This window comes from Corvus cornix, chromosome 5, assembly GCF_000738735.6.
Source record: "Corvus cornix cornix isolate S_Up_H32 chromosome 5, ASM73873v5, whole genome shotgun sequence".
NCBI lineage: Eukaryota > Metazoa > Chordata > Aves > Passeriformes > Corvidae > Corvus > Corvus cornix.
Window position 1 is genome coordinate 20516984 of NC_046335.1, and position 142721 is coordinate 20659704.

General features: G+C 39.2%; 1 protein-coding gene and 1 long non-coding RNA gene across 3 annotated transcripts; one reads left to right on the forward strand and one right to left on the reverse strand.

The window, feature by feature from the left end:
• Positions 1-21138: 21138 nt before the first annotated feature.
• LOC120409999 lies at positions 21139-48615 on the reverse strand. The gene is made up of 2 exons (XR_005601896.1): positions 46888-48615; positions 21139-21695 (listed from the first exon to the last, which is right to left on the reverse strand). It is a non-coding gene; the product is annotated as an uncharacterized LOC120409999 (long non-coding RNA).
• Positions 48616-51693: 3078 nt separating this feature from the next.
• Positions 51694-68193, forward strand: DIO2 (iodothyronine deiodinase 2). Of its 2 annotated transcripts, none has more exons than XM_010393641.4 (2): positions 51694-51915; positions 62914-68193. In XM_010393641.4, exons 1-2 carry the CDS (start codon positions 51694-51696, stop codon positions 63529-63531), a joined length of 840 nt encoding a protein of 279 aa, XP_010391943.2. In that variant the 3' UTR covers positions 63532-68193. The 2 variants fall into 2 exon arrangements, with proteins under 2 accessions (XP_010391943.2, XP_019139695.1); XM_019284150.1 differs by having other exon boundaries at positions 62914-63486.
• The last annotated feature ends 74528 nt before the right edge of the window (positions 68194-142721 follow it).

Genomic DNA, 142721 nt, shown 5'->3' on the forward strand with positions numbered 1-142721 from the left:
CCCTAGTGCTGCTTCCCATAGTCCCTACACTTTCATTTATTTAGACAGTAAAATATACAAAAGACAGTGTGCCGAGTCAGAAATCATATAACACAATCACTGCTAAATAATGTGCCTTACGAGAACTATGTGTAGGTTTCTGTAGGTGTCAGCAGCTGCAAAAAGTGTTAGGTTTGAGTCCTATAAATCCTTCCTTGAGAGAAGCATTTATGGTTTGAGCAAAAGCCAGGGCTATATTTTTTTTATGAGTGAAATAAATAAAAGCGTAAGTTCTTATGTCACATTTTGAAGATTACTCTTCTAAACTTGCAAACATTCAGGCATCTTTTGGAATAAATATAAAATATTTTTATGGAGTGTGGAGGAAAACAAAAACCCACAAGAAACATGATAACCATGTATATCATCTGTGTGATAAACTGAAAACTAACAAATAGTTTCACTGGAAATTTGGCCAGCTTCAGAGTCCTCAGCTGCAGCTATCTGAAATGAAGCTGAAAACTGTCACAGAACAACCCCGAGCCTCTTAAAATCCACTTGTAAACCCAAATAGGTTTAAAAGTGAAGACCACTGGGATGCATTTGTCTGCACCACTCTTCCTCAGCTGTGTAGCCAGGCCTTGTTTGATGAGGAGCTCCATGGTTCAGCCCTGGCACAGGCACTGGGGGGTTCCCACTGACCAAGAAGTTTAGCTCTGTGCTGTTGTCGTCCTCTGTGTGGCCATGGTGAAATCAACTCTGGCCACTGTGGTTCTATTAGGTTCAATTTTTAATTGATTTGGTACTGTCTGCTCAGCAGTGCTCTGCTAATCTGGACCACTTCTGAATAACCTCCAAGGGGAGAACATGGTGAGGTACCCACCCCTGGAAGGAACCCAAGCTCCCTGGCACCATGTCAGACCCACAGTGAGAGAGAGAAAGAGAAAGTAAGCATGAGCTCTGCCTTCCCTCTTGTACCTGTTTTCCAATCTTGGACTGCCGAAGGTAAAAACAGGAGCACATGCCTAGTTCAGTGCCTGTCTTATGCAGCTCCTGTGCCTTTTCCTTGACTATAGCAACAACAACACTCTCCTGCCATTTATACTGCTGGAATACAGACAAAAGTAAAAAGAGCAGCAAATATGGTTCACAGAACATATGGCTGACCTGACATAAGACTCCACTGGGTCCCTAGATGTAGTGATTTCATCCATTAGACCATTCTTCTCCTAAAACATTTAAAAATGAAAAAATCCATGCTGCTGGTGAGGTGGTACATTCCGATGTCACCCGTAGCCTGTGAATGACAATTTAAGCAGGGCTCATGTAAGGTAACTACTTGTGTTCAATACATTCTCCTGCAGCCAACCTTTTAAAAGTCACAGAATCTAAATTAAAATGTTTATATGCACATGGATTTTTGTCACGTGCATCTGGAGCCAATCAAACATTTCCCTAATGAAATGCATAATGGCAAGGACAAGTTTTAAAAATACACACAAATTTTAGGAGATGTCTTTGATGGAAAGCCAATTTTTTAACCAGTGGAGCATTACCTTTGAGGAAAGGTGGCACATGTTTTATTAAGCCATTTTAAATAGGGTTAATCAGCTCTGAAATAAATATTACCAGCAGGTTTAACAAAGGTGAAAGGAAGGGATGTTTCTGAAATGCCCAACTCATTTTGGATTAAGAAGTGAATGCGCTCCTGAAATGGGAGGACTTGTACCAATTAGTTTCTCAGCATACCTGGAGTGTATTGTCCCTGTTCTTTTTCCACTGGAGTAGAACAAAATGCCATCACTGCCCTGTTTGGGAGCAAGACTGACCCATTATTTACTACCTTATGGTAGCCAAGATGACATAGTATCTTGAGTTCCTTGTGTTTATTTTGAGATTGCAGATGGAAAGTTATAGATTTCATTTCTATTTTGCTGTTGTTTCTTATGTTTATACTAAAATACAAACATAGTCAAAATGTAACAGTCAAGATTTTTTTTCTTAAAGTCAAATAATTCATCATAGATGCTTTTGGCTCACCTAAAAGAAGAAATGTTGTTTTGGCTCTCCTTTACTGCTTTGATACTGAAAACCATCCTGATTTATAAATAATGTTTTACTATTAATAGTTTAATTGAATGCAAGATATTCCATTGTGATGTCAGAAAGAGTAGTTACATATTACTGGCTGAAGTCTTTTTTGCCCCATGTATTGCGCTCCTTAAGTAACTTTGAAAAAATATGATTATACTGATATAAAGGGAAGCAACAATAGGACTATGAAGAGAATTTAATAGGCCTCAGGATAAATCTTGTTTTCTTGAAAAGTGTTTTCACCTATTAGTCCTTCTCTCAGTGTATTTCATGGTAGTCACCATCCCAGTTTGATTTCTCCTGAATAGAAATTCTCTGCAGTTAAAAGGCTATGGCATTGTAGCAGTAGAGGTAGATTCGTCTTTCTTTGCCAGAATTTCATTGTTCTCCTCCATATGTTCAGATGTTGAATGAAGCACCAGTTTCCACAATATCACTATTTATTGTATCTGTGGAGTTCCTATGTTGAGATATCTTTAAAGGACACATTATTTGGGAAAAGTTGAATTGCTGTCCTGTTATAACTTAAAGTAAATACGCCTTTTGAAAAACACCTAAATACTGACACTCACATGTGCAGATCAGTTCATCTCCAGAGGTTAGGTAACTCACACTGATAGGACGGGTAATAGACAGAAAAAAATCAGAAGAAACCATTTATAAATACTCCTCTGCTACTCAGTAGGGAACAATTTTTCTAAACATAGTTTTGTGCGTTTAATTTATGTTGTTACAAAAACTCTGTTTATGTAAAAAAATAAAAAAACAAACAAAAAAACCCCCCAAAAACCACATGATTACATAAAATGATACAGAATGGAATTATAGTGTAAGAGCCCTAATGCAAATTCTGGTATGTAGCTGAATAGCAGTCCAGGCGAGAAGTTGCTGTGCAAATGATATATGCCATTACAGAGCCTGAAGGGAAAAATAGTAATTCCTTGCTAAAGCATGTACATGATAAGAACATGTTTTTGTGAAGAAAATATAAAAACTATTCACACAGTTTCAAGAAAGGTGCAGTTTTAATGACAGAACAGGAGAGTACAAATTACCTGAGACAACACCGTTCTAGTGTAGAACACGAGTAGGGTCATTTAGGAGTACTCCTAACCTCAAAACTGCTCCCAGCAAAGGAAGAGCATTTCAAAAGGCCAAAACAGTCATGGATAATGAGGTCTGAATGGCAAACACACCTGCTGATATTTTTCTATTTGCCAATTTTTTATAACCTTATAAACAATCAGTAGGTGGGGCAAACACCCCAATTTCTACTTTTACCACCCACAGCAAAGAAATTGCTCTGTAGGAAGCTCTGAGATGTAAGAAGCTTTGAGATTTCTGGTGAGCTTGGACTGAAATACAAAACTTGAACCTCGACTCCTTGTGATTACCAATGTTTTCATGGCACTTTTGTGAGCAGGAGTGCTGGCACAATGGGGGTCAGCACACTGCTGATCTGAAAAGACTCAGTGCTCTTTCAGGTCTGTGCAATATACTCATGGATCTGAAGTCCTTAGCTCATGCTGGGTGCAACTAAACAGCTCCAAAATTTAAGCTTCATTGTGAGTAAAGTGAGGGCTGATGCGATTTGGATTTGTTAGGTGCGGGGAGATACTCTTCACTGAGATATATAGAAAAAGAGCAATGTGGATGTGAAGAGCCTCAGAGCTATATCATGCCTGCAACTTACACAGTCTGCATAGCTCTCTGGATCCCTTTCAATATGAAGAGGTCCAGTAGACCTCTAGGAGGATATTCTGATGTGGATGCTTGTTTTAAGAGGATGGAAGAGGAAAAATGCAGTGGCAAGTTGGATTGGCATCACAGCCCAAATCATGCTAATGGCAAAGTGTCCTATGATTTAAATAATTTAGGATATTGCCTTTAATTGGTTCTGGTTACATAATCTCTGATAATCTCTTTCCTCCCACTGTTTCTCTGAAGGAATGTGCTCTAATGAGTAAATGCTCTGTCCATTTTATTAAGGATGGAGTGCTAGCCATAGAGAGAGTTCCCATAAAAATCACCATGCAGAAGTGGATTAAGTGACAAACACCAGGGCAAAGGGCTCCAATGGCTGGAGTCATGTCATTATTGGAGAGTTTAAGTTTCTGTCTTTTGTTGGGGAAAAAAAAAAAAGACTTTAAAAGTACAACTACTGTGTCGTTTAGAAAAGCAGTTTTTGAAAACACTAACATGCCTGAGAGGTATGTACTGTGTCTTAACAGAAAACCAGTTCCAGATTCATTGTCTAAGTCAATGCAACAACGCTCTTAATCTCAAAAAGTTCCTTACAGTGCTTTGCTAGGACATATTACCTCCTCCTCCTACCCACCACCTCACGCCCCCACCCCCAACACACCCCCCCACACATCTAGAGAAAAAAAGACATCTCAAAGTTAACGGAGGTGTTTCAGCTCAGGCTGCCTATGGGTATTGACTCAGAGGTCAGGACCAAAGTCCTCAAATTCTGTTCTGTTCTGTGGACACAAGAAGTAGCCAAAATTTTATTCCTGACCAAATGTTCTTCCTGATAATGTTTTGTACACTGAAAGTCAGTCAGGCACGTGCAGTTGTCTCTGCTTAGCCCAGGCAATTAGGCTGCCTGCAGAAATCACTAGCAGTGACCTGCCCTTCCACACTCCAGTTTTAGAGCATTGGCTCTGCATGGGCTATGAATGAAAATAATTTCAGCCAGCAGTTTTGCAGCAACTGAATTCAAGGTGGTTACTTTTTTTTTTTTAAGGGACTTGCAGCTTTAGGATATTTTGTCTTTATTCAATCTCCTTTTGCAAAAGCAAGTCTTGTCAGCAATTCACTGTAAAAGGAGATGGAAGAGTCAACTCGATGGTTACACTGGGTTGTCACTGATGGCCCTTATGGGCTTAAGACAATAAAATAGAAGGATTTACCAAAAGTATTTGTGGCTTCCTGTCAGAACCTTTTTACATCACTTAAGGGTTCATCTACTGGGAAGACACTGATTAGTAAGAAAGGGGAAATGACAGTAAGTAATTTTGAGATGAGGGAAATGATAAGAACATTCCCTTTGTCATTCTAGGGAGGGTTGGGGACTGGGAAAGTGACCTTTGTCATTACACCTTACTAGTACCAGAAGACCATGATTGCCATAGGGGTACAGTGACGCTTTGCCAGTATGGTTCTGTAAGAAGAGAACAGAACCTTCTTCTATGGCTGTCTAGGACACAAGCGGCCCCTTCCAGCTGTGCTGGGCACTCATGATGAACAGTTCTCTTTTCTTCCTGTTGTGGTTTAGGAATGGTATTCTCCAATGTAGTATTTCCCCTGAAATCACTCCAAGCCATTTCTCTCATTCCACCCTCCCCCTCCTCTGTGGCAGAATGGAAAGGAGAATTGGAGGCACAAAAGGTAAAGATCATGGGTTGAAATAAGAACAATTTACTGGAAACAGCAGTGAGATAGGAAAATGAACGGTAAGAGCAACAAAATAGAGGGTACAAGAAAAGAAACATTATTGCTCACCCCGGAAACTCCCAACAATAGGCAATAGACAATACCTGTCTGCTCCCTCTGCCGCACCACCCCCACGGCTCCCTCCGGCCCAGAGGCGTTACCCAACCGCTCCCTCCGGTTTGGAACTGGTGGTACCCCCTCGCTCCCTCTGCCACACTCACTCAACTGGAAGGAACTTCTCCTCTGAAGAGGCTCCTTTCCCTGCACCCCTGCAATGATGTGAGGTGGTAAAGGATAACCTCCATATCCTGGCCATACCCCCTTTTGACTACTGCACTACTGCAAAAAATTGACTCTGTCTTGGCTGGAACCAGGACACCTCCCCACAGGAAGAGATTAAAACATGAGTGTGCTCGTTTCCCCAAAAGGAGGGTGAATCAGCTTACCTGGTTCTTGGATGGGAAGTTTGTTTGTGTGCTTACATCTATGTACACATGAGTTTTTGTGATTATATAGCATGGTTGACATTTTGCTGAGGAGATTAAAGAGTTACACACCTGTAGAGAATTTTAGGGTACCTATTTTTATCCAGGCACCTCTGTCTTCTCTGCAAACACTGCACATAGTAGATTATTGTTGGGTGAACTTCCAGCATGAATAATAATTTCAGCAGCTTTCATCAGCAAGCTGTAGACACTGAATCTGCTTAATGGCTTATTTATTACAAGAGTCCTTAAGATCTTTCTGCAGTCTCTCTGTGGTGCATTTTGGATATGTCCTTCATGATCCTTAATGTCAGCCTACTGACAAGTATACCCTTTGTATGTTATATATGTAAACAGATATGCTTTTAATTCACTCATCTGCGTTTCCTCATGTATGTATAGCCCTGCCAAGGGCTATGAAGGCACAGCTGGCTTTGTGTTGTTTCACCTTCAGAACAGCAGGTTTATTCTTTTGAACATTTCATCATGTGAACATTGTTCTCTAATACTGTTTTTTGAAAATTGGATCACACATCTGAATATGAAACTCAGAAAACCTAGCTGGCATCCAGGTTCCTGTAAACATGCCTTGCAATTTTGCTTTGCACGGCTTAAAAATTTGAATCCACTTATTTTCCAGTGAATTTTGATTTTGATTTAAGTTTTCTAACTTTCTGATGTATAGGTCAGGAGGGCTCTTACTTTGGAACACACCCTTGTGAGCAGACAGAATGAATTCTGTTCTCCAGCATTACTTGTGGTTAGAGATCAGTGTGTCAGTGTGCAGCACGGCAGTGATTTTCATTTGGAAAGGATTTGTTTGAGGTGACCACATAAAATGAGTTGTGGTGCTGCCCCAAAGCGGTGCCATGTAGGACCCTTTGCCAGGGATAAGCAAATGCTTTCCTCTTGCTCAGACTTTCTGTGGCAGAATTTTTTTTGTGCAAATATAGTGAAAGAATGAATGTTCAGTGGCACAGAACACAGCTTTGATATTGATTGGTGTTAGTGTTGCATAACATTTAGGGACTCCGTGAGAAGCAGGGTCAAATCAATCTACATGTGTTTAAATACTCAGAAATAAAGCAATGGAAAAATTTTGGGAAAAACAATGCAGATTTTACCAGAAAATAATGTTTATTAAGCACTGAGCCAGACCAAACTCTCCTGGTCTTTAACAAAGCCATGATTTTAAGAGCTGTTTTAGTTCTGAACTGTAACAACTGACAATGAGTATTGAAATTAGTAGAAAGTCAAGGCATTGTACATATCAAAATATACTTTGCAGAATTTGATTTTCACTTAGCAAAATTAATAATGGGGATCAGTAAAAACTTACATGCTCGTGGCCTTTTAATGTAAAAATATATGTAATCCCAGTATATATATAAATGTGGAAGGTTTCAAATCTTTAGAAATAAATACATTTATATCATGTTGAATTTGCACATGATAATATGCGGTTCAGAGAACATAAATGCCTATATCACCTAGAAGATTAATGAGCAACGTGAGCTACCATCAACCTGTCTTTGCTCCCTATCCCAGGGAATGAGGAGCAACCACTGTGGTCCAGAGGCAGATAGCATAACATGAGGCCCTCCTATTTTGCCACTCTGTAAGACTTTTATTGCTACATAACTGTCTCTTTCACTATGAAAGCCGTGGCCCCTTTATTTCCAGCTAAAAGTGCTTTCTGTCACACAAGGAGACAACCTCCTTGATACATACTTGTTTTTTAAAGCTAGGTTTGCACGTGAAAGTAGATTCTGGTGTGATAGCAACTTAAGTTTATATATGTGCTGGCAATACATATGTTATACACGGCTAGATTTATACATTAACTGGTGGGGGGTAGGAACAATTGTAAAGATTGGTTTAGATTCACACTGGAAATAAGACCACTACATAAGCTCAATTTCTGTATCTAAATGTCCTCAATGTTGAACTAGATTCAGATATAACATTGTCACCTTGGAGCTGTCTCCATAAGTTTTTGTACTGGATTCTTGTATATTTTTTTCATGGCTTTTTTAATTAGATGTGTTTTAATCATGCCTACTGGCTCATGAAAAAGTAAGTTTTCTGACAGAAAGAATCAATTTCTTACATAGCTGAAGTTATGCTCTCCTAAAATCAGCTTTGAGTCTGGAAAAAGCTGTTTTGTGGGGTTTCCAGAGGTTCCTGCCAAAATGCCATGAGACCATTACTTCACATTTACTTCCAGATTTATCTGGAACCCAGAAGTGCAGACACAACAAAGAAGAGCTGGAAGAAGCAAGAGTTCATCAACTATTTCTGAACTTTCAAAATGAATTATTTCTGGTTCAGTCTGAGAAAAACAGAAAAGTTTGGGTGGGGAGGAAGTTGACTTTATTTCCCAACACTTCTGTTCTAAAGTAAATCCTCTTCACATTAAAGATCACTTTGATTTATTAGAAGATAATTACCCATTTGCTGACTAAACAATAGTTTCTTCTGTTGAAACGAAACAATAATATCTTCTTGCTCATCATCTTTCATGTATTGGCAGCAGATCTTATGTACATACTGAGAAAAAGATTTCGTCCCTCTGGGAATGCATGCATGTGGAGGGAAAAAGCACACTCGTTTGAGAAGGGTGATTGTAATGCTGCACACATTACTTCAGGTATGTGCAAGTCAAATACCCGCTGACCTGAAGCAGTCATGGTTCAGACAGCCCAGCATGGTTTCCTGCCTGCTGTGACCTGGCATGGCCTAGGACAGCATGAGGTTTCTTGATGTGTGGCTGGCCGCCCCTGCTTCCCTTGGAGTGGAAACTTGAAGGCTGGTGATAAAAGGAAAGCAAATTTGCCATTCAGACTTAGATTTTTGAAATCATGAAACAAGGTAGGTTAATGATTTCAAATTAGTGCTTTCAGGTAGTGGCCATCCTTCCCTCCCTTTCACAGCTGAGTGGGGAGCACTTTCCTAAGCTGAGGTCCAGATCTCAATGCTTTCCTAAGTGCTGGGCAAAGACCAGCCCTACTGTGGTACCAGTGCAATGGAGATACCAGGATCCCACGGGAGTGATGTCTGGTTTCACCCGCCTCTTTTGAACCTTCTCTGAACTTTATTCAGGGAGATCTACTTTAAGAAAGTTGATTTGTGTAAGATAAAATACTTAATAATTTCTGGAAGGGAAGTCAGTTTAGACACACCTTTATTTTTTTCCCCATGTAAATTAACTTTTTGTTAGTAGCACAGAAGTAGACAAACCTTAAGGAAATTCAAGCTCATTTTTGGTTAAGGAGAATACAATAGCTTGCCTGCTTTTATAAACAGTCTAATGCTCCTGAAATTAAATTTTTGGTGTATGCCCAAATATACTACAAAGAAAACATTTCCTGTAGTATTTTGGTGCTCCTGTTTGGCTCCAGCTGAGACCAAGAAATGTAGAAGCCATTTCAGACATGAATAATTGTCATAATTGTAATAGTTTGCATTTGTAAAGTGATCCAGATACTAACAATAATGGACTGCAGTTGGAATGTGAGCATGGTAAGATGGCTCTGTTGCAAGCACAGTTCTATAAACAAAGTGGTGAACGGGAGACATTAATTATCCTGGCCTGGTATACTTTGACTAGAGGTGCAGCCTATGAAACTGAAAAGGCTGTTAATTCTATCACTGAAATGATTTAGCACAAAAAATTGAATATGTGGTAATTTAAAAATAAAGCTAAGAGATTTTAATTGCCTAGAACTTAGACTTGCTTGGAACTGCAGAAAAAAGGGATGGGTGGGTACATCACGTCTTAACCTTTTTCACTGTATTTTACACACAAAAATAGAGACAAAGACACATAATTTAGACGGGTTCCTTTAGCTCATATAGTGTATTCCTCTTGACACTTTAAGTAATCCTACTGTTCTTAGACCTATTTCACCTTCAACTACAGAATGGTCTAAGTTTTCCAAAGTAAGAAAACATGAGCACTTTTGTCACTTATAAAGAGAAAGGGAGCAGGGGAAGCTTACAGATGGCTGGCATGATTTACTGTGTTGGGGGAATAAATGTAAGACTAAATGTTCATGAAGAGGAACAGATGCTTTCCCTTTCACTGAGGATCCTTAACAACATTTCTAGTATCCTGGTCCATATATATTCTTGGGCTATACACTCAGATACAATACATGTCAGTTCACTGTGTGAACCTCACTAACAGTGGTCACTGCCTATTCAAAACACATGGTAATCAGACAATTACTGGGGTTACCCCATTGATAGTATCAAAAATAAACACATATTTCTATAAAAGCAAGTGGGAACTCTATTTCCAATAAATTGAATTTCACAAACATTTAGGACAACGAGAGTTGAATACTACTATATTCCATGCTAAAAAATACACACAGATACAGTTTGTGCTCTAACAATTCTTTCAGGGTCTTAAAGGAAAGCACAAGTTAGTGTTGACTTTTTAAACGGTAGTATTAGCCTTGCATCCCAGGAAAATCAATCAACAAATCACATTTATGCAGTACTCATAAATTGGTAAAATACAAAGCTGAGCTGGACAACTTTTACATGACATCAATCACAAACTGTGAAACACCCAATAAAATTTCACAACATACCTGTGGAACAAGTTTTGCAATGTGCAAATAACACAGATTCCCCACTACCAGGAAGAGAAAAAAGAGTCTTTCAACACATACAATACAAATTCTACAGTGTACATGAAAAACAAGTTCCACCATATGTATGGGGGTTTGAAGAATAAATATAAAGTCACTAAACTCTATATTTTTATAGACCCTAAATTAAGAGTCACTAAACCTGAAATGACCCATTGTCTCATGTTGAATCAGTATTTGGTTTTGTGGTCTTTCATTGTCTCAGGGTTTTATTATGAAGGTGAATTAATATGAGAACTGATCTTTTAAATGAATTGTTATATTTCTGACCTGAAATACCATGGTCAGTCTAGAACCTATCTGTTATTGGCCCCAAAAATTGACCCCTAACCGATTCACAAAGCTTTTGAAAAGCAAAAATGCAAACAGGAATATAATCACCTGAAACATAGATATAAATGCTTGTGCTTGGTTTTAGCTGTATAAAGTAAACAGATTAAAGAAGCTACAGGGAGAGGGAGAAGGAGGGCAGACAGGCAGGCAGTAGTATGGTATTAGAAGGTGTTCCTTCCAGGATACCAGTAAAACAGCACTAGAGCAATTAGATGAGAGATAAAGTGGGGGTAAACATCCCTAAAATATAGTGACCTAGACAAAAAAAAAAAAAAAAAAAAAAAAAAAAAGCCATAGGTATTAGTAATATCCACAATTTTATAATGCTGTTTAAAGAAAAGAAGGTACATAAAGGAATTGACACTGCTAGTATCAGTCTAATTACCATGGTGCTTGAGCTGAAAAGATGCATCTTCATCTGTGTCCTGGTTCCATCCAGGAGAAGGTTAATTTTTGCACTAGCCAGGAGGGGCATGGCTGGGATGCTGAGGTTATTCTATGCAACCTCACACCGTGTGCAGGGGGTATTTGGGAAGGGGTCCCTTCCACTCAGGACATGTGGTGGAGCAGTTAGGTATTGACATTTTCCATCTAGTGCGCACTCGTGTGTTAACTTTCACGTCTCTTGTACTCTCTGTTATTAATGTTGTTGCTGTGACTGTTTATTTTTGTATCTCACTGATGTTTCCAGTCAATTACTCTTAACTCAACCTGTGATCTTTACCTTTTGTGTCTCCAATTCTCCTCTCCAGCCCACCACAGGGGGAGGAGGAAGGGGAGGTGGAGAGTGGATGAGCAGTGCATGGTTTGGAGCGTTTCACTGGGAACACTGAATTGGGGAATACCATTCCTAAACCACAACAGCTGGTAATTCCTTTTCAAATTCTTTTGAAGTATTTGGCCTTGCAGTTACGGAGGCACATGAATGTTGCTTTAGCCATAGGAGTCTCTGGTCACAAAATGTACAAAAGCTCAGCTTCACGAAAGGAAAAGGGTATTTCTTTGCTTTTAACTGAAGCGAAGAGTAGTGATGAAAAAGGAGAGCAGGACAAGGAAAGGTGGGTCACAGAGAGAGAAAAGAAAGTGACAGGAATACAGATGTGGAGAAAGCAGATAAAAAGCACTTCCAGATAGTCACCTGGGGGAGTGTTACAACATGAATAGCTTGATTTTTGCTTAGGAACAAATGTAGAGTGAACTAATATCCAGTTCTCTGCAACTGTGAGAAGGGGTATTTATATTTTTCCATCTCAAGCAGTTTCCATGTGACAAAATACTTGGCCACATAATGTGTAATGGTGGAACGCATGAGCCCATCCAGGTGAGAAGTACTGTACTTTAGGCTGTAGGAGCTCAGTACCTCAGTAATATTACCACTGAACTGATGTGCTGCTGTCACTGTTGATTACAATAATGACAATATTCCTGTGTCTACTGGAAATCCTCAAAATCAGGCCAGAGAAAATAAATCCCTGTTATTTATAGAAACTGTGGCTTCTCTTTGGAAAAAGGTGAGAATTCATCAAAGAATGACAGGCTTTGTTCTTTTCAGCTTTCTGTGAGATCTAGCCCAACTACATCCAAGAGCCAATAGAAAATTATTGTGTATATATATTTTTTTTCTTTTCAGTGCTGCTTATTAGTGAAGCAATTTGAGAAATTTCTAGTGAATGAATACTTTTCATGTGCAACTAGGAATCAGAATCTTGTACCTTATTCCTGCCTCATCTTTCAGGTTTCTTTTGGGGCCTTCAAGTATACGTTCCTATGTATTTCTTTGTTCCATTCAACAAAGGAGACTCATGTTGAAAGTAGGGCACCTACTTAAGTGTTTAGTTGGATTAGGGTTCTTCAGAGGATTTCCTAATCTCTGGAAAAAAATGATTAATTGTTGAAGCATTAGGCCTTCAAGGCCTAGACTTCCATTGAATTAGGCTCTGAATCCTGGGCTGACTGAATTGTTTTATGATGGCCAGACCTAAGACTGTTTAGGGTATTGGCTTCTGAGTGCAGACAAAAACAGGAGGAGGTGAGTGCTGAGTGAGTAAAACGAGATTTAGAAACTACAAAAAAAAGCCATCCCAAAAAAACCCAGTGGAAGACAAAGCATGCTCCAGTTACAGTTTAAAACTTCCTTGGGACATAGTCATGGAAGAGAAGATATTGTCTGCTTCCGTCTTCATATTTAACTTTGTCAAACCAGCTTTCAAGATGAGAAAAATCAAAGTGTGTGATGACACTAGATTTTAAGATGCTAAAGTTGACTGTGAAGCCCTGACCATGCTTGTGACAGTAATAGTTTCCCAAAAGGGCTGTGCCTTGTATGGCAAATCACCAAGTTAACTTCAGCTAGGTAAAGTTTGGAGGAAAAGTCCCTGATATGGTTAATTGGCAAATGCCCATTTTTTCGCCCATCTGAAAAGCATCCATGTCTAATGTGATGATATTTTCTTTAATCTGATTAGAAGACTTGAAAACTATCAAATGTTCCCATACTTGCCCTATGTGCTCAAAGATCTTCATGCATTTCTTATACATTGCATAAAAACTAAAATTACTTTCCTGCTGGCTTGCACATACTTAGGTTAATTTTAGCTGGTGGTTGCATTTCTCATAACCTAGTCCCTCAAAGTGTCTTCTTTTCAGAGTTTGCCAAAGGGCTCACTTAGAAATGCTAGTTCTTACAAACCTCACCTCACTTTGTTGTGACTAAGCCCTCCTGAAATGCTATCTGTTCCACAGAGCATTCCTTCTGCAGCTGTCTCATGCTGCTGTGCTTGTTCTGTACTTACTGAACTGCCTTGTACTCACATAGGACTCTCAACTGCTTTTTTCAAGGGAGAGTTTCTATTCTGTCCTGTGTATTTTTTCCTTGGTTGCTAATATCTTATGGTACCTATAATGACAGAAAAGCTGATAATAATCTTGAGTAGAAGAGGAGATCAGCCTGTCTGAATGCTGATATAAACTGAAACGATGGCATGAAATATGTCAATAAATCATCTTGCAGTACATTTCAAACACGTTTGTTTGCCAGTGTGAATAAGCACATTTGCTGAGATGGGTCAGACCTGGGATAACATGGGATTTTTCTAAGAACTGATGGTTTCCCTGGTATGTACAAGTGCTTCATAAGTTTAACCTGTTATATCCTACTTCACCCCTAACACCCTTTTTCCCCATCTCACCATCTTTTAATTGCCTCCTGGCACGGTGTTCATGGAAATACAGGGCTCTGAAATTTCAGCCAAGGGGAAATTCTGCCAATATTTTTTACCTGGAAAAAAAATGCTTTTCAAAAAGAAAAGATAAGGAATGGTCTTAGTTTTAATCTAGAATTGCACAAATTAATTGGCTACTCTGAGGCATAGTTATTTGGCATTACATGTTGCTTTGGAAGCTGTTTCCAGGTACAGCATGGAGCAAATCAATCTCTTTCTTGTTTCTGGGAGTTCCCTGTCCTTGCCATGGAATTGCAATAAGCAGTCAGAATGCTGTGGTCAGTGGCATAATTGGGCTTGGTCCCGGAAATAATGGGAATTCAGCCAAAGCCTCTGAGGGAAAGAGAAAGGACTCTGTAAACAGTTGTAATTGGGTCTGACTGAAAAAAAATCATTAATGGTGCTGTGTCTTTTAAACTGCTACAGCTGCTCTTATACTCTAATTCTCCCCCCAAGTGTCTGCATTTGTTGCCAGTTTTTACCCCTATGTGTTTATGGAAGACATAGCTCCCTTCAATCCCCTATTCAAGAGACAGGTTGGATCCTTACTTTCTTCCTATACTATTTTATATCCTGCCTCTAGTATCAGAGGCAGAAATGCTGCCAGAAGTTTCTACTCCCCAGTGGGGCAGCTCCCCCTACATAACAGGAGTACCATTGCAACTCCCCACTTCTACCACCACCCATCTCCATTGTGGTTGGATGTAGCACTGCTGGTAAGCAGGGTCACCATATGCTGCCTGAACATTCTGAAAACACCTGAATTGTTCTCTGCAGAACAGAAATGTCAGGGAGAGCTGCAGAAGAAGGCAAGATACCCCCCAAAAATCAATCATGTCAGATACCTCCATTGTGAAAGAAATAATTTGGAGACAGGGAGGACTGCTGGATGGGTGGGAAAACAGCTAACTTGGAAATAAAACTACAGCTTTGGTGTCCTTTTTGGTAAGAGAGGAAAAAAATGTTTTGTATATATCCATATGACTTAAAGAAATTCTTGATGTATGAGGGAACAGGATAAACAAGGCTCATAGTTTTTCATGTGAGAAATTTCTTGCACGTAAAAGGGAAAAACAGTGCTTAGAGCAAGGACGGTGCTACCCCATCATGCAGCTGAGCCTGTGTGCACCATTAGACAGGCTGGCCCACTTGTATCTCAGCATTTCTCCAGTTCTTTCATAGGGAAGTGATGTTTGCCATGTTTTCATCTTTTTGTCCCAGTGGATGGCAGATGCAGCAACAGGGAATGACTTTCTTGAGATGTGTTTTTTTGCCTGTAAGAAATGACTAAGTCAGGTGAGGCCTACAATGGCAGAGAATGAAAAAAGAGGCATGAAGAATGACCTGTGTGCCTGAAAGCTTGGCGGCTAGTTGATCTGATAAAACATATTGACTTTGTCTACAGACTTTGTTCTAGATAGAAATAAACAAGAGTCACGGTCTAAAATCTAATGTCAAGACAGAGTTTTGTTCACATGAAAAACTGAAAAACTGGCAAAACTGAAAAACTGACAAAACTGAAGTGCAAGAACCAGAGTGCAGCCCTACCCTGTCTGTGTTGGCTCACACTCAGTAGCGAAGGCACTCCAAAAAGGGGCTTTGCTGATATGATTTAACTAAAAAACTTGTGTTAGATTTGGTGTGTAATATATCTAATGACCTGGAAAATATATGTTGCATATTCTCCCTGTGGTCATGGACCTAGACACAGAAGGACAGCCATATTTTTCAAAAGTCAAGATAATCGCTCAGCTTTCACACAATCTGCACACATTAAAACTGGCACTGTTTTCTAACTATTGAAGAAGTGCAAAATTCAGTGGAGCTGGGGAATTACTGAAAGGCTATAAAAGTTTTGAAGCCAGATCCATCCATATTTAGGTGGAAAAATGCAGTGGAAACAATACAGCCTGAGAGTTATTTTCTGTATAACTTCAACTTGAGTTCTCATCCCAAATTCAGTGATGGACTTGTCTAAATTTCTGCGTATCTCCCTGGCTTCATTGCACAGCATCTGAATGTTTAAGAGTGCTTGGGAATCTTTATGATGCCTGTGAGGCAGGAGAAGTATTCTTGTTTTCCTTTTGTTTTAAGGAGGAAAAGAAAGATGCAAATTGCCAAAGGGAATGCAAATATCTGTGCCAGTGCCAGGAAACAGGTACATGTTTTCAGTGTAACAGCCAATGCCTTAAACAGCAGATTTTTTTTCCCAGTCGTGTCTATTTATGCACTACATAAATAAGTAGACGTGTAGTGTAATTATTTCCTACTGTGTGTTTGCTCCATGGGTGTTTTACATAAGTGCTGTGACACTGGAGCAGGCCTTGGTCAAACACACACCAAACTCACATCCCGGAATATTTTTGATATAATATATACAGAATGATATAATACTTTGATATAATATGTATATAAATACAGTGATATAATATGTACAGAAAAGTGGCTCTAATATCTTCTATCTTCTCGGCCCTCATTCAGGGTCAAGAGAATATTTCTAACAGTTGCTTTTTTCAACAAAGAGTGCTCTGAAAACCCAGGCTGTGTGAACTGAGCAAGTGCTCAGAGCACACACTTCTATAAGAAGCTTGCTTGCCTACTAAGCAATTCCCAGCAATGTCTTTGGCTGCAAGCTATTGTTATTTGTTTGTACTGTGGCAATGCCCAGAGGCTGCAGTCATGGATCAGGGCCCCATTGTGCTAGGTATTCTAAAGACACAACAAAAAGGTCTTTGTCATACTCTTAAGGAAAATCTGAGGTGAGTCTGGGAAAAGAACTTTCCCAAATCCCAAGTTCTAGGGCTAATTTGTAAGTAGTTTACTGCTCTCCACACTTCGGGTTTATCCTTGGTTTTCTCATCTGTATTGTTTATTTAACACAGATAATAAGTGAACTCTGAAAACACAATGGGAAATGAAGTAATTTGATGTAGTTACTTTTATTTCCCACTTACCTTACAAATAAATAGCCATCCAGTGACTGACAGAGGTGCCTTGGGGACTTTGTTGCCATCTTTGTTGTGGTGGCTAAAGCGACAAAAGTCTGAGGCAGAACTGACACTTGCCAAAACCAACCTTTTTCTGTTCGTATTTTAGAGGTGTGTATTTCATTTGCTTCATTCATATGGCATTGCTGGGGGTATCCACATGACAACAGGATTTTTGCACCTCAGGCATTCACCAGCTGCTGGCACTTGAAGTCACATTCCTTTCTGTATCACATCACATTTAGTTGCTGTGGATACTCTTGTGATGCCAAAAACAAAGGATTAGGACTCACTGTAGCCCTTCCTCTCCTAGAACAAAAGGTTCTGCTTCTAAATATCCTATCTGCATTACAGGCAAGTGGAGCACTGAGGGTCGATGAGGAGGGATGGTGCTGGAGCTCCATAAACACTCCCACCCCACACATGTGGCAGTGATGTCCTTGTCTCCCCAAAAGACTTTGGGAGAATAGAATTGGGAATTAAACTTGTACTGAACTTACTAAAGTGCAAATACCTACAAAGTCATGTGGGATCCACCTCAGCACTTTGGCTTTTTACCTTTTCTGGATGTCCTTTATACCTCTAATCTCAAACTGAGAACAAGAATAAACTTTTCTAGGTTTTGGAGATGCTGCTAGTGGTGTATGGGATAATTGAACCCACAATCACAGGAAAAGGGTCTGGAAAGTCCCTCGAGGTGGCTCTTCTTTGTTGGGGAATCACTGTGTAACACAAGATGGTCTGAGGCCATAGTTTATATTTTTCTGACCCTCAAAAGCAGCTCTGTAGGAATTAATTCTATTTCAAAATCCACATTCAGCTAACAAAAGAAAAAAATCTGTTTCTGGCAAAAAAAAATTTAAATATCATATTAATTCTCAGAATAATTCAGCATTTAACACTCATCATTCTTAGCTGTTTCCATCTATATGATGATTAATTAAACACCTTAAAAACCCAGTTTTGGATTTTTAAAAAAATATTCTTATGTTCAAAATAAAAGTTAAATTAATATATTTAGCCACTGCTGGTGGGCTTGTTTCATCAGCCTTCTCTGCCATGGATTTACAAATGGAGAGAACAAACATTTATCAGCTGGAATAAAGACTTTTTTTTGGTTTCCGTTTCTGTCTTCTGAGATGCATTCCAGGCTTTCAAAGAAGCCACAATAAAGCTCCAATTTTCTATTTATATGCTCATACGTTATTTTCATTCATATATCTATAACCAGATAAACATTCTGAAAATTCACATTGCAGTATAACCACTTTGTTCTTGTTTTGGGATACTGACTCAAATAGATGCAGCTGAAAGACAAAAATGTGGCATTGAGACTGTACTGTTGCAGTAAGGGAGAAAAAAAGATGGAAACAGAAGTTCTAAGGTCAGCAAAGCAGATTGGAGTAGGAACTCAAAAATCAGGTTAATTCTCTGGTGCATCAACAAATACCCTGTACCAACCACGTACATTACAGACACTGTTTTATACTTTGGCTTCAAAGTGGCGATAATTATTTTCCCTGTGTTAGAGGCTTTTGTGAGAATACCTATTAGTGACTGTAAAAAAAAAAATCTGATAATGTGATAACACTCACATAGGTATCAAGAGAAACAAGAAGCTTAATTAGTATCTCGCTAGAGACTGATATTCTCTTTAGAAAGAGCAATAGACTGAATTACTGAAGGTAGCCAAAATTCAATCCTTTGCTGTATACGTAATGAGCTAACTCACAGTTGGTATTTGTTGTGAATTGCACAGTAAAAGAATTTACTTTTAAAATGCCTTTTTGTTGAGTCTTGAATGTGTTGTCCAAAATGTCTCATTTTTAACAAACTTTCAGAGAATTTGAGCCTGACCTGGATTCTGAACGTGGCCAGATTTAACGCTGCCAAGCAGCATCTGTGGCTCTGGGTTAGGTAGCTGCAGGAGCATTTTCAGGGTAGGGCTGCACATTCCAGGTCTGCAGCCTGACTGGGCTTCCCCACCCTGCTGGAAGGGGTCTCACGCTCCTACTGTGAAGCCAAGACTTACAACATTAAAAGTTTGAAAAAGGCTTTTTGGATCTACTGGGCAGGCCTATGCCACCACTAAAGCACAAGCTGTGGGTAGGGTCTTCCCTGTTCTAGGGCACAGTCCTTTCATGGCTTGTTGTGGAGCTAGGGGAGCAGACAAGAAAAAAAGTGTTAGATTTGTTGTTTTATAAGTCCCTGCCTTAAAGCAAATGATTTCCTTCTTGGGGACAAAATGTTTCTTAAATAAAAACATAGTATTTCTTTTAAAATCTGTTAATGCTGCTGAAATGTCAGAGACAATGATTGTAATTTCTTTTAAGGTGTCAGAAGTGTACATGGGCATATCAAAACAAATTATAGCCTACTTAAAACTGATCACATGTAGCAAGTAACAAATGTCTAAAATATTGTACCTGTCTAAAGTTTTTAGAAATGTCTTTGTTTAAAAATAAGATTTGCCCAACCTATGGATTTTTAAAACAATTTAAAACCATTATAACTTGGGTCATAAGAAAATACAATTGTATTATTTTTTTTTTAGTCACTTTTCTTCAGGAGTAGGATGGGCAAATTCCCTGAGTTCTTTGAAATGTTTCTATTAAGCTTCACGCTCTCATTTGTTCATGTGATAATTTTCCATGTCTAACCTCAATTTTATTAGAAAGGAAAATTTCTATAACTTGACTCACTCAGTCCCTGTTTCATGCTGCAGTGCAAAGGAAAAACAGCTGTTTTTTCAGACATCTCTCAAGCAAGGTGATGTGCGTTTCCATGTAACTCTTGCAAATACAGTGCTGCCACTTCTACAGAAAAAGGGTATTGTGAAATAGTTACCTCCTTGAGATATATTGTAGGGTGTTAGGAAATTAGTCTTAGCCAGACTGAAGGTGGATTCTTAAAATAACTTGTAGCATTTTAGGCTTCTGTAACATTTTTGATGTGGAAGATCTGCTAAGAATATAGAATCATAAAACAGCTGGGATTGGAAGGGACGTTTAAAAGTCATCTAGTCCTACTGCCTCTGAAATGAACCCCATCCAACCTGACCTTGATTCCAGGAATGGGACATCCACAATTTCTCTGGCAACCTGTTCCAGGGTTGCACCACACTCATAAAAATTTCTTCCTTATATCTAGTCTGAATTTACCATCTTTTAGTATAAAAACCTACTGCAACAGGCCTTACTAGAAAGCTGTCCTCATCTCTCTTATAAATCCCCTTTACTGAAAGATTGCAGTAAGGACTTCCCAAACCCCAGCTCTTCCAGCCCATCCTCACAAGAGAGGTGCTTCATTTTTGTGGCCCTCCTCTGGACTTGCTCCAACAGGTCCATGTCTTTCTTTTGCTGAGGATCCAGAGATGGATGCAGCACTCCAAGTGAGGTCTCATGAGAGTAGAATAGAGAGACAGAATCACCTTCCTTGCCCTGCTGGTCAGGATTCTTTTGATGCAGCCCAGGATATGGTTGGCTTTCTGGGGTGCAAGTGCACACTGTTTGCTCATGTCCAGTTTCTCATCCACCAAATATCCCCAAGTCCTTCTTTACAGTATAATAAATGACCTATCAAGGGCACAATATATTTGTTCTGAAATTTAAATTCACATATTCTTTCAGACATTTCCAATTTCTTAATCTTAAAATTTGCAGGTTCTATAGGGAGTTTTTCTTAAAATTTACTATAATATGTCTGAAAGTCCTTGAGTTCAGATAGCCAGAGGACCTTAAGACTACTGTCTCTAGCAGGTTTCCTATGACTTCCAGATTCCTTTTCATGGGGAATCCCTGCAGTTTTTCTGGACTATGAGATTTCAGAGCAACACATCCATCTGGGTCTGTCTAGGCTAGCTGATGGCACTGCAAGTGTCAATTTCATTCATCATCCGCAAGCTCAGGGAAGATGCTTTTAGAAAAATAGACAGAAAATGTGTATTCCAAAAACATTTATTTGTATTCTTAAGCTTGTGAGAAACTTAAGATATCGGTTTAGTGTGACTCAGGCAAATGTTATATATGAAAATGATGAGATTTTAACTGATTCAAAGTCCTTCGATCTTTGTGAGTTTGAACACATCTTTAGAAAAATCATTATCATATTGTAGTGTGTTACCTTTAGATAGAACAAGCTAAAAAATGTATAATGTAATGCTAAGAAAGGTATAAAGCAAGTTGCTACTTGAGTATGTAGGATAGAGATCTTAACCTAGTACATCCATCAATGATTGATCTCCAGCCATTGTTGCTGTACTTTCAGCTGGTAAAGTGTCACTTTTGTGGGTCATTTTGGCTGCTTCTCTGTGTATCTTCAATGAATGAGGAAAAGACCCACACCTTCTGCCCTTGGCTCACCTTGCAGGCATTCTGTGGAGGAAAGTTGGGGCACGAGGTGCTGCAGGCAGCTGCTGAGTTCCCAGGCACTGAGGGGACCATGTACTCGTACTGCCCACATTATGAAGACCATGGTCTGCACTGGAAGAGACCAGGGCTGCAACAAACAAATATAAATAAAATGTTTATCTTCTTATTTTGTGAACTTCTACAAAATTAAGAGCTCAGCTTTGAGAAGATTACACTGGCAAATTCTTCTCTGTTGTGAGCAGGATCTTGCTGTCATCATTCAAGGAGGAGTTTCATATTCTGGCCCTAGCTTACATTGTGAAAGAAATCTGGATATTTCCTAGAAGCCTGAAGGTTTTTGGCTACTAGAAATGCTAGAGATTTCCTCATGCTAAGAAAAACCACAGGCTTCTCCAATTACAAATATAATTGTAATTCACAATTAGAAGTTACAATAAAATAACATTTCCTGAAGAACCAAAGACCAGTTTAAACTTGCAGTCATTATTTGCAGGGCAGGAAGGATGGAACTGGATTGTAGCTAGGACTATTTACGTGGCTTGTACATTTCCCTTAATAAAAGAAACATTATGCCCAATTTGGACACACTCTTAAAAAGGCAAAGTGAAGCATTTGGAATAAGAAAAGCATTTCTCAAATGTCTTTTTCATCTTCTCCATCATTCAGTCCCAAAGAGTTCAAGACACATTGTTGTCTGTCAGACTAAACAGAGAAAGGAAAGCATTATTCAATTCTTGAAATATTTCAGTGCCCACACATCTTCAGTTCTCATGACTTTTTTTTCAGCCATTTGTGTCAATGATACTATCTATTCAGAGAAGTAAGAGGCAATAGAATAGAATGTTAACCTCTATAATGTCTTTCATTCCACATACTACCCGAAACAAATGCTTTACCAAGTTAAATAACATAGCTATAGAATTAAAATATTCCAGAGGGAGAGGCAAGGAAAAAGCCAGTGTTTTCAGTTGAAAGTGGAAGAGTGATGGCAGCTTCGAAGACCTGTTCTGGGATGCAAATGAGGATGTTCTTATAACCTTCAGTTCTATATTTCAGGGACTTTGCTAAGGGCAGGATGCTCAAGCAGAATTTGGAAGAGGGCATTTCCAAGGCAGGAAAACAGGGCAGAATGGCATTTCAGTTCTATTTAACCACTTCAGATCTATCCTGCTTTCATGTTTTTTCTGATTGAGTAAAAAACTTAAAAGGATACAGTTTTCCAGACTAGCATACATTGATGTGACTCGTAATTCTGCAGCATGATGCTGGTTTATATGAATTAGATGTGTGATAGATCAAGAAAGTGGAAATATTAGGATTTTGTGAGGTTTTGTAATTATGAGCTGAAACTTTCCTAAGACAGCCTGTGAGATTTTTGATACACTTAGGTAAGATATTCTCTTTCTGTCCAGAGCTTAACTTCCAGCACACGTTTGAACTTCAGTTCCAGTCTGAAGTTTTATATTAATCAGGTCTGAATTTTGCATCTTTAGTGTATTTTTCTCTCTTTTATCTTGTCCCTACTGTATGGATGCAATTTACAAATATTGTCTCACTACTTAATCTGTTACTGATGAGTCACCGTCTTGATAGAAATGTATACAAAGGTATACAAAATGCTAAACTAGAATAGAGCATAATTACAACACAGTGAACTATTTGGCAGCTGGCTCATTAAAATAGTCACGGAGATAGTTTTTAAGTCTGTATAAACATGAGTAGTAAATGCTGTATCTCTGTGCTTTCCAAGGAAAATTGTACATAGTCAAAGTGATAGACTCCTTACAAATATTGGTTTAGTCACATTTAGTGATTTATGGAAGTAGACTGGTCATCCTCATGACAGCCAATAGGTACACCTTTTCTCTTTGACATTTGTTAGTCATTAAAAAGCTACCTCAAAATATGTATGCTTGACTTTGAGACCAGCATAAGATTATACTGGGAAATACCCTGAAGTCTAAATGCCTACAGAAATAAATATTTATTTTTATAGTTACCTGGATGTTGTGAAGAAGCAGTGACAAGATGAAGAGGGTGTAAATTCTCCCCTCCTTGTACAGTGGAAAGTGTTTTCAGTTTTATACTACTAGTGTAATTCTGTGAATGAAAAAATATAAAAGTTCTGTGTAAAATAGAAAAATTCTACTTGCAAGAGGCAGGTTACATTTAACTGAATCTTTAAAAATGAAGAGGCAGTATAGATGAATTTATTTGTTCACATTTAGGCATGAAATAAATCTTCACATAATCCAGTAACAGTAGATACCTTAACAGTCTTCCAGTAATTTAACAAGGATGGAACAGCAGTGTAGGTAATGGTATTTAAAAGTTCTTAGTTATTGCTTGGTGCTTGAGGTTCTGCAATCCTACCCCTGAATTTATGAATGTATTTGTCAAACAATTCTATACTTTAGTCAAAACTGAAGATTTTTGAATTAACAGCCTGGCTTTGGAAGGATAACTATCAAAAAGTCATGACAGCAGCAGCTGGCATGGGTCTGCAGGATACCTTTTAAAAGAAACTTGATATGAGAATGTCAGCTGGTCAGCAGATTGCATTTGCACCTCTCTTGAGCTTCAGCTAGAGGAATATACAACAAAAGGGTGAAACGAGTATTTCCTGCTGCTTTATCCCTGTACTATTTGCCACAAGTACCATTATCACAAGCCTTTTTTGTGTTATTCCTTCATCCCTGCAAATATTCTTCAAAGAAAGGTCAGGGATCTATAGAGCTAAGCTTAATACTGTTTTTGAAATATACTATGATGTGCTGCAGACCAGAATCCAACACATGAGATGGTCTGATCATTCCCACTTATACAAACAGAAATGACCACATTAACTGGTGACTCAAATTAGGTCCAGCTGGAATCCTTAGGTGAATTAATAATTTTCAAAGGTACCAAGCAGAAAGCTATTTCTCTGCCTTCTGAAATAAATTGTGAGTGCCCCAAGGAACGGGAAATAACTGATAGTCTTCTTAATGTAAAACCTTGTTTATTTTCCTTTTAACACTCTCAGAAAATCAAAATCGATTACCACATTTTTACCACATTGTAACTATTCTCAAAATCTGGGCTGAATACTCTGTGCTATATTGCCCAACTGGAGAAGTAAAGAGGAAATAATTATCTCTCTTACATATTGCAGTGTATAGCTATTCAATGACAGAATTCTTCAATTAAAAAAGAATTTGAATTAAGTAGATACAAGTCCTTCTGGTATTTTTCTCTACTGGGGTATCCATGTACAAGCACTGATACTTTTGCTCTGATCATCCCAAGAACATCTCCTATAAGGGCTGGATGTGTTTCACTGCTCACCATATGTCATAATTTTTGCAACAAAATACTGAAAATATTTTTTAAAATCAAAGGTCCAACTAGCTTAATGTCATGCCTCTAACAGTGGACAAATATAGTTGAAAAAAGGATTTCAGAATAGGGCCAATGCACAGATATTTCTACAACATACTTTCCTGACATTCTGGGATTTCCTAATGAAACAATAATATTTCTCCATTAGAAATATATATTATGTACCCATTACTTAGTTGTGAACACCTGTCTTATGGAAAATAAGTATGTCCAGATAAGCATGTATGCACACACACATATTTGGTTGTTGCCAGTGTCTTAATACATATGTAGATAATTTCCATTCTAATGCCAAAGTGCATTCTTGGGCCATGTGGGCCATGGCAGTAGGAAGGCCTACTAAACACACACAACAGTGTGTTTAAAATTTTCACTGGTTGTCTAGTAAGCACACCCTTGCTGGCTCAGAACACCCAGCCTTCATGCATCAGTCCTCAAAGACTGTGGACGCTTGAATAAGCACAAATCACAGAGAATCACAGAAACTTTAATGTTGGAAGAAACCCCCATGATCATCTAGTCCAACTGTCAATTTAGAACCATAGTCACCCCTAAGCCACATCCTCAAGTGTCACATCCAGACACCTCTTGAACACTTCAAGAGATGGTGACTCCACCACCTCCCTAGGCAACTTATTTTATGTAATATTTAATCTGAATCTCTCCTGGCATGACTTAAGGCCATGTTATTTCATTGCACAAAATTGTAATAAAAAAATAGTAAGGGAAATTTTCATTGCCTTTTGAGCCTTAGTTCTGGGGAATGTTTTCTGGCCCTTTTTTCCCCCCAAAGCTTTAAAATAAAAATTTATTTCCAGTTCTTGAGGTGTCGTGTAGCCACATCTTCAAATACTCTGAGCTCTAAGAAAAGAAGCAAATATAGCTAGCATTGACACAGCAAGTAATTTTTAGGTAAAAAGCTTCAGTCAGGCTTTCACAGCCACTGCTACATTCCTTCTTTATGATGTTTTAGAAGTTCCAGACAGAAGAGGAAGTGCTGAAATACTCAAAGAAAGGCACTTCACTGCTCCAGAATGGAGTCCTGTCTGGAACTCACTGTGAACCACTGGACCTCATAAGGGAGACTGTCCTTGGGTGAGGCTGATTCTGGCTTCTACAAACCTATGGCAGCTGAAGACTTGAGCTAAGATGCAGGGCAATAGACTGTGACCTTTTGTGTGCATTCTTCCCATAATTATACAATAAAAATGCAGACTGTTATTTCTATCTTGCTAAATATCAGCTGTGAGTTTGAAACTGTCCAAGATCCAAAACAACACACTTTCCCTTTAACTTAAAAGCTAAAAGTAGGCAAAATCCACAATTTGGAGATCAGGGATAGCAGTATGTCATACAAAAAGAGGCATAATATGACAATACTGATGGGACTTTGTGTTTGCCTGTTGGGTAGAAAGTGGAATTTCCCAAGACCTTCTAGGAAAAGGCAGTATGGAGTCCTTTTGGGTTGCCAGAAAACACTGACAACCCTCAGGTGGGATACCCTTTAGGAAGGTTAGAGAGTGGGTTGAGGGAAGGATCTGAAGAAAAGGAAGTCATCATTGTGGACTTTCCATAAATGGTGAGGTAAAAGGTTAAGAAAAAATAGCAGAGGAACTAGAGTTTTTTTATTTACTGAAATTATATTTGCCAAATGAAACATTGTTATTCAATGAGAGCAGGTGATAACAATTCCTGAGATGATATCCTGGGTCCCATGACCATTTAATCCTTGCTCACCTGTGTACCTACAAAATCAGAGTGGGAGGAGATGTCTGGGGTCAGTTCAGTAATTGCCTTTTTGGCATGAAGTTGTGCTTGTCTTTCAGATGATCAGAGAAACGTATTGAGCAGTGCCTTGCAATCAGTGATAGTGCAGAAGGTATCATAGATCTTTCTGATATTTAGTTGGCTTTGTGCCTCCACCAAACCGTGGCTGCTGAGGTAGCTATGCAAAGCTCTACATCGTGCTGGCTGAGCTCTTCCTGTATAATAAGGAATGCTTGAATAAAGTTAACCCAGAGTAGATTATCTACCTTGCAGCCCTGTGGAGCTTCAGAAGGGCTGGGAGCACTTCAGTAGTTAACTGGTTTGTGTTCACCATGGGTCTGATAAACCAGAAGGGAAGTCTCTTCCTCTTCTGAGCACTTTCTGAAATAGTTGTTTACTGTGGACCTTTCATGCCACTTCACTAATGTCCTCTGGTTCTCAAAGTATCTTGTAGTTTTACAAAAAAGGCTGAATGGTGAACTTTGTCTCATGATAATATAAGAATTAACAGTCACAGAAGATTTAAATGAGTTGGATTAAAGTCAAGTCTGTCAGCACAGCCCATTGGCGTAGTAAAAAGATGAAGATGTGAGTTATGATGTATCTCCTGTGTGTTGTAATTTTTTGTATGTGAAATAGTTAAGGAGAAATATTAACGGTAGTTTCAATGTATTTCACTCTGATATATAATCTAGAATTCACAAATATTCTTGAACAGGTAATAAAATGGAGATGTTTTGCTCCCTGATGAAGAAATTACTTTACAAATTAATTTCTTGTAATCAAAACTTTTCCAGACTTATGCTACATTCTGCAATAATTTTGTTAGGAAGGTGTTGTAGATCCAGAATAGAATTTCTAGTGAAGATGAAATGCAGTTGCAGAGCAGGTATAACCCAGTGTGCAGAGCCATCTGCCTAATTCCAATGAAAAACCTAAAGTTAAATCTCCAACACCCTATAAACTGTTAGTGCTCTCTTTTTACCCCAATCCCCTCATGACCAAGCATCAGAGGTTCCTTTGAGGATTTATGTTTTCTATAGAATCTGGTAATACTTAAACGTATTATGGCTTAAAATTAATGTGAAGAAAAAGATAAATTTTCAAGTATTTTTAAAGAAAATAGAATTTAAACCTGTGAATTTGGGGAGTCACAGCTGTGCATTTTGCCAAGAACAGCAAAATTAAGAAAAAAGTTTTCTTATTTTTTTCCTTAGTCATCCATCTTAAATGCAAATGCTGCTATTTCTCCTTATGTTGACACTGAAAATACAATATACAGGTTTTTAATAGGATTTTACTGTGGTGAGAATCAAATCCAGTATTATCCAATGACTTTGTGAAGGAAATGATTAACTCTGGAGAAGTGACTACAGACAAACTTGGAGAGAGCCAACAGAACTATAAGAAAAATTTATGTCTATCCACAATGTTGTTTTTGGCACAAAGGAAAGTTAATGAGCAAGTGCAAGAATAGGAAATAGCTGAACTTTGTCAGATATTTTTGGTGTTCTGAAGAGGGCTGTGAGGAAATCAGCAAGAGTGAGAAAACTCCCAGGTATGTCCACAAAATTACCTCTCCTTAGATGAAGGATGGTGAATTGTGGCTTTTCAGGTGAGTGAAGGCTACAGCCAAAGCAGGTCATGCTTTAGGCAGAACTGGAGTGCACTTTGGAAGTCAATCTGAGTGTGGAAAATAGAGAGATGATAGGAAGTGGGATCAGTAAAATAGGGAATAGCAATTTTGACACATTGAATATATTACTCCTGTGTGATCAATGAACACGCAAGGCCCAAGAGCACATGCTCTAAGATTGGGACTTGCTTCCTTTTCCGGCTAGAAATAGACCTGGGTTTATTTAGTGTTGTCCTTGGTTATGGCAATATTATATCTTGCCAAGAAAGAGTTATCTTTTCATTGCTTCTGCCACCTTTTCCTCATTCACCTGTGGTGACAAGGTGAAAGGGCTGACACGGTAAAGCAGAAATATTTCCTTATGTGCTTGTTTCGATTTTGAGCTTTAAGGTTGCTCCTCCTTTGGACTCTAAAGAAAGCAGAGCAATGCAGAAGTATGTAAATAGCTTCTGGGTTGCCAGATAATAGAATTCTCTCATGAGTTAATGAGAGGATGGGCACTCAGGTGAGAACAGCTGTGGCTCTGTAATTGTTGTTTTTCCCATGTATGTGCAAGTCTGGGTTTTTTTAATACCTGAAAATGCAGAGATTTTTGCTTTGTTTCTTGCATTCACTATTCTAACATTCTTCTTTTTTTTTTATAAACAAGAATCAATTATCCTTTGGTAATTTTGATTTTAAAGAAAATATTTAAACACTTATTTATTTTTTACTAAACACGGGCCTGAAAAAGCGTGTGTTTAAAAAGTAATTTTGAGGTGAGGTTGAGAGTCGTGGAGACAAGAAAATCTAGATGGAGTTGGTTTTTTTTTTGAGAGAAGAAGAGACAGTAGCACCTTCTGTGAAAATCTTTGAGGAAAAAATCCTCAAATGTTTTCAGTTTTCTGCTTCCTGCAGGTATAAGATGAAATAATAGCTTCCTTCCACAAAACAGCTGTGTTTCCTTTCATAATATAGTGGATAGAAGAGCTTTGATTTTGGCCAAATTAAAAAGGGGACACTGGTACTTGTTGTGAAGTGTGTATCCTATCCTCCTACTGCACAAGTAGGAGAGCTGCAAACAGAGCCTTTTTCTCTACGCTGTGATACTCAGTACTTGGAAACATGATTCTGCATGTGTTTAACTTTCGATGCACGAATAATTCAGCTGAAGTCAAGCTCACATGTGATTCCACACACCCTTCTTAGGAAAGTAGTCATTACTGCTGGGAGTATTCCATGGAGCTACGTGTATAAGGGCCACCTATATCGAGAACAAACATAGACAGTGTTGCCAGGGAACCCCAGGAGATTTGAGAGTGCACGACAGCAAGAACAGACTGAAAGGGTCTGTCCTGTACTGCTTACACTGCAGAACGACACACTCTGGATTATAATCAGCCCCTTGAGGGCTGCCAGTTTATCCTGCCTGTATTTCACTGCAAATCATTCTTCTCTGCTGGGTGTATAGCTGCTGTGACACTGCTGAGGTCATTTTACTTGAGCCAAGGTTGCAGTCACTACAACGAACGACTTCTTTGGCAAAACATTGACAGCTTTATGGTGAAAGTAATGGAGTCCAGCATGTCCTTCTTTATTTTTGTATCAGAGGTTTTTAAGGCTTTGGCTACACCATTAAAACTAGTCAATCAGGTAGATCATATTAACCAGCCTTCTTTCTTCTCTCTGACACTGTACTCACAAGCCCATCCTTGCATAAGGGTCAGAATGTTGCTATTTATATATTTCTAGGTTTTTTTGGACCATGTCACCACTTGTTTTCTTTTTTCACAGCTTCTTAAAAATCAAGATTCTTGTCTTCCCCCTTAGGGCATTTCTTGATTTAACTCACCTACAGAGGAGGACAGCTGTTGTTGTTATTCAGGAAGAGAGCCACTGAGATCAAAGACTAGCTATGCAAATTGTCTACTCTTTGCACCTTATTTTATTGTCATGGTGTCACCTCTACCTGTCTTGTCTGAGCATCTCTTTCACCATTTTGTTACCTGGTTCTATGCTAAAAGACTACAATACTGACCTTAGAATCACAGGTTCATAGAATATCCTGAGTTGGAAGGGACCAACAAGGATCACCAAGTCCAATTCCTGGCCCTGCAAAGAACAGCCCCAAGAATCCCACCATGTGCCTGAAGCATTGTCCAAATGCTTCTTGAGCTCTGTCAGCCTTGGTGCTGTGACCACTTCCCTGGGGAGCCTGTTCCAGGTGCCCAACCACCCTCTGGGTAAAAAGCCTCTTCCTAATATCCAACCTCAACCTCCCCTGACTCATTTTCATGCCAGTCTCTTGAATTCTGTCACTGGTTACCAGATTGAAGAGATCAGTGCCTGCCCCTCCTCTTCCCCTCTTGAGGAAGTTGTAACTGCAATGAGGTCTCCCCTCAGTCTCCTCTCCTCGTATGGCTTCCCCTCAAGGTCCTTCATCATCTTCATTGCCCTCCTCTGGATGCTCTCAAATGCCTTAATGTCTTTTTTGTATCATGTTGCCAAAAGCTGCCCCCATAACTCGAGGTGAGGCTCCTCCAGTGCAGAGCAGAGCAGGACAATCCCCTCCCTTGCCTGGCTGGCGATGCTGTGCCTGATGAACCCCAGGACATGGTTGGCCCTCCTGGCTGCCAGGGCACTGCTGGCTCATGTTCAACTTGTCATCAGCCAGGACCCCCAGGTCCTTTTCTGTGGCACTGCTTTCCAGCCTCTCATTCCCCAGTCTGTCTGTATATCCAGGGTTGCCCCATCCCAGGTGCAGAAACTGGCATTTGCCCTCGTTACACTTCATACAGTTGGTGATTGCCCAGCTCTCTAATTTATCCAGGTCTCTCTGCAGGGCCTCTCTGCCTTCCAGGGAGTCAACAACTCCTCCAAATTTAATATTGGCAAACTTACTTAGTGGTTTTATTTGGGTTTTTTTGTTGTTGTTGTTTAAAGGGCTCTTGTGTACTTTGCTTTTTCTGTGTACAAGGCTTTAGTCAATGTATACAGTAAAAGGTATCTGTATACATGAGGATTTGTGGACGCAGTAGAAGTGTACACTGGCAACTGCGTTCCTTAGCCTTTGACTATTGTGTGATTAGCTCTCTGGGCTTTTTATGTTGATTCTTTAGATGCTAAATGCAAATAAAAAAAGGGAGGCAGGACTGTGAATTCATGTAGCTTTGTCTCTTGCCTCTGAAATTTATGGATACAGTCCTCTTAACAGCAAAAATAAAACCCAATCGATGTGGATGATGAAAACAGAACATCTCTTGTTTCAGACACTAATTTAAGGTCAGGAGGTAAAAGTGAGGGATAACTAGGAATGTCTTAACAGATTCCTGCCCTGCCATCAAGGCTTTGAATTTCTGTTCCTCTCTTTCAATCTTCACTGCTTCACAGCAGTATTATAGAAAGTAGTTAATTGGCCATTGTTTGTGGAATTAGTTTCTAACTGCAAATGAAAAATACAATTTTCTCAACTTTGGCTGAGACATGACAATTTGATTCCATTTCAATGGGTGTAATAATTTTCTATTTTGGTCTGGCTTTTTGCTGAAAGGGAAATAGGTGTGCAAAGGAATTTTTGGAAAAGGCTTCGTAAGGAGTTAATGGAAGAGACTGGTATGAAAACTAGACAGATGTTACGAATTCTAGAATAAAACCAGGTTCTGGTCAGTGGCGGTAGAGGCCACAACCACCTTTAATAGGCATAATCTGCATATAAGTAGCAGGTAAACTTTGTTCTGTTCGACCTGTGATGTTTAGAATGAAGAAGTAAAGGCAATGACATATGTTTTCATTAGCTTCTTCCATCAAGTTTGCTATTTAAGCCTTTTCTCAGAAAGTAGAAGCAGTTTTATTTTATTTAAATTGATATATTAATTAAATTAAAAGCAGCACTGCCTTTCAAACCTTTTTATTTTTTTTCCTTCCCCCGAGATAACATACCAGAGTAAAGTTATAGATACAAAAAGCATGTATGTTCAGGAAATAGGTGTTGTATCTCATCTTTGTTTCAGAAACTTCAGCAGTGGACTCCCTCAATAGGCAGTGATCTGCAATACCAGATATTCCTAATAAACTGAAGAGTTCAGGTAAGTGTAATAATATATTTAAATTATTTTGGATATACAGGATCACATTTTACTGGTTTTTTTGTTTTTTAGAGGTTCATTTTTTCACATACTGATAAAGAAATAAGTTTTGAACGAGTTCTCATGAGCTTTGAAATTTTATTCAACCACTCAGTATTCTTTTAACTTTAAATACTACAGGAGGCTTTCTCTGTGTGAAGGGCTGACAATTGAAAAATGTGTTTGCACAGTATGTTCCAGAGACCTTGGAAGGTGTGAGGAGGACAAGGAAGGTGCATGCATATGTTGGCTGTTTTCCATTATATTCCCAAGCTTGTTTATTTTTTTGTGCTCTGGTGTCTGAACTACTCTTTTGTATTCTGTGTATAGAACTTCAAATTTGTAAAAATACTGTCACTGGAGATCTTGTCCCACTTATATTAGTGTCTCAAAACTGTATATATTTCCAATGCCTCAGTGACAGAGAAGTATTATCATTCCCATTTTAAGTGCAGAAAGTGTGCAATTTTTCCAGCATGACATAGTCTCTCTTTTTCAAGATGAAAATTAAACACACAGGTGCTGGATTCAAGCTCAGTTTGAGCATGGTCTTCGCCTGCATTGGAAAGGGAGAAATTGTACTTTTTCTAATCCACAATTAGAATTCTTCTTTAGCCTAGAAGTGCTGGTTAGCTTTTAGTGTCTGAGCAACAAATACATGACTAACCAGCTCCTAGAAAAAAAATTAATTCTAAAGGCTGAATCCTTGGACTCTTAAACTTCTTCAAGTATTGAGCCCTGTGACCTTCACTTAAGCTCTTTGAGTTCACACAGCATCATACTTAACCCTTCTTTCCTATTTGACTTTATTATTTCTCTTAAATAGTGTCACCTTCAAAGCATCTGAATGGGCCACCAGAAATCTAGGCTTAGTTCCTGGTCTTGCCACAAGCTTCCTTCAGCCAACACTTTATATTCCCTGCTTTCAGTGGGTTGTGGACTTAGGACTTTTGGCCTAGGGAATGTGGGTGAAGGGACTTTGATTTTTCTGTAACTCCAGTACTACTGTGATGCAACTATGAATAATCATATTAATACTGTGTTTGTGTACATAGACATACACTGAGTCTCTCTCTCTCTCACACCTGTGTCATGATTTGGGCACATGGAAAGAAAAATAAGAAACGCAAAAATTTAATAATTTGGGATTTGTCAGGCTGAGGGATGCTATCTCTCTGCACAATCTCAACAAATCATGATGAAGTGCCTAGGCAGGGAAGAGACAATGCCCTGGAGCTTGTTTCCCATGTGTGTTAGGGTGTTTTCTTCTCCACCCCCTCTCCTACTTTACTGTTCTTCTTTCTATCACTGTAAAAATTCTCTAAGACATTCTGCCATTAACCAATGGATATGCAAGTGACTTAATTAAAATAACTTCAATTATACTGAACACAAGAAATTAATTATATAAATTAAAACAATCATTGTTGTCCACATCAAAAAGATTTTAGCAGTAAGACAGGATACACAGATGAGAACCACATAGGCAGCAGAACATGGTATAAATATTCTGATAATTTAAAAAAAATCAAAATTCCCTTTAGTCTGAGTTTAATTATCCTGTTAAATTATAGTGTAAGCATTTTATTTCTATTGACTCTGAAGGAAGAAATTCAGTGAAAATTATGAAAATATTTTACAAGTGATCAGCAAGTTACATGGTGATATACACTGTTGCTGCTATTGTGGTGGTTGCTGCTGTGATGGTAGTGATGGCTGTAGATGAAGGCTCCTTTTGTGTTAGGTGCTGCACAAACACTGTGTGAGGAGAAATTACAGCAGTGAAGAGAAATAACAGCAGTGAGAAGAAATAGGGCTATATGATCTCTAAAACAAAGGCAGAAGAATCTCCAGGTAAGTGGTGAAATGACTTCTGTATCCCCAGAGGCAACAGAAGGCTAAGGGGCAGAGTTAAAGCAAAAGATTAACAGTGATTTAAAACCAATTTAAAAAATCCAGTAGTTAATGAAAACTAATCTTCCATTTTTACACTAGGAAAACTTAGATAAATGGATAGAGAGGCCACAAAATGCAACTAGTAAGGCACATAAACTAAAGCCTGTCAAGGCTAGGATTAGACCTTATAACTTGACTCACAATTCCTTGCAGTAAGAAAATCATACTGCATAAAATTAGTTGTTGTGTGTTTTAGTCATCCATTCTCTGATTGATTAATTTTGGGGAAATAAAGCATCATCATAAATACTTTTAAGTCAGTACAAACAATATACTTAGTCTACAGGGTTTTCTTTCCCTAAAGGTCTGCTTTGCCTAATTCCCAGATAAACTGGAACACCTCCGGTAAACATGATCACTATGCTTTTCCATATTTCAGAGATAGAAGGAAATCCCTTAGTCTGTATGAACAATGTCTAGCTTGCCTGCCTTTTGTAGAAGCCTGAGTATTCAAAGAAAAGCCAGTGTTTCTGAACAATACAGTAAAACAGAGACTGCCTTTGGACAGCAATTGTCCCAAATACTTTTTATGGATTCAATGATCCTGCTCCTTTGGAGCAGGTGGTGTTAGCTGCAGGTAGTTTCACCATGACTTGTTTTTTTTTTTTCCTCTCTCTAAAAACTATTTGTTTTATCCTTAATGACTCAACCACTTTTGCCAAAAAGGCTTTTTATTTTCTAATCCTCACAATGGGACAGAGAATGGTGTTGAAAGGTATTGTAGCTGGCATAGCCTGAAGGCACTGTGAAGCTGGGTAAAATACTTTGTCTCTTTCTCACTGTTTAATCTTGGCTTGCAGTCATACTGACTTATTAAAACAAAATGGAAAAAAACCCAACCCACCCAAATATTCCAGCTTGATTTTTATCATGAAAGGACTTCTGTGCCAAGAAGGCACCTGGTTGGTTCCAGAGTGTTGTTTTCCAATGTAGCCAGATTATTAATTATATTTCTTTTGAAGGGCCAGGTCAGAATTTTGAACTCTGAACATCATTTACCTCTCCACAAAAAAAGCAAATATATAAACCAGCTTTTATTAATTAACCCATCCTGAGATTGCAAGGTGCTGACAAGAGGGCACAGTTGTACTAGAAATTTGGATTTCCAGATGAAATTTGGAATGTTTATGAGCTGTTATGGCTTTACCTTTTCATCAGCATACCCCAGGAGCTTTACTTTGTTCCTATTTCCAGTATAATTTTAGACTTCTGTCAAGTCTTTATCAGATATCTCTTTGTTTCTGACCCTGAATATTTGGAGATTAAGTCCTGAACTTGCCAGTTCCAAACCCTAAGATCATAGCAATGATGCAAGAAGTCAGGAGCCAACTGGAAATTTAGTAGCAAAAGTGAAATTCAGAACTACAAGCATATAATGAGCCCAAAGAGACACTTCCAGAAAAAAAAAAAGCTTGGAAGCTGCTATTCTAGAAATGAAGTGGTGGCTGTCTGTTGCTGTTATTGCTGGCTAAATTATGACAGCAGGCTGAACACTGGAGAGAGACACACATGAGTACCTTATGTGATCTTGAAACAGGATATTTTTACTGCAACCCACTGGAGTAAAAGGGATACCAAAACTATACTGAGAGGTATCTACAGCAGAATGAGACTAAAATTACTGGCCTTCAGTGTTATTTTCCTGCAAGAATAACAGTGAGGCTGACTGTAGGCTCCCCACCTGGTATTCCCAATGAACTCTGGGTGTACATCACATTTAGACCAACCCTAGGGACATATCTACTTGCCCAAGCACTCTCTAGCTTTCCAGTCACCTCTTTTAAAAGCGTTAGTCCAAAAACAAAGCCTGATAGTTTCTCCTATCATGATTCTGATGTTGCTTATCATGGATGCATATGGGATTTACAGCGTGATTTGAAACTGAGTTGTTTGCATATCTGTCTGGGTCATGTGATTATGCTGGAACACAGAATGTTCCTCAAATGCTCTGTCACATAATGTGGTTGTAAGCTGTAAGAGCAAAGAGTATTTTGCATAATACGCCTTGTAAACAAGGACCTCAGAGTAGAAGGTTCTTTGTGCACTTTTGTTACTTGTTCGTTCTATACCATTGAAACAGTTTCCTTTATTCACCATGAGATTCGTCCTGAACAGGATCTGGTATATATTTTCTGAGCCACTTCATTCTATCATTACAATATATTCTTTTATTATGACATCCTAGTTAGTATGTTGTTTGGTCTTAAAAATTAAGCAAAGTTGAGTTTGGGTGATAACTGGATGAATGTCTTCCAAGAAAACATCAGTGTTACACAGGAAATAGCATTAGTGATTCATAACAAAATTATGATTCTTCAATTTGAAATACTTCAGAAAGAATAAATCTTCTGTATTTTGAAGAGGTAAAAAAGCTGAATCATTCTTTTCAACATGAACCCTGAGGGTTTTGGTTTTATAGTTGGTTTGAATTTTTTTTTTTTGTGTGTGTGGGAAGCCTCTCTGTCTTATATGAATTGTATGGTGCTGCTTAACTGCTGCCCTTTAGTAGCCCCAAGACTAGTCTGTAGTGGTCCTACCTGAGTGTCTCTTGGATATTTGTAGGATGTATTTGATAATAAATCACTTGACCCACCACTACTTCCCTTGCTGCCAATATACAAACACATTATACTTCCTTCAGGGTGCAGTGGGTGCAAAAGACTATTATGTGCATAATTAACTTGCTGCTTAAGGGAGCTGAGTAATAAAGACAGGTGGCTTCCTTAATACGAATCAAATATGTTGAAGAAAATGTTGCTGCTAAAAAAAAAAAAAAAAATAATAAAAGGCATTCACTATTGGGAAAATTACTTGACCCCTTGTAGAAGTGGAGGATGTGTGTAGGATGGTCAGGGAATGAGATTTTAAATGTAAAATTTCCAGTAAGATTACTGTTTCTCATCAGCTTTCATATTTGTATCAAATGGGAGATATTTGTATCAAATGGGAGAGAAGAAGATGAAAGCCTTACTCACAGACACAAAGTGAGCCAAAGATTAGCACACATTATTCTCCTAGTTTCCTGAACTTTTGGAAAACAATTTGCTTTTTGCCCCTTCTGTGCAATTTTAGGAGAGGTTTGTTATTATGAACTAAAAATGAACAAAAGAGTACTTATGCCGTTGTAAGCGTAGGATTCATCTACATCAGCAGAGCCCTTCTCCTCATTACAGGCTTTTGAAAGGTCTAGCATAATTTAGCAAAACTTTGCAATGGTCTTTCTTTGCCAGTAGAGCAACAAAAATCGGGCCAAGGTAAGTGTGATCTCATATATAATTCAAATGAATTTGTATTATAGACTTACATGGTCCAATGCATATTCCTTGCCCAAAGGAAGATTCAGCAGTGATATTACATCAGATGGTTATGTTCTTCAGAGGGACATCATCAGTCTGGAGAAATGGGACTGCATGAAGCTTGACAATGGGAAGTACAGTGTCCTGCACCTCGAGGAGAACATAGCCCCATCCACCAGGAATTCTGGGTGTCTCGGAAGCAGCTTGACAGAAACACACCTGGGTGTCCTGGTGGACTCCAAGCTGAACGTCAGCCAATAATGTGCTCTTGCAGCACAGAGGACTAACAGCCTCCTGGTCCACCTGAGAGACAGCACTGTCAGCAGCCCAAAGGAGGGGATTTTCCTCTCTACTCCGCATTGGTGAGGCCCTTCCTGAAGTGCTGTGGCCAGCACTGGGTTTCCCAGTACAAGAGGGCGTGGACATGCTGGAGCAAGTCCAGCAAGGACCACGAAGCTCAGTAAAGGAATGGAGCATTTCTTATCCTAGGAGAGTCTGAGTGAGCTGGAACTGTTCAGCCCAGAAAAGAGAACTCAAGGGTGCATATATGGGTCATATTGTCACCTATATTCATGTGTTTAGTTCCTGACATGGGTAGGGGTTAAAGAATATGAAGCGAGACTCTTCTCAGAGTTTCTCAGTCAAGACTCAGACAAGAGAAGAGACAATAGACACAAACTGAAACACAGGAAAGTCCAGTTAACAGAAAAACCCATTTTTGTTGTGAAGGTGGTCAAATAGGTTGCCAAGAGAGGTTGTGGAATGTCTGTCATGGAGATTCAGCTCCTGACTGGAAAAGACTTGGAGCAACCTGCTTTAGCTGACCCTGCTTTGAGCAAGGAGATTGGACTTTATGATCTTTGAGGGCTCCTCACTCTATGATTCTGTGTAGCTACCTATAGGAAACTGAGCTGTATAAACAGTGGGGAAAAGTTGCTGCCATATTTTGCATTCCTCAGCAAAACTAAGGTTTCCTGGAATGATCTTTTGAGAAGAAAATATAGAGGTCAAAATCCTTTGAACTCTAGAAACCGTAGGTTTGTCAAATCTTCTGCAAGAGAAGGGGCAGAAGTCGCGTGCCTTGAAATCTCTACCAATTGAGACAATCATTTTAGAGTAATTGTAGAGAATAAGCCTATTTTGGCATAGGGGTGGACTGTGCAGGTCTCTGCCTGTGCAGGTAAATTTCTATGGTTCAAGTGTTTCAACACATGTTACTAAAGCAGTATTTTATTTGTGTTATGTAGACTACACGACAATGACTCAAAACTGAAGTTTGAATGTACTAGTAAAAAAAAAAAGATAGTACTCAAGGGGAGGTGACTTGCTTTGTACTGTTGTTATCCAAAACAGTTTGAGCTAACTCTCTTATATTCTAGATTGTGTGAAGGATTTATCTGGGTAAGCAAGTGGAACATAAGAAAGCAAAATGTGTGAAGCCAGGTTTGCTAGTCTAGCTGTGTCCTTCCTGGCTCCTGGAATGCTTATTCACTTCTTACGTCTTTTGCCCATCTGCAGGACCTGAAATTGGAGGTTTTGTTGATTTTGTTGTTGTTCATACCTTCAAATATGCCTGAAATATTTTTAAAAGCTGATTAATTATGCCTTCCCAGCATGGTGTGGGAGTTCACTCAGCTATCACTTACCTGCTTACCACTTTTACTGCTTACCTGATACAGCATAAAGGATTACTTTTTACTGCATGGTTCCTCATTAATTTTTATTAGGTGCTGGTCAACTCCTTAATTCAATCCACTCTAATTAATTAACGTGATAAGACACAATACCCTAATATACCTATTAATACAAATGAGTGGAATCAACTTTGCTGCACACCTGTTCTCAGTAATCTGTGCAAATACTAGTGAATTACCATTGCCTCTCAGAAATAACATCCACAGTGACATCTTTGTTGCTGGCTGATGAAGCTCATGTTATTGCATTACACAGGATGCTTTGGAAAATGCAGTCTCTGTGACTGTGAACTATGGCTGAACTTTATACATCTTGAAGAGACTGCTCTAATTTGCTTGTGACCCCACCAGAACTGTCTGCCTTTATGGCTGGAAATGCTATAGTACAAAAGTGTCTCAGAAATATCAATGTATTAAATATTGCTAGAATCCAAAGGGCAAAATCAGAACAGACAAAGTAGAAGTGGACTTGAGTCTGATGGCTGTAAATTGATCCTCTGTACAGGGAATTATTTCCTTGAAATCTGCTCTGGCTCACTCAAGGTCATACAGGCCACCCATGACAGAGGACATCTATAGCTCTACAGCAGTTTTAACCACAAGGTGCCTGGAGGAGAGGTGCTAAACTTGCAACAGACCTGGCCTTCATTAGAGATTGTGAAAGAGGAAGAATATGCAGATAATGTAAATTTTATCTAGTGAAAAACATTTAACATATTTTGTCTCAAAACTGTTAGACAAATTTGATTCCCTTTTCTCCCCTTCATGATAAGAAAAGTAATTGCAGTACTTCTATCTTTCTTTAGCTCTGATTTGAGTCAGTCATTGCCGATGTTGTAAGATGGGGACAGTGAGACATATAGGCATCTTAGAATCTGTAAGGAAGTCCATTGCAGATTATGGACTGGACAAAAGGGGTTCATGTTTTCAATTTGGAAGCATAAAGTACTAGAATATATCCCATTTTCCCCTCTTCTCTGTCCCAATATCTGTTTGGTGGAATGGCTTGTCTACACACAGTTAGGAGTAATTTTCATATGACCATAGCCTGAAGAAACTACTATTCAAGTTTTCAGTTCTGTTTTTCCAGACATGCAAAATGCCAAGGCTCTGGGCTTGAGCTTGACTCAGGCATTTTAGAGGGGGCTGGAACTACATGATCTTTAAGGATCTTTCCAACCCAAACCATTCTATGATTCTTTTGTACCAGCTTCTCGAAAGAGAGCATAACCTAAGTGGTACACTTTCCTACCTTTTCCACAGACAAGTTTATAAGGTCTTAGATGCAAGGAGTAATTCCATGTTCATTTTCATAAAATCTGCTGACCAGAAATCAAGATTTCACTGCTCTTGAACACTTACAGAATGTCTGCTAAATACATTCAGATATCCGTGTATCACCAGTGACCTCTGAGAGCACAATAAGAAGAAACTGATTTGCCTCTGAGAAACAGAAGTGATGTTTTATATAAATTTACTTAAAATATCTTTGGAAGAGAGTGCTGAAAATGGTTAGGAAAATCAATGGAGTTCACTAACCAGAGGGATCTTTTCCTGCTTTTCAGTAGAGACAGCAATGACTGGCTGGGATTATTGTAGCACTGCATTGATCAGTTAGATACAAAAATTATTTTGTACTAGAAAAATTGCCTTTGCGAGTTTAATGCTTTATGGATTAAAATTTGGTATGCTTGAAAGTGAAAAGCAAAGCTGAGAGATACATCCCAAGTCCACACAGATTTGCTATGAAAGCAAAAAGTGTATCAGAAGAGGGAAGGATGAATAGTTGTATGGGAAAAGGGACAGAAAATTTTTGCCCAAGTTGGTAAGGCCTTTAGGTGTGAGAAACTGAAGTGTACTCTTGCATGCTTGCTGCATGCAGCCCAGACATTTTGGCTGGCATGATGGGGAGAATGGCAACAGGTATGGAAGTGTCACCCTAGCAGAGCAACTCCTAGCAAGGTGTTAAAAAACAAGTAAAATGAGGGTTTGAAATTCAGTTGGTGAAGCATACTGCCCTTTTACTGTCCACCTCCTTCTTACAAGGAACAAAATTAAGGTCTCTGATGGGAAGTGCAGCATTTTTCTTGAGGGCAGGAGTGCTGAGAACACTGTTCTTAGAAATAGTAAGGTGTGGTTTTGCACAAAAAATAAAAAGTTTTTTGTTTTATAGCTATGAGTACCACTGCTGACATGAAACCGAACAATTCAGGGAAGGCAAACACCTTGGAAAGCACATAAAAATTGCTACGAGACTTCTCCTGGTAAAGTCAGTGGGACTTTTTGCCTGGTATGTTGAAAGGTTGAAATCTCTGTAATAAAAAAAAAAAAGAGAAAAAAAGGAAAAAACTTTAGCATATAATTTAGGTCTTGACTTTACTGCTTTATTTGTGTAAGTAGTTACACTCTTTTCCAAAGGCTTATTCCATGTGGTGAAACATTACTTTTTCCTAAGCTATGTTGCAGTGTAAGTTTCTTAATAGTTTTCAGACATAAAGGTATTTGGGGGCATATCTTTCCCTTGTTAAAGTAATGACCAACGCTTCTCACTTATTTCAAGAATACTGTAATATATTCAAGGCATTTTTAATTAAAATGGATTATTCAGTATATGTACAGCACTTTGAAAGCTACGTAAGTGCTAAGTGTCATTACTATTCAACTCATTATCTTTTACATTTATCGTAAAACTAGCTATGACTTAGCTGCTGTTAAGCTTCTTAGTTCTCAAGGAAAACTAATATTACAAAACACTTTGACTTTTTTTTTTTTTAAACGAGGCAAATTACTACTACTGCGATTACAGCAATGATGATAGTGTATGAGCACTAACTGAACCAATGTAGAGGCCAGTTGTTCTTTAGGAAACTATACATTTATGAGTTGCTATGCTGCACTTAATCATAATGGTCCCATTTGGAAGCACGGACACATGAACATGATTTGTCATTGCTCCACTCTTTTTACAGACCCCATACATGCAAACAGATACACCCTTGGGAAATGGTAACTATACACCTAAATTGTGTCAGTGGTCACAGGAGGTACAGGGCAGTGGGAAATCAGAACTGGAACACACCCACAAGGCACTTGCATTATGCCTGCACATATGTGTTTCAAGAACGGGACACTTCAGCTAATGCTGTCATAAGAAATTTGTTTCTGTACAAGTGCATTTGAAAATCCAGGCTTTTGAAGTTTCTATCTGGACTAAATATGCCTTGCTTAAATTTAGGTGTGTGCATGCTTCAATGTTTTGCAAGATATTTTAAGGGGGTTTTAGGAAAATGATCTTATTTTGTCAGGAAGGGGCAGAACTTTAACTTTTTTCATGTGAAATTAGAATCTTGCTAGCACCCTAGATTAGAATATTGCTAGTCAATCTGTCAAGTTTTCCGCTGAATAATTTATAGTAATAAATATAAAAGTCTACCACTAGATATGTCAATAAATCTGTTTTTCTCAGTGTATATATACCTTATCCACGTATATTCAGAATGTTTTGATGTAAAAACCTGAACTTTACTGTAAGGAAAGATTGTGAGTTAATAGGAGTGGGGTAGAATAATATTGTGGCTACCTCTAAGGTAAATGCTATGTGGCATTATTTAGGCTACAAAAATACTTGCCATATTTAGTTGTCTTTTGGCTTGGTTGTAACAGAAGGACCAGAAGAATACTTCCGTTCTTGGAGTTTTTAGAAGAAATATATGGCAACATATAGGATATAGTCTATCTTTGTTATTTATTAAATTAATAGTGTCAATCCTACCTGTACACAGTGAAGATGAAGGCCCTTTTTTCACTAGCAATGAGACTTCATAAAGAAAATCACATAAAAACTTGATAAGGTTCTTGGTACTATGAGTGTGAGGGAATAACAGATTACTGCCTAGGTAACTAAAGGTATAATGAAACCTTACAGGTGAATGGCATTAATTTGTGTCTCTGCTGCATTATTCTGATTACTGCTGTTAGCAATATCTGGCATTTATACATCTTTCCCCTGAAGATGTAAAAAGCTTCAAACTTTGGAAACCTCACTTAAGTTTCATAAAAACCAGTGTTTGATATAACTCTCTAAGTAAAAATAGGTATATAGAGAAAGCATGGCAGAGGTTTTCAGTGGCTTATTTAAATGTACACAGTGAGTTGTTTGCTGACTGGGGACAGGTTTTTTGATTTTAATCTACTGTTCCATCTAAAATTCTTCTTTCCACCACCACAATTCTTCTGATGTAAAGGGAATTATATTTAACTTTCTGAATCACTGCATTTTCTTTCAAATGCCTGTTCAAACATTTTTAGGAGGAAATGAAAACTAATGTTCCTGGGTACATGCTCACAGCATTTACTGAAATGGTCTGTCATGCTGAACCTTAGAACAAGCGGCTTTCATCATCTGTAAAAACTTCACCTTTCCCAAAGGAAGATTTTTCCTTCTTCAGGTTGGGAAGGTGGCACAACAGACCTCACAACAGATATTTAGGCAACTATAAAGAGCAAAGGACATTGTGAGGGCATAAAAAGCAAATATCATAGACCCTGTACTTGCGTTAAATTTATTCTAAGACAAAGTTTTGATTTTTTTTTTAAAGTTGAGTTTCCCCTTTTGGTAAACTTGCTTTTTTAGGGTAATCCAACATTAAATCATCAAAATCTTCTTTTCTTGACCCTCTGTTGTTGAACATTAGTTGTGGCGGCATCAAGTAAATAAGAACCTGAGAATCAAACCTGCTATTTTCTTTCTATTTCTGGCTGGAATGATTCTTTGCCTTGATAAAAGGAGTAGAGAGATATACTGAAATAGAAGAATTACAGGACCCTGAAATTCAAGTTCTGGCTTGTGACTGCAAATTGCTGAAATTCTCTGAGGCTCTGCCCCTTTCTCCACTTCATTCTTTCAAACTTTTGTACTTAAATTGAAACTCTTCAGGGCAGGGATTTTCTATAATATATACTAATTCAGGGCTTAGCATAGTTGACGATTTAACTTAAACATCATATTTAAGAGTGAAATGAACAAACCATAAAGAAATGAGCATGAATCACTGACCCTAATGTGGGGAACTGTGGTAGGAGATGGATGGAGGCAGCCATGGGATTGTACAAGTGTCACAGACTTCTAACCACAGAAACTGAAGACTGAAAGAACATGCTAGGCCTAAATGATTTCTAAACAAAAAAGGGTAATGGGATTAAAATGAATTAAAACCAAACAAAATCAAACAACAAAAGAACCAAAGTGGGAATGGAAAACTTAAATTTCACTAGAATCAAAGCACAAGTTTCAATAAAGCTGAAGTCTGAGTAAGTCTGAAGTCAGTGTCAGTGGGAGACAGAAAGTATTCTTATTTCTTACAGTACAAAGCTCTGGAGTACTTTCTACTTCTCACATTGTTGAGTAGGTATCCTGTCTAGCATCCCTATTATCTGTGGAAATACAGCTCAGAAATTTGCAGGTTTTCATGTAAAAAATGAAACATTATTGAAATAGTGGGTTTATCAAGTGACTGACTTGAAATATTTTCCTCCATTTCTTCAACTGCCAGAGATCTGGAAAATACTGTCATGAGGGGAAAAAAAAGCACATAAATTTATACATATTTAACATCCCTCTATAAGAAGCACAATGGGCACTTCTTGCATTATCACTTAGGTTGTTTTTGGATAATAGAATGAACTATTTGTAATGTAGCAATGAAAATGTTCTGTATGGACAGTTTGAAAAACTGAGGAAAATATAGTAGAAAACCCAGAATGAGCAGATGATCTGAGTAGTCTAGGAAAAGCTAGAGCCCTGGGGCTAAGGAGACTTTGAGCAATATTGTTCATGTGTCCCATATACATTTAACAGTTTTTAATAAACCCATGAAATGGAAGGAGTTCATTAAAGTAATGCCAGTCTTCAAATGGCCTGAAAGCTGTTATTTATACACTTGAATGTATAAAACCAAGCTGTTGCAAGGAGATTTGGACACCTACAATATGGTTTCATTCAAAGATTTGTAGTTTCTGTCATGAATACTGAAAACATTGAAACAAAAAAAAGAAGCCTTGGCTTTCAGTCTTTGATATAAGAAGTTCCATATCCTCACTTAGGGAAATAAATTGCCCATGAACTCCTTACTGCCTCATCCAAGAAGATCTAGGTATTTTCCTTATTGCTGAGGATGATGAGCTACAAATGTATAGATTTCCCAGAAGATGCAAACTTCTAGGATATTTTGGCTGCAAATTCATGATTTTTAAAAGGCATACAAATGATGGTAATAGAGTACTGACAAAACTGAGAGAAGCAAAGTTAGGTAGGAAATTTGAATCCTACTGAAAAAAAAAATTCAAAGTTGTCTGATCTGAGACTGAGTATTGATGGTATTTGGATATATACAGTTACTAATCTCATGCATCTAAGAGGCTATTCTTGAGAAGAAGGTCAGTGGTTTGCTGGGAAAAAGGAAATGGACCCTTCTTAACTGGAAAAGGTGGGGCTGGAGGGCTTTTCTAGAGCTTTGAGCCAAATTACTTAGAAATGGCTACAGAGATGATAAAATTTTATACAGATTCTCTCTCCGCCCTGACAAAGTCTTTTGATTATCTTTATTAATAAATCAGCTTCCCTGTTTTTCTTTAAAGAAACTACCTTATCTTTTAGGGTGGATAGGGTGTTTTGTTTTGTTCCAAAATTAGGTCTGACTCAGCCAGATGTGTTTTAGCATCAGCTTTGTTGAAACAGGGAGATGATTTTTGTTTTGCATAGAAATTTGGGGATCATTAGTGAAGGGATGTGAGGAATTCTTCTAGTCTCAAATTTGACACTACTATACAACCACACCCATGAGTCAATTTTTTCATTTTGCCATCATACAATGAATGCAGGCCCTTAGAAGGTACCAGACTGACAGCTTTGAAATTTACAGAACAGGTTTTGCAGAGGCATTAGCAGTTCCAGTTCTCCTTGTGTACTTCGATCTTTCTGAACCATTGTGTCTTGATTATAAGACAACCTTGGTTACTGCCTGGTATATCTAGGTATAACTTGCCAAAATGATATTATCTTCTTTCCTTATCCAGCAGTGACCCAATTATATGGCCTTTTCCTTCTTTAGTTCATTTGAATACTGTCCCAGTTTGGCACCTATTGGATGAAATTACTCTAATTGTAGCCCTGCTTTGTGGACTGACTGGGCAGTGAGACTGACTTCCTTTATCTACTTTAGGGACTTCACTCCATGCCATTGGAGAGCTGCTTCTGTGGGCAATTTGCATTCTTCTTACCTGTACTCAGCTGCAGTGCAGATAAACTTAAGGGATCAGGTCTCTGGGGTATTAAATCAACACCTCTCACAGCTGCCAGTTTCACAAAATAATCAACTCTCAATTATGCGGCATAATGGCAATGGTAGAATAACCCAAATAAAACAAAAACAAGGCTTATACAAAAGGTAAATAAATTAGGCAGTAAGGATAGATTTAGTGTGCTCACCTTGGAAATGCTGGTAAGCAAATTCCTGTAGAGAACGGAGGCAGCTTTAAGCAGGCAGAATGGGGCTGGGGATGAACGATGCTCCATTCAGACATGGTGATGTGGCCAGGAGTGATGGAGGCAGGTAAGGCCTGGAGAATCCACACCATGGATAATCCGTTCAGATAACACTGCAACTTGTGGGGAAAAAAAAAAATGCTTTTTTCATTAAACATATTATTTTTTTTTAAGAAAGCATGCTGCTGGTCCTAATCAAAAAGTGTAAATAGACAATGAAGGCTCAATGGCATTTTAAGTGAGGGAATTGCTGCTGAGAGATGGGAGTGCTTTTTCTCTTTTGGCAAAGAGAAAAAATGCAGGTTTATGAGAGGCACAAATTCTTGTTTGGCTTTAATAAACAAATTTTGCGCAGGGCAGCAAGGCTGAGTGAAACTTTTCCCCATCTCTAGCCATATCACTCTGCAGCTGCGCAATTCTCCAGGGATAAGCTCATGGACACACTAACTAGCTCGGAAACAAAAAGCTTCATTCTTTGGTTTTGGCAGTGAAAGCAATGAGAAGCAGCAAGGCAGGCACACAGGTTGTGCTGAATCCTTTGGGATGATCTCTCCCATGAACCTCCTGGGGGTAGGACCCAAGCAGAAGCCTTGCTTGCCTGTCACTGAGAGGTACTCTTTCACAGCTGTGCTGCAAAGAGTAACTGCATTCAAAATAGTCTTACTTAGTTGGAGAAAATGAGTCTGAGTAACCAAAATATCAATCAGTCTACTTGGTTTGTACTCTAGTGTCTTGATACGGTGTGTTTGAGTGCCACTGTAGCTTACACAGGTAGTTAAGCAACAAGCAAGTAAAAACCTACACAAAAAGGTGAAGGTTATAAAATACACTCCCTGGCATACAGAAAGCTAGTATGGATCCACTAGAAAATGAGATTAGAGGACGTGGCCTGAGATTTAGTAACTCCACCTCAAATTTTCTGTGTCCAGGTAGAGTTATCAAGAGAGGTGCAGTAAACGAACTTACTAGGGACTCATACCCTAATCTTCATGCTACTGTGGTTGAAACTGGAATGAAACACGATGCTACGTACGGTTTCGGTTTTGATGGCACTGATTTTTATAAACATTACAAAATATGAACATCTATACCGATACTGTTGACTTTAGCCACATACAAGGTTTAGTAACAGTAAATGCTTTAATGTTGTTGGCTTTGCTCATTCCACCTTGACAAATTATGGATGATATGTTTAATTTCCCATTACTGAACCTGACTGCTCCTTAGATTATGAGAGGATTTTATTTTCTTTTGCTGATGAAGAACTGAGGTACATTGTAGGGCTATGCCCAAATTATATAGGAAGGTATGGCAGAGCAGGTAACTGAAAAGAGCTTTAGCTGAACCCTATCTCAGTTCTTTCATGCGTGAATTGAATCCTGCCTAATTATTCCTCATATATCAAATTCATCCCATTTTCCTTCAAGAAGAACGGCTTCAAGACTTCAAGGCTCTCTTAGTGTCTCAAGGTCTGAAAGATCTAGCCTTTCTTCCTTGTTTCATTACCATCTTCACGCTTCAAAAGTGAGATTATGCTCTATATACCAGACTTTCACAAAAGAGACAAGTAGTGATTTCCCTTGTATTTTTGATGTCTGAGAGAAATAAACACAGGGATCAATTGTTTCAGTCAAGAAGGAGCAACTACTAACTACTGTCAAAAAGCAGAGTTAAGCTTTCCTTCTCTGTTGAGGGCTGCTGGACTCTCCTGTCAAGCTGACTAGTAGTGCATTGTGCCCTGCAGAGACAGGCTGCTTCTGAAGACAGCAATGAGAAAAACGATCTTTTTACATTTATTTACTCAAAAGATTTATGATTTTAGGGTTGCATTAGGGAGTTACCATCCATTTCTTGACTGAAGCTCCCAAACACACAATCTGTTGTAGTTTTGTTTAACTCTATACACACAGTCTGCTATATAGGCAAGAAAGGTGACACAGTAAATATGAACTACCATCTCACACCAGTGCTCCATGGGCTTCCTGCTCAGCTCCCAATGCACTTCAAAGCTCTGTAGCTGTCTGGTCTCCAGCTGTCTTACAAACAACCTCTTCACCCATGAAGCATGCTGTGGGTAGGGGCAGTTGTTTCACAGGAACCCAGAATACATTGTGTTCCCAGGGTAAGTTCTTGCCTGACTTTACCTCCAGGGAACAGGAAGCGTTTGAGCTGGACTGTCCTCAGAGCTGTTTGCAAACTGTTCTCAGAAACAATGGCTGATGATTCATCTGGCACTGTCATCAACAATCTCCAGGCCTGCCGTTTAACAGGCCTTCCCAAAATAAAGAAAGGGGACCTTCCCAGACAGAATCATGTATTTTTTAGTGGTGGATCTACAGAAAGGTAACTTAGGCTTAAGAGTGCTTGTAATCAAGTGATTACATATGCTTGCCCGAGGTCAGACAGTAAGCTAGTTTAGCAGCTCTGGGGACCCTTGTTCCTGTCTTGTGCTCACATGACATGAGCACACTGACTCATCCATGTGTGGGGATACATAAATGCCTTCTTATAACGTGTTTTTGCAAGTTTTAGTAATAAAGCCAGATCTGTGAGGTTGCAATCCTTCTATGGCAACAGAACACTGTCATCACCAACATTTGACTTAAAAATAGTTTGAATAAGAAACTCCGTCTTTTTTTTTTGTTTTGTTTATGCTAGTAATGCAGAAGGTCACTGGTTTAATTTGTGCAAACTTTTAGAGTTATTTCTATGAGTAAACATTTGCTGGAAGATATCCTGTCTGGGTGATATCTTTTGCAAATGCCTGAAATTAAGCTACCTAAACAAAGTTTTCTTGTGAGAACAAGACAAGACACGGGATGGCTTTTCTAGAGGTGTACATCCTTGTATAATGACAGGCCAGGTGATATTACAATGTCTGAAAATTAAAGACCCCAGACTAGGTAAGATTGATGGTGTCTACCTTCTGCATTTGCTAGCAGTGAAAGGATAGTGATGACTGATGAAGACTAAGATATATTAATAAAGTAAGCTTGTACTCCTCATCAAGGATGTGAATTGACAGAGGTTAGATATCATGCTGGCATCTCTGGGAATGAAATGTATCCGGTGAGGAGAGCCTACGTAAGAACTTAGTGAACACATCCACTAAAAACCAAAATTATGGATGTCTGCAACAGGAAATGCATGAAATATTTACCTAAGGGATTTAGAATCATGCTAAAAAAAACCCCAAACAAACACATGTACTGTAGCTCCCCAAAAACTCATGTGAAAAGAGGACTAAGTGTTGGACTAAAAATGTGAAACAAAAAGAAGTGCAAATGAACAAAAAACCTTCAATGTGGGGCTGTAGGGGATACTTGCAATTGTTAAAGTACAAATGGCTCTAACAGAGGAAATTTCTGTTTTTTCTGTACAAGATTTAACCAAAAGTTAGTTAACCTTAGTAGACTAGTGGATGTAAGTAGCTATCATAGGGGTATATTAAAGTCCTTCAAGCTCTGCTGATTAACAGCGTTTATGACTGAAGCATATACTTCTTTAGGCAGGGAAATTTAGCTTCAAAAACCCAAATCCATCAAAAACTACTTTTCTTCCTTTCTTATCTCCTACTCTTACATATCAGTAGATGAAGTCAGTGATAGGTGTTCACCTACCAAGAAAACAACAAAAGATATTTAAACACTATATATGTACTTCAGGCAGGTGGGAGAAAAATGTACAGAAATGTTCCCTTTCTTGGGGTGCATCCACTCACACACCTTCCTACAAAAGACAAAAGGACAAAGGAAAAAAACAACCATAAGAGAAAACCTATCAACAACAGAAGTCTGTGTTGCTGTGTCACCTTCCATGTCACATGAAAATACTTCTTCCAAAATTTGGAAGCATTTTGTAAGAACATTCAGAAGCATATTGGGTTTTTTCTTTTTCCTTTTCAAAGGAAAGCAAAGTTCCACCCTTGCTCTCCGTGTCTCTTTTTTTTCTCCTCTCTCTTAAGGGAAAAAAAAAAAGTTTTGAGAATTTAATTTTTTCTATTCACTGCAGTCCTGGCCAAAGTAAAGCCCTCTTTTACATTGACGTCAAGATCTTTACTAAGATTAGGGTTTCATTTCTCTATTGCAGCAATTAGCTAGGGAATGTATAAAAGGCTTCAGGGAAGCAAGCTAGGACTCCAGAGGGGAGAGCACTTTGCACCATAGGCAGATAGCAAAGAGAGAGTGCGAGAGGAAGAAGGCAGGAATACAGAGACGCGGAGTAGGAGGGGGGGGGCGGGGGAGGCAGAGAGGGAAAGAGAGGGAGGGAGGCAGGGAGGAAGGAACAGAAAGTTTATGTACATAAACCTTTTTTTAAGAGTATTGTTGCACCTGGGAGCTAGCTTTACTGACACAGAAATGAGAGGTCTGTTCAGTGCTTAAATAGCTGGGAAACAATGGGATAGTGCAGGAAAGTTAACAATTAACAGTCTCAGCTTAAATTTTGTAACTGCAGGGAACTGGAAACACAGCTGCCTCTCTCTTCAGCAAAATCAGGTCTCCTGGTTAAGAGAATTTTTGTTAACATCTAAATATCTGAAAAATAAGCAGCTTGCAGTTGAATGAGTATCGTGCAGTTATGATTTTAACCAGCCTGCTCATACTTAACTATCTCTGCTTATTTTAAAGACAGCAGCTGTGAAAGGGGTAATGAGGCTTTTGAAATGCCTTTTACTTTACTCTTTTAAATGAGGGTACAGAGCAATAAAGAGAGCTGAAGGTATCCGGCTGAGGAGAAGCAGCAAGGAAGATGGGTCTGCTAAGTGTGGATTTGTTGATCACGCTTCAGATCTTGCCGGTCTTTTTCTCCAATTGCCTCTTTCTTGCGCTCTATGACTCTGTGATTCTCCTGAAGCACATGGTTCTGTTTCTGAGCCGCTCTAAGTCTGGGCGCGGTGAGTGGCGGAGGATGCTGACCTCGGAGGGGCTGCGCTGCGTCTGGAACAGCTTCCTCCTGGACGCCTACAAGCAGGTGAGTACGCGGGGATGGGGACGGTGGGGTTGGGGTGGGTGAGCTGGGATGAGCATCCCGCTCGTCAGCGGGGAAGGCAAGGGAATGACTGTGGTGCAGACTATCTCCTATCTGATGTTAAATTTGATGGGAGAAGTATAAGCTGAAAGGAGCGGTACTTCTGAGTCGGGGTTAAGAATTCACGAAATTCTGGAGCTGCTGACTCCCTGCTAACCCTCTGTGCAGCCTTGGCCACGTCACTTAGTTTAGGTGTGCCTCAGTTTCCCCAACAGCATGAATAATAATCTTCATGTTTTTAAAGTATTTCAAGATCTTCGTGTAAGAGTGATTGTAAAATACTCTAGATGTTTTCGCAGTTGTAGTTTATTATGTGAGGTCCTCAGATATTATAAAAAGACTGCATCTTCAGACAGAGCTCTGCATAGAGGTTAGCTATATAACTAGAGTTGTTTTACCTAGAGTAAAATATAGAAATGAACCATTGTCATTACACTGGCATTTTCTATTACTCATATGTTAACTTTTATATTGGAGGAGACATCCAAGTAATAGTAAAACTGTTCACAAATTGAAATAGTGGCACTTTTCCTTCATGAAAGCAATGACAGAGGGACATGTCAGAGATTAAAAATGAACTTGACTAGCTGTCGGACAGCTGCCTGGTGATTTAAGTTAATAAAGTCAGTAACAGTTATGCAACATATACTTTTCCTTTTAAGATTTCTTACAAACATTACCCGGTGGAACTGCCCAGGTCTCATGAGGTAGCTAGAATTCCCTTTTATAGATTGAAAAGGTGGACCCAAACCCATGAAATTTCTTGCACAGACCACCCAGTTAGTAAGTAGAAGAACTGGATTCAGAGCTCTGTGGCTTTCAAAACAGTGCTTAGTCTGTTAATTTGTTGTCTTATTTAGACCATCTAATTTAACATACTCCATGTGATATCTAAGGGTCCTATCCAAAAGATACTCCACTGAAATATTTGTTTTTGTATTGCCTTCCCCCCAGTTCACTTTCACACCTCTAGAATAGCCTTTGTGTTTGCTCTTATCTAAAAATGTGAAGAGCTGGTGATGTTGGTGTTAGCTGACTTTGTGATATGGAATACCATCTGCTTAGACCGAAACCTAAGCCATGGGGACATTAAGTTTCAGTGTAAGACAAATATAAATAACTTTAGCTTTTGCCAAATGGGTCAACCTCTTATTGCCACCCCAGGAATCATCCAGCTGGCTACCCAAATAAAATAATGCTGAATGAAGCCCACTATTCTAGCCCTTCTAGGCTTTGCTTTTATTCTCTTCATAGACATTAAGTAAGTACATTTTACAGTGGCCTTGTTAAATGGGTCAGTGAACACAATCGTTCCCATTTTAAAGACAAGGTAAGGCAGGACAGTTAACACATGACTTGGTCAAGGCTCCAGTGGAAGTTGGTAGCACGACTGCAACAGTCAAGTTTTGAGGTCTCATATTTGCAATCTATGTGTGGCCTGGGGTGTGGAGAAGTTGTGAAACTGTAAGAAACCTTAAATCCATGAGATATTTTCAATCTCTTTTTGCTTAAATTACACACAATTTTTAAAAATTAAGATATTGCATGCATTTCTATAGCTTCCAAAGTCATGCATTGGCTTTCCTTCAGTATCATTGATGTTAACTGTGGAAGCTACAGGTATGATGACTCTGTGTTATTTTTGGTATTGGCAATGAAACTCATACCTTGAACTTTGGTAATTTTATTCTCTCCCTTATCATGGTCAAATCACCTAGGTTGTTCAGGTCAATCAGGCCATAAGGTTCCTAGAATGAGCTCTGGGCCTCAATGAACTCAGCAGAGAAATTCATATAAAACATAACCAAATTTTATCACCTTGTTCCAAAAAGAGGAAAAAGTCCATTCATGGCAGCTGTCCTTAAGACAAAATGAATTGACCAATGATTCATGGAAAGACTGTTTTACTTAATAGAATTATGGGCCATAAGGACAGCAGATCTTTGGAAACTCTTGTTTGTCACAGAAAGATAGTTAAGTATAGAAATCAAATTATAAAGGGGAAAAAATAAACTGAGAAGCAATATTGGAAGAAGTCTTATCACCCCCACAACAGATGAGAATCTTCTGCTGCTTCTGCAAGGAAGAAAAAGGAAAAAGTTTCATCTGAAAAGTTGTACTAGTAGAGTTGAAAAAGGTTGAAACATACTGTGCTTTGTAACATATTTAAAAAACATGAGAAATAGTGAAATATATCAAAGAATGTCCCACAAAGCATATTTTTCCTTAACTAGCCCTTTTCTAAATCCTGACTTGAATTACCCAGTTGTGATACCTTAATCTGAGACAATATGTGAGAAATGAAAATATTATGGAATCAGGGCACTATACAGCATGGCAAAATGTAGCCGATACCATAACCGTGATTGCTTGTTGCTCCAATTTGCCAGCTAAAGCCAGGTATTAGCAAATTACTTAAAAAGGTACTCAAACTCATTCTACTGAGTAGTATTTATAAGAAAAATCACCATTTTTCATGTAGACTAGCAGAATTGCAGATGTCTGAGATAACCAAAGCTAGACTGCCAGTTAGCAGAAGACTGGCTCAAAGAACTAACTGTGCTTGGTTTTACTATGTTTTGTGTCACTCACACAGAATCTTCCTGAGTACATTTCATAATATTTCTCACAAAAGTACTTGATGTAAAATTTCTATTCAAAGAAAAATTTATTGGAAGCTGTTCCAGAAAAACACTGTGAGTAGATACTATATTCAGAACTAAGGTAAATTTGTTACAAGAAAGGATCTTTGCCTTGAAAGCATGCACTGTCCCAGAATTGATTTTTTCTCAAGGAATAGTGTGTACAAGATATGGTCTTGTAATGGTTAGAGTATATTTCAAAACAGCTATTCTGATTTACTTTCTCATTGTCTAGAAAACCTTATTAATATCCAAATTTCAACTTTTTTTTCTGCTTTTTGTTGTTATTAAGTATCATTGCACATGATTTTTTGGTGAGGACAGTTATTTCATAGGCAAGATTACCTAACAACAGTTGAAGATTTTAACATCCTCAGTGGGGAGGCAATGCAAATTTTGTTGTATTGTATGCAGAGAATATTCAGTGTTCTTTCTTATTGGAACATTCTATATGACTGGTTTTCTCCATATTTTAAAATCCTCCTGGAATCAAAATAATTGCTCTTTTATTATGATTTTTAATGTAAATTTTACTAATGAATAATATATTTCTTTTTACTTCCTTAGCTCTGAGTTCAATATATGTCAGACTCGATATTGTCTACACTGCACCAGCTTTGTGATTTATAGACCATTCTCCTATTGTTTTCCAAGAGGCAAGCATGTCTTACATTACAAGCGAGTTTTTAGGACCAAACTAATCATCATAACAGAGATAAACAGAGCTAGTAGTCAAGTTACATTAACTTTCTGTAATTGAAAGAGTGCAAATGTTTTAAATATTATTTTTATATGTGTGTGTGTAGGTATTTACAATTTTATATGTTCGCACGTATAAAGATCTATACATATATACATATTTGTCTCTATATATGTACATACATATATGTATAAAAAGGCAAAAGTACACATATATAAGCATACATAATCTACTTTTCCAGGAGTCAGACTCTCTCATTTCTCTGTGTATGTATACACATATATATGTGTCTATGTACACATATATACAGATGTGAATGCAGCCACAGCTATTGCTGAGAGAGAAAAACCAAGACTTTTTGGGAGGGTGTTAGTGTAACCATGATTTACATAGGCTATTCCTACAAATGCCAGTGAGGTATTTGTTTTAGCTTAAAGCATGTATACTGAATGTATCACACATCTGCAAAAATCCAAAGAAAAAGCTGAAGAAGTTTTGAAAAAAAAAATGCAAAACCTTATTTTTACCTGCTAAGTTCTATGCTTTATTTAGCAGTGAGATGAATCTGTTTTCTATGATTCCAAAGGTGAGAAATTTTTGTCTTAACATGCTTTTAAAATACATTCAAAAATGGTTGCACCCATTAGCGATGCCTCCCTGCTGCTGGGAGCTTTTCCAGTGCCAGGTATGAACTCTGTGTTTCAGCAAGGCAGGGCTATCATTCATGGTCTCAAGTAGAAAGCTTTAATGTTATCCTTGAGGAAATCCTCCCTCTTCACCTCAGTGTAGGGTAGTTAGAGGGAAGACCTTAATGGCCTCTCCCTGCAGCAGCCCAATGCTTAGGAATGCTGTGGTGCACCTATGGTGGCAACATGCACATGTGCACATACACAGAGACGTGCGTAACTGTGCGTCATGGGCCTCAGAGGGATGCTGGTATCTCAAGTGATGGATGGTGATGGGTGTGTGTGTACTTGTACAGCTTTTTACTGTCTTTAGAATGGGCCAGCAGCAAGCTCCAGCATGACAGTCCCAACACAGGGGAATGGCTGGCACAGGATCCCAGGTTCGTGGCGTAGGCCCAGCTCTGGATGTAGCAGCAAGCAGAGTGGTTCAGTAAATACCTAGTGAGATTTTCCTGGGTTTTCAGGCAGGCACAATTAAATTACCTTTGGCTGCTTTTGCCTGCCTGGTAGGTACATGCTCTAAAGTAAATCAGCATGCAAAGCAAAACAGTCCCAAACCTGACATGTTAAATGTGTGCTGCACAACATTATCACAAAGATATATGTGAAAGTAAAATAAAAGCATGATCCTCTACCTGCTCATTGGCTGTCAAGTAACTCTTTGCTTTTTGGGGAAACATTTTAAAGGTTGAAACAGACAGAACCTTCATACTTACTATTTGTATTCATTTTGTCTGGCAAGGTAAGGAAGTATATCTCTCTGCCGTTGACTGTGATAAAGGGAATTTGTGAAAGAAAGTCTGTTGTATAATTTCAGGTTTTAGAACTAGACATCGTGTGGTATTAAAAATATTTTATCTGTTTTACAAAGTTCAGCTTTAGCAGAATTGTTTTCATTGACATTTGCAAATGAAAACAATCTTGAAAGAAGTGAGAAAAACAAAACTGAACCAAACCACAATTAAAACTTCTGCAAACTTTGGAACATAAATTCTACGGTATTTGGCCTTGACATTGCAATTATTATTAAAAAATTGTCATTATTATTAATATATAATCATGTTTGTTATAGCTGTGTCTGAGGACCAACCTAGGCCAGGGACCCACTGTACTAGGCCGTGTCCCAACAAGAGGAGCAGAGAGTCGGTCCCACGGAACTTAAGAGTTCAAACATTCAAAACAGACAAAGGGCAGGAAAAGGAATATGAGGACTTTCATCCCACATGGGGTCTCATCCCACTTCATTTTGCAGATCTAAATTCACTTCTTCCACACCACCTCTTTGCACTGTTCCATTTTCACCCTTATGTGTGAAAAACTGACTAGAAGGAGTGCTCGCCTTGCTGTCAAAGCTTTGACAACAAAAAACCCTGCCTTTTGCTGTGATAGACACAAAAAACTGTGATAGACACAAAAAAATTAGCTAACAGGCACTATTCAGGAAGAGGATTGTACAGTGTTCTTGCGTGCTGGCTCTACCTTTCTGTCAAAACCACCACTGTGTATTCATACAGTGCTAAAGCTGGGTAAAAAAAAAAAGTAAAAAACCATCATCCAAATGAATATCAAATTCCCTTCATGTGCTGAGTAACAAAAACTGATGAAGGCCTCTATCACCTATAGGCAGATCCCAGTGGCCATGGTGTAGTAGGCCATGCTCCCATCTTGAGGGAAGCATAAAGCCCTTAAGAAGCATGCTCCAGGCTCCCCAATCACAGGAACTAAAATTAACTTCAAGAGTGAAAGGCAAAAGGCTCCTTTATGCTTTCCCTGTGCCATGCATACTCATTTGTGGGACTGGCGGCTTTTAAATGGAGAGAGCAGCATTTGACTAGTTATTTTTATCTGGACTGTGCCCTGTTAATTTGTCTCTCACTTCCCTCCGTCAGCTCCACATACCCGATCCCAAATAAAAGGCTCTGGGAAAGCTTGAGTCATTTCTAGTCTCTACTCTCTGATTTCAGTAATTCAAGTTGCCACCTTCCCAAGACAAATGAACAACTTGTGCACCTTTACTCTACTCCAGACAAGGGTGTCCTGTTAATTTTATCAACTGCACAACTCTGGGTCATGTAAATAAAGAAAACAAAAATAATAGTTTGTAGAATTCCCCAACCAGAGCCAAATTATGATTTGGATGAAGGTATACTTAGCTGAATGGGATCAAATCAAAGCAGAGAATTCAAAAAAAAGCTAAAGGCTGCAGGGATTCAGTTCATTACCAGTCGCTGCACTCCAGTCCCAAACACGACACAATATGTCCATATTCAAATGACTAATATCACAAACTGCTATTTGTCTGGCAGCACCTATTTTTTAGGGAGTTGACACAACCTGATGAGTCTTCCAAACTGTATGAAAATCCCTGATGCAGGGAATGAAAGCTGTATTGCAGTGCACAGGATCCCAGGAAGGTTATGCTGAAACTGATAAAAGCAAAACAGGAAAAAAGAAAAGGTAAATGAAGAGGCAATGTTTTGTCCATGGGGCTTTACCTAGTCCTTATGGGAAATATACAACAAAGTTAGCAGTATGTGCTATTTCTAGCCTGCAGTTAATGAATAGGGCTTTCTCTCCTGCTTTTAAGTCTCCTTCATTTTGCAGGCTGTGTGCTAAAGCATCAGCAATCTTGTTCCCTTTTCACTCTGCATGCAGACTGAGAACAGGCTGTCAGACAAACACAAAATTCTCACAAATGATGCAAGTCACTGCTTTGGTGTTGCTGCTTGCCCCTGCTGATGGCTGGGCTGGCTCTCAGATTTGGTTGGCCTACCTTGCGTGTCCCATGCAGGCTGTGTGAGAGGGGATGCCTGCGTGCTGCTTGGTTTCTACCTCATTCAGAAGGCTGGCACTGAATGGCCAAATACTCATGCACAAAAGTACGTGATTATGGAAATGCTGGGTTGCGTGTGAGGGGAATTCTGCTGGTTTGTTTCTCAGAATTTATATTTTGCCTGCCTTTGTGTAAGGTTTCAAAAGCAGTTTGGCTGAATACATGGGTGTTTTTGTTTGTTTTCTCATTGCATTGATTTTCTTTTCCAAGAGCTATTTTTTCTTTCAATAAATAACAACAAAGAAGATGGCCAAGGCCTACAATGCAGATGATCAGCAAGGATGATATTGTCATCCTTGTCAATCGCTTCAGAGTCTGGTGAAATAAACAGTCCCTTGGGAACGTCAGTGCTTCATCAAGACCAATTAGTGGATCTGCCGCTGCTATTTATGTTTAAGCATTAACGACTGGGCAGGGCTGCTTTTTGGAGTGCCTGACACTGGCATGGAACAAGGCACCGACCTAATTACTTCTCTACAAGAGCAGAAAATGCCTCGTGAATGCCTGCTTGGCAAGGATGTCTCATTAAGGGGAAAAAACCCAACACAAGCACTCCTAGAAACAAAAATTGAAATGATAGGTAACCTGCGGCCATGAGACTTCCTTCATGGCTGTGGGAAATGAAGAGAAACTGCTGTAAGGTGATGTATAGCTGTATAGATGGATAAGGGCTTCTTTGTACTTTGTTTCCTATCTCCATCTATTTTTATAGTCCATAAGGAATATGAGAGACAGAATGCAAACTTGTGTTGTTGAAGAACAGAAAATATGTTGCCATCTTTGGTATCAGTGTTAAATAGGACTTGAAGGGCATTCCCATGTTGGTGTCTGCTGGAAGTTATTTTATTAGTCTGTTTCTTCAGGGTTTGCAAACTGGCCTAGGAAATGAAAGGGTTTGGTAGACCTGAGTGAGGAGTTGGTAGTGTGGAGCTTATGATACATAGCTTCTCTTTCTGCTTAAAATGATCAAGAAGCAACCTGTGGTTTCCCAGTTAAAGAGTGGTGGCTAGGTATTTTCAGACATGATAGTTTTGTAAAACAAAACCTGAGGAGTATGTAGAAACAGCTGCTCAGATGTTTCTTTGGTCCTAAGCAGTTCGATTCATTCCTGACTTATAGGTGCTTCTTTTTACCTTTATTTTTCTTCTTCGCTGAAAAGGGAGAGCAAATATCAGAAATTTGAAGTGTGCTGTTTAAATGCAATTAGTGAGATAAATTGCACGTCATTACTTCTTTTCTTTGACTGGATGAGCACACACTCTTAAATACTGAGGTCCATTATTCATCTAGGGAGTGGGTGCAGCACGAATACTTACATGTCAGGCTTTGCCCAAAAGGCACGTTCTGAGCAATATCGCTCTGAAAAAGCATGTATGGTAGTGCAGGAACAGTTAAGCTTTCTAGGTAAAGAGGGATCTAGTGTTTGTTCAGATATGCATGTGCGTGTTTCACGAGATGTACCCTTTTATTGGCAGTCACCAATTTATCACAAATTGCTGAATTGTTTAGTTGGCTTCTGGATTGAATGAAGCCCCCAGGGTGATTATATGGATGCTACATGATCTTGACCTGTATATTTCTTTGTTCAAGTGCAGCCCTTTACCTTATTCACTCCTGCCTTACCTATCTTACGTCACAGAATGGCAGAGAGAAATTTTCAGTAGCTGAACAAAAGACTACCTGCTACCTGCTAAGGTGTAGGTGGCCTTAAGTACTGTAAGATGTTTAATGCTACTTCTTAAATGCAAGAGCCTGAGTCTCTGAGCCTGCCTCTCCAGACAGATAATTTCTTGTCAAAAACTGGGATATAGTTATTTTCTTACTTTGAGTCCAGTGGACAGCATGCTCACACATCAGGTCCTAAACTCAGCTGTTTCAAGCCTCTTGCTTTCAAAGGCGAAGCATGAGTCTTTTTTTAAATGGTTACTAGGGCTCTAACAGATAGCAATGCTGCAGATGCAGCAGGTTTACAGGGATGGGGGCAAAAGGGGCTTTGCTTTCCCAGAGCATCATTGGTTCTCTTGACTGTGCTGCAGCTGCACATCCTCTGCTTCCAGTGGCAGGATCACCCCATGCTTGGCCTGGAGAGATTTGTGGGTCTCTGGCCATTTTTCTTTCTGTGGTTCTCTTCCTTGCTGATCAGTGAGTGAGAATGGCGGCATGGTTGTGTTTCAATTTGCCCTATCGAAAGGAGTCAAAATAATGCTTATAGTCAGGTGCCAACATGCTGTGAGACATTCTCATATAGCTGTGAAGTCTGGAAGCTTTAAGGGCTGTGTCTTACAAACTTTGCTTTGATTAGACTTTTGCTTCTATTGTTATTCTGATGAAATAGTGCAGAGCTATGAATAACTGCAGATTTGTTCAAGGTAGTCAGCTTTCTGAGGGAGAAACGGAGGATCCAGTATCAGCAAGCTACTTGCCTTTGGATCTATGTGCAGCAGCAACTGCATGAGTTCAGTATTCAGCTGTTCACTCAGCTTCTCACTGCATCTGACTCCTATATTGCATCTGATACCCTATAACGCCATGTAAAGCAGAAGTGCACCAGAACTCAGTTATTTATTCAGGTTTTACACAGTTCTCATGTAGTGTTAACTTCTATAGACTTTCATTGCAGCGTGGCTTCAGAAGGAAGTATATAAAATGTAAAAGACTTCAGACTTTGGCTCTGTATGTTTCCTTCAAAGCAACACTTCTGAACATAATCAAATACGGGACTGAGATAGAACAGTCAGGAAAATACAAAAGGATAATTGCATTGTTGTACTAGAGATTGGTGTTAAAGGCAGAGACATAGGAATTGCTGTGGCAGAGCTCATTAAAAATTAATTTTATTATGCAATAATGTTTTGTGGTTCTATAGTAGTTATCAGCTAAGAATCTTGGAGCCCTCTGCAGGCTCCACCTTATTCTGGCATTCCCTCCTGTGAGTTTCTTTTCTTCTGTCTCTTTTTTCTATAGACTTGCAAATAGAAGTGGTCAGGCAAAATGACCTTTCCACCATTGTCTGTTGGGTCTTAGTTAGATCTGAAGTTGGAGCTGAGACAGTTAATTTTCACCTCATCCTACTTCAGCCATCATATAAACTTTCCCCTATTCCTGCTGTTTTTTTTTTCCCCAACCATCTTGTAAAGAAATATTGCAGTAGAGGGAAATGTGTCACTCAATCACTGATGAAATTACTGCAAAGTGGTTAGAAGAAATTTTAGAGAGCACAATCTTGGATGATCCACTCTCAAAACGGTTATATATATTAAGTGGGCATCTGCAGAGATCTCTTGTGTCGGGTACTCTTGAGTATTTTTGTTCTTGGACTGCAGTATGGAAGAGGATATACAAATCTGCAAATCTCTCAACATTGAGGGGCACTGAGGGTGTTGTGAAGATCAGGAATATAATGCAGAATGATTTTTGAGAATTGGAAAAATGGCTTAAACTGTAGGTTGTAGGCTGAAAAGGGACCTAGCTTTATAACACCTTACTAGCTAATCCGAATCAATAGGCTACTGTTTTGCAGACACAGTCATGGTGTCTCATAAAAAGCAAACATCTAGAATATATAAACAGGTGTAGTCTGTGAGCTACTTCATTACATGAAGTAATGGTCTGATTATACTGAAAATTAATAAAAACACTGTTGAATTTTTGAACAGTGAGCTTCAAGGACAATATGAATCAAGTGGAGAGAGCTCATGGAAAAGGCCAGTGGAAAAAAAAAATGTCTCGCAGAGGAAAGTTAGAAGAAATTTGAGGTAGTCTGTCTGAAAGCTAATACAAATCTCCAAATACATAAGGGTGGACAGGACCATTTATGTAGTGGACAGGACAGACCTCTTATCAAATTTTTTAACATGAATGAAGTAGCATACTTGTCAGGCATGCCACATTTTCCTGAACTGTGAGTGCAGCTGGACAAGACAATCATTTTGAAGCTTCTGCTTTTGATGATTTTCTCTGTCCCTATGTGACTTGTTAGGTGTACTCTGAACAGGTGACTATTTTGAAAAAAGTTGTCATAAGGATACCGCACAAGCAAGTCACACTAACTTGCTGTGTTTTAATTTGTTCTGCCAACAGGTCAAACTGGGAGGAGAAGCCCCAAACTCCAGTGTAATCCACATAGCCAAGGGCAGTGATGGCAGCAGTAGCAGCTGGAAGAATGTTGGTGGCAAGTGTGGAACCAAATGCCACCTTCTGGATTTTGCCAACTCCGAGAGGCCACTGGTGGTCAACTTTGGCTCAGCTACTTGACCACCGTTCACAAGCCAGCTGTCAGCCTTCAGCAAGCTGGTGGAGGAGTTCTCTGGTGTGGCTGACTTTCTGTTGGTCTACATTGATGAAGCTCACCCATCAGATGGCTGGGCTGCTCCTGGAATCTCTCCCTCTTCATTTGAAGTTAAGAAACACAGAAGCCAGGAAGAGAGATGCGCAGCTGCTCACCAGCTCCTAGAGCACTTTTCCTTGCCACCTCAGTGCCAAGTGGTGGCTGACTGCATGGACAACAATGCCAATGTGGCCTACGGGGTTTCATTTGAGCGAGTATGCATTGTGCAGAGACAAAAAATCGCCTACCTGGGAGGCAAAGGCCCCTTTTTCTACAACCTTCAAGAGGTTCGGCTTTGGCTGGAACAAAACTTCAGCAAAAGATGAAATCCATTCTCCACAGAAGTTATGTCAACAGATGTGTCCCTTTAAGGTGATGCAAAAGGGAAAAAAAAGAAAACATATGCTAGTGTGAATAAAATCTTTCCAATGATTGCAGGAGAACACATTTGATAACAATGTCAAGTGAATGTTAACTAGGAAAAGAAAATTAAACAAAAATCTAGCTCCACAGAAACATTGTCAAGTGAAAAAATCCCACTCCTGCTCTTGCTATGGGGTAGAAGAGGTGAACAGGCTTCTCCAAAAAGGTGCTGCTGGCAAGCAGGTAGGGTGGTGAGATAAGACCTGTCTCTCAGAAGCTCCAGTCCTGGGATGAGGCAGAGCAAGGGTTTCTGCTTGGAAGGCATTCCATGGAAAGGCAATGCTGTACATTACATCAGAAATGCTTCTTTACACCCCTGTGGCCAATACAAGGAACCTGGGAAGAGCAGGGGGTTTGCAATTACTTTGTATACAGATGCAGTGCAGTGTGGCAATTTTCCTCTCGGTAGAAAATGTATTGTTCAGAGACTGCAGGAACCACATGCAATGCAGCGCACAGGCAGACTGGCTGTTCAGAGCAAGATGAACCTTTGTCTGCTGGTATTTGTACTCTCTGTGGACACCTCTGCACAGCATATTAACTATGTAATGCTACCTACATGTTTGTATCCAGTGTGCAGGCCTGTGCCTGCTGAGAAAGATGCTAAAATCTATGGAGTTGGACCAAAAAGACAAAGGTGATCAAATAAGCCCATTACCATTTGAAAACTGAAATACCTGCACTATTTATAACACAACACTGAGAACCATCTAGAGCATGTATCCTGAGACAAAACTCAGCTGAAGCCAACCAAACCCTTGGTTCTCAGAGCTAACAACACACATTTATCAATATTCTCTGGTTCTCACCTCTGTTTCTTTACCCACCTCCATCTCTTTCTGTCTAGCAATAGGCCTAAAGGTAATTTCACTTTTAGCTTTTAAAAAAAATAACTTATTTCTCTCTGTTTTTTTTTCTTTTTAATGTGAGATAATGACCTTGCAGGTGTATTTTGGGGATGGGGAAACTTATGCACAACTTTACCTCATTGAAATGGAAACCTATCCTGTCATTTACCCTGTTAAATGTAGTCGTGCTGACTTTTGCTATCTTAGATACCCGAAACTAGTTTATAGCTACCTTAATCTGAAAGTTGTTTGCAGACTTAGAAATGATTAGCTGCAGTTCTGCTACCAGATGAGCTGATAAGTCTGTTTCACTCATGTTCTTGAAAACCTTCCCAGAAGAGAAACAGGGAGGACAAATTAATGTGAATAAGTGTAAAAGATGGCAGAACTTTCATATGAATGAGTATGAGGAATTGATTGTTATGTTTAAAGAGATACTGTGAACTTAGAGTATATATTAAGTTTAGGTATTTCTAAAACTAAAATTATTTTATCAAGCCTAATGAAAAGTCATATTTATAATGAGCTAACCTATTAGAGCTGATAAATGAAAACCCATACGGAGATGGGACTATCCAAGTTTTCTCTCATCTTTGGCAGAAACATGAAACAGATAAATAGAAAAAGTGGCAAAAATCACATTAGGTCTTTTAATTTCTCTTCCTGCCCATTGTCAGTAATATGATGTGTTGATACTAACATAGGAAAAAATAGAAAATACATAGGTGCTTTAATTTTCACAATGCCGATTAATATTGTGAACTTCCTCTAGCTTGGCTGTTGGTCAACTTAGCCAGCGTAGGAGGAATTCAGAAATGTGTTTTCAAGCACAGATCTGAAATAGTGGCAGTAACATGGGTAATTTCTCCCATACTCAGGTTCATGCTTTCCATTCTTCTCACATTTTCCTCCATACACTGTTTAATACACACATGCACTTACAGAGTTGGTAATGTGCACTGAAGAAGGGTGTAAAGAGTGTTCCTCAGATCTCCTGGTGAGCCCCACTTCTCAGAAGGCCCGTGTCTGTGTGTGTGTGTGCATTTATATGTGCATCCATATGTAGAGAATACAATTTTATGTATGTGTATATATATGCGTGCACATATAAGTGGTGTTTAAGACCACTAATAATAATTATTCTCTCCTACCTGTTACTGTAAATCATAGCTCAGTGTGGAAGATTGTTACAGATCTTCATGACTAACTGGGATGTATAACTGAATTTTTAAAACCTATTATCATAGAAACAGTAACATAGCCAAACGACATGGTTTATTTAATCCAGTATCCTACCTCTGACTGTATCAGATGCTTCAGGGGAAGGTGCAATAGTTTTTAACTTACAGAATTTTTATTAGCTTCAGCCCTTATTATTTTTCCCTTGTCTAAAGTTATTGTTGATGTCTCATCATCCCTATGAGAGGCTGATTTTGAGGTCTGAGATTTAAATATTTTGTGAGGCTTACTAAAATAAAAAAACCCATCCCATTTAAGATCAAAGAAAACAAAATGAAAACAGATTTTTTTCTTTCATATTTAAATTGGCTGCTCTTCAATGTCATTCTCTTCTCTTGCTGTTATATGCTAAACCACTAAACATAAGTTATCCTAATTTTTCTTCTGTATGTCGGTCATTATATAATCTATATAGAAATTTGCATACCTTTTGTTTGTTTCTTTAGACAAACAATAACTCATATTCTTATACAAGTCCATATTCTTTCCTTGCCTCTGAATCTCTTCTATTTTTGCTACACTGTCCTTTTACTCAGGTGAGTAAAGATGTAGACATTAATCCAATTGAAAATCTGCATTGATATACCCAGCACAGCATCTTTTCCTTATTATATCCTATTCTTCAGTAATCTGAAACTTTTTTAAACCATAGCAACTCCATAGCCTTTGTAAAACTTAAACTAGTAAGTCTTTTCATCTTTTCCTCATTATACACTTGAAGTCTGAACTGTTTATATGGGAAATGCTAGCCAAATGTTTAGCACAGCTGTTGAAACATACCTTTAGCTCAGAGGAAAGAGTCTGAATTAGTAGTTCAGTTTGTTAATATCATTTGCATATTTAAAGTTACAATTATTTTTCAAGTCCATTCTCTCCTTTTTAATTTCCATTATTTTGTCTTATAATTCATAGATGTCTGTTTATCACATAGTATACAGGAGTTATAAAATTGGCTCCTGTAAATGGGAAAAACACATTAATTTTCCACAAATAAAAATACACAATAATTTCTTTTCTTTCTTGGCAACATATATGACTGTCCTGCCTAAAATTTATAGTTATTCCAGCCTCACTGATTATCAAGACAGAAATGCATTTTGCAAAACCTTGGGTTTCCCCAGAAAACTTCTAGTCAGAAAGCAGGGCTTTCTTCAAAGACAAATGGACATAAAGGAAAAAAAAGAGGAAATGGATTTTCTAGGAGGCTGATAGAAACATAAGTTTTTTTGGTTTGGTTTGGTTTGGTTTGGTTTGGTTTTTTTTTTTAGAAAATTTAAAAAAATTATTGAAAATGTTTTAATTAAATGTCATACATTATCCTCAATTGATGGTAAAAGTGGCCATGTATCCGATATCCCAAAATTTTTGCAACAGTTTTTTTGGGACCAGGTAGAAATTTTACTACCTTGCTAGCCTTGTACTTCACAGCTGGTCTAGTGTGCTCTGAGGCTGGATCTGCTTCTGTCTCATTCTCACTGTCAGGGCACTATACTATATTACTTGAGGTGCTCCAGTGTGACATACATGTTGAGCAAAGGCTCACAAAATAGGTGCCTGAAAGTATTCTGGAAGGCTACTGTATATAATAGAGACCCCAATACTGTGTCTCAACATTAGTGTGGGAAACTTCCAGTATTTTTCATTTTGAGCAACGTAAAAAGCTATTCTGGGCTATCATCCTACATTGTTCTGTGCTTAGCATCTGTATTTAGCACTGTATAAAAGGAATGTAAAACATTTTGTGCAGATGAAAAACTATAGAATTTTGCTCTTTCCTTGTGTAGACAATAACATAAATTTAAGGCAGCAGGAAAACATGCCCCATATATTAAAAAGAAGAAAATACATTATGAAATATGTTGTTGAACAACTGTCTGAACACTTTGAAAAACAAAATGCAGTGATTTTTAGGAAGGTGATCTTGGTGGGGAAACCTACAAAGCTTCTCAAAAAGGTATTTGTGCTATGCATCCAGGTGTGTGCAGAGGGAAGTTATGTTTCTGCATGTGTGAAAGTGGCTTTTCTGTGATGTGGAGTATAGATTTAAGAGTTTTTAAGACTTTCATTCAGTACTATAACCAAAGGAGTAAGAGGTGTCAGGTCGGGAATATTGGCCAGTTTTGTACGACTCGACACCATGTCTGTGGGAAATCCATATTCAGTTGGCCCCAATTTGGAGTCCTCAGTGAAGAGAGATTGGGGTGAGACAGAGGGGGCTTGTGTGCTTATGAAGATCGCTAACAAAAGAGTGATCAGCTCAGTTAGTGTTCAGATGCCTTCACACTGGCATTCCTCTGTGCACCTTAGTGTGTCTGCATTGGAAAGAGGCGTCTCTTTGGGTCTGTTGATAAGATCGCCGTGGTGTAGGTGCCTGTGTGTACTGACTATGTGTGTGTCATAGTTTAAGTGTCAAAAATACACTGCAGGAGAGCCAGCAGAATTTTGTTACAATATGGTGCTCCATGAAATGTGCTTTCTAGATTTGTTTTTCTTGTATTATAATAAACGATAAAGGAAAATATACCTCTTCTGTGTTTTATTCTAATACTGGTTGCTAATACACAGTGGAATCTTGACATTTGACCAAGAAAACTTAAAACTATATTTAATACAAAAGATTATGCCACCCTGACTAGATCTTAAGCAATACAAGAAAAGTCCCTTATAAGTGGTGGGACTAATTTACTATCTGACTACTCAAATTTAAGAAAGGTAAAGGGGAGGGAAACAGAGAACTACAAGGACAGTATTTGAGTCTGCACAGAATTGCACTGTTCAAAAGAAAAAAGTGCTTGAAGAAAGCATGCCAAGCTGTATACAGCACGTGAAACCTGGACAAATCGGTTATGAATGCATCAGCTATAAATGCAACTCCCATTTCAATGTACAGGCAAAAGATCAAATTAAATTAAAACCACAGCTGAATAGCAACTACAAGAAAAAAAAATCAAATTAAAAATGTGCAGCAACTTTTTAAACAAACTCACTTTGTGATTTAATTGTAGTTTAGAAATTCCCTCTTCTTTGTCATCCTTTGTTACAATAAGTTTTATAGGACCCTAAATCTAAAAACTGATTGTGAATATAGGTAAGAAGGAAAAAAACAAATCACCAAAAGGAAGACCATATAAAAGGTTACATTCTAGTTTCCCAAACAGAATTGCTCATTACAGTATACTTTACAGGCCTTGAAACAACCAAATAAATAACTCTCTCTAGATTATCTAGTTCATATAACAAAAATAACTCCCAAAAGTACTGAAAGGATAATTTTGAGTTGTGAGAATATTCCTGTAGTCTGCCTGTTAGTGAATACAACCCTTATATCAATTGTTGCTATAAGGAGCTATTCAGTACTTCAGAAGAAATAAAAATACCTTTCTCACTTCTTATTTCACAGCTGTGTAAATCAGGTGAAGGCAGATGCGATGAAATAACAGTTTCATTAGAAAATAGGACCATTAATAAATGACTTGTTAACAAAAAATTAGACTCTGGACACTCCTACATATTTGTGAGAGTGTTTTGGGTTTTTCTGGAATAGGTGATGTCCACAGTAGAAGCAAACGAACAAAAAAAGTAGATTATTTATGGAGCAATATCTCAAGATGATTGACTACTGCTCAAGATCTTGCTTTCTGACAGAGAATTCCTGAGGCATAATAAACCTTTCCCAAATATAGTCTTCATACAAAAGACCTAGATCTTAGTTAAAAATTTTGATTACAGATAAGTCAACTCACTCTATATGCTTGTGTGCTTCTAATGTTCATGTTAGTGAATCAATGAGTTTAAATGTGTCTTAGAGGGCTAATGTGAAATGGAAACACATATTCAAAGTCCTTAAGGATTAAGGATTTGTAAGCCTTGTTATGTGACTTGACTGGAGAAGGAGAATCCAATTTAAGTCATATATATGAAACATATGAATACATCAGAAGTTTTAGTTGTCTCTAAGATAGTTCCTGTTACATAAAATTAAAGAAGTACCAGGCAGGAAAAATGCTCTTTGTAAGTCAGTGTATCCCATATTTTCAATATGTGTATTTTTGTTATTTGTAGAAAAGCTACTGTGGGTTAGGTACTGGTTAGGTGTTCAGGTAATAGGAGGGGAAGTTTTCTTAAAAGCCTTCTCTTCTTTAGGAATTGATCGGGTTTGGATGTCCTTTAACCCTGTTCTTTTTTCCTTATATCCTTCCTGCACCTGATTTCCCATGAACCTGTCATACCATTGGTGATGTTTCCCCCATTTGAGTCTTTGGTTTTGTGGAGTTTACTTAAGGCTACAGAATAGCTGAGGTCTTCATTTCAAGTATGATGTCAGGATGTCAGCTGTCAGAAGTTCAAGTGAGACATCGGGAGAATACAGTATTTTTTTCTGTTTATCTGTGTATTCTCAGTGATCATCATCTGCATGTGGGCTTGTTCTCAAACATATTTTTTTCATGGCAGCCTGCAGAGCTAAAACTGGCTTTCTGGGCAGATTATAACAAAACAAACAAGCTTTCTGCAGACTGGGAGTGAACATACAGGTTTTCATCTCAGCCCTAGCTACCAGAGTTTGTATTTCCCTATGTCTGCCAACCATTTGTAAAAACTCATAACAACGCTCCAGCCTCAAGCAGGGTGAAGGTCTGAGCACAGTGACTCCCATACACTAGACCTGAGCAGATGTCTTATGAGACAAATCTTTCTGAGGTTTTCTCGGAGATTCATGGGAAATTAGACCAGTTCTTCCAAACCAGAAATTGGTGGATTATGCTTGTAAATGAAAAGCACTTGCTTCATGAGAAAAAAAATCTTGTAGCTGATGCTGCTATGGAAGGAGCAGCAGATTATTGCTAGCTGCAGAAATTGTCTCTCGTGATCCTTGCAGGTCTTCACAGATGGGCTGAACAGCAGTGCTAAAACTGTCCACAGTAGTTCACATGAAGACTGAGCACACCTAATGGTAAATAACACAACTTTGTCACTTGTGCTTCTCAAGGCACCTCAAAAACAGAAGTACATCTCTACTATAGACTAATTTGATAAAAGCTAGGCTGGATGCCTGACTGAAAGTGCACATAAACATTAGAGCTATTTTCTCAGGGTATTTCTCTTGCCTGTCGCCACCATCTGTATAACTCAGTATAATGCTGCTTCTCTGTTGTCCAGTACCATAGCAAACAGTCCAGTATCACACCCAGCTCCTCCTGAGCAGATTGTAGTGACATCTTAATTTACACTGTGTGACACTGGTGCTGAGCTGAAGTTCACGTCATCCTGTTTTTTATTGGAATGGTTATTTCTGAGTCAACAGATCAACAAGTTTCCTAGCACTATTTTCAGCAGCAGAAGTATCACAGTAGGTGAGGTAGGGAGAAGAAAAGTCCAACAGACCTTTTTTTATTCCAATAGGACTTACTATTTAATGGTAGTTGCAACAATTTTCTTATTATATGTTTATTATGTATGAAAATCTTCATGAAGCTTCCACTTGTATTTACTTAGATCATCACATTCTAACTTCAGTGGAACTTTCAGTATCTGACATGGAATTTCACAAGACACAAGTATTTTTTTTCAGGTTTCAGGAACTGTAACTGTGACAAAGTCAGGAGATGGTCCTTAAAGTTCATGATGGCTGTTTAGAGTTTCTCCTGCGAGTCGTTGAGGGAAACACAAAAATAATCATTGTCCTGTATCATGATCCCTGTCAATGTGAGGCAAAAGGAAGATTTTCAGGGCACACAGCAGTCCTTTGTGGCTTCCAAAGCCTTCCTTACTGTTATTGCTTCTGTTTTGGAGTGGATCACCACTCCTTGAGAAAAAGCCTGCTGGAGTGCCCCAGTGGTGCAATGAGATGTTTTTCCTTTAAAGGACAGAATTTCCCCTCAACTGACCACTTCAGAGCAACAACACAAAAAAAAAACAACCCCAAAAGTCCATGAGAACTAGGTAAGTTTCCATTCCCAAACTGACTGCGGAGGAGGAAGATCTTCCTGTTGCGTTTATACTGTTTTAATCAATTTCATGTTTTCTCCCACTACAGAAGTGAATGTGCTGCTTCAGTGATTTGAACATTTACAATGCCAAAGCAGCCCAGGCTACTTGAATCTTTTTGTGGCCCCTCCTTCCCCTTCCTTTCTTTGTTTGGGGCCAGGTAAATAGATAAAATAAGTCATTACCGAGATTACTGCAGTCTGGATCATTACACAGAATACCATCTGCCAGTATTTTGTCAAGCTTCCTTCTATTAAAAAGCCATTAGATTACATCTGACATTCATTTATGAACAGCAGATAAACCAGTTCACTTGACAGATAAATAGGAACCCAAGCAACTATTTTTTAATTGTGACTACTACCATATGTTGTCACTCATGATATATTTAATCACTGATCATGCTTTAATTAAATATATCTTAAACCTCTTTGTCTTGTCAGTAGAAGAGAAAAACAGATGGCAATACTTTGATGTGGCTTTGAGTTTACTGTAGACTTATATTTTTATTGACATGCAATAAAGAATTCAATTTGAAAATATATATATATGTAGATGTAGCATGCATGCAGGTTTACTTCTGATATTTGGAGAACAGGAACTGTTGTGTAGTTGGTGATGTTGTAATTTTGAAGAAAAAGTCAGAAGTAATAGTAGTATTTTTATTAAGGAAAAGGGCTTTCACATACTGTCTTAAAGGTTTTTGTGTACATTTGTTGGAATACCTATTTTGAATATAGTGGGCAACAAAAATATAGGATATTCTTGTTAAGTGTGTAAGTGTGCTTAGACTATGTAATTTTTACTTTTAACAGAATGAAAGAAAACAGTGATAAGTTTCAAACTTAAAGACTGTTTTATATCACCCTCTTTTTATTTTTCATATATTAGTGTGTTTAAAAAAAAAGCTATGGAGTGTCCTGAGGATAACTCTATTGGAAATTTAGTCACTACATACTACTTTGCTTTCTGACTCCTGGCAGCCTGAACCAGAGATGCACATGAGTCACAACAGAATGCAACAATCAGTGTCGCATTCAGGGCAGTATTTTAGTTTACAAATAAGTCCATCATGTGATTAAAATTTCTCAAGAATTTATGGACTTAAAAAAATTAAATGTGGTTAACCTAAATACAACTGATATAATAGGACTTCACAGTTCATACTTTCCATTATTCATCACTCTCTTTTGAAACATAATCTTCTGTGAATTTTTTTTCCCCAGAAACATTCCAGCCATGAACTCTTTCCAAAGTTGTTGGGTTTCTTGTTATTGCTTTTTTTTCTTTTGTGGAAAATGTCAAGACATTTTAAATTGCTATTTCAGAATGTGGTAAAGAATAGAGATACATCCACACAGAGACACACAGACGCGTATTTTTCCCATGGTAAAAAAAGAAGACATGATCACACTTAAACAAAAGGAGATAGCCATACCAAGAATGACTTACATTTTTCACCTGATATATTGTACATAAAAACTCTGAAGCAGAAGTATTCAGGAAAAATAACACTCATGTAAGCTGTTGAATACTTGCAGATGAGCATTTTTTTCTGAGAAAGAAACCACATCATGTCAGCTGTAATAGTACTTTCCACAGGTTAGGACTTTATCAGCTTTTTAATCATAAGGATGGAGGCATTGATGAACATGGAGGATAAATTCTTTAAACGAAGTACTCCATAAGAAGCCAGACCATGTTAAAGGAAAATACATGCCACCCAGTGTGTCTCTATTTTCAGAAGATTTTTCTTGCTATGGGTGAAATCAACCCCGTGGCCAGCCAAACTTTCATTATGACTTTCTATCTAGTTATTTCTGTAGAATCTTGCTGAAACTAACTCTTTTTTTGTCTTTCTTCTGTGTTCTCCCTGCATCTCTAAATGAGCAAATTTGCCAGAATATGAAGGAATGAGTGAAAGAAAGGAAAATCCTACAAGTGAAAGTCTCCTTCATAAGAATCCAGGAACTCTGTCTCCAGTGATATACAGTAACCCTACAGCCTCACATGGTTGTTACCCAAACTGAACAGACTTTGAGAAGTATGTTTTAACACTCTACACACTCAAAGTGTAATATTTAAGGAGGACATTGTACACTGACATTTTACACAAGAAAAAATTTAGATAATTGTGACCAAGTTAAGACAGGTAAGCTGTAAAAGACAAAATTTTCAGAAGAAACTCATCTTACATTATTATAAGGTTAACTATATCTCAATAGAAAATCTGAAGTTTAAGCAACAATACTTAAGTGACAATATTTTAGTGATTAATTAACAATACTAACATGATTAGTAAGCTAGCATTAAAGTTGCATTTCAGTGAGATGTAAACAATTTCATTATTTTTATTGTTTTTACAAAAAGGTTTGTCTTAACATTTAAAAAAATTTTAAATTTAATTTAAAGTCTTGAATTCATCATGTGAAAATACCTGGAACTTAGGCACTAGGTGAATTGGATTTAAATTAAGCATCTGGTACCAGATTCACTCCAGAGCTAGCACTCTCACCTCTAAGATGAAGCCTCTAATGCCTGTACAGCCTGCACAATGAGAGACTCAAAATGAAAGGCTGTTTGGTAAATTATTTTCTCAGTGCTAAAATGTTAGCTTAGTTTCTGCAGATGTCAAGTATACCAAATAATATTTTCCATGTAGTGAAGTTGTGTTATTGACCTTCATAATTCTCAGGTAAAGAAGCCTTGCTGTGATATAAAACTATGATAATTGATTAAATCACAAGTTTCTCAGGAAAGAAGCAATAAATTCTTGTTGTCCTTATCCCTAAAGTTGCAAATAAATCCTAATAAGTACCTGGTAATCCAGTCTCAAGGAAAGTAAGAAGTACAACTGAAGATTGACTTACTTATATGTGCTTAATTTAGGAAACAGAAAAAAAATTATTTTAATTTTTTTTAAACTGGGAAGTTATTACAAAAATGTGAGCACAGAGCTAATATTCAGAAAAAAAGGTAAGAAAAAAGCAGAAAACAGATGAACTTTATTGGTAGCACTCATCAAAAGGTCATAGCTTTACTTGCCTTGCTCTTGCCTTCAACCCCTTCAAGCTTGTGTTGGTCTGCAGATTAGGAGGAGGGTAAGCATCAGAGAGGACCAAAGAATAGAGATAGCCTTGGAATCAGCAGTGTAACAGTAGAATGTTACAAAAATTAGCCCTTTCTTTACCTTAAATAATTGAATGTCATATTCCTGCAGACTTATTTCCGAATCTTTGGAGTGTCTCCTTTAAAAAAAAAAATCATTGCCTTAATAATGGGCAGCTCTCCAAGCATTTGTCAAAAGATCAGACCTTTGTGCACACACACACACACACAGAGAACAATATCTGAACATGCCCTAAGTAGGTTAACCATTACAAAACATGTTAAACCTCCCATACCTAACACAGACCAGCAGGTTTGGGAAAACAGTAAAAGAATGGTTTTTTACTGTTTCCATAATACATTAAAAGGATTTTGTACAGCTTTTTTTTTTTGTCACTGGTTGGTATCAGTGGAAGGACAAGAACACTCAGCTGATAGATTTTTGTTTATATTGTTCCAACACTGCTGCAGTGACAGACCCAGCCCTTCTAGGCATTGTGTTGCAAACTGACACAGGACTTCACTGTCTCCACTTGGTGGATGAAGAACTGGCTGCATAGCCTCACACAAAGACTTGTGGTCAATGGCTCATTGTACATGTAGAGACCAGTGACAAGTGGTGTCCCTCAGGGTTCGGTACTGTTCAATATCTCTGGTGGGATTGAGTGCACCCTCAGTAAGTTTGCTGACAGCACCAAGGTGAGTGGTGCAGTTGACACGTTGGAGGGAAGGGGTTCCATCCAAAAGGACCTTGACACGCTTGAGAGGTGGGCAGATGCAGACTTCATGAAGTTCAACAATGCAAAGTGCAAGGTCCTGCAACTGGGTCACAGCAATCCCAGACAAACCTACAGGTTGGGCAGAGAAGTGATTAAGAGCAGGCTTGTGGAAAAAGGCTTCAGGGTGATGGTTGATGAAAAACTCAATGTGAGCCATCAGCTCACAGCCTGGAAAGCCAACCCAGTTCTGAGCTGCATCAAAAGAGGTGTGCCCAGCAGGATGACAGGGGTGATTCTGCTCCAATACTCTGCTCTCTTGAGACCCCACCTGGAGTGCTGCACAGAGTTCTGGTGCCTCCAATAGGAAGGACACGGACCTGTTGGAGCAAGGCCAGAGGAGCGTCACCAAGGTGGTAAGAGGACTGGAACACTTTCCCTATCAAGACAGGCTGAGAAATTTGGGGCTGTTCACCCTGGAAAAGAGAAGCTTGTATGAAGACCTCATAGCAGCATTCCAGTACCCGAAGGGAGCCTACAGAGAGCGGGAAAGAGACTCTTTGTCAGGAACTGTAGTGGTAGGACAAGGAGTAACGGATGCAAACTGAAAGAGGGGAGATTTAGGCTAGTGTTAGGAAGAAAATCTTTACTATGAGGCACTGAAACAGGCTGCCCAGGGAGGCTGTGGATGCCCCAACCCTGGCAGCGCTGTTAGGTGAAGCCTTGACCAACCTGATCTAGTGGAGGTGTCCCTGCCCATGGCAGGGGGGGTTTGGGACTAGATGATCTCTGCAATCCTGTACAATCCTTAACATTCTATGATTCTCTGATTCTAGGTTGTTCCCTGGAGAATATTTTCTAGGGCTTTCTCCATTCCAATTTTAAATGATGAGACACGTAACTACTTTCCACTAGTATTCACAAGTTCAGTTACCTTCATAAGAAGGTTTTTGGTTTTGAGGTTTTTTCTGTTGGATAAAGCTTTCTTTCCCTTTTTTGAATTTTCTGAGACACCCAATCTCCCTTGTTATTAACTAAAAATCATGCAAACAAACCACATGCCTTTATCCAGGCTTTCATCCAACCCAATTCTCCCACGTTTCCTGTTTCTCAGCTCTTTCCTTTAAACCTTAGACCACACTGACTAGTCCAAAATCTATTTTAAAAATCACTTACATATAAATAAGGCTTAGAGTAGTTGTAGGATTTTGAACAGCTCAGGTAGGAAAATCAATAGCCACCATTCTGTCTTGGTCTTTTGTAAATAGATATTTGCAAATATAATTGAGATTTTTTTGCTTGGGACGCATACAAGCTGGCATTTTGTGGGAGCCTATCCTCTGCTTAAAATAAGAAAAAATATGTGTTAAAGTTGCCACTGTAGGTCTTTGAAGGAAACTGGTAATTCAGACAACATTGTATACTAAATACTCACTGAATATCTTATTATGCTCTGGAAGTTACTTGCAGGATGTTAGTTGATACTGGTAACAGTTACAATAACAATTTAGCTTTTTTGACTTATTTCCATAAAAGATGAGAATCTTTTCACCACTAATATTACTCAGAGAAGCAAGGAAAATGTAGCTGTTCCTTTGGAGAACTTTGTTATTTAAAAATAAATCTTCATTTCTTGCAATGTCATATAGCTTCTGTTTCAACTCTAGTTCTTCCAGGTCTGACATTTTTCCTGGACATTTCCCTATGCATTTATGTAATTATGGATCTCTACCTTTCATGCCAAAGGCAAAGGTAGGCCTTGTTGTTTAAGCAGCATTCTGATCCATGGGCATTTTCCTAAGAGTTTGGGTTTGGCTTTTTCTCTGAATAACTGGGCAGCTGCAGGATGTCAGATGATCAGGGCCCAGCAGTTGGAACAGTGCTCTCTGAATTGGTATTGCACTAGAGATCCTCTAACACACGTCTGGAGACTGCTGCCAGGCGGCCCCGGTGGCCCTGAGCGCTGCTGAATTTCTGTTAAGCTTGCACAAGAGGAGTGGTATTTCCCCACTCTCTTTCAAAGTATTAGTTTGTGCAAATCCCTTTTTCTTCCTTGCATTTCACCAGCTCATGCCAGGCAGGGACTCAGTCCTGCTTATTACAACTGCAGTCCTTGCACTCTGGGCTTTCATGTGAAGCTCGGACATGGACTAGCTCTTGCTGTCTTTCTGTAGCAGGTGGTCAGAGGACAACTGCTGACAAGTGCTGCCTGGGTGGCATGTGCTGAGCTGTGTGTGGAAAAAGGGTCAGATCAAGTGGAATTGGCATAACCCTAACCGAAACTTGGATAAATAGTGCATCAAAAAGCTTTGCCAGTGAAGAGAAGACCTACCAAGCATGTAGCCTATGGCTTAAAAACAAATGGTACTGTCAGAACCTGTGTTCACTTATAGGGAACAAAGTACTGCTGTTTGTTTTGTTGGCCCTCAGTTTATAAGGCGGACAGATTTCATTGGTTTTTAACTGACTCTTGTGAAACTGCCTTACAATGCTTTTTCTTTTTTTATTTTCTTTTCTTTTTTGTTTAAATTCTGGACACATGTTCAAACATTACCAGCCTTTACTCCTTACCCTAAAACACATGTGCACACCCACAAATGAAAAGGCATCTCATGCTCTTTTTATGTTAAGGGGCTGAATTTCTAATGAGTTCAGCTCTCATACAGCTAATTTAATAATGATCAGATTCCCAGAAGAGGCTGACCTGCCAGTTTTGTGAACTGGAATAAATGGGACTGAGATTCTGCCATTAGTGTTTTGGGAGCTCTCTGAGTATGCAAAATATGAGAGCTTTGCTTTATTGCTGCGTCAAACAGACACTAAGCCAAAATCAAAAATATTTGGAAATGATGTAAGAAGAACCTTAGTTTCAGGTGTCAGGCATTAAGAAAAAACCCCTAGGCTTATTCTTGTCTTCCTTAATACAGGCTAATGCTTCTTGCTTGTCTTTGAATGGCAGCAGGCTCTGGACCTGTACCTTTTCTTGTTTATACACTGCCAGGCCTACTTTAAATTTCTTCTAATCTGCAGCCCAGAACAAGTAGAAATCTCATCAGACCTGCTAAATCCTTGCCTTCCCCTGGGGTTGTCATTCAGTGAATGCCCCCCCTTTGAGCTCTCCCCATAAAACTGAATTCCTTGTTCAGGACAGGATGGTTATGGGCTGGTGGTTTTTTACTGAAGAGATAAGGTGGAGCTTATACCTAGCCAATGAAAAGCACCTGCTTGTATTAACCCAGACCTGATCGGTCTTCTGCTGGTTTTGGTAAGTAAAAAGATACATGTATGCATTAGTTGGAGCAAATGAGACATCCTCAGATACTAGTGATATGGGGTTGTTTTTCTTAGACCAGGTAGAGCTGTGTAGTTCACCACAGAGGAACGCATGAGTCTTGATGCTGGTCAGCTTTGGAAAAAGACTTGATCTTTGACTATTGCTTGTGGCTGGGCCAGTCATGGTTTTCAAGACAGAAGAAAAGTTTTGAAAGAAAGTGGATTTGCACAGCAAAATACCGACCACAGCATTAGCAAAGTTGAGAAAGGAAGGCATTAAGATGTCTTTGCAAATGAAACCCCTAGAATTCTACAATGCCTAGTCTGTTTGGCATTCTATGAGGGCAGAAATAACATGCTTAGTTCATTTAGCACTCAGTTTTTCCTCTTATTTAATAATAGCCTTATTTGAGAGGGAATTCTCCTGCCTTCCTTAATTTACCATATAATTTCTAACTGCTAGATTAAACCTGAGGCAGGTATAAATTGACAATGCCTCAACACAGCAGGCACAAAAGGACTCTGATTCCTATACTAGTGGTTCCAGTTGAGGGCTTGGCTGTGGAGCTGCCTCTGGAGAGACATATCAGAAGAGGTTTTATTTTTTGGTATTTTTTTACATAAAGGTCTGGACACAATGTAAGGTATGTGCTCTTGAAAAAGACTTGTGCTAGTCTTTAGGGAATGGGGGTGGTAGTGAATATCTTTTGGGCTTATGGTTTCTTTCAAATTGGAAACACCATATTGCTTATACCAATTCAGTTCCAGACAATGTGGTGGCAGGGACCAGGGAATTTAAAGAGGATAGGAGCTTTTACTTGCCTTCATATGCATTGTCCCCTAGCCTATTTCTACTGCATTCTGTAGGAGAACATTTTTTTTTAGCTTAAATATGTTTGTACTTTCAGTGCTGATGATCAGTTCTGCACTGTCAAGGGAGCTACAGTAACAATCTTTAAAACAGTATTTGGCATTCAAGCAAATATCCCACAACAAAGATGACAGTCACTTATCGTCCCTTGCTTCAGGCTGACTGCCCTCAAAATTTTTCAGCTGAAAGCTGTGATGGTCATGGCCTGGGGTGTATCACAGACTTCCTGGCTTTGTCCTCAGGGTTATTGCAACAGTTGTGCTGTGAAGGAACAATGAGGTAGTGAGAAAGGGCTCTCATATCTGGGGTATGACTTCTTTGCAACTGGTACTTAAGCTTGGAAATTATGTGTGAGGAGACTTAGTAATGTGGCTATAGTTAAATTAGTGCTTTACCTCCTAAAAAGTGGAGTACTCTCAGAGATAGTCTGGTTTTTAGCTTTGAGAGTTCCTAAAGGCCTTTAAAAATCTGGGTGAGTCTTACTTTGCCTTATATTCTGAATATGTGTGCAGGAAAACCTGAGCACAGAATCAATCACTAGGGATTTTTTCAAGGTTAAACAATGAATTAGTTGTAGTGATTAATTACATCTCACCTCTTAATTCCTGAGCAACTAGAGGATCATACTGTCTTGCGAGGTAATTCCCATGCCTTTCCTTTATTCCTGCACACTATCTTCCCATAGACCTCCTTGAAAGCTCAAGGGTGGACATGCTGTTTTCCAGCCTTTAGTAGTAAAGAGTCAGCTGTGCATTTAATTTCTGTCCTTGTTCTGAGACAGTTAGTGGTTGTTTAGCCTGGAGAGCCAAATATCTCTGAGTCAAAGTAATGGGTCTCCATGCATGGTTTGTAGCTAATGCTATTGTAATACAGAAGAAGCATGAAGCACTGAATGTTTCTTTCAAATACCATGGCACTCAAGCAAGTAGGATATGTTCGAGACATGCCAGCTTCTTAATCCAAGGAGTCTACATGATAAATATGAAATAGTAGGTTGGAACCTGCAAAGACATCTCCTGCCTTCCCCTTATGATATAGTGCTTTCACACTTGCAGAGAAGCAAATTTCTATAGTATCATGCATCTGAGGGATTTCTTCTCCCTCTGTTATCAAAACAAAAAAAAGTATAAGAAATCAAAGGGTAAAAACATTTTCAGATTTGTGTGCTCAAATTGAGGTTCTGCCTTTTCTTTAGCTGGCTAAACTCTGTGTTTTGCTCTTTGGAGTTTCTCAGCATCAGTTTATTAATGTATGTTTTCATGTGGGGAAAATAGGCAGGAAATGCACAGCTGAAATTACAGTTGCTTGACCTAGTTTGTGAAGTCCTAGGCTGTGAGTTTGTCAGCCTCTCAAGTCCAGCTCTGTGAGAGCAGCCACCTTTAAGAAATGTATTAGTTGTTCATGTTGTGTTTGATTTATGGGAGAAGATTCTAAATCTGGTTTAATTTTGGGATGCTGAAATAGAAAGATGTTAACAGTCTAAAATAATTGTGTGACATGAATACCAAGAAGAGAGGGATTGGGGAAAGGAAATATTTAGGATTGTAGGCAGGATAAATATAAGCAAAGGAAAACTGAGATGGTCATCATAAGAAAAATCCTGGAATTAAAATGTATTCAGCTGAGTTGTTAAGTACAGTTGCATAATCCTAGCTCTTTAGGACAGTCAACATTAGAATAGAAATACACCACAAATGTACCTATATCTCTGTAGACTATATCTAAAGAATCTGCCTACATGTATTTTAAAGCACTTATCACTGCACTGAAAGGGGACTGGGGGGCAACCTACTGAGCCGGGGAAGTGGTCTACATGGCCTACATACTTGTTCTGAACAAAAGTTCTGGAGCCCAGTTCTCTTGCTTTATCAGATCACTGCAAGCACTTTCCCATGTAAATAGGTGGGATTTCCTAGGAACACATCCTTATAAAACTTTTCTTTCACTCTCTCTACTCAATGTTTCCAAGTAATGTTACAGCCATCTGAGCTTAAACTAGATTTTCAGATCTCCAAAGCTAGATGAACCTGAATGAAAGTGGCATCACCACTTCTCCCCCTGCCGTGTCGAAAGCACTCATAGGTCATTATATTACAAAGCTGAACATACCACTTGGTTTTCCTGTGTAAACCTGATGTATCTTTTACAGCAATGAGGGTTTGACTTTTCTGCATTGTATCTAGTGTGGGCAATAGAATTAAAGTTAGCTCCAGTATTAGTGTGCTAATTTTTTAAAAAAAATTTTATTTCAGTTGTCTTTGAATACTTCCTTTAAGCACTAAGGAAAAGGCAAATTTGGGTCCTTTCCAGCTTTGGAGTGTCAACAGATTTGCTAGGCTTGAGTAATTTTATTTTTTTAAAGTTATTAAAGCTAACAGGCAGAATTCAGCCATTACCAGGGTTTTGTATAATACTTCAATTCCCTTACACACTGCCAGTTGCTAACAGCACATGGAGTTAATCCGAGGTGGCCCAGCTTCTGGAATCTGCAGGCTGAATTAGTTGAAAAGGACTTAAGACACATTGCCCAAATGTGAGGCTTTTTAAAGATGGTAAGTCATCCTTGCATTTTAAGGCTAGAAATGGATCCAGACAAACATCCCTGAACTGGAGAAGAAATATGGATACAAATTTTGAAACTAATATTTTTCTCTACTGGAAAAGAACCCCCTAATTTTCTATTTATCCTGTTCCTCCTTTCCCTAACAAAGCAGTATTTTTCTGATCATGTGAATTTTATTTACTGACTACCAAGTAATTGCATGGTGAGTAATTGGATGGTTTTGCAGGACTGGAAATGGAATGCTGACTGCTTAACCTGTAGGTGAATATTTCAGCGCTGTGCTGCCCCAGCAGTGAGGGCAGATTGCTCTCAAATGCCAGCTGCGTGATGTGGTGGGATTCAGCCCAGGGGAGTCAAGTGTGTGCTTCGCAAGGAACCACTTAGCTCTGTTGGCAGCCTTGGGAAAGGAGCAAGGACAAAACGGTTCTTAGGGAGACTGTCTCTCCTACTAACAGCCCATTGTCTGGACGAACTGTATCTGTGGCTATCTGAGAACATAGAAGTACTTGTAGTAATCGAAATCTCAATTTGTTCATGCTGAGTACCTGCCGAGCTCTGTTATCTTTCACTGACACTAGATGAAAATTAAATATTTGATTTAGCTGCAGGACCTTAAGTAACTGCCTAAATCACTGCTGGAAAAGTAAATAAGATTTTAAAAGAAAAATGTGTAGCACAGAAACTGCCAGAAGGAAGCAGTATTCAGCACCACTTTAGTTGAAAGAGGGGAACAATTCTTGCTATTTCTCAGCAGTGGATCTTTTCTTTCTGACCCAGCAGCAGTTGATTAGTTACCCTGAGCTGTTGTAATCTGCACCAGGTCCCACTAAAATCCCTGGGTTTTTGCTTAAGAAGGAATGGGGAAAAAATGCAGCCCAGCTGTTACAATATAGAAACCTACAAGAGCAAAGCTTGTAAAAAGAAGCCCAGCACAGAGAGAGATTTTATTCATATGGATAGAGTTTTTTTCTCCTTTTCTTTTTCTTTTTTTTTTTTTTTTAACCACATGGAGCATTTTCCACCCATAGTTTTTTGCAAATCTTCTTCCCCTTGTTGCTGGGAGATTTAAAACAAACAGCCAAACAACCAAGGGCATTTAATGAACTCTGAATTGCCTTGCAATTATTAACTGAGAGAATTTCTAGGTTTCCCACTTCCCCAACTGGCCTAAAATTACAAAAATAACCTCATCTTGTTATAATCCTGTTTCACAACTCGTTTTTTACTGCTTAATTCCACTCTAGACTGGATTTTTCTTTCTCAGCTCTCGTTTTTCCCCTACTACACATGTATCCACTCTTCCTCTGTCACAAACAAGTTTGTTCACACACCCCCACACATCCATGCTCACATACATCAGGAGTGGTTTACAGCTCAATTTGAAAGATGTTTCTTAACAACAACAACAAAAAAGCTTTCATTGTTTCTGATGTGGAGCACAACTAACAAAACAAAGGAAACCAGAGCGGGCAGTAAAACTCTTGTGGTGTGCAAGCTCAGTTGTGGGAAATGTGGTGTTAATTTTTCTTATTTTAAAACCCACTAATGCCTCTCACAGAACTTAAAAGAACACTTCGTTTACTTAAAAAGTAAAAAAAAATAATCTGATGACTTCGTTATATGGGATTTATTTGGATTCTTTCTTTTTCTTAACTAGGAAAGTTTGTAGGAAAACAGGATATTTGTCTCTGAAGAGGTTGTCTGCTACTTATTTCCTGCATAAACTTCCTGCTGTTGCTACTTTAGAAACTACTGTCTAATCCACTTGTGTCCCAGGCCTTTAACTCTGTCACTGTGCACCTGGTCCCCAGACCACGGAGTTCCAAAATTAATTTGTTCTCCCATATCACCCCTGCCCTTAATTTCTTTAGCATCCACTGGCTGGGTCATGTGACAAGGTTTTCCTCACTCATTCTTTCCTTGAATAACCATTTTGTTCATCTCTCCCTCAAATTTCCTTGTTTCCTCACATGCTGTTCTTCACAGTACTTAAATTTGAACAGTCTGCTGAAGCCCGTGGAAAGAAGGTCCTTGCTTTTGTGTATGTTTCAGCACTGTCTCACTGCACACAGGAAATACCTACAGCCTTGCAAATATCCCTGGAAATTTGATTTCCTGTTTTTTCTGACTTCATATCCACTCCCTTCATCCTCTAATTAGTACACTTGTTATGAGCTTACTTCTTTAGTTTAGCTAGTCTCTGTGGAGTGTAGTAATACCATGCCAATTTTTTTTTTTTTTTAATGCGATAAAGTGCCATTTTCTTCCATCAGGGCAGATTTCACAGTCAGCTGTGTATTAAAAGGTCAATGTACAAAAACCTTATAAAAGTATTGATCAGTCTGGAAGCTAGTGATATTTTTGTAATGCCCTGGTGACACAATGATTAAACTGATTAAGCCATAAACGATGAGGACATCAACTTCTGTCAGTTCAGCTCCTGGAATAGCCTTCCAGCCCCCAGTCTCCCAGTGTTCTGGATAAATGTGCTTTGAGTTCGTTGTAAAATGCCAGGTCAATGGACTGCCGAGTACTCAAACAAAGCTAAATGTCCTGACCACGTGCAAAGCCAGCTCCCCTGCCTGTGCTGCCACAGGTGAAATCAAGGCAGGGAAATGTGAGCAGTTGGCAGACCTACAGCAGATGCCATCTCAGTTTGTCTGTGATGAGGGTGAGCTGTTCCTCTCCGCTGGTGACATGTTTTCTGCTTCTGCCTGGCAATTTGCCTGGCTGCTCTTCACTACTTATTATCCAGATAGTCTCAGGTCTGATATAATTGCATCTGGAAAAGGTTTCTATCTAATTCTTTGTAGAGCATAATCACAGTGCAACAGCTTTAAAGGGAACCCCTGAATGTGTCCAGCTTTAGGTACTGGGGCTACTCTAATGGCTCCAATAAATGAAGCTAAACATTGAGACCATTTGAAGAGTGTGACAAGCGTGGATGGTAGTGGTGGTAGCAACTTGCTTATTACGCATGTCACACCAGGAACACTGCACACAAGCTTTCAGCCATCTGAGTTGTGTGCCAGGATGTGGGGCAAAACATAGTCCTAGCTGTTTAAGGCCCTGATTACCTGGGAAATGCTTGTTTTTTGCAGAGTCACATACCCAGAACTGGTGACGAGGGAGCTGAAGTGGGAGTGCGTCAAGACGACGTTTGTGGCAGCGCACTCTGTAGCACAGCCTGCGTTGGCTCACTCGCTAGGCAACCTCTGAATGCTGCCTTTCTCAAGTGTTTGGGAGGAGGTGAGCTGATCTCCTTTTGGGTATGGCTAGAACAGAGCAGCTCTGATTCTGAATCATTATTCTGCCACCGATTAATTAACAATGGGAACAGTTTATTCATTAACTGAACTTGTCTCTCCTCTCTGCTTTAATTTGGGAAAAGCAATTAAGTACTAGGGTTGATGAACCAGAGTGTAAATACACAAACAGCTAGTCCCAAAGCCCTGTGCCCTTCTTTATGTGAGGAGGGTGTTAACACCTATTACCTGTGAGGTAAACTTCCCGCAACTCTCCTGTTAGAGCTTGTAGGGATGAGGCTATGGCGAGTGAGCAGTGTGGGTGCATTGTTGGCACCCACACGTAACAGAAGCTGGGCTTGGGCCAAGATCACTGTGCAGATACAGCTGGTGCATCAGACCCTGCATGGATTTAGCAGTTGCTATGCATCTGTGGAACTAGTAATGGTGCACAACAACCTTGCATGGAAGGAATTTAATTCTCATTTTTTTATCTTATGAGAAGCCCTCTTTGTAAATGCAGCCACTTTTACTTGCTGCAGTGCAGAGAGGATTTTTTGCTATGCATGTAAGGATCACTAGACCCATCACTGACATATGTTAGCCTTCTGGATGGAAGGCAACAGCTTTTGTTACCATTTCCTGTGGACTTTATGGCATTGCGGTCTCTTGCCCCTCTCCAATTCCTAGCACTCAGAAAGGATGAGAAAAACACTACCACATGAATGAGCAACTGGTATAATCCTGCTGAGACAGGATACCACTTTCAAGTTGCACGTGATTGAAATTTGTGATGATTTCCATCCTTCTGGAGATCCACTGGCCAGCTATAGGCAAAAAATGATTCTGAGTTTGAGATATCTTGGCAGCTGGAGGGATAAGCTCTTGAGCAGTCATTAACTGATGCAGACAGACAGAAGCAAAAGGAAAGCAACTCAGGGGGAGTGAGATGTGCACTTTTCTTTGAATTTATTCTTTAGCTTCTGTTTCTTATCATGGTCCACTGATTTTGTAGTTAATATTGTAGTAGAGATTTTGTAGTTTCTTTGTAAGCTTGGGTCATTTTTTCAGGAGTGGGTTCAAACATTTAGTCTTGGCTTTGAACTCTCATGTGACAGGTTAGGCATCTGTGTTATAATTATGACCAGATATTTTCTATTCCCAAGGACTTTTCTTGTATCTTTCTCACTGATGCCCAGAAAAGTTTAGTAACAGCCAAGGGAGTTAAAGACTGAGCTACTTACTACTTGGTGAGATGAGCTTGTGAAACTGCAGATTTGTTTCACTACTACACATTAATGGTTAAGAGTGTGGTAGCACCTAGAAGAGAAGACAAGAATACAAACTAGGCATCCACCTGACAAATGCCCTCCTTCTTTGCTGGACAAATGTGTGACAAAAGAAAAGAAGTAAGGCAGAAAGAGATGGAGGTACAGAGAGAGACAGCAGCAAAGATGGGGCAGATGCTGAATAACCAGGTCTTCCAGTCTCCTCCATAAGACTTTTTCTCTTCAGCCCGTTTAGAGATGATCTTGTTGGCAATCAAATTAGAAATGGAGCCTAAAGACTGACCATGCAGTGGGAGAAAATAGTAGCTTGAAACCTCAAGACACTTCTCTTCCGTCCTGTGAAGAGGGATTGTCACAGGCCTGATTGTCAGAAGAGCGGATATGGATTGGCCTCAGAGAGCCTGTGCAAAAGGGTAGCAGATGAAGGATCTGAATCTCAGTGACACTTCTGGGTCTGACACAGCTAAGAGAAAAACAGAGCATTTAATTACAGGAGGGTTTCAATTACATGAATTGCTGGTCCAATGTGTAGTCAAAAGCCTGTAGGGGATAGGTCCTTCAGATTGCTGAGCAGGCTTTAAAGGCAAGATATGAAGGGTAGATGAAACATGATTCAAAACTGTCTAGTAAAGATGCACTATGGTCTTCTCACCATGAGGCAGATGAAGTTTGTAAATGGGCAAGGAGTGCATTGACTCTGCTCTCTCTAGGATCCCCACTACAAATTATTTTGACTTGTGACAGCCACAAGCTGAAGTAATAAAATAAACTTAAATCTGACACTGCATGCAACCTATGAACATCTCTCTTATGCCAGACAAAATGCTTTCAGATGCCTCTCCTAAGACAATTGATTATTGAAGACCCTTCTTTTTTTAAGAAAAAAAAAGAAAAGCTGGTGACATACCATCTGCATAGGTAAGATGTTTCTCTTGGATCTCCTCTTCCTATCCTCTATGTTGTTTATGCAGCAGACAGCAGTGCTGCATGTTCCTTCCTACCCTGGAAATCCACTGTGTGGAATAAGCAGAGGGAAGGAGCAAAGGGAAACTTGAGGTGTAACTGGGCAGTTGGACTTAAGGAAAATAAAGAATAAATGCTTTTCATAGAGCCCGCATGTTAATGACCAGCCAGAGCTGAGAAAATATCAAGCTCAACAGTCATCAAGTGTGAAAAAACTCCTCTTTAAGATGGGAATTTGAGGCCTTACTTTGTTAGGATCAGTTCCAGACCAGGATTTAGGCATCATGATTTTCAGTAGAGGAATTCCTTCCCTCGTCACCAGTTCAAAAGCTTGGTTACAGCACATGAATTTACAGGGCTGACTTTGGATCATAATGTAATGAATTTAGGTGTCTAAGAATAGCAGTCACACTGAATGGAGGGGATGAGAGAGTCTGATCCAGCCAACTGGCAATGTGATGACACCTCTCTATATTGCCTGGATTTAGAGAGCGATCTCAGAGGTGGCATTTTGAAATGGAGATTCAGCTTCTGAAACTGCTTCTGGGCAGATAAATGCCTGGCCTGTATGCTTCAGATAAAAGCTGCTTTTTTTAATAACACTTGTTTGAAGGAGGAGCCTTCAACAATCCTTGTTTCATACCTAGATTACTCATTCAGGAAGTGTTAAAGATGAGTATAGACCTTTTGCCTGCAATGATGCCATAAATAACTCTCATATGGGAAAACTTTCTGCAATTCTTGAGCCTCAGTGAGTGTGCACAGATTCACTGGAAAGCAAATAGAAATACAGTGTGGTTGAATAGTACAGTGCTTGTACCTTGAAATTGTTCATAATTTTCAATTATTTACTTGTTCCTTTCATTTTGAAGGCAAGAACTATAAATTCATACAACTTCCTGAAAAAAAAATGAGTGAGAAGCTATCAGATGTTAGTTAACAAGTTCAGATTACTTCCTCAATGACAGGGTTACACTTTGAGTGTTAGAGTGAAGGGTAAGAGTGCTGATTTTTCAATTGGTATAGCAGTAATGGGACCCCACTAATGTCTCTAGTGGCATAAAATGAGATAGATTAAGGAACAGATAAGACATAAAAGGGCATAAATATGTCAGTTCTTCTGAGCAGGCAATATGACAAAGGAGAATTCAACAGGAGAGCAATAGACCGGCATGCAGCTGGGTTGCCACAATCAAACAGACTGAAAACCATCACACCCTCAAGAGGTGTAATTTTGCTCTTTTTTTGTGCCCATAAGAAGGGTCTGCAAAGGCATATTAGATTTTTTTTTCTATATCCTCTCCTCTTTTTACTTTCACCTTAGGGATGACACAGACACTTGATCACTATGATATTCAATGACTCATGCTCAGGAACACAAAGCTAAATTGATTACCAATCCATCCTCCAGGAAATACTGGTGGGTATCCTCAGGAATTTAGGTTAGGTTCAGGTAAACATCTCTCACACTGGTTCTTCTGATGACTAGAGCAAGTTGGTTCTTCCTGCTTTCTGTTTCTAACAACAGAAGTCTTGTTCTCAGTTAAATAAAAAAAAAAAGTATATATTTGGTAATTAAAAAAATCCAAACAACAAAGAAACCCAACAAAACCTTCCAACAGAAAATATAATGATATACCAGAAGAACAATTTATGCATTAAAATCTCTTCTCAATTTTCCAGAAGGCATCCGAAGCTCATTAAAAGAGGCTTTATTTTAGTGTGGTTGTGGTTTTCATTTTCTCTCTTCTTAAAACAGCTTCTGTCACAGACAAATCACTTTCTCTGGCATTTTCATGCACATATTTCCTAGCAGTCATGCTAATACCATCACAGGAAGGAAGCATTTAACTATTGCTGTTTCACCTCTGTCTCAGCAGTGAGCAATTCTGACTTGCAATTGCCATTGAATACAATTTTCCTGCAGGAAAATGTAGCCAAAAACAGAACCCTTGCCTTAAATAATAAAACCAACAAACTTATGCAATGACTGATTTCTGCACTATGAAAATCTGTTCTTTTGCATGGTTGAATTGGTGGAATACAAAGAGATTTCCAAGTCAAGTAATTATGATGTACCCAGGATGCAGCACGTTGCAGGCTATGTTAAGGATCAGATCAAGGGCACAATTATTCAGTAATGGTGTGTTTGCACCAAAGTGGTTGATTTTACCTGATATCTGCCTCTATTGTCTGAATGCCAATCTGTGGTGGCCTTATCTGCAATATTTGCTGTGTAACAGCCTTATTCAAAAAGTTTTAAAGTCAATGCAAGGCTTCTCATTGCTTTTAACAGTTTTGCGTAAGGCTTGGATTTGAACACTCATGGGAAGCCTCAATTTTAGCCTTCATCTCCCTGCTTTGAAAATGTAGTCTTGGCCACCCAGCATGAAGAAGGCTTCCTTGGTGCCAGCAGCTGGATTTTTTTATTGTTGTGTCCCTTGCAGGCAGTGTCACTCAGTAGTTTGATTTATCAAGGTACTTTAGACACATTCTTAATTTTAAGTCACCTTATGAGCCTATGTAAATCAGGGAGCATTGTTTGGGTGCTTAAAATCAGGTAGGTTCTCACCTAAGTCCTTAAAATGCAGAATCAGAATAGCCATACCCACATGTAGCAGTCCTACGTTACTAACTACTACTGTAGGATTGTGGAATGAGGATGGGACCCTTTGGCCCTGAGGCACTCTGTTGAAGGATCTGAAATAAAGCACTTGTTTGGCAGAGAAATAGAAGAAAGAGATGGCCTTGAAGGGAATACCTGACAGGAATAGTGTCAAGTTAGTCACTGGAACAAATAAGCCCACTGATGGAGAAGAAGTAGTTAAAGAGGACCAGCAGTCCCAGAACTAAATACTAGACCAGAAGCCTCTGCCAGAGTGATTGCTATAGATGCAGAAAGTTAATAGGAAACTGGAGCTAAACTGCCTCCTTCAGTTATGGCATATCTGACCAGTTGTCTGTGGTGGCTTCAACCTTAATGCTTTCTTCATGGGTCTCCTGACCTGCGAAGGTGTAGCAGCATTCCCAGTAGAGTCGATCTGGTGAGTTGACCTTGATGTACTTTCTAGGCACACTAAGGTGAGATTTTCTAGGACACTGAAGCTGGCCTGACATCTCATTTCTTTTTACAAGAGGTGAGCTTGGTACTTTATTAACTTTATTATTAGCTAGTTTAGGGAGTTGAGTCAGCTCACAAGTTATACAAGCATTGCAATGGGTGCACAGGAAAGTATAGAAGTAGTCCACAGCTGTGGCAGAGGGGTGGACTCTCTCTCCATCAGGAGTTAGACAAGTGCAGCCACTTCATGCAAGGTCAACATTTTCCATACCTCTTGCCCCAGTAGTACCACCTGTATTTTCAGAACTTAATGATCTACCCTGATCCATGTCATGCTTCCCTATGTAGGATAGTGCAGCAGGACTGAGACTCTGAGGATTATTGTGCAGATGAGGGAAGGTGACAACTGCAGCACTTGTGATGGAACCTGAGTAGACCCTGAGTAACAAGAAATTCCCCATTTACTCTGTTTTCTTATAGACCCCATGTCAAGTCACCACCTTCATGAGACCTTCTTTTAGTCTCTTTACAGGAAAAGAATAGCCCTCTGCCTTCTAAAAGTATTGCAAGGCTAAATTATTTATTTTCCAGAAAAAATAGTTGGTTTCAGCTTCAGACCTATCAAACACTCTCATGGTTCTTGTTTGTACACTTATTTTTTTCAAAAATGTATGGGAGATGAGAAGACTAAAGGTTAGTAGTCCAAAACAAATTTTAGTGGTTATTACTGTAGCAAATAGTTGGATTTGGTAAACATATGAACAAGAGCTTTTTCTTCTCAGCACTTTTTTTTTCCCCACAGAAGAATGTGAACCCCTCTTTATTAGGTGTAAATTGTGTATTACTGCATCAAGAGAATGATGTTGATTTACATGGCATCATGGCTTGGCTCACTCAAGCTCTGCTCCACTTTGCTGGACTACTTTGTGACTGCAGTGAGGCATCCTACTAATTTCTCCTGCAACCCTATTCCTCACATCTCCCAGGCCATGGTGTTTGTGTTTCCTGATTTTAAAGCACAGTCTCTTAATTATGGTCAGAAAAAAGACATAAGAGAAGGGAATGTTCTGATCTGTCTTTTAACTGCAGTTCTGACTGGTATTTATTTCAAAGTAATTATAGGAATGGAAATTGCTATGAAAAAATGGCCTTTTCCTACTAACAATCTCAGACGCTTGTGTATATTTGAGACAAATCTGCAGACCTTTGTTGACACAAGTTTTGTTGCAAGCCATATTTATTTTCCAGCCACTACTATGAAATAGCCTTGCAGCAAGGGCTGTCTTCAAGGAGAGGAGAAGGGCAAAGAACCAGAGGGACCTGCAGTGCTAAAGTCACTTTTACTCTCTCGTCACAGGCAGCTTTTGCAGCCGAAACTGTGAGCCTCTCCTGCCCCCTCGTGCAGACATGTGAGCACTGCCAGCAAGTCTCTTTCAAAAGTCTGCTCAGAGAAATAGCAAGATAGAAAAACATGCAAAAGAGCTTTGAGGTAATGCAGTTGTGTTGAACAGCATTTTAGAAAGGATATCCATATGAAGACAGCTGTCTAGTCCTGCACTGGAGTATCTCACAAGCCATTAACAAAGAGAAGTTGCTTCTTGAAAACTTGCTTTTCCAGGCTGTAGAATGCACAAGCATATGAAGATGGTAGAACTGGTGGAAGTCTGTGTGTCACATTCAGATTTGACAATAACTGTGTCCAAAATTTTAATCTGAAGAATGGTATCTTCAGGAATTAAGTGTGGAAGCATTAGTTAAGCCTTTCTGCTCTACTGCTTCTCTCTGCAGGACAGGTCTCCCACGTGTGTTGAGTTTCTGCTGGCATGTTGCTGGGTCCTGCTGCCACATGGTGCTTCTTACACTCTTGTCTGGTACCCAGACATCTCAGGCTAGACGTCTGTTCTCTACACTGAGTTCCAAAATATTTTTTGGGTGCCCTTAATTGAAAAAAATTATCAAGATAAATATAAAACAGTTCATCAGAAATGGCACAGTGATCAAAGGGTGAGAGGCACTGCAATACCTAAGCTTTGCATTCATGTTTCAATGCACAGTTTTACATACCTGCACCAATACTGGACCGTATTCAGAAGACTATTTATTTTGGTTTTCTCAGTGCTAACTTAGACAAAATTTCACAAAGGTTAATGGGAGTTCATCTGAGCAGAGAATGAATACAACCAGAATCAAGACTGTGGTATTTGGTTTTGTTTGGTTTTTTTTCCTAATACAGTCAGGGTCAGAGTGGATTGGTCTGTGTTCCAAAAACATCTTAGCAGAAGATATTGAATTACAGCAGCGGCTTCCTCACCTTAATTTTGAGGACCAAACTAGGTTATACAACTAATGTTATTGACCAAGCACATACTGACATTGTCTGTGGTACTAGACACCCTATTTTGGGTTTTAGGAGAAAGCACAATCAGTAATACAGGACTGATCAAGACCAGAGAAGATAAGTGGAATCATCAGGAATACAAGTCCTCTAATTCTTTTTCTGGGTTCCCATCCTGTAGGGTTTGAGTCTTTTTCATCATCTTTCTTTGCATAAATGAAATTCTAACATATCCCCCTATCAATTCACAACAAAAACCCCAAACCAAAACCAAAAAAGAGAGAAAAACCACAACAAAAAACCCACCAAACAACAAAGAGAGGAAATTGCTTCTGTTATTACTGTGAACAGACTCCTAAGAGCAGATGTATAAGGTCTCCTAGTTTCTAAACTGGCTTTACCTACTGGAAAGCATTCCTGCAAGCAGCAGGGCACTATCATGTTGTACAAGGGAGGGGTAGTGGTGGGGCACTTGAGCAAAAAAAAGTCACAGAAGATAAATCCATTAACAATTACTAAATATGAGGATACAACCTCTGTGTCAAGAATTCCCTAAACTATGGATTGCTGAAGCCCATGCCTTTCCCAAAGGAAGTATCACAGTAATCTTGCTATGCTACTTCCCTTCCTAACAACTGGTAGCCACTGCCAAAAAAGAGATAATCAGGTAGCTGACCTTCAGTCTGGTCCTACCATTCTATTCTTAAGGGCTCTCTTAATCTGAAACCCAATGAGAGCAAATAAGTTGTGATTCACAAGGAAAGAAATTAAGTAGAGAATAATTCACACACTCTTCCCAGTACCCAGCAGTCCTGGCTGCAAATGTACAAGTAACTACGAAAACAGAGAACTGAAAGCCACAAAGAGCCACAAATGGATTAATCAGATCCAAATTTTAAACAATTCACCTTAGAAAGATTAAGTGGTGGTAGTGTTGTTATTGCAACTTTTTTAAGGCCTCAATTAATTCTAGAGAAAGAGAGCCAATGCACCTTTAAAACTTTCTGCTTAATCAAGTATAGCGAATGCTCATTTAATGATTGTCTTTTTGTACCAACAAGAAGTAACAACGCTTTTAGCAAAAGAAATGGAATGAGAGAGAAATTGCCTAATCAGCCCTACTCATGCAGTGCTTTGTGAGAGAGATTATTGAATTTTCAGTCTCTGCAGAATTTTAATGAAGCTCTGTCTTGCTGGAAAATCCAGCCCTTTGTCAATAAAGTTCAATAACTCGACCACCCATGTAATAAGATGTAGTGCCTGCAATCTTTCACTTGCCAAAGCCAGAGCCATGCTGGAATCTCCCTGAAAGTTAGATGTACTCATTTGTGTTGTGTATTTTCCTACAGTCTGCATGCAGTGGAATTTGTATTTACTGTAGTGAAAGTGTTTATAGTGAGGCAGAGAAAAAATTCAAATTTGTCTCAATGCGCTGTTTCTATCATGATAGGAATATTGCCCTGCTGAAAGGGAATACAATTAACCTGTCTTTAGAACCACATCTGTCACAGCAAAACTCTTCATTAAGTTACAAAATAAGTAACAAGGTACTGAGGAAGACAGAACTACAAGAAAGGGAGTGAAAGGTGTTTCAGTAAGGTCTGAGCTAAGGTGAAAAATTAATAGGCAGAGAAATTCAGAGGGTCACTAAACAGGAGAGTACCCTTGCACCACTGCTGCTGCTTGGTATTGGAAGAAAAGTGAGACCACTGATCTGCCAAACTGGATAGAGCAAATTTCAAGGGATATTCACAAAGCCCCCCAAAAACCAAAACCCAACAAAACAAAGCAAAAAACAAACAAATAACAACAAAACCACCAAAAAACCAAGAAAGAAACAAGGTTGATTTGGCTGGATGGGTATGGAGTGACTATTATGTATACACCAAATTTTAAGTTCAAAAAAATCAAAAAATGCAGGAATGTGCGCAGGTTTTTTTCTGTGGAATAACTGGCCACATTGAGGTCCTCTGTGCTGCTAGTTTCAAACAAATTCTGTGCTGGATTCACAGGACCTTTTGTTGATGAAAGTTTTGTTGTGGCACTAACTTATTGCAGTTAGAAATTGTTTTTATATTAACTATGTTTTTTCAGTGGAAAAAACTTTTGCTGAAGCAATTTCTAAACCGATTTCTCTCTAACTCTGGACCATATTCCAAGATGAGCAAGAAAGGAATTAAAACTTCTGAAGAGGAATTTGTGTAAAGGAAAATCCATAAACAGCAGTGGGGAGCTGGGATTTGAAAAAACCAGGGGAAGGCTCAGTCTCCTCAGATTAGAGGACACAAAGTTATTGAAGAAAATGTTGTCAGAAACTAGAGCGGTAATACAGAGAATAGCACAGAAGCAGACTAGCCACAGCAGGAGAAAACTTAGAATCAATTCTGACACCAAGGTTGTGATGGAAGTGAAGAAACCTGTAGAATTTATGTCATGGAGAGCAGCAGGAAGTGTGAAGATTTTTTTGTCCCAGCTGCCTATAAATGTCTTTCAGACAATGGTTTACGTTAAATGAAACTAATACCACAAAGTTAGATGGACAGAATAAACAGGGAAGTAATTAGACATACCCAAAGAATGAAAAATAGGCAGCAAAAGAATAGTAATGCAATGGATAGGGTTTGCTTTATATAGACAGCAGAAGATCAGACAGGTTTAATGAAGATTCTTATAAGCTATGGAAATCTGTCAATTAAAATACGGTGAGTAGCTGGAAATGTTGCAGCTCCATTGCTTTGGAGAAGAATGTTTGTCTGCTGCCTAATGAAAAGCCTTGGGGAAGGATGCAAAAAATGCATTAAAAGTTTCACAGTGGTTGCTCTGGAGGAAAAAGGGCTAAAGGCTGGTAAACCCTAGCTTTGGTAGTTTTTAAGCTGGGCAAGTGTAGTGGTTTGGTTAAAAATATCCATTACTTACTTATTTTCCTTCTGTGAGATAGGAATTAGGAGAAAGCAAAACAGGTTCAAACTTACACAGTTGTGGTACAAAGAAAGAGTTTTATTACTAATAGAATTAAAACTAAAAAGAAATAACAAGAAATTAAAGCAACCCCCCCCTCCCCTTCCAGCACTTCTCTCCTTTTACCCAACTCACACAAAGGATAACAGAAAATGGCATTTTAGTCAGTGTTGCAGTTATTGAAAAGTCTCTCTCTTATGCTTAAGGAAAAAAGCGTTTTTTTCTGCTTCACATGGTTCCCAAACTGCCACCAACAGCAGACCCGCCCAGAAAGAAACAATCTGCTGTGGTGTAAAACATCTCTCCCATGAAAAATCTCACAGTTCCTTCCCACTGCAAAACATGAGACATCACATGGGGTTATTAATCTTTTTAAGGATGAGTTACTTTGGCCTGAACACAAAGGCTTTCTTTACCACAAGTCTCTGAAAGCCTCTCACTGTTTCTATATAGCCTGGCATAGGCACTTTTCATAATCTTCACGGGCCACATGTGAATTCTCCATCCCCCCATGTACTCCAAATGGATTAAAGAGACAAACAGTTTGTGATATTACAGTTTCTTATCAAGACATGCAAGAAGTTTTTTAAGCTACACGCGAGAAATACAGCACCGCCCTCTTTTCTCCCGCCGCCATGCTCAGCTCCGTCCCACGTGACTCACTTCTCTTTCTCTCTGACTCTGACGCCGCCATGTTGAAGAGTGTTCTTGTTCAGGCTTTACGGTGGGGAAAGCCTCGCTCCCTCTGTGCTGCTGGCTGCATGGTGTCCTCTTCAGTTCAGCACGGAGTGTGCTGGCTGCAGACAGGAGGCTCTGCCAGCTCCCGTTGGCTGCGCTGGCTCAATGTAGAAGAGGAGAGGGACCCATTGGTCCCAGGAAGTCACGCTGGATGGGTTTAGCTGTGTGGCAGACCATGGCTGGTTTAGCTGTGTGGCAGTCCATGGCTGGGTTTAGCTGTGTGGCAGTCCATGGCTGGTTTAGCTGTGTGGCAGTCCATGCTGGTTAGCTGTGGGCAGTCCATAGCTGGTTTAGCTGTGTGGCAATCCATGGCTGGGTTTAGCTGTGTGGCAGTCCATGGCTGGGTTTAGCTGTGTGGCAATCCATGGCTGGTTTAGCTGTGTGGCAGTCCATGGCTGGTTTAGCTGTGTGGCAGTCCATGGCTGGGTTTAGCTGTGTGGCAGTCCATGGCTGGTTTTAGCTGTGCAGCAGTCCATGGCTGGTTTAGCTGTGTGGCAGTCCATGGCCGGGTTTAGCTGTGTGCCAATCCATGGCTGTTTTGAGCTGTGTGGCAGTCCATGGCTGGGTTTAGCTGTGTGGCAGTCCATGGCTGGGTTTAGCTGTGTGGCAGTCCATGGCTGGGTTTAGCTGTTTGGCAGTCCATGGCTGGTTTGAGCTGTGTGGCAGTCCATGGCTGGGTTTAGCTGTGTGGCAGTCCATGGCTGGTTTAGCTGTGTGGCAGTCCATGGCTGGTTTTAGCTGTGCAGCAGTCCGTGGCTGGGTTTAGCTGTTTGGCAGTCCATGGCTGGTTTTAGCTGTGTGGCAGTCCATGGCTGGTTTAGCTGTGTGGCAGTCCATGGCTGGTTTAGCTGTGTGGCAGTCCATGGCTGGGTTTAGCTGTGTGGCAGTCCATGGCTGGGTTTAGCTGTGTGGCAGTCCATGGCTGGGTTTAGCTGTGTGGCAGTCCATGGCTGGTTTAGCTGTGTGGCAGTCCATGGCTGGTTTAGCTGTGTGGCAGTCCATGGCTGGTTTAGCTGTGTGGCAGTCCATGGCTGGTTTAGCTGTGTGCAGTCCATGGCTGGTTTAGCTGTGTGGCAGTCCATGGCTGGTTTAGCTGTGTGGCAGTCCATGGCTGGTTTAGCTGTGTGGCAGTCCATGGCTGGTTTAGCTGTGTGGCAGTCCATGGCTGGTTTAGCTGTGTGGCAGTCCATGGCTGGTTTAGCTGTGCAGCAATCCATGGCTGGGTTTAGCTGGTGGCAGTCCATGGCTGGTTTAGCTGTGTGGCAGTCCATGGCTGGTTTAGCTGTGTGGCCAGTCCATGGCTGGTTTAGCTGTGTGGCAGTCCATGGCTGGGTTAGCTGTGTGGCAGTCCATGGCTGGTTTGAGCTGTGTGGCAGTCCATGGCTGGTTTGAGCTGTGTGGCAGTCCATGCTGGTTTAGCTGTGTGGCAGTCCATGGCTGGTTTACGCCTGTGTTGGGCAGTCCATGGCTGGTTTAGCTGTGTGGCAGTCCATGGCCGGTTTAGCTGTGTGGCTGTCCATGGCTGGGTTAGCTGTGCGGCAGTCCATGGCTGGGTTTAGCTGTGCGGCAGTCCATGGCTGGGTTTAGCTGCCTGCGGCTCTGGGACAGTACCCCCACAGTGACCCAGGGTCCGTGCTGCGGTGTTGGGAAAAGGGGGGGGGCAGCAGGGGCCCCAGCAGGGCCCGGAGGCTCAGAGGGCTCCCCGCACCTTCCGGCAGGCAAGCTGGAATGAAAAGGAATTCCTGCCTTTCCACGCAGTTTAAATATGTAGATTGTGAGAAGCATCGTTAGTCTAAAAGACTGTCCATCAACTCAGGTTCAACCCACTACAGTAAGTGTCTGGAGTTCTTGCTACCCTGGCCAAAATCTCTCAAGTCATCCAGATTAAGAGAGATGTGACTAACAAAGCACCCCTTTTCCAAAAATGGTCACAGGTAGCACTATGATCTTCTGGGAATTTTATGACACCCACTGGTAGAAATGCAAAGAAATGAGATACGAGATAGAAAACAGGTAAATATCTTAATAAGAAATATCAAGAAACACTACTAAAGCTGCGGGGATTTTAGTCAAAGAAAGAATTAGCATGGAAATAGAAGAAAGCAGACAGAGTGAGGCAAAGAGAATGGGTAAGAGTAGGGAAAGAGGAAATCATTCTGGAAGGAAATGAAGATGATGGCATTGCTGAAGAGCGAATTAATAGAATGGAGCAGTCCATCAGAGTGAAAACTAATATAAGTGGAAAGACAGATTATTAAATACTTGCAGAAGAATTGTTTTCATGTTCAGCCAGAGCTAAACCCAGAGCAGGATAAGAATATGAACTGAATTTTTAAAAGAAAGAGACTTGCTTGAGTACTTGCTGGTAAATAGGTTGGAAATGGAGTAGCAGAAAATGTATTGGAGAAAGGAAATTTATAAATAAGGTGTTGAAGAGAGTAGGTTTTTGAGCCCTCAGAAACCGCTGTTAAAAAACTGTGAACAAAGCAGCTATTTTAAAGGATGTGTGTACCAGGAAAGATCTAGCTGCCTGAAAAGAGAAAAAGAGAGAAAACACCAGAGGAAGAAACACACAAAAGTTAATGTTTGAGGCATAAGACGTGTTCTAATAGAAATGAAGAGAGAAGAAAGGATTGCCAGCAAGACTAGAAATCAGAGAGGGTGTGGCAAACAATGAACTTGCATGTACCAGTGTTTGTTTGCTGGAGTCAGACAATTGCCAGAGCATTTGTGGTTTATGTCTTAGAACAAATGTCTGGGAAGAGTCCAGACTTTGTCTTACTGAGTGTACAAACCATCTGAGATTAACTGATTACTGATGAACACAAGGCAAGGACCTTTTCCTCTGTACTTGCCAAGTGAGACTCTCCAAAGGTGGGTGTAGGTTAGCCAAACCTTTTAAGAGTCATTTATTTTCCATCTCAGAAGTTATTTAGACAAGGTAAAATGTGCCATTGAATGATACATCCTAGGTCAATCACAAGACATGTTGCTTCATGCAGGGGTTACTGGGTACAATTCTGGCCTTTATGTCAAAGGGAATCTGACAAGTCTATCTTAATGTTCCCTTTCAGTTTTACACTTCATTAACACAAAGTATTACATTTCATCTTCTTCATATGGAGACAGCCTTCTTTATAGAATGGCGTGTTCTCAGTATTCAGAGTGAATAGTGTTTTATTACAGGAAAGGATTCTTACTGCATCCCTTTCTATTAGTGTGAATCCATAATTAAAAGGTATTACATAAAGCAGGTGCACGATTTAACTCTAGGTGGGACAAAGCGATGGCACCTCAGCAAAAAGATTCAAAGGAGGATGGGTGTTAGTGCCCAGACCTCCCTGCAGATCCACCTTATTCATTCCTGAATGCACATCCTCTATGCAATTCTGTACCATAAGGAGTAGCAATAAAGAGGCAGCTAAGCAAAAGTGGAAGCCAATAACATGTGAAATGCATGGGTTTCTATGAAGCAGCAATTCCTGCCAACCCTTCCAAGACTAGGATTCAGTTGCAGCCTTACAGATGACATCTATGTAGGCCATTGTGGCTAATTATATATCTGAGATGCTATTTTCTTTCCTGAAAAGGTGCAAATAACTGTGAATAGCTGGATACCTCCCTGAGTTGAAATCGAATGAGATAACAAGATTTAATTACACTAAATACAAGTAATTTTGACCTTGTTAAGAGCCTACATGAACAGTAAGAAATATGGGTTTTATTCCTATCTTTGCTACAGCATTTCCTTCATTATGAGCAATTTTAAAATTTACTCTTGCTGACTAGTACTGTGTTTAAAGTATTTTGCATGAAGTGAGGTACCACTGTATAGGTTAAATACTTGTTCTTTCTTCTCCTGTATGTGTCATTTTATATCTGTAAAATGTGGCTTAAGTCCTTAGTATAAGATATTAAACAAGCACAAAGTTTAGTAAAAAGTTATGCTAATGAATATGTAAAAGTCAACCCTTCACTGAAAATAAGCACATGATAAAATATAGCTAACTAAAACTATAAAAATATATGAAACTGAAACTGATGCAAAACAGCATCTGTACTAGATATAAAATACACTGGGACAGTGTAGCAAGGGTATTTTCATCAAAGAAGCCTCACTACTGGAAAAATTAATACTGCAAACAAGAGCCCAGGAATATCCTTGACCTTTATGAACTTTTTTGCCTTGGGTTCATTTTGTTTCATTTCTAAAATGAAACTTTTTCAATTTAGTGCAGCTTAAGTTATATGATTAGAAAATTCTGATAATCATGTTACTCTTCTTAGTTGTTGCCATTTTAATTTTGATTATATACCATGATTCATTATGTACCATGTATTTTATGTTTTTATGGAAATAATACTGTGAGATACTGCTCTTATGATATCTGCATGGTCTCCCTAAAAGGAGACATTTTAACATGCTAGCTACTCTCTCTCTTCATGCAGGAGAAAAGCTGAATGGGTCGGGGAGGCTGAAAGCAAGCTCCTTGTTCTTGAAGTCTGTAGAAGTGGTTTCAAGCACCAGCAAAGAGCTTGGATTATATAACTGCTGGCATACATCATCACAGGTATTTCATGCCTTTCATTTCTTTGGTTCTGTGAGTATCAGTGATTTCAGAGTATACAAAGTGATGCATGTGAGCTCCAGTATGCTGATAAAAGTCCAAATTGCAAACCTTGTTCTTTCTTTCTGAATGCCTGTCCCCACCTTCACCTCATTATGCAAGGATCTTTGCTTTCAAGACACAAAATAAAAGAGCGCTTAAAAAGTTCGATGCTATAACAATGACAAAAATCCTGCTTGTGAATCCACTCCTTTAAACTTTGCTCTTGCTGCTCTTTTATGTTAAGCATATCCATATCTCCAGTGTTGTTTAATGTTTGGCTCTATGTTTACCCTTCTTGAAGAAAGTGTGGGTGCGTAGGTTGCCTTGTGAAAGTGGATGTCAGGGAACTCGGGGTAGAATTCTGTTATCTTTTTTTTTTTTTGTATTATATCCCAACTTTTCTTGATTAATCCTGTGCTAAAGCTGGAAGAGGATCTTTTATTTTCTTGGCCTGACTTCCTCATCCTAAAAGGCACTTTGATTTGCATGGAAGGAATGGCATTGGAAAGATTACACAGAAAGGGGCTTATATGAAGGAAAGCTGATTGAGAAAGCTTATTTTTAAAAGTCTGGTCCTTTTAGTTTTGTATTATACATTAAATTAGCTCTTTACCCTTTATACTTCTGTGCTCTTGGATGAAATAAAAAGTTAAAAAGAAGCATTTTTAATATACCATAAATTCTCAGACACATTTTCCCCAAGAATGTGGAGCTTTAAAGCTGAGGATAGATCCAAAGAAGAGTTGGATGTCCTGTTGAAAACTGAGGAAAGGTTAGCAAACCTGACCTCATTCCTGTTTCCCTCCTGGGTTTTAGAGCAAAGGACAGCAAGGGGTGGAGCGCACAGAGCAGTTGCTCTCAGTCGGATTGTTGTGGTTTTAGAAGGGAGGTCTTGATGGGTGGGTCCTGAACCATCCCAGGGGAGCAACGTATATTAGTAGAAGTAGATAGACCCAATTTTTATAAAAAGCAATGATAGACACTAATGGTAAAATGAGATAAATCACCCTCAGCTGGAAGCACTAAAGGTCATTTGTGATTTAGTACTCAGAGCAGCTTTGGAAAGGCAATCCTATCCTCTTCATTAATCATTAAAAGTCCTGTACTGAATAGCTTCTTTGTCTGCAAAAACTGGAAGATGCAGAAATTTTTCTGTTCTCCCTCCTTGATGTTATTTAATTTTGTGGGTTTTGTGTGTAATGCCCAAAAGCATAGCTTGTCCTTCTACTAAATCTTTCTCCAAAGTCTCTTATTTCTGATGCTGTTGTAGAATGACATTCTTGTCCCCTCCAACCTTTCATTGTATAAACAGCAAAGAGAAAAGAAGAGAAAAAATGAGAAAAGGAATAGGAAGCATTTTGTGTCCCAGCTTTGCACAGCACTGAAGCTTAGATCTTGTCTTGTGTCTAGCAGCAAGTCTTGTCTTGCTGCTAATGAAAAACCTTCTGCCACAGAAGACATACTCGCTGCCTCAGTGGGCCAGTGGCCTTCCTCCAAATTCATACAGTTGTTGAAGAACCCTCTTCCAGACTGCCCCTGGCTGGGTAAAGCATGTTTTATTCTATGAGCAATGTAGGTAATATACATATTTACACATTGATATGTTTTCTGGACTGCTGGGAAAATGTAAAACTCATAATTGTCCCACTAACCTGAATTTCTGCTTAACACTGGAAACAATACAAAAATATCAGTTTATTCCAGTGAAACATAAAGAAAATAAATTGACTACCAGATGAGGAAAATGAAGAGAGGATATGAATTTAATAATTACCTGAGACTTAAGCAGAGCTTTAGGTCTTTGTTAAGTTCATTTGACAGAGAAAAATAGCTAATTTTTATAACTTGTGAGAATAGGGGTCAATTTCTTTCCAAAACTTAACTTATGTCTAGAGCTGCACGTTTCCTTGGATAACCCTTTTGTCAGTGGTGATAAATATACTTCCAAAGATTTCCGGAGACTTTTAACTTTGATGAGCAGTTCAATCAACATACTCAGTTTTGACATGACTTCTAATGGATTAGAGCTTTTTTTTCATATAAAATTGGGATGTGTCTCTTCCTATAAACAGGTTAGAGAGAATAAGCATTTCTGAGTTGTCACAACAATTTCGTCTAAGTCTGTAAGCTGTTACAGCCTACAATTTGAGAACAATTTAATTATGTGAACATTGCAATGGTAATAAGGAAGACCGCTTATTGCTAGCTCACAGCAGAGATTATACATGGTAGGTAATGAGACAAAGCTGGCAGACAGTAGCAAACTTGGTCCTAGCAATTCCCCACTCTGAACCTGCTGGGTTTGGAGAAGCATAGGCATGGAACTGTTTTCATGGCCCTATGGGGGCTTGTAGATGGAAGCCATTTTGGGAGGTGCCAAATGGTGCCATGAAGTCCATGGATATGGAGTATGCTTTGTGCCTCTTTGGGGCAAGACTCAATGGACATAAGCCCTTAAACCAGTATTTTCATAGGGGAACGTTTCACCTGGCGTATATATCTGTATATACAGTCTCAAAGAAGTGACTCACTTCTAAACAGAGAATCAGAAGAAGCACCCACAAAGGGCAATGGAATTGTACGGGATTTCAGCAGAGCCACATTGGGGCCATCGTGTGCCTTTTTGACTTATTTATCTTGTTGCTTATGTAAGGCCTGCCACGATTGTGAGACACTAATGGCTCAATATTCCTACCGTCTTCCAAGTGGGCAGGATTAGTTTTTTACCACACCCCTTGCCCCTCCCTCCACCAACAATACAAGAATAAGGATATTACTGGGAAGATGAAGGAACGCTGATCCCAGACAACATGTTGCCCTCTGATTTGATCCATTATGCACATCTCTGCCATCCAGGATCATAAAGAGACCAACTTTATCTTGTATAAAAAGTAATTGATGCAGCACATGTGTTGCAAGGCTCAATGGTGAGCCTTTTATTTGCACTCCTCTGCCCAGCTGCTGGCTCTGTAACCCAGGGTGGACTGTCAGGACACAGCCATTTAAATATGTATTTCATAGCTGTATTTTCAGTGGTTGTGTCTCGAAGTGGCCCTTTTGACTCTGGTGTTATCAAATATCATTTGAGCTTTGCACTCCTGGAGTGTGACACTGCCAACCCCTTCATAAAGTAACAGCTGTGCTCCAATGTCTGCTGGCCTCTTGTTCAATTTCTGTATCAGTAGATGGCTCTGCTTCAGTAGTGTGTGTGAGAATTGGGTCTGACTGCCTTTATTTCATTCTGTCATTGCCTGTTGCACCTTGGAGGGTATACAGGGCATGAGACTATGTGGCTAGCATGCCACTGCACCACTAGTTTCCATTTTTGTTCTGTTTGATGTTAGCTCTTCATGTAGTTTTGGAAAAACTACATGCAATGAAAGAAGACTTTCTATTTGCAATGTCATATTCTTGTTTGGAATCCATCTGAGGGCTGTGCCTGTCACAGCTGACTTGCTAAATGAGAGAGAATTCACCTTTTTCATATTTTCACAGTGCCCATTTTCTTTTTTTTTTTTCTGCTGTTTTGGTGATTTGCAGATTAGGCATGTTGTAAGTCAGCAGTGAAATTCACTGTGCCCTGGGGACCCCCATCTAAGGGTAATTTTAGGCCCTGGCACCCTGACTTAGCAGACACAGGTGGATACATCTGCTGTGCACACAAATGGTAAGCCTCTTGAGAAACAGCACACAAAGCCAAGCAAGAAGGCAACACAACATATTATTTCTGCAAATGCCTGAACTCAACAGAACAGTGGTTGTGAAAATGTGCAGTGTGCTGACTGAATCTGCCTGAATGTGTGTAATTGCAGCCATTGTTCATTCAGTCAAAATGATGAAAACTGGTCCATTTTCTTCCCTCTCCCTCCCTTTGTCTCCTTTTGTAATATGTGACGTTTTCTGTACCTTCCTTTGTGTCCTCTTTGTAAATGATCTTTGCCAAATGAAAATTCCACCTGGCATTAATGGTTATACTCTGAAATAACATTGCAGGCTGTAATAGCATTCCATGAGAAGTAAGCCATTATTTTTTGAAAATGTGTGTTCCGTACAAGACTAGGTAATATGTCAAAGTTCTTTGCCTCCTTGAATGTGGAACTCTGGTTTTGTGTTATCTCCATAATGCTGAAGCAACAGCATGTTGCCACTGCTTATCAAATTTTCAATATATCTTGAATTTTTTTTTTTTTTTACATTTAAAAATGCTTCTTCTTCCTGTTTATGTCAAACAAAAGTTTCCAGAACTGTAAAATGACTGTACATGTGTTGCTGTTGGTGGGGAGGAGTTTGTCTTCTATACTGCTTCTAGGTTTTAAGTTCCTCTCAATGCTCTCTTACTGAGTTACATTATCTCTCAGTTTTAAAGATTAATCACTAAGGCTTCTTTAGATAGCTTTCTGGTCAGACAGAATCTCCAACAGAAACCACCTGCTGTATTATTTAAATCTTCTTGCCTCAGAAAGCTCATCTTCATAACTGTATCAAAGAATTTATTAGCCTGAACTACGCCACATTTTGCAAAATATGCCAGACAATGGAAATACTATCCAAACTGAGCTTTTGCAAATATGGTATGAACTATGTCTCTGGGAACTAAGCCAGTTTGTCAGCCATTCTTCCTAATTTTTGTGCTGTTCACAATGTTATTTTCTGGGGTGGGAGTTTGTAAACACTTCCCAAACTTCCAGATGGGACCATAGTCCTTTTCTTCTCTATTTCATCCCTACCAGGGCTGATGCAAGACCCAAGTGAAGCAGGTAACTGGACTGGGGAACTAGTGTAGACCCATTGCCTCCTTTTTCTATGTCAGAGCTCTGTAAAGCAAGATTTCTTGCTGCTGGTGCCACTAGGGAATGGCTGTCATCTGTGGCATAGCAGGTATGAATGCCTGTGAGGAATTCAGTCTCTCCAGGGAGCCCAAATTACCCTTCCCAATAATTTCATGACTTGGCAGGAGCAGAAAGTGTGCTCTTTCAACAGTGACGGTAAGCCTCAGGGGCCTTTTTCTCTTGCCTGCCAAGCAGTGACTGCCCAGGCCTATCCTTTCACCACGAGGCCACAGAGCTCAGTGTCAGCCATGCTGCCTGACACCATGACATGATCACCACAACATTCTGCACCTCCATAAATGATCACTTTTTGGCTGCAGGCAAGTGACAGTCTCTGTACCTCAGTTTCTCTGGGAAACACACTTTCCTTTTCGAGGAGGAAGTGAAGGCTGGTTAATATTTGATTAATGCTTTCAGAAACAGGGCTAATTATAATCTCCACTCACCCTTTCTTTCCTGTGACAGTATCATGAAATGTAATCAGTAACAACCAGTCACCTAGAACTAAATAAAAAAAAAAACCTTAAAAGGTAAAATGTAACTGTTGTGGATGCTAGAGGCTAAAAACTTTAAGAAGAGGTGGAAGTGAGCTAGTTTGGATAACTGTTTTTTTGATGATGCTAGTAGCAAAATTATTCAGTACATGCAAATGGTAAATGTAAACTTAAAAACGCAAACTCTAAATCTAAACTTTATCTAGGGTTATCCCTAGGAAAAACAAGTCAGGGAAAAGGTCCATAAATGTCTATATCCAGCAGTCCTAAGAAGATGGCAGTATGATAAGGATGATGTAAGAAGGACACTCTCAGAATCAGGGCTGCTTCTGGTGGTGCACATGTGGACACTGTTAGTCTGGGTTGGGTTGGATGTCCTGTATTTTTAACTTCAAGATAAATCTTGCCTCTGAATGACGATTTATTTTCCATTTTGGTAAAAACCATCTAAGCACATGAAATTAACTCATAATTTAATATCCCACAAAAGGAATCTCAATTCTTTTGAGCCTCTCTTACTGTGTATCCACATGACCATATGTGAATGCAAACACTTTGTCCCTGAAATGAATTTTGTGTCAATAGCATGTGTATGGGAACTCAGATATTTGCTTTTACAATGAGGTGGGTGACAAGAAAATACTTATGATTTGATGGAAAGAATGTAAAAACCATTTGTCAACTACTCAGTAAGGTGAGTGCTGGATATACTTAACAATTTGCTTTGATGGTGGTGTGCATTTTCTAATTTATTGGATGCCTGCTTCCTTCATAAAGTAAATTATGTATCATTAATCTTGCTTGGAAGCTGGTACCTTCAAGATAATTTAGTGATTATTTTCTTAGATAATCTACCAGTTAGGAAAGTATGATGTGATCAATATAGAGAACTAATCTAGCTATCAATGATTTATGTGTGTACATGTACAATATATGCCACACCACACTTGACCTCTTCTCTCAAAGGCATTCACATTTGTTTTGGGGAGTGAAATATTTCATTTCACATCTTTTGGCACTCAATGTTGATAGCAGCTAAGATTTATGATGGCAAAGGGAGTACATTGATTGATTCCTACACTCATCTACCTAAACATTTCTAAAATGTGGGAAATTAGCACTGATTCTTCAATAACTTCCATGAAGCCAAAGCCATGAATCAGTGTGCACTGCAAGATCTGGGCCATAATCAGTGTTGGGAGGACAGATTGATTCTTGACTCAAGGAAGCAATTAAGCATATGCTTAACTTCAAGCACATTTTATGCCTATGGTAATCAGCTACCACTAAACCCATGTGCCTTTATAGCAGAGCACTGGAGCCCTGACAGTCCAGAGCCCATCCTACTCACCTGGAAACCACAGGAGTTTGCTACAAGAAAGACTGAAGTGTGTGTAAGGAGCAAGCTGGTGCCTGTTTGCCTGCTTGATAACTGTGTCCACATACGCTCCTGCAGGGCGTGGATGCACTGGAGCTTTGCCTGAGCCTGCTAGGTGGGATGCTCCAGTGTGACTGCCTAGTGAACTTGTTCTCAAACAGAGCCTGGAGACCACTGTTGCAAACTCTGCAGGGCCAAATATTATGGCCTTAGGATGCAGTAAAGATGAAACTCTGTTTTCCTGGAGGGAGAGGCTATTGAATCAGACTGTTCAGCAGACCCTCAATCAGCTTCAGGGGCTAGCAATAGTCTTTCCTTCCAGCTTGGTTGCATTTCCAGCCTGTTATAGTAATAAAAAAGGGAGATAGGATCTATTTGCTTTTGGTGGAAAATGTAGCTTAATGAGAAAGTAAAGTGGTTTGGAGAAAGCATTGTTCTGCCTGTGTCTTCTCCCCAGCTGCAAGGTTTTGAAAAAAACTGGGTAAATAAATATTTCTTTGATGAAGTCCATTTTCACTGCCTTCTGTGAATTTGCTGGTTCAAATTGGAGCTGGAAATATAATTGCTACTACTTTCCAGTGGCAGATATTTCTATCATGATTCTGAACCAAAGGCATGTTTTGGTTGGAAGTCTGTTCTCAGGAGATGTTCTGGCTGATGGGACAGATAAATCAATGGTTTAATTCTACTGAAATTAAAAGGCAAATACCTGTTCTCTGTTACCTTCATTTATACCATGTAAATGACAGTGGAGCATGCTCTGCTTTCTTGTTCCATGGAAGTGTATAGTCCTAGAGGTAAGAGAAATAAGTGAACTTTGGATAGTCCAACTGAAGTTGATTTTTGAACTTTTTAGGTGTACTTATCACTGAAGCTAATGTGTTCCAGAAAAAGCTGCCTCACTTTGTGACCTCCTAATGACTAACTATTGTGCTCTATTTCATTTTTTATTTCACACCTCTCACCTTTGTATTTGGATGCCAGTGAGACGAACACCTTGAAAAGTGATTGAATTCAAAGGACTCCAAGTTTTTCCCTAACTTTAGTTTTATAGAAACCTATTTTTTGCTCCTGTTATCTGGCCTCTGTAAGATTGCTTTCTGACAGTAACCTGGGGACACTGCAGCCTATTATCCTACAGGATCAAAGGACATGTTTTTTTGCAATGGAGCCTTTTTCAATCTTGTATCAACCATAGTAGCAGAGAATCTGTGCACAGAGAGTTGAACCTATTTGGGCTCTAGGATGTAAAGGGTTATTTCATTATTTTTTCAGCTTAGAAAATGTAGCTTGAAAGATAGCTTGGGTCATTTCACAAGACATAATGGGATAAAAATGTATACATCACGTTGAGATATATAGACAACATAGAATTGCAGAATAATTCAGGTTGGAAAGGACATTTAAGATCACTGAGTCCAACAATTTACCCAGCACTGCCAAGTCCACCACTAAATAATATCCCTGAACACCACATCTACACATCTTTTAAATACCTCTGGGGATAGTGATGTCTTTTCCTGGTCTTAAAATCAAGAATCAAACACGGTTAGAAGGGAAAAAGGGATTTTACCTTGGTATTTATTTTAAGGATCCTTATGTGCACCACATCCAGGTGGAATGCACCAAAACACACCGCAATGCACACCTGGATAGATTTGGTATAGCATTATAGGCTTTACTAATTAGCATATCTGTCAAAGATTCCCCAATGAGAGGCTCAAGTGAACCCCCCTCCGTGAGGAACCTTCCCCTGGATGGTTCTATCTTAGTTTACAGAATGTGTTCTGGAGAGGACCTTGGTGTCTGGGGCTTCTAAGATGTTTAGTCTCCTAGCTTGACAAATAAGTCTAAGAATGTAGGCTAAAAACCACTAAGAATACAAAAGCTGTTAAAAGGTATATAAAAAGGGGTGTAAAAGAAAACGCAAAAAATCATCTTGGCATCAATACTGACTCAACCACTTCCATGGACAGCCTGTTCCAATGCTTGAAAACCCTTTCCGTGAAGAAATTTTTCCTAATAACCCATCTAAGCCTCCCCTCGCACAACTTGAGATCATTTCCTCTTGTCCTATTGCTTGTTACTTGGGAAAAGAGATCGACACCCACCTTGCTACAAGCTCCTTTCAGATAGCTGTGGGAGAGATAAGGTCCCCCTGAGTCTCCTTTTCTCCAGGTTAAACAACTCCAGCTCCTTCAGCCACTCCTTGTAAGACTTGTGTGCCAGACCTTCATCAGCTTTGCTGCCAGCAGGCAGATTTCCAGCCTCTGTCCCCAGCCTGTAGCACTGCATGGGGGTGCTGTGACTGAAGTGCAGGACCCGGCACCTGGCCTTGTTGAACCTCATGGAGCTGGCCTTGGGTATATAACTGATGTTATCTGTTATGAAAGAGACATTGTATGGCCACCTGCTGCCTAGTGTAAAGAGCATGGGGCGAGGCCTTTCATTCAAAAAATGGCAGATTTGCCTGGTTGCATACAGGATCAGCTGGTCTTTGCTTTTATCCAAAACCACCTAGATCCTCCTAACTTCTGTTCATTTGCTCTACGTGCTTAAATTTTCCTTAATGCAGTTTTCTGGGAAACAATATCTCCTGTTAGTCATGCCTAGAAATGCATTGAGTGGAGGGTCAAAGGTGCTGAGATCTGAAGTACAGCTGTTACTTCACCTATCTGCTCCTTAATGGCTAATGCAAGACATTTTTGGAATACAGCAAGCACATGGATTCCTGCACCAAGACGAATGTTTTACCCTACATCCTTTTATTCAGGGACTTAGTCATAAGAGCTGTCACTTCAGAGACGGGAGACTGAGATTAATTTTCTCTCTGCCTGAGAAGGTTTGAAGCTGCATCTCCCACACTAATAGTCTGAATATCAGTCAATTAAGTATCATGGGTTGAATAATCTCTTTTATCCCTTGAAACTTGTACCAGTTCATATAGAAAAAATAAGCAACTGTGAAAATCTGGATGGGGAAAGGACAAGGACATTACTGCTTCAGAATTACACAGCTACAGGGGAAAAGAAAAAAAATATTTGGCTTCAGTTAACCTTACACGTATATTCACTGAAATTATACAGACACTGGAACTCAGGTCTCCCCTTTGCCAGATGGGTGGTGCAACCATCTGTGTTTCTGCGGATTTCATAAGACAAAAAAGGTCCTAAAATGTTGATGTTGTACAGTGCTTGATTCTGGTTGCAAGGGCCAACTACCTTTGAGAATCTAGTACTGACTTTTTGCAATAGCTAGGGTGTTTTATAGTTAGTAATTATGGAAATTATCTATTATAATTTGCATTTTTATATACTTCATTCTCTTAGCAGAATAATTATAGCCTAGGATTTAGTTATCACAAACACATATCCTTCTTGCCTCTAATTTTAGTCTGTTCTTCTACTACACCTGTCTCTCATCTGCTCTGTTCATCTCAGTCACAGTATGATTGTAATGTATTTCATGGAATCATAGAATGGATTGGGTGGGAAGGGACCTTAAAGACCACCTAGTTCCAACCCCCTTCCTCTAGACCAGGTTGCTCAGAGCTCCACCCAGCCTGGCCTTGAACACCTCCAGGATTCACAGCTTCTCTAGGCAACCTGTGCCAGTGCCACAACACACAGTAAAGGTTTTTTAACAAACATCTAATCTTAACCCACTCTCCTTTAGTTTGAAGCCATTCCCTCTTGTCCTGTTACTACATGGTCTTGTAAAAAGGCCCTGTCCATGTTTCTTGTAGGCTCCCTTCAGGTACTGGAAGGTATTTGTCTTCTACACCTTTCTGTTGCTAAGATTTCTGACCTCCATGTCAATGACTATTTTGTTCTCTGAGCTGTTTCAGCTTGTATACCGTTCTCTAAATCTTCTTGGAAGCTTTTTTTTCCTTTTTGATGCTGTTTCCTCCTTATTTAATATGCTTTTCAAATAGAAGTAAAACCATATTGTAGGCCTACTCATTTTAAGCAACATCTCTTCCCTCTTGGGATCATTATTTTTATAAACCTTTTTAGAATATAAAGTGAAATATAAATATAAATATAAATATAAATATAAATATTTTTATAGTAGAAAGTGAAAAAGTCACTCTAAAGGAGAAGCTGCTAACAATGCAGAACAGAAATTTTGAACTTCTTCACTTCAGCCAAATCTGTGGTTGAAAAAAGAGTGCTGAAAAATCTTCTGATGACAGGCTATGCCATTAAACTTCCTGATTACTTCATTTTCTTATCAATCTGGGAGTCCTACAAAGACAGGGTTTTGATTCTCTCCTGTTTTATTTTCTTGTGCTTGGCTTAACAGTGCTGACTGATACACAACTTATGAAATTTTTGTTTTAAGAAGAGGCATTCCCCCTCAAAATAGCTGAATATGTTGAACTCTCCAAAAGATATTGAATTTTGCTATGTTGTCAATTCTTGCTGGATGCCAGTAGAATTATCTGCCTCTGGCACCGTTACAGTCATGAAAGTAATGTTCTTGAGATGTGAAGGTAAACAAAAACTGGTTGCAACTGTTGAGCAACATCTGCAGCTCTTGGAGAGTAGAACAAAGAAGACAGCAACAAGAGTCATATTATTTATTTCCCTTTATATTTATTTCTGAAACCAGAATGCATAGAAAGCTTTTTGTTTTTTGTAGGTGGTGTCCATTGCAGCTGCCAAAGTATAAAATTATGGAGCTGAATATTCAGCTCTTTGCTGAAATGATGTCCAAGACTAATTCATCTGTCACATGGCATCCTACATCTGGAAATGAAAATACTGTTTATAGGAGAGTCCCCCACGGGTAGGATCACTGCAAGTGATTGGCATATGAAGAAAATTCTGACATACTAAAGCTAGGGAATACTATCTCTGTGTAGAAGTTATTGCTGGGAGGCATATGTCTCATTCAAACCTGCTGGGCTATATACTGTTAAATCTGGAAAGGAACAGGAGTATGATTATGAAAATGAAGCTAGATACCTGGGAACAAGCAAGCAGCAATTTTCCTTGGATATGACATTGTAAGTGCAGAGCACTCAATGCCAGCCAGGTGGAAGGTTGTAGTAGCTGTTTAAAATCAACTGGGTTTAATCAGTCAAGCAGCATATTTTTGGGAAGTGTGATTTTGTTTTCAAACTAGGTTGGACAGCAGGTTCCTCTATAATGTATTCCACAGCACTGCCAGCCTCCAGCCATTAGCTGTGGATGGATTTACCCTGAATTACCAAGGTGAGCCCAAGGTTCAGATTTCAGCCTTAGGTATTTATTGTGAATAATATTGTGAATAAGATTTCAGAATTTGGCAAAATTTGGAGCTGAGTGTAGGGACACTGGTAATTTGAGTTACTGTATGAGTCTAAGCTATAGTATGTCTGCATAGGGGACAAGGAGTGGAAGGAATTAAAAAGTTCTTGAGGTGACGCTGTATCACTGGCATCTTCCTTCACCCCTCTGCCTTTGTGAGTTGTTGATGGACAGTAATGATATGGGCATCACAGTGCTGATACAGATGCAACAACCTGTCTCTTCTACAACGCTGATGGGAGCAGTATGCTGCTACTCGCACAGGGGAATTCCTATTCTGCATTAGATTCCCACAAAGTACCAACGCCTTCACAGTCCCAATTTTTGATTTCAAGATGCTCAGTGATCTGAGCTTGATAACCAAAGAGTCATCTAAAACTTCAGGACGAGAGTACTCAAAGACTTCTTTTCTCTGTTAGAGATAAATTATACACAGCAAGAGTGAAACCTGCATGTGTTGGAAGTAGAACTGTTGCTGTGTCAGACTGTGATCATAATGGACCTCAAAACCATCTCAAACATCACTAAAATTTATAAGGGTTTGCTGCTTAACTACCTTTGGTAAATGGCAGCTGAAATACAGAAAACCTTCAATAAATAACTGAACAATAAACCAACATGAAAACCTCATCTTCTCTGAGTAGTAAAGAAAGAAGCAGAGAATCCTCTTTGACAAGTATCAGTCATGTGCAAGTGCCAGTAGGGTGCTTCTAAAGCATGTAGCAAAGCTATGGTAGAAGAGGGAATTTAACAATCCCAGCAATAGAATGTCTCACATTTCCTATTTATTTCCCTTTTCAATTTTTAAGATTAAATCCAAGTGATGTTATGGTTGAAAAGTTTTTGAGCAAGACCACTTACTCCCTTTCCTAAAATAAAGTATTATTTTCTAGGATAACTCAGATTCTGAGATTTCAAGATACTTGCATTCAAAGAATGCAGAAGGCATCTCTTCACGCAGCCTCAGACTTGGAAAAATAGTCAGTGTGGTCCTACACATGACTATGAAGCAGCAAACACCTAAGCAGCTGTGCAGCAAAGAGAATTGCGTATGCAGAGACTAAGAAAGCCTGAAGAAAGTGGTGACTCTCATAACTGCATCCCAGGATATAAGAATGAACCCATGCTAGATACTTTCCAGCTTGTAATAGAGATATATAATCAATTATTTTCAGAAGATCTCTAAATCTGTAAGATCAGGGCTGGGTTAGACAGGCTCCAAGGGCAAAAGACACTGAATTAAAAGGCAGTTGAAAAAAGAGCTAAAGAATATGAAGCTGAAGCCAAAGCCCCAGCAGAAACCACTTTTGTTCTCATAGCTGGGGGCAGAGTCAGTGATCTTTCCTGATAATAAAAAGTAAACAAAATAAAATGTGACAAGATATTCCTCTTGACAGATGGTTTAAATTTTAATACATCCTGCTGATGTTTAAGGGCTAGGGAGACTTTTTACTGTTTCAGCTGCCAAATCAGTGTGAACTCTTAAGCATATATCTTTTCAATTTTCAGTTTTCCCAACTGTAAGATGGAGACAATGGAGCTATATATTTTTACACTGTTTTTTTCAGCAACTGAAGATAAGTGAAGGTTTCTGTGGATCTTGTGAAATAGACCAAATTGAATGTAAATGCTTCTCATGTTCTTAGATACTTACATTGCTGGTCAATGGAGACACACAACAACTGTGTCACTTTTCTCTAGTACAAGAACTGAGAAAGACCACTTCTCAGTCAAGCTTCAAACTGTCTCCAAGTGCTTTGTGACATGAGAGAGATTTGGACTCAGGTTCTGGATCTATCTGATTTTAATGTAATAAACAATTTTTGTCCAAACAGAAGTCTGTCTAGAGCCATGAACATTGAGCTGAGTTTCAAGATAAGCAGAGGGGAAGGTACAAAACCAAACCTCAATATATCCTGTGTCTACTTACTCACACAGCCGTAGAAAACAAACCTATGTCTCTGCATTCTCCTCAGTCTGCCCCTCAGACCACATAAGATTCCTGTAATTTTTCTCTCTCCCTCAGTAGAGCTAGTATTGCTCATCTTAGGCTGAGCTCACAGACAACTTCCAAGATTTCAAAATAGTACTTGCAGCAACTGCAAAAATGCATTAATAGCAGGTGTTTCATAGTTTTTTGGTTAAATTTTTGGTGTCCTGTATTAACTTCAGAATAACAACACTGTCAGTCTTTTTAGGATATTTTCTTCGTAAATCATGTCCAGTTATAAACTAACATGTCCTGATAATTACACCACTTCCCTGAAAAATCCTAAAGACCTTTATCTCCATGAAAAATGAGAGATTATATTCCAGTCATTAGACATGTTGCTTTACTTTTCTGAGTTTTAACATAGCTGATGTCTGACTCAGAAAACAAATGTTTAATTCTGTTTTGCTGTAATCAATTTCTCTACATGAACAATAGGATTTCAGTCCACTCCTACACTGCTAAGAAAATTTCTGCCAGTTAGGGCAAGCAGTATGATATGAATCTACTTTCCCCTGTATTTGCAGAGCCACAGGTACTTGTTTTACTTTGCCATTAGCAAGTTTCACTTCGGAAACTGTCGGTATTGATTCAGTTTCTAGTAGCAATATATGAGCCCAGCTGGCTCAAGAGGTGCTTAGATCCATTGTGGAGTAGGATTTGAGACTCTTGAGCTGATGTGACCTCAAAGAAGCAAGATAGATAGATTTGAATCTTTTGCACTACAGCAGTTCACTCCTCACACCACAAGCTGCATAAGTCAGCATGATGCCATGGGGAATATTACTTTTCCATCAGAATCCCAGTATTTGTCTTGTGGTGCATCCTCTCAGACACAGCTGCTGCATTTTACTTTACTTGTCTCCCTGGCACTTTGTTCTTCCGAAAGAAAATTCCAATTCCTTCTGATCTTACTGACAGATGGTGTGTTCCATTTTCTAGTACTATCAGGCATATAATCTCAGTGGCAAAATTTCTCATTGATTTAAATGCACTTCAATATGACTAATTTTCTGGTGGAATGTGTTCCTGATTTTCAGAATTCCAGGTGTCCAGTTGCAGATGGGAGGTGTTCCTGAAAATGTTTTTATAACTGCTCATGAAAATTATAAGCTAAGGGTTGAGATTCTGGAGTAAAACCTATCAAAGTGGAAAAAACCCCAAAGTACGATCAATATTAAGAAGGCTCTAGATCTAATCTATTAAAAGCAGACAAGTCAGATATGTCTTTTCATTTTATTGATGAAATGAGATTAACAATTTATATTTGAGCTCAGAAATCTCAGCTGAGTAAACAAAGGTCTTCCATCCGATCTTCATAGTTCATATTCTCATTTTCAAAGGATTTGCAACAGAACTACTGAGATTCTTACGCATGAAGACTGAATGAAAATGTATATGTATAAAAACACCAGAAGAAACAATACAATTAGAAGAATGACATGAATTGTTAACCAAGGAAACAATTGTTTTTAACTAAAATCTGTAAAGTGTGTGTTTGCATCAGGACAAGAAAGCTGTTGCTCTGATAAGGCCGCAGCAGAGATGACTTCTCAGCAGAAGGCTTGTGCTCTAATAGCGGGAGAAAGGCAACAAGCTGCAACACAGTGTGCCATTTCTTTCCCTGCCTTTTATCCCAAGAGGAACTTGGTCTAAGATTTGTGGAGAATGAAGCAAAAACATATCTTGAGGTAAAAGGTTCGGATACCTGGTGTTCCCCCAGCTGAGTCTGAAATAACCCTAGGTGATGATGCTTCTAGACTTATTCCTTGGGGAAAACAAAAGTATTTAATAAGCCTGTCTTTATGAGGAATTTTTCCTTCTTGCTAGTCTATAGTCCCCTGAAATCAACCACACTATCATATTTAAAATTCAGTAAGGCTTTCATTGGGGGAAAAAAACCCATAGAAACTCTTTGCATTCAGAATAGTAAAATCATGCCCTGATCAAAATTAATTCTCATAGGTAAACATCTCCTGATGTTATACAGATCTGAAATTTGGAGCAGAATTTTTTGTATCAAATAATTATTTTGCTGGAGGTTCTTTAGACTTCTTTGCTCTCTTCATCTCCGTGAACATGACTGCCAGCATAGTCACCATATTAGGAGTGGGTGACCCGAGGGGAAGATGTTTCATGGGCATTTTGCACAGAAAAAGTGTTCAATTTTCTCTTCCAAAAGTGAGGTGATGACTCTGTCTGCAAGACTGGACTCTCATTTCCACCAATCATTTCTTTAGGGGATAAGTAGCCATTCAGTTGAGTGTCTTTTAATGTTGTTAATCCAGTTAAGTGCTTGAGCCCGACAATAATGGCTAACCCAACTGAAAGCCGCCCATAGTTGTCAGGATCTAGCAGAAGGCTGCTTCAAACACACTGGCTCATACCCTGCAGCTGAGATGTCTTCCTCCCTTAAAGCTCCCCTTCTGCACATCTTTCTGACTTGGTTTATTTTGTCATGTCGAGTAATGTTGTAGCTGTGACAATCTTGTTTCCAAAGTCTTTAGCACTCATTCCTGACCAGTTTATCTCAGAAAACTCTTTTCTTCCCCTTCAATCATTTATTAACTATAGCTGGTATCTACAAAAGCTGTTATTTCACAGTGTTTAAGTTTTATATGATGTTATTATGGCCATAAGCTACAAGAATCATGTACTGGGAAAGATTTTCTGATATGAAAATCAGTTTTTGCATAATTCAAATGTTCTGAAGAAAAAGATGATTAAAAAAATTTGTTCTGGGTTTGCTCATCACCAAACATATTGATTGCTGTAATGTAAAAGTAATTGAAGTAATTATTTTCATGTGTAAATGCATATTACATTGCAAAATATTTTAACTTTATTCAGTGGGCCTAAATTGAATAATTTCAATAGAACTTTGAACTGCACTTTTTATAGCCTTTTGACTGTTGCGTCTTTCATTGGACGCATTACTGCTGGAAATTATACATGCTGTATAAATGTATACATGGACCCTTTAAATAAACTTGTTTATTTAATACACCTGGTTGCAGCTGAGTAATTGGCAATAAACTCTGCAATTCAGACCCTGTTCCTCTGGTTTGAGGAGGCCAAACTGCCGAAGAGATGGTGCTGGTCAAGGAAGGACTATGTAACAAGCCTCTGGAGAAAGGTTTTGTGAATCATGTTTTTGGATGTAAGTATATAAAACCTACCCAAGCTTCACGCTGCAGTACTGGTGACTTGGCAACCACTTTTATGTTGCAAATTTGCTTACAGCCTAGCTACTTAAAATGTTGGATTATGTAAATGCTGTTGCTTGCTATCAATATTTTTGGATGGGTACGTAAAATGTAGACAGCTGCATATTAAAAGGGCCCTGTTATGAGCTAGTTGGAACAGATTGCTGTTTTACAGAAGTGCATGTTTGCTGTGCAAAACTGAAAGAGAAACTGGACATTGAAGAAAGGAGACTTGCTAGACTTCTCAGCTCCTATGATTACTGGACAATGTACCCGAACCAAAATATCCTGTGTCAGGAACAAGGGATTGTATTCATAAATTCAAGCATCTACAGTGTGGGCTTCCATACCTGAGATAGTTATATAAACTTTTATAAGCATATTAATCTGACCTGAATGTGGAGATTAGAGTTTAGTATTAAACTGAAGGCTGTTGGCAAACTGTTTGATCAGATCAGTCACAGTGTGAACTCTAATGAGTGTATATGAACAGGGTTTCCAGTGATCATGAAGTGGTTCCAGACAACACACAGAGATGTCAACATGTGTTCAACATGTACCTAAGTTGCTTTGCTTCTTACAAATATATGTTGTGTATGCCAAATCATAAAATTCAGTGCTGAATAGATCCTTCAAAATTTTCTGGAAAATTACTGCTTATATTCATCAGAGGATTTCAAAGAAATTTGCAGGCACATACTATGGCTATAAGTATTTCCAATGCCATATGACTGAGAATAGTGGTGGTAAAATCCTCAAGAGGTTAACATTATAACTATTTACACTGATGCAGTCATCAGAAATGCACACATAAGTAGAAAGCAAAATGATTAAACCAGCCCAGATTACTGTGTGCAAGTCAGAGCCTGCATCAACAAAACCTGAGCACTGTGGCTGTCACATAGCCTATCCTTGGCAGCTGTAATGAGACATCATAGGGGGAGCAGAAGGCTGAAAATTGCTAGGGTCAAATTCAATACAGCCTCCTTCAGGCAATCCTTCCCATAGTTCCTTTTCAGTTCTGTGGTTTTTAAAGCAGATGTGCAGTTGGATCCTCATAGGTGCCCAAGGCAGTAGATGCATCTTGCAGTTGGTCTTTCTTGCACACAAATTTATTTGCATACTGCACTGTATCAACTTTTCCTTTCTTGGTATGCACTATGCAAAACATCCTCAGCTCTACCAGATCAGAGAAGGTAAACAATTTCCTCAAAGGCACAAAAGAAATTGGTGACAAAGCTGAAAAAAGGACTGAATACCCGGGCCCTCCGACCCCTTTGCAGTAACTTTTTGATAGCATTCTTTTCAGAAACTGCTCCAGTGCCACAGTTTTTAGGAGAGGAGCTGTATGCCAGACTGAAAGAAGTTCAATTAAAAAATAAAGACAATCAGCTCTTTATGATTTCTTGCAGGAAAGCTTAATGACATATCTCAAGTTTTCACATTTGTGTAGCTGAAACTGGTTAATTTTTCTCCATATAAAACAAGATATCAAGAGCTTGACAGTAATGAAACATTCATTTTCTTTATCTTTTTACAAGGCAGACAATTAGTAATTTTATGGTTGAAAAAGCTCATTTTTAAATCTTGCATGAGGATGTTATTGCTAGACCTATTCTGATGTCAACTTTGTTGAAAAATAATGAGTGTGACATTCTGAATCTGCTCCCTTCTGAAGGGGGAAAAAATCCTTCAAAACAAACAAACAGAGAAATTCTTTTCAAAAGGTTTGCAAGTCTTGTACACTTGCTCTTTTGATTTGTCAAGACAGCTACAATGTATACTTTTTCACTAATAACTGGCCTTTCTATGGCCATTTTGACTATCTTTTCCTCATTGAGTGGAAAAGCTCCTTTCTTAACCTTTCTCTTTTGTGCTGGCTCTTCCAGTGCCATGCTGCACTGAAAGTTCGTCAGTTCTGGCTTGAGCAGACTTGTTTGCAATTGATAGCCAGGTATTACACAAAAATATAGAAATGACTGTTCAGCTGAAGATCTTTTTTCCCCTCAAATGCAGTTACGAGTTTTCAGGCCTTGTTTGACATCAAGAAAAGTGCTAGATTCAATCTCTAAGAGTCTTTACTTCAAAGGCTTAAGCAATTTTTACTTGAGACTCTCTCCTCTAAAGTTCTCTTCCAAAAAGTGGAGAAACGACTCCTCCAGGATTTCATAATAAGCCTTGATTTTTTTTTTCCCCTGTCTGTTTCTATGCCAGGGAAATAAGCCCAAAGGGATGCAGCATAAAATTTTATCAGAGGAAAAGAAAAGGAATAAGAGTAAATAATCATGATAGGAAAATATGAATGATAAGATTAAATTCCTGCCAGTGCATTCTAAACTACAAAAATTCAATAAGGTGTCTGGCTATTACTTTTTGGCCTTGTAAGTGAAGTTTCAGAGTTGATTGCTTCAGTTTGGAGAACATCAAACTCTGAGCAAATCTTAACCTGCAAACCAAACCCAGAGCACTGTGCCTTTTGATATTTGAACAGTGAGCTTCTCAGGGGGAGTTCAGGCTGCTTCAAAGCTGCTTGTTTTGTCTCCCAGCAGAGGGTTGTGTTCTCCTTCCTAAACTAAACAAGCTGTCTGGGATCTTTGAAAAGACTAATATTTATTGAAATTATATATGCAAACTGAATGTAACTTAATAGCTTTGCAGATTTTGTTGACCTGTGCTGTGCAATTCCTCTTGCCATGGAAAGAAAGGTTTACTAGTATGTGTATTCTCTGAATGGCTGTCAGTGCTCACTGTGTTTGAAGTGGGGGCTCAGTCCCATGGAGAGAGTTTTGCTGTATAAGTTAAGGCCAACCAGGCTTCTGAAGTTAAAACAGAAAACTCTTTATTTTCAAAGTAGTAGTTGAATGTTTAACCTGAAGGAGACTGTCCCCTAACTCCTTGCAGACAGTAATTTGAAAGCTTGATTTTTATTTCAGTTATACCTGTACACCTGCACTCTTTTAGCAGAATTACCATATGAAAAAAATCTTTTCGTCATTCTTTATTTTGACTTGATGCCTGGCCCTGAGCTTACTGACATCTGAAGATGTTTGAGGGCTGTGCTTTCATGTCTGTGTTCTCTGTGGTCAGCATGCTCACAGGCACTGGCCTGACAGCTGTTGTTGTGGCAGGCTGGAAAGCACAAGATGGGTAGATGCCTTACTGTTATTTAGGTGCTGAACTACTCATTGTTGATAATTTAGCTTTGAGGGTATGTACTTGAAACTTTGTGGGTTTCATGGGATGTAATACCAGCACTGTGAACCCCAAAATGAGGGCAAAGGAGTTAAAGCCTTTTTGTGGCCAACAACCCCTCCTGCAGTTGTGCAGCTCTATCATAAACCACAGCACACCATGCTTAGTCAGACGCTTTCAAGTTCACAAAGATCATTTCTATGATAACCTCCATTAAACTGATTTGTAGAATGTTTCATTTTTTCACAGCTTGGACATATCTTATAAATTACAGGAGTCAGGACCTGTTATATCATCATAATGGCTTTCCTGCAGAGGGAGGTTTGAAACAAATCTCTTCAGTGCTATGGGGATCCTTTTATGATTGTGAGCATCAGCATGTAGTCGTCTCCTTAAAATAACATTACGACTTTCATGATTTTTCCTTTGTTGTTGCCTTTTGGTATTTCCCCAGAGTTGCTTGCCCAATTCCAAACTGCTATGTTTTACAAGGGTCTCATGCTCCCCTCTCCAAGAGATGCAATATTGTGCTCCTGCTGTATATGCTACTAGCCTGTGTTGTTGTGTTTGAGTTTAGAAGAATGCCTGCTTTTTCTATTAACAATTAAAAATAAAAATCTGTTTCCCTCTTGCACTACATCTCAGAGGAAAAAAAAGCTTCAGTTTTCCATGCAATACTCCCGTAATTATTTGAGTTGGTTCAGAATGGTTAAGAAGGTTTTTACTATTTTGGACATGTTCTTTTTTTTTAAGTTAGAAGCTGTATCATGAGGAAAAAGTATAACCATGGTAAGAAGTACCAAGATCTGTCAGCACTAGTATTTGCAAGCCATTGTTCTATACTGTCTGGATGAGGATTTTGGTTATGTTTTATGTAATGTGTAAGCCCAAATAGGGTGTATAGAACTTTGTAATGGTCTGAATTAAGATATCCACTTTAAACAAAGCTTGCCATTATATCCATTACATAGAATGAGATATCCATTTTAAACAAGTTTTCATGACACAAAATGTCAGCAGAAGTTTAAGAACTAGCAGTGTAACTCTTAATATGGGAAAAATGGAAACTAAAACTGACTAAAAATTTGGGATGTTGACTGACAAACATTCATTGTCACACTGTGGAATTAAAAATGTGGAGTGATAAGAAATGGAAATTAGATTAGAAAGTCTCCTTATTACCTTTCATGCTCACTGTCATCCACCATGACATTCAGGCGCTATATGACCCAGGGTAAAATGTAACAGATATGAAAGATTGTCATTTCAGCTAAGAATAGTATTTTTAGGTATCTGAAGCCATTTTTAGTTTGTCACAGATAAATAGCCACACTGATTTTTCTGGATTTACTTCAAGTTCACACCTTCATTTCCCTGTGAGCAGGTGTGAATGCTTCTTTTGAAGAGAGCAGCTGTGAAGTCCAGTCTTTGGCTACACCTTGTGCAAAGCGGCTCTCATGAGAAAGCACGCAAATGAAAACGCTGAGCGTTTGTTGTGAGGCCTGGTGCGTGCAGAAGCTCCCTGCTCTCCAAATCACAGGCTGTCGCACTCTCGTTAAGTGGCTAGCAGTGCCAAGGATCGTGACGGCTCTGTGGAGTGCAAACTAATTATCGCCAACAATCGTGTCTGCTTATTTCTCGCATGAATGGATAACATCTTCAGCGGAGCTGGTCACATATCATCACTCAGGTTTAAGGGCTGTTGATTGGACAGGGGATGGTTTGTGGCTATTCATAAAGAGGAAGAGTGAAAATACGGCCAGTTTGAGATTTTATAACTGAATCTGCAGTTCCAGGGTAATTACCTACTAAATACACTCCAAAATCTCTTCTAGATGCAGCAGGTGAAAAGTGCAAAATGCGGAGGATGCAGAATAAAGAAATATTTAGATCCTTACAGATGTTTTAGGCACCTCTTCCCATAATTAAAGCAGGTCTCTGTCAGCTACTAAAAAGGTCTCCTCATGCAAAATGCTGAGTAACTCCTACAGTTAATTTTTCACCCTTGGTTTCCAGACTGTTCACAGGGCCCTGGTCTGCAAGGTATTGTACTTTCTTGGGACAAGCTGACTCCACACAGACTCAAAGGCACATTCTAGAAATAAATTTAAGAACTTTCTGAGCATTGAGCATGGTGCAGATCACCAGGTTTAGATAGGCACACAGTGGTCTTGGGAGCAAGGATGGGAACTGAAACGGTGCTTTTTTCCCTTTTAAAAAGGAAGGTTTGATCTAGGACTAGGTAGGAACCAGTTACTCTGTGACTAAAAGCAAAGACAGCTGGTATCTGTGGCATACAGGGATCTCCTAAAGACAAGAAGGAGAGGTAGTTAAGTGGTTTTCTGTGTGGCAAGGATAACTCTGCAGTCCAGGAAACCCAGGAGCTAAGGGATCTTGCAAATGTATATCCACATGCATTTTTCTGCTTACTGTGGTGCTGCCATTGGAGTGATGGCTGGAGCCGAGATGCAGAGTGACTGCAGTGAAGAAAGTAGTGGTTTTAATGAACTATCATAGCTAAAAAGCCAAAACAAAGCAGAAAGATGGCAGTTTTCTTACCTGACATAAACTCCTGCTGGGAAAATATGGACAAGTTATTTGACTTCTGATTTCCTTTTTAAATTTATACACCTAGGAGCTATTTCATAGCTTCCCCAGGATGTATTACCAAAGTCACTGTCCTTGAGATGAAGACTGCACCCAGAAGGCTGGTGACAGTAATTAATGTGAGTTACTTGGGAAAAAGGGGGAAAGAAAAAGAAAAGCTTCTGCCACTGCTGACTACATTTTATAAGAGTAAAGCACTTCAATAAGTATTCCAAGACTGTAAAAAACTCCCTGTTTCATAGATTTCTCTCGTCTGTCCCTCCCATCTGTGTTTTTGCATGACAACTCCCAAGAGTATTGTCACCAGACTAAATCATGTGAAGGACATTTCTCAATATGTCCTGATTCATTGTAAAGTCATTCTTCCCTGGAGCTGCTGCTCTTCTGAAAGAGGAAATCAAGTTTTGTGAACTAAGAATTCATGATTGTGCTGGAGCCCAGGCTCCCCTGTGAAGATGCTCATGACAAACATCTGGATGCTGGATTTGGCTGGTCCTGACTGCCAGCTGATTCGGAGACTGCTGTTCTTTTAATGCATTTTGCTCTCTCCCTCTTTGCTTGCATGTCTGGAAAAGGACTTAGATGCTTTCTGAGTAGCTGTTTTCTTCCTTGCACAGGTCCCTATTATTGATTCTGAGAGTGGCATTGATGGACAGTGCTGCCTGCTCTCCTAGCTGGAAGGCTCTCGGTGATGACCTGCCATGAGGGAAGGGGAGCACTGAAAGCACTGAAGCTTTTGAGATCAGTGAAAGAAAAAACAAACCATAGAGGAAAAGCATTGAGAACTTTCTCTCTCCTGCAGAACAAGCTGCTTATCAGAGCACCACTATTTTGCTGGACCCTTTTTGCCACCTCTGAAAACCCTCTCTCTCTGATTCAGGTTCATATCCAGTGATTAATCTCTATCACTTGATAGAGAACCTGCTCTTTAGGTCAGACTTTGGGACATGGAACAAAGGCAATGCACAGAGGCATTTCCCTGGAGAAACTCTTGAGAATTTCTGCTTCTCTGGTGCATTTTGGTATGTGGCCTTGTGCAGGGATTCGCCCTCTTTCTTCCTGCCTCTTCCACTTGTGTCTTTAACGCTGCCTCTCCTTGGAGCTGGTGGCTGATGGCAATGAAATAAATGGGCTCTGTGCAGTGCATGATCCCCTCTGCACATGGGCAAGGGGGCTGCAAAAAGGTTGTCATTCAAATATTGCAGTAACCTTGACTCATGGGGCAGGCACTCGATGCCAAGGCAGCTAGAAAAACAGACTACTAGAAGGAGTTAATCAGAAGATAATATGACTTCTTTGAAATTCTCTCTGTATGAGAATCTGCGTAGAACAAAGCTGTAGAATACCTAAAATAATGCCAAATTATGAGTTGAACTGAAAGAAATATAAAGATCATGCTAAATGGTTAGTGCAATTTGTACACACACAATAATTCAAATATATTGTAAATATGCAGTATAAATGCATAGATGTATAAGGGGGACCAAACCGGCTCTTTCAGAACATTACAAGTGATAGTAGTGACAGCCAGTGTTGTTAGTGCTGAGAAGCTGTAGGAACTCTCTGTGTTAACATTTACGCCCCTGTCAAGGCTGTATTGTTTTAATGACCATATGCTCCTTATTCATGGAGAAGTGCAATTCTGAAGCTTAGTGATGCCAAAAAGATATAGTCATTTTAGGAGCTTAAGATTTCTAATTTTTCATCAGGAAATGAATTAATTATTGGACAGTGTCAAAGAAATAATCCAGGTCAAGGCTGGCAGCTCAGATTCTTGGCATTTTCCTTTGTGATTGCCAGGAAAATATACATTTTACTGGGGAATATAATCTGATGAATGTGGAATTTTCTAAATTGGAATTTCATTTCTCTCTCTCTCTCTCACCCAGTATCCTCCTAGGTGACCTGGAATAAATCGCTCACTGTGCTTCAATTGCCCCATCTATATGACAAACAATATGGTACAGAACTTGAATTTCGATACATGAAGTAATCTTGACTCTCATCTCTCATGTGGACTTCTAATTTCCTACCGAAATCAATCTGCAGCATCTCAGCAAGTCTCATATTCAGAAAAAGCTGTCCTCCCTGTCTTCTGACTTCTCAGAGTTTCTTTTAAAGATATATCAATCTGGTTATTTAATTCCCCTAATTCTGAAACTTGTGGTCTCTATTTTCATTGTACAAAATGACAAACCGAAGCAGTGGCTTGCTGACTTATCTAAGGTCACACACTAAGTAAGCATCAGTCAGAGGTCTGACTTTGAGTCCCTGTTTGAAAACACAAGATAAAAATACTTATCTTGGGCATGATTTAAGAACAGCTTGGAAAAAGAGCTTTCCTAGGAAAAAAAAATCTAGGTATGGCCCATGCACTTGAGATCCCAGGTCCTCTAAATACCTTACTGAAGGAGGAGACAAGGGTGAAATGTGAAGGATATTTATGTAGTTTGCTAAGGGTACAGCAAAGGAAAAAAAAAAAGAGGGTCAAAAAGATTGATCAGGTAAGTCAGTGAGCTTGACATAAGGGTTAGGACTTGTGACATGGATTAAAGATTATCTTGGAGACTTACAGGACACAGGGGATGTCAGTGAAAGATAAGAGTTAGAAAAAGTCAGCAAGATGAGGACCACACTTATCTCTGCCTTGGGTATAAGAGACCCAAAGAAGCATGCCATTTCAAGCTGCTGAGGTATGCTGATGTTACCAAGAATGAGGACATAGGGGCAAACTTGGGAAACACAAGAGAGAATGCAGGCCCAGATTTCTAATTCTTCTGACTATTTGGATTTACTGTCACACAGACACAAATTTAGACCCACTTGAGATATGTCTGTGTTCAAAGGTGTTTTGAAACAAAGGACATAGATATAATAATCAGGTGTTTGTAGTAGTTCTGTAATGTTGAAATCAGTTCTGTATTTTTATAACAGCTTTAATGTAAATAGATAAAAAAATGTTTCCTAAATTTTTACTAATCTGTATTACTTCCCTCCAGGGTGAGATATAGTAACTATCTGCAACTGGGAGCAGGAAGCATTTAGAATGATTGTCTGTGTCTGAGCAGAAATGAGAATCTAGGTTTATAACTGCACCCACTGGAAGTGTGACACTAGAAATGACATATTTTATGGAAAACAGCTCAAGGAAACTAGAGATTAAGCCATCAAGCAATCTGAAATCAAGCGATACTCCTTCTCAGTAACACAGTTAAAATCAGGTAACTGTCAAGGGCTGTATCCAGACCACAGTGTGTAGGAAGGGGTTTTGTGGTCTCTAGTATTAAACAAAGAAGCTGTGGTAGAGTGAGATGAAAGGGACGAACACTGTCACCAGATTTTCTGTGGTTCTGTTCAACAGTGCACCCAGCCCAATGGGGCTGCACTTCTGCCCTTTGCTGAAAGCACAGAATGACAGCGCAGCTCTGTCCAAGTTTATGGTGTAATTTTGTATGTGCTCTCTTATGTGTCTGTTTGTTCTCAGTACTGTAGCTCTTTCATCCAGTGCCACCACTGTCTTGGTATTCTGAGCACATTCAGAAGCCAGTCCAATTTAAATGTACCCCTGTTGTGATACCTTTATTTCTCAAATTCATCTTGAGTGTGTGGGAAGGAATCAATGTGGCTTTTTGTTTTAAATGGAATCTGATCTCTGTCAAGATCTCTGCTCAGGGCTTTCCATTAGCAGCTTTTAGTTTACTAATCACTTCTTTTGAGCTACAGGCATTAACCATTTATGCAATCAACCATAATAACTGGATAGGGTCTTTTACATGTTAGATTGCTGTTGTTTGCTAAGAGGTAAAAAAATTACTTGTTAAGTGGATGTCTGATGAGAGGCTAAATTGCTGCCAAAGGAAGTAAAAACAGCCATGCTGTAACATATCCACAGCCCATTTAGACTTTGGCAGCAGCTGGATCTGAATGGTTCATCAAAAGGTGTAACATTTCCACAGTATAAACAATTGTATCTCTGTATTCCAGAAGATTTCTTCCTTATTCAAGCTGATGCTTATTTTATGCCAGAAAGCTTGAATACTAATAACCTTAATGTTCCTTGCAGTAATATTAATTAGGCTAACATTTTCCATCTATGAAGTAAAACCAACACAGTATAGAACTTTACAATTTTAATAAGAAAATCAAACAGCCAGTGGGATACCAAGTCTCACTCCAACACAAAACCCAATTGGCAGGATTTTTATGATTCACATACATCCAGCTCCCAAAGAGCTGTTTTGCTTTGTTTAGGTGGTAGAGTAACAACTTCTGCCAAAGTGGTGGAGGTGTTCCTTTGCCCAGCATGCTTGTGGCTACCCCGGGTGTTTGAACTTTGCTGAGCACATAATTTTCCTGTTGAACTAACATGTGTGTCTCTGTTTCAACTGTTGCCCTCTACATCTTGGCTGTAGACACACCAAAATGGCTGATCATGGAAACAGCTTGCTGCCAGCAATAGTCTCTTCCAGTGCTAGTTTTGCTAGGTCCAGTTGCCTGAGTGTGATGTTTCTGAGACATCTCTGTAGATTTCTCCTCCTTCATAGGGAGTCTGGGAATACTTAATCATCTCAGGAATGGCTCATAGATATCCGGCAGATATTATACCTGAGCTTAGACATCTGCCTGCATTTCAGACACCACTGTGTGTAGGGCCAATGCTGATGCAGTACTAACAAGTCTGCCTGCACTCATGCTTTGTTGAAGTAAAATCTGTCATTCCCATATTGTGCCCTGGGATAAGTCTTTTGGAACTGGAATTTTCCCATTCCCCAGAAAATGGAGAGCCACCAAACCACAAGGAACACTTCACAGGTAGGGAAAAGAACAGAAGAAGTTGCCTGTAGGTCTTCAGGTCTTCTCTTTAGACTTGCTGCCTACATCTAGAGGTCCTGGAGGCCCCTCTGTTCAGTATTTCAGTCTCCTGCATTGTCTTCAACTGTTCAACTCAGCCACTGGTTTCCTAACATCTTGCAGTGCCACCATTTTGACCACAATTTACTCTGAGTACTTTAAAAAGTGTTCAGAATGCTGGTCTTACATCAGGTTTACAAGACACTGGTGAAAGTTTTCAGTGAGGACAAATAGACTCTTGGGTTCTGTGTAAACTTCACTGGAACTTGGAGAGGGAGAAACATCTAAACACAGATTTGATGCTTTCAGATATTTTCTGAGGTCTGAAATATAATATAGGAGTATTTACTGTTAATTTAGCACAGACCACTAGGGGCAAAATCTTTTGTAAATCAGAAACAGAATGACAAAATTACAAAACACCACAGCTTATAGAGGCTAGAAGAATCTGATGTCTAGGATGACCCAGGGTAAAATGTCCCAAGATTAGAATTTTAGCATGTAGCAAACTTTTAACATGTAATTAATTATAATTAAGGAATGGAATGCAGCACATGTTACGCCTAGAGGGTGATTTTCTGGCCTGGGGCCTAATACTTAGAAACTCTTGATATCTAACTGTTGAGTCCAAGATCAGTCAAAGCTGAAGAAATCTGGCATCTCTATGTAACTGAGATTAATTTCATCTAACAACCCCCTCCCTCCACTGAAATTAGTAATAAAACTTCTATTATCATCAATAACTGATAATCAAGAGGGGGTATCCTGTTTTATTACTTGGTAACTGAGACATTCAGAGATTAAGATCTTCTAAGTGATGAGAGCTCTTCCAACTCTTGTCCTTATGGGATGTCTGAGAATTTTACTGCTTCATTTGTCAGTGCCAAAATATTTTTGAAACCTCCCTGCATTGCCTTAAACTCAGTAGGTGCAGAGCACCACAAAGTATTGTGTTTGTGTCCTCTGTTTGATCTGTGCATGATTTCTGTCTCTCAGAGCACACACTTCCTTGGGTTGGACATTGCTGAATACATTCCAAAGGATACAGATAAAACAGTCTCTTCTACGTGGATTAAGCCCTTTTGCTTTCTGCTTTCATCCCCTTCAAAATTTCAGACTGGGAAGAAGCAATCAGAAAGGAACCAGAATACTTTAAGGGAGATTCTTTTCATGTGTGCAAAATAGGGTAAAATAGACACTGATGTGATTTTGAATAAAGGTCATTGAAAAATAGTTGCAGCAAATTGAGAAATTAGATTATTAATTAAATGAGAAATATGAGAGGAAAGAGTTGTTTGATACAGCACATAAGTGCTGATGCTGTGCTTTATCCGGTAGAAATTAATGGATCATATGGAAAAATAGCAACCCATTGCAGATGAATATATACTTCAACAATTAAAAAAAAATTATAGTCATTTACCTACAGCAGTAGTAAAGAATGAAGGCTATGGAACCCAGTCTGTGTGGGGATGTCTGTGAGTGCATCAAAAACAAACTCATGGACACGTATTGTCTGTAAAGCAAAGGACATTGTTTTCCTCTGAAATACAGTTGTTGCTGGCACTGCTTCAGATCTTCTGCATTTCTTCACATATTCCCAGACAAACAAGGCAAGACTTCATAAATATGTAGACGAACTGCCATGCACCAGAAAAGAGGGAGCTAACAGAGTGCATTACATCTCTACCCATCTGAAGACTGGTGGAGCAGAGGAGGACCAGGGAACAGAGGTATAGCAAGGCAGATCTCAAATCCTTAGTAGTCTTGGTTTTCTGCCTATTTTTTGACTAAGATAGAAAGGATTTGTACAGAAGAGCACCCAAGCAAAAATAGAGATCCCATTGCCTCCCTGTGACCACCTGGCTCTCAAACTACGTAAGAAGTACTGCAGAGTGCACCCAGTGGCCCAGCCAAGTCAGAAATAGTCCTGCCCTTGGCCACTTGGCCATGCATATATTGAAATTCTTGCATTTAGCAGCATGACCAAACCCTGACAACACAGAACTCAGGCAGATCGGGAGTCATGGCAGATCTGGAAGGCGAGAGCTTACTCCTGCTAGACAACTGGGAGGGTGACTGAAGGGTTTCATCTCACTTTATGAAAGCAGAACATGTTAATGCCTTCTGACTATTAAATCTGTGCAATGTTGGTGAATCATTGAGCACCTCATTGTCCTAGCAATAACAAAGGAATGTGATTCTATGTTTTTGTGGTTCTTACCCCAGACTATTGAATTTGCAGCTGTATTATCTTACCCTAAGAAAACTTTAAACCAGACAAGGGGTTTTCATTTTGATTTGTCACATTCTTTTTTTTTTTCAGATTTTATTCAATTATTTTTCCCATCAATTAAGAAGATTTATGAATATGTTTTCCATTACGTGCTGATGTTTGTCAAGTAAATTATTCATTAGTTTTCCCTCAGCCAGCAAATTGTTTGTGAACCATCATTTTCCCTTTTATTTTTCAACCTGCTTAGGTTTCTAAAATGGTGACAGAGTTTGTGTTTGATGAATGTGGTTTGTTTTCTTCATAATTTTTACATAACCAAATACACTTTTTATAGGCACTCAGACTCACAGTTAACTAGTTGAACAGTTGCACTCAATTATGAGCACATCTAAGACCCTAGCTTTAGTCTAAGTTATTAGCCCATATTATGTTCTGCAAAGGTGAAGTATAGTTTTATGTTATGTGGTACGTTATCGTTCACTTGTTTAACCTTAAAGATTTCAAATACCACTGAAGAAGGAGTGGACCTTAACAGTCAACTTGCATAATGATCACCCTAACACCAGGTTACCAACCCAATTTTCATTTCATGACTCCTAGAGCTTTGAATAACAGAGGCTGAAAGGCATGTTCACCTGCAATACTGTGGCAGTTAAGGTGATCTTGAATCTTCAATGTCCTTATTTGTTGCTGTCTCAGAGAGGTGGTGGAGGATCTTGCACAAGTTGCAGCTACAAGACTGATATCATTGGATTGTTGGTAGAAATGAACCAAAATGTCATCCCTAGTATGCCTTTAGTACTTTGTAGAACTCAGCAATCCAAGTTAAGAGGGGCAATGACTTTGTCAATAATACAGCCAAGGTTTGAGTGTGGCATACAGGAACTGACATTAACGGGGGTGGTTATTAATCTGTATCATCCGTGTGATATTAGGTTTTGGCCTCCTGTCAGGTCCTAGGGGACAAACACTTGGCTAGAACAAGATATGGTCATCATCAACAGTGAGTTGCTGGCAGACTAAATGGAGGAGCCATACAGGGTTATGGTGGCAAGTCTAATTTGCCCTTTGCATTGACATAAAGCATTCTGAGTCCCCAGGCAATGGTAAAGTGCTACCCTGCTGACAACAGGGGGAAAAAGTGGCCTGGTACAAGTGAGTCAGAAGTAAAGAAAAATTAAATGGCTGGAAACATTCATACCTGTCTACATTTAGTTGATACTCAAAGTGAGTCCCATCCTAAACATTTTTCAATAATTTAGCTGTTTCTATTGTTCTTGCTACAGCTATTGTTATTCTGTTCCTTCTTGTGCAGTTGGGCAAGTCTGTTTTTAACTTCTCCTGCTATGGGGTTTATCTCCAGTGTTCATATGAGAATGTTAAAAGAGCATGACATGGGTGCGCATGTGGGAATGATCAGTAATCTTTAGCCTGCAATAGCAGAACTCTCTTATCTCACGACAAGGGAGGAGGGAATGAAATTGGATTTCCTGCTCCTCCTGACAGTTTCTATAGCTGTACTGTGGTAGCCCCACCGGGTACGATACTGCACAGCTAACCTAAGCTGCTTTTCTCATCAGGGGCAGCTGCCAGTTTCTCTTCCAAACTGTGGGATGTGAAAACTGCATACAGAATTTGCACTTTCCCTCTTGGTTTATAATTTTCTGACTCACCTTATGTAAAATTTTCTCAGTATTTGTGCCTCACAAGAACACACCCTAAGTAATTAAGAGTAAAGCCCCAGCTCTTTACAGGAACAATAAAAAACTCATTATTGCAATTGTGACCTTAGCTTTTGTCTGGAGAGATAAACCAAGAGCAGATGTTATGTTTGAAAATAACTGACAGTGAATTAGATATGTACACTGTGTCTTGAAAGTGCTGTAATATAAAACTGACACTGTTAACCCCAACTCCCAGCAACACACTCAGTGCATTGGCATAATAGGAGCAACCAGATAATCGTAGCGGCGGAATGTGAGACAGGCAAGCTGTAGCTTGTAAATTTGTTGGAGCCAGGTGCAATCCACAGGATTATTCTCCTTTCTGTTTCTTGAGGCACTGTTTTTTGGGGCTTGTAAATGTGAGGAGTGAAGAAAGTTCACCTCAGTCTAGATATATGTCCTAAACTAATCTATTCCCTCCCTTCTTACCTTCTACTCAAATCACCTTCACTTGTGTAAGGTGAGAGTGAATCCTTTGGCTTACCCCTTCTGTGTATGTCATTTATTGAGAGTGAGAGTCTTCCACCCCTTTTACTGCCCTTTTGTGTTGCTATGGCAATGGGGAGGTAAGGCCCATGCTTCTTGTCTGGTTAAATGCAATTTTAATTGCTTCAATAAATGTATTTTAAAAATATACAGTGAAGGCTTATGTTAATGTTATGTTACATCACATGTAACAGAGATAAAATACATGTTAATGTAAACTTATCTTTAACTGGTTTTGAAGCTGGTGATTTAGCTTTCAGCACTCTGCCTTTCAGGCTGTGGCAGGGCTGATTTTTTTGGGTAAACACTTGTCTTCAGCTGAAGCCATGGGTAAATAGGATTGGAAAGATGTGCCTGCACCATTGAATTCAGTTCCTTAATATTTCAGGTGACTGTAAAAAAGACATTTAGCCTAGAGTGAGGCACAGAGCATCTGGATCACGTGATGTTCTAGAAGAACCCTTGGAGCATACTTCAAAATCCTCTAACAAAGTTAAAAACTTCATGTGCAGAGTGTTGTTAGGAAGAGGGCAAGAGATAGGGCTATTGCTAATGCTCTATGTTTCCATGATTGTCCTGCCCTATAGAGCACAGGGAAATCATATGTCATGGCAATGGAATGTAATTTTAAAGGCCTTTGGGAGAACATTTTAGCGGCAGTTGCTTTTGTTCTTTTCACATGTGAAGAGTGAAATATGAGTTGAAATAGGGGTGGTAGTTTCATCTTCTGACAAGATGCTGAAGACTGGCAGTGGACCTGTACACTCAGATTCTATATCCAACAGTTTTTCCTAACATTAAATTGTGGAAAGGGATAGCAAAGAACTGAAAAATTGGTTTGAAAGTAGGAAAAAACATCCTGCAGCGAAAAAGCTACAAAGTCAGCATGTTTGGATTATTAAAAGGCTTTAGAGGAAGCTTGGACAGAGTGAATAAATATCTTCCTAAAGAGAAAATACCATATACCAAAAGGGCCTTTTATTTAGCAGAGAGAGGGCTTAAGACCAGGCACATCCAAACTGGATATAAACCAGATGATTAAGGTTGAAGACAGACTAATCAGACACAAAGAGACTCTCCAGCAAGTCTTCATATGAGGACTGGCACATTTCTAGAGAAATTGCTCCTGTTTTACACAAGCTGGTGGGCAGAAAGGGGCAGCGGAGGGGGAAACACTGTAACATTTAATATACAGATACACCTACACTATGTTTATATGCTCACATAAGCACACACACATATAAGGCAGTAGTGATGACTTTTTAGGCTTTTCTGGCTCTAGACTCCAAGGCAGTGATCTGTATGGCAGTACTGAACTTGCTGTTTATAAACTTCTTAGAGAAGACTTCTTAAAATAAGAAGGGTAGAAAGCAATTATAAGTTTTGTTGAAACCAATTATAATTTTTGTTACTAAAGCTCTGTTAGATTCTGAAGCAATTATAAGAGAATTTGAATTATAATGTAAGTGTATAGTGGTTAGCTTTGATATGTGAAGGAAACATGGTTTCTAGTAATGGAACAATGTTGGCAATTAAACCTTGCAGTGCACAAAATGTTTGTAAACGAGATAAAGGATGTGTGTTGGTTGCAAGGCTCTTTATATGCCATTAGTGAAGTCTCCTTGAGTTTTGAAAAGTTTGACATAACCACTTTTTCTTGGAGAATGTATGAAATACAATTTTTAAGTTCTAGATTAAAGCATACTATGTAGATGAAGTAACTAACCAATGGACACAGTGTACAAATGTGTACATAAGCCTCATATTCTAGAGAAAAAAAATTAGAAAAATGTTTTGTAATCAGAAGAAATTTTACTAATATTTTCGTTAATATCAATATTTAGAAGTACAAGAATTATGCAAAATTTGGCTTTGTGAAAAGTTTAATTTGACTTATTAGTGACTATAAATAAATAATATATTGATATAAATAATATAGTTATATAGATAAATATTTAAAAATTGTAAAATTAATTTCTGCAAAGTGTTATTTCTTTGTCTTGGTCATGTCCAGGTTTACTAACTGAAAACATTAAACTTATTTTATTCTGCAGATCTACGCTGTTTCCTACAATCATTTGATCATTTTTGTGCTTTCCAAGGCTTTAGAGGTGTTAATCTTGAATAGTTTTTAGGGTCTGGTGATATTATAATGTAAAAACAAAGTTAACCAATTAAAAAAGTTTTAATGTAAAACATTCATCATCTGTTATAATAATTTAATATTTTTTATGTTAGCAGTTAGAAGAAGAGACCTAACTAACAAGCTGTTTTAGGTGGCTTGCCAACTTGCAGCCTGATTGTGCTTTCCCCTGGTGCTGGCTGCAACCTTACCAGCAGGACAGGTGTGGCTCCATCCTCTGCTCCTGTGGGAAGCATAAGTACCCTGGTAGTGCAGGGCTCCCAGGTAAGGGCTGGGACTGTAAAAAAGAAAGATCCATTTTTGACCCCCTCCCTCACCCCCCCTTCCCGAATCCCCAGCATAAAAGAGATGTGTGGAGATGCAGAAGGTACCTGTCTCTGTTAAAATGAGCTAACATGATGGTTTCAAGTAGTTAATGTTGCATTGAACAGCACTAATTTGATGAGTATGACATGAGCTATTTACTTTGCATTGAATCACTGCCTTGCAGCTGCATCCTAACCCCTAAAAACAATGGGTGTCTAATAAATCACAGGAGCCAAAGTGGCAGGTTTAGAATTTGCAGTACCTCCAAATCCTAGTAAAACAATTCTGAAGCAGGCTGAATAACTAATGGTGAATGATTTTGAGATCTATTTTTTCAGTTCTTCAGTTCATAAATAGCCTACCAAAAGCTTGGGAGCCTTTTAAACTTGTCTTTTATTACCAATTATTTCCTGATTCCTTTCTCCCAGTAATTTTTGACCTGTCTTATAGATGAGATTGCAGATCCTTTGAGGATCAATTCAGAAGTATACCCCTAATAATGAACAGCTCTTCCTGGTTAAATCTCTGCCTTCCTCTGAATTATGTTAATTGACTTAATATTCATTTTGGAATAAGTGCATCTGCTTATTACAAGTAAATAAAAAATGAATATGACATATTTATCTAGGAGTAAAGTATATGGACAAAATCTGTGGATCAGAGATTTGGGTCTAGACTGGCTTCTGATGTTGTCTAAATGCAAGAATGCACAAACCCCCATTTTCTTCATGTAACTGCTTCCTCATATGATTCTGTCATCTTTTCTCAAACACTTCAAAATTTTTAAGTGGATTACATCGGTTGTGATTTATCCCTGTAGAGGATGCTCCACATCATAACCTTTGGGACTCAACTGTATGAACTGGATCCATTGTTATTTTGATGTCAGACCTTCATTGCTACTCTTATAATTTCTTGTTATAATTTCTTGTTATAATTTCTTGGTGCAGTCCATATTTGTAAACTTAAATTTGAAGCCTGACACCAAGCTTGTCTGTCCAAAAAGATTTCTATTTTGTGAGGTTTGAGATGTCTACCTCAAAAGCAGAAAACCAAATTTGAGCACCTGAGTCCAGTTTCTGCTAAAGACATTAAAAAAGACTGCTCTTTCTGCAGGGTTGATAAGTGTAATCAGATCAGACAATTTGATGTGTAGTTGCTTGGATACTTGCAGAATACTTTTAAAGAGCTGTTATATTACTGAAAAATATTTATTCACCAAAATATTCTATGAGAGAAGACTTTGACAGAGCTAAACCAAGAGCACTGAGAAAGTCTTCATGAGCTTTTAACTACTTGGGAGGTGTTACTTAGTGATTCTCAGCTCAGTTGCAGTGGATAGTGCCCTGTGTCACAAACATAATACCTGCGAGATGGCACTGCATGCAGAGCCCAGTTCATTCTCTGTGATGTGTGAGAGAAACATATGATTTAAGTTAGGTGAATACTGATAACCTGGTTGTTATTACTCTAAGGCTGAGAAACCCTGAAACAGCACTTGATCAGAAAAAATTTGTCCCAGGTGACTTGCTGCCCCTCATCCTTTCACCAGTCTAGAGAAATCTAGTGTTAGTGTCACGTGTTGATTCTAGCTGCAGTATCTATACGTGAAAGAAAACAAAAGAAACGAACCCATCCCCCACCCCTCAAACATCTTTCTATTATATCGTTAAAGTTCACTGTCTTTGTGAGACTTGAGACCCAGATGAAAACATCTATTAACATTCTGAAGGCACATTTCTTCACTGCAGAATGATTTCACTCAGTGCCTTGACTAAATTATCTTTGTACAAATTAAATATTTTCCCTAATCACCTCATGTACTTCACTGGGAAGGCTTCCTACTTTTCTGCATCCAACTGTCAGGCATTACTTAGAAAGGTTCACACCAAACTTGTTTTGGAAGATGTCTGGAGTAAAAAGCCACTATTTCAACCTGCTACTGTGAGCCCACCTCTGGGCCTTTAGCTGTCAAGAACCTTACTTGTTTCTTAGCTCATGTTTGATATGATGGAAAACTTGTGAGACTAGCTTGTGCTTTTCTAGCACCTAAAGCACATTCAGACAGGATTTAGTCATTATCCTGAACCCTTGCCTATATCTTATATGGAGATGCAAATAAACAGCTCATACCAGCATTCACAGGGCTGTTATGTTAAACATGTGCTGAGGTCCTGGGTGGGGTGTGTCAAGGCAGATCAGTTTATATGGCTTACAGTATGCATCATTACCCTCTTACTTGGACACCATGGCTTCAGGCAGGGATGAGGTTTTTCTTGGCTTCAGGCAGGGATGAGGTGTTCTGTTTCTGCCTGTGTTTATTGACTTATGCAAACTTAAGATTCTTGAGTTAATTTCAACACAAGTGTCCTGATTTCTTGACAAAATACTCAAGCACAAAGGCAAACCCTGCAGAGATTAGCTTATGATTTAACAGAATGCTAATGTCTCTCTTGCTTGAGGGATACCTGGAAACCCATACTCCCAGAACCTGAATCACTGTACGGTCTACTAAGCAAGTGGACATATTTTCTATCCTTCATTTCGTAACAAAACTACTGTGGAGCAAAGACCGGGGAAAAAAAATATCTGAGGCCACTAAAATATCTGTGAGAGGACCTAATCTCCAATTCCTGACCTACAGAAAATTTTGACATCATACAGTTTCTGGATAAAATGCAGAACAATCCAGGGAGCAAAGACCAGATACTAGAGCAACATGTCATCAACAAAACCATGTCAACAGCTTCCTAAATGTGGGAATCATCAGGCACCTGTGCAAGAATTGAGCACCATGAGTGGCATTCTCACATTTAAGGTACTTAAACCACTAGCTTTGAAGCTATGGGCTTGATAAGCAGACAGTGAGGTGGATTGAATACTGGCTTAACGGCTGTACACAGAGGATGGTGATCAGTGCTATGAAGTCTAGTCAGAGGCCAGTGGCCAGTAGTAGGGGAATCCTTGGGTTCACTGCTGGGTCTAGTCCTGTTCTCCTCAATGTACATAAATACCCGAGGGGAGGGTGTAAAGAAGATGGAGCCAGGCTCTTTTCAGTGACAGGATAGGACAAAACAGCGTTGGTTCACCTGAATTCAGACCACACTTACCAGACTGGGCTCTGTAAGGTATCTAGTTGTGGGGGATGGTTGGATCTGCACATCAGGCTCAGGAAGAACATAGAGATGGCTGAGGCCAGTTGAGATTGCAGAACCTCAGCTCTGTTTTACAGGGAAATTTAACTGTTGACAGCAAGAGGCTGGCTTGTACTTTTTCCCCCATCCTCTTGGTAAAAGACACCTATTTTATACACCAGACAAATTAAATGGCCTCAAAGTCTCATACCTCTAAAAGCACAGCTGACATTCCTGCAGAAAAGTATGTTCCAGACTCTAGATTTCTGTCCCTCCCAGCCCTCAGCTACTTAAACCATGAGATGACTCAGCCTAAAAAACCCTATAGCAAAAGTTTTGTGTTAATCGCTGGGAGCAAGTGCTGAGATCTGAGTGCTGACAATGTTTTTATGGGATAGCCTACCTTCATAGGCATATCAAGATGTCTTTGGAGATTTATCTTGGATATGGATGGTCTAGGAATCTGGGCTGACCCATTTAGGGAATGAAAATAATTTGTGATTGAGAGATGCACATACAGGGATATAAGTGTAGATCTGTATTTTAATGCGAACGAGTAAACAGTCAGCACTATAGTAATCTGTAAGGCATTTGATCCCAATAAACCATCTTAATCCTTAGGGCTATTCTGGCTGTAAGAGATAACTGCACAGAAACAGAAATGTTCACATATCTATGTTTACTGTTTGTGTTAGATAGTTTCAGACCCTTCTCCCCTCCTTCCCAAAACTGATGAGCACTTCATCTGTGCAGTCTGCTAGCTCCCTACTTCACTAACCCTTCAATTCAGATTTTTATTTCCAGCAAGGGCCAAGACAAAAGGAAAATCAAGTCATAAAGAAATGCTTGGGACTAATGCTCCCCTACTGGCATGCCCTCTGCTTCAATAAAGTTACACTGCAGATTTTGGTTTTAGTAGCCATACATGTGGTCCTGCGCTTTGTAGGAGGATGCATTTCCACATCTCTGCACTTAACAAGCCTCTGAGCTCAATGTTTTTGTGGCTGTCTCCTGGCTGCTGCAGTGTCTTCATTGTTGTCTGCATTGCAGACAAAGGGCTACAGCTCAGAAATGCAGAGACAGTGAATGCCTAGGCAGTGAAGCGCTAAAAGGGATTTAATTTGTTGTCATTATGAAAGACTGAATGATGCTTATGAAAGGGTGGGAGCAAGAGCACATCATGCCTCCAAAAATGAGTGTGCCACTGCAGGTTGTGTGACCACAATTTTTTTTGATAATCTTCAAGCCAGCACTTGCTCCTCTACATTTGGTGTCCTGGCATCTAAAGACACCTGAGGTCTGTCTGGTATTTCATGAACATACAGACCTTGTCAGCAGTGCAGATGTGTAGTACCTGGTGCTACTGGTCTAGTGCTGGTGCTCTGCTGGCCTAAACTGTGCAGCAGACATGAAACGGGGACTATAACTTATAGCTCAGAAATCCCCTGAATAAGGGTGGAGATGGTTCTGTAGGTTTTTTTTCATTGACCAATTGGTTTGCAAAATCTTTCCTGGTTAGATGGGTGAATGGCCATTAGGTGCCAGGCTTTTACTCAGATCAAGGTTGTTTGCTATGTAAGCTGAAGCCAATTTTTCCTCCCCCCACAAATAACAAGCTCAGCTTAAGACTCTTCAGCACAAATGTTGCTATGTAATGGCATTAAAATAATACATCTGTACTTGTGTTGTGGAGTCTTCAAGGTCTGGACCTGGAATGTGAGTTCCCTCAGTTATGCAAATACCAGCAAAAACATTAACCTAGCTGAGAACTGCTCTAAGTGGGGCAAAACAACCATTTTGCATCCATATTTCACATTTAGTGATAGCGCCAAACTGCTTTTATAAACAAGAATTACTAGTTCTACTTCATATTTTTGACAAGAATGTGTAAGAATTTTACCTTCAACAAAGCTGCACAGGTGCCACTGCAAGAAATGATCCTTAGTAGATGGGATACATTATGTCGTACTATTGATTGAGAATTTGAGGAGGAAAGTATAAATCCTTTAACTTAGATGAGGAAATCAGGAACTGGCTTCAGGATTGCACATACTTTCCCTTTATATGTTTTGTTGATGAGTTTGTACCATATTTCATTGAAGTGCTGCTCAAACACTCTCTGAAATCAGTGGCACAGCATTTCTTAACTTCAGTAGTAAGTGCTCAAGCAGCAATATGTCTTAGTGCTAAATAGTAAAGTATTGTCTGATATGTTCACCCTGGATGTGTATGTTAAGTGCAAGAGCCCATGCTTAAATGCAACAGTGCTGTTGATGGATTTGCCCTACATTTACCCAGATGCACTGGATATGCAGCTTATTTTCTTTCCTTTTGCTAAGCAAATTAGTTAATGAGAATGTTTGCACTATGAAGTGCAAACAGCTATGAAAAATAAGAATTGTAAATCTATTTGTAGGCCCCTTCTGAAGAAGAAATCATGATATTATGGCCACTTAAAATTAATTTTGTTTTTCAGGGCCCAGAAACATCAGGAGAACAGAGAAAGAACTTTGAGGTGCTTGAGAGTTTTCTATGCTCTCAATCCTTGTATTAAAAAGGCTTTGAGAGAACAGAAGCAATCCTCCAGAAACTTTCCTTGTTACAAAGTAAACCTTATAGTGCATAGCATCATTGTTATTATTATCATAATGTGGCTAATATTTAAAAAAAATAAATCAGTGAACACCATGAGGTAAGGGAAAAAAGGAAAAATCCAAACAGTTTTAAAAGCAAAACTTGCAGAGATTCAGAGATTTATGGAAAGGGAGCACTCTCTGTTTACTGTCAGGAAGCTTTGCCATTAGCTTCAAAGGAAGTTTCAATTGGTTCTGAATGTTTGTAATAGTTATGACTCAATTTATCCAGATAACAATATCTTTGTTATCTAAAATCTTGGCAACACTACATATTTCAGTGTAGACTGTGAGAGATAACAATCAACTTCAACTCTCACTGACCCAGGAGGGCTGTGGTATGGCATTTAGTTTTACTTCCTATAATTACATGTAATAAAATTGTGTTGTCATTGATGTTATTGTAATTGGTATAAAAAGTTATTTATAGCAAAATATTACAGATGCAGGCAGTGATTTTCTGCAGGAGTTCGCAGATGGCAAAGCTAGACTCTGGCAGATTAGTACTGCCAGAGTCGAGTAGAGCACAGTACAAGTAAGCTCTAGTTCATAATGCACATGAGAGAAGAGGGCTTGATTAACAGATTAGAAGTTGCTTTGGATGTTCAAATGCAGGCCTGCGCCTGTGTATTTACCAGTATGTATAAACCCTGGACATTTTAAATAAACAGTTAGAAACCTAATAGTTTCCATTTTTTAAATGGTTTGTCCTTAGTTAAAAGTGTTTTTTCTTTTGAGAAGCTCCTGTGTTTACACCATTTGCTCTAAGTTTTCTTAGCCAAGGCAAATCAAGGCAGCTCTTGATTTGGAGAAGCAAATGTTAATGGAAGGAC